General features: G+C 40.6%; 1 protein-coding gene and 1 long non-coding RNA gene across 2 annotated transcripts; one reads left to right on the top strand and one right to left on the bottom strand.

The window, feature by feature from the left end:
* Positions 1–10,561: 10,561 nt before the first annotated feature.
* OSTM1 (osteoclastogenesis associated transmembrane protein 1) lies at positions 10,562–46,185 on the bottom strand. Its single transcript, XM_082730528.1, has 6 exons — positions 45,676–46,185; positions 40,112–40,226; positions 28,769–28,866; positions 20,325–20,492; positions 18,204–18,369; positions 10,562–13,180 (listed from the first exon to the last, which is right to left on the bottom strand). The coding sequence occupies exons 1-6, from the start codon at positions 46,075–46,077 to the stop codon at positions 13,125–13,127; spliced, it is 1,005 nt and encodes a 334-aa protein (XP_082586654.1). The 5' UTR covers positions 46,078–46,185; the 3' UTR covers positions 10,562–13,124.
* Positions 46,186–46,226: 41 nt separating this feature from the next.
* LOC309865587 lies at positions 46,227–70,732 on the top strand. Its single transcript, XR_014312181.1, has 2 exons — positions 46,227–46,556; positions 69,825–70,732. It is a non-coding gene; the product is annotated as an uncharacterized lncRNA (long non-coding RNA).
* Positions 70,733–116,896: the final 46,164 nt, after the last annotated feature.

Here is a 116,896-nt window from a genome sequence, read left to right as displayed (position 1 = left end):
TTTCTGAGACTTTTCAATTTGGAGCTGAAGGAGAAGGATTGTAACTTTTTGGAAGTATGTGAATGAGGACCGCCAGCAAGCCTTTTTTTTTTTTTTTTTTTTTAACTGCACGGAGAGCACCTGTCTATAGTGGGAAAGAATGATGGCAACATAGATAAGTGGACAAAGGATGCATAGGGCAATCAGTTGAATTCCTGAGTCCCGTCAAACTGGAAGTGACATCACTTCCTGGACTTTCCTGCTATGAAGTCCAATAAATCTCTTATGTGTAAGCTAATTTGAGTTGGGTTCTGCCACTTGTAATCAAAACGAGTGTGAAAGAAGGAAGGAAAGAAAGAAAAAAAGAAAGGAAGGAAGGAAGAAAGAAAGAGTATGCTCTTCCTATTAGAAATAGACTTAATAAACACTTAAGAGTTCACAGCAAATCCAATGAAATGAATGCTTAAAGCACATTAGTGTCTAAGAAATATTTATTAGCAAACAATGGACAAATCAAAGGTGTTAGGAGAATGTCCAAGAAACCAGTTTTGCTCATTTTTGTTTTTTTCCATTCTGACACTGGTAGTTTTTGCTTTTGAAATTTTAAGAGGAAGAAAAACAGATGTGTCAGTCAAGAGAGAAGGAATTGATTGAGAGGCAGTAAAAAGAGGTAGGGGAACAGAGTGATGCAAAAGGAAATGTGGAGAGATGGCACGGTGTAGACCCGGCTGTCATCTGGGAGGCAGGGGACATGGGTCCCAGCCCTGGCTTTGCCACTATAGTTCCATCTACTTGGGTAAACCACTTTGACTAGTTGTAATTTCTACATCTGAAAAATAAGGAAGCCTGGAATAAAGGATGATGAAGGCCCCCGGGTTCTAACAGTTTAACATTCTAGTATAGCCCCTATTTCTGCCAGAAAAATGAAGGAAGCAGGGGAATTAGGTTGGATTCACAGCTGTCCAGAGAATGACCTCAGGTTTCCCAAGAAGTCCAGCTTGGATGTCAACTGTGCTGACACACTCACAACAGTCTCAGATCATCCCATGGACAATTGAGGCTCTGACTTCCCTTGGAGGGGACAAAACATGGTCAACAATTATTGGGCTTGGGGTGGAAGTAGATTCAAGGCAGGGGGCCCCGTTTATAATTCATTAAATAATTCATCTAATTCCTTAGTCAGAGAGGGCAGGACCAACCTAGTCTCCCTCTTCTCTCCCCACCCTCTTCCTACCCACTGAGGAATCCTGACCCACACTAAATCCTATCCAGAGGAGCAAACCTGGAAGCCATCCAACCTAGGAAGTGCAGCCTACTTGGCAGAGACCTGAGCTAACCAGTTTCGCACAGGAAAATTCAATAGCCTGCTATTATCACAGCCAGGGAGGCAGTGGGAGGGGCTGTCCGTCCCACCTATCACAGCGGTTTGAGGGGAGAAGGAGAAATCAGAATGGGCAGAAGAGGCAAATAAACAAACAGGGAAAGGAAACATTATAGAAGGTGCTCCTGCCCAAAAAACTGAAGGATACTCTGTGAGAAGAAAGAGTTTTCTTCTAATTCTTTTAAAACTGTTTTCTCCATCTCCACCAAAATGGTCAGGAAGATGTCTCTCAGTTCTTAGAGCTCTGAAAAGACTTGGTACACGGTAGGCACTTAATAAATACTTACTGAGTGAAAAAAAAAAAACAATGAATAGATGGACAAATCTGTTTGCCTCCATGTTTACTCTTTGCAATATACTCCATGGAAGAGAAGACCTGATAAGGACAGAGGACCCTTGAAGGCTCGGCTGGAGCTGGTAGTCTGCACTGTGGACATCCAGGCAGAGTCATAATGGGTCACATCACACAGAGGGTGTTTCCTTCAGTCAATGAGCAATTGTTAAAATAACATGCCCTTTTGAGCCCAGGCCCATGTAGATGCTAGTCCTGGACTTCTCCTAACCAAAGGGACAGTGTTAGCCTGTATAGGGCAATGATAAGAGCCATATAAATTGATAAATAGCCTTATGTAGGGAGAACTATAATTGCAATTAAACATCAAAGAAAAGAGAGATGAGTGGGGGCTGGAACAGCCTAGAAAAACTCCATTGAAGTGGGATTTGACCTTGATGCAGACAACAGGTGAATGTTCATTGACTTGGGAGGAACTTGGATTAACATTCTGAACTCTGATCCCATCTGAGTCATCACAGTGTTATTTTCCAGATGCACGGCCAAGTCCCCTTCCAATTTGCCTACCATAGTCTGCGTGGCAGGCGAGATTTCCATCACCATTGGAGCAGAGGGGGGCCTCACAAAGAGCAGTGCAATTTGAGTGCTGATGAGGCCAACAGGTTTGATTCTGAAGGTTATTATTGATGCCAGCCTCTAACCTAGACATATAAATTTGCTGCTTCAAATGTTCCATCAGGAGAATCAGCTGGGGAGCACTAATCCTAAGTGAAACCATCTTTATTACAAAGGAAGAAATGACAACACCATATCGTTTAACTGCTGAACTTTACAATGAAACACAAGGCGGCATTAAAGTTCTCTGCCTGTAATGCCATGGTTTAAGCAGTTAATCTTATTTTAGCTGAATGGCATGTTCATTACAGCAAATAAGTAGGTAATAAGTGGGATTACTGAAAGGAAAGATAAATTAAGCCAGCTATGGGCATCATGTTGATTTTTTTTTAACTGTCTGGTTTAACTTGTATTTTTCAACAGTCAGATCTAATATATACTCATCTAGCAGAGATTAAGTAGATGGGACCCTTGCCCAGAAAAGGTATTATATACAACTTAAGATGCTAGTTTTAAGGGCAGCAATCCATGATACTCAGAACTGCCTCCAGCCTAGAATCTTCAGGGCTTAACCTAGAAGGTTCCTGAATGGTACAATGGCAGTTCTCTCTTTCCATTAAATATGTTTTCACCATTTATGCTTCTCCAGGGCAGCTGAAGGACTTTTCTTTAAGGTCTCAAATATCCTTCTGGGTAGAACTGCTACGAAGACATCTTTTAACATAACGTATAGTGCAGGAATGCATTTCATCTCATTTACATGTGTTTTCCTCAAGCAGGTATTACTCTTCCTCCAAATGCCATTCACTGAACTAGGAAGATGAGAGGAAAGGGAGATGTATAGTCCCGGAACTGGGGAACATTACAATTGAGTCAGGAGAGCAGGGATAATAGTCACCAATATAAGGCCCCTAGGAAACCATGGGAGAGGGTGTTCAATTGAGTGCCAGTCGCACAGTGCCGTCCATAAGGGGAAAAAACGAGTGCCTACTGAGGGATATGATGTACTGGATATTGGGCATTGGACTGTAGACTCTTGGTATACTTACTCTCATTTAATTTGCACAATAATCTTGTGAGGGCAGTATTACTACCTCCCATTTTCACAGCCCTCCCAAAGTGAAGGCCCAGAGAAGAAAATGGCTTGCCCAAGTCAGGGGAAAAACGGGAGTTTAAGCCCAGGTCTGATTGATCCTAAAGCCCTTGCTTTTTCTTTCATGGCAAGCTGCTTCCTTAAGAAATATGAAGAGTCAAGAGCAGAAGAAAATCCTAAAAGATGAAATGAAAGGAATGGAACTGGATCCGAGTCAGAATGTGTCTTCAGTCCAACTTAAAAATCACAAAGTTCTTGATCAGTACCTAGTTGACAATCCATTCTACTTCGAGGAATGGCCTAAAGAAATAAACTTTTCAGATAATGCAAAGACCTTAAAACATTTTGACTCCAAAAATAATCCCTTCTTGACTTTTATGCCATTGTTCTGTTTTTATTCTATTCATTCTCATATATATTAATGAATATAGAGAGAGCATATATAGAGAGACATCTCAAAGAATATTTTTATTGTATGCAGTCATTATTATTTAAATTTATCCATATATTTTACCCTTCACATCAATCTTATCTTCCAATACCTCTGAGTTTCCATCTAGGTTCACTTTATTTCTGTCTGAAGAACTGTTTTTGGTATTTCCTGGAATATGTAGGCCTGCTTGTGAGAATTTTCTGTTCTTATGTCCAGATGTGCCATTATTTTCCCTTTTAATTTTGAAGAACATTTTTGGCTGGGCATATAACTCTAAATTGTTATATTCTTTTAGCACTTTGAAAATACTCTATTTGTCTTTCTGGCTTTATTTCTTTTGAGAAACAAGCAATAAGTTTAATTGTTGCTCTTTTAAGGGTAACTTACTTACCTTTTCTCTAGCTGTTTTATAAGATTTTCTCTTTGGTTTTTATCTGCTATGAATGTAACTAGGTTTTGTTTTTTTTTTTTTTTTTTTTTTTGGTTTATTTTAAATTCTGTTCAGGCTTCTTAATTTGTTACATTTTTCACCAGTTTTGAAAATTCTCAGCTATTATCTTTTCAAAAATTGCTTCCATCCCATTTTCTTTCTCCTTTGCTTCAGGGAATCTTAACCACATTTATATTAAATCTTCTTAATACATCCCTTATACCTCTTATCCACCCCCTACCCAATCTGTATTTCCAACCTTTTCTCTAAGTTTCCTTCTGGAGAAACTCTTCTAACTTACTTTGAATTAACTCTTTAACAATGCCTTATTTGCCCTAAAACCCTTCTACTAAGTTAATTTCATATTTTTTTGTTTGGGATTTGGTTCCTTTTTATGGCTTTCATAATTGTCAATCTTGTTTTTTGTTTTACCTCTTTAACTTTTGCTTTCTTGAAAACAAAACTATTTCATTAAAAAAAAAAAAAAAAGTAGGCTCTGAAAACAGAAGTTTAGTCCATTCAGGCCCTCAGTGTCCTAGTGGTAATTCTGTCCTCCTCAATGATGTGGACAATGAATCTCATGCCTGACAGTGCATCCCGATCCACAGCGTTAGCATGGTTTGTGAGATGGTTTCAAGCAAGTGTTCTAGATCCATGTCAGGCCCCAAGGGACTCACACGTCACATACATTTATTTGGAGCAGGCACCACTGATCACAATGTTGTCAGCCACCATGGGGCAGCAGATAAGGTCTGGAGAGCAAATGAGGCACTTCAGGTTCTTCAGGTCCAACCCAGTGATGACTGGCTCTGTGTAGTAGGGGCCAATCCATCTCTCATACAAAACGTTGGCCACCATGCCCAGAAAGGTATAAGACTTGATCTGCCGACCTTCCTTCAGTTCATACAGGTTTAGCTGGAACTTGAGGTGCTGGGCAACAGTCTGGACATTGCTGGTGAGCCCAGCCAGGCCTATGTACAGCCAATCACCTATGGGAAAAATCTTCTAGAAGTCCATGGTCACCACTTGTGATTAGATGCCAATGGACCTTTTGGCAGCAATGACCACACAGTTCTTCCCATTCATTGTCATGATGTCCCCTCCATTATAGGACATACTAGACATGATTGCTTGGACCTCCTATCGCCACAATTCCAGTCAACTGACTAAGGCCCTCACTGCCTGTTTTACCTCTTTGGATGTATTAAACTACTGAGCAATTTGCTGTCCAGTAAAATCTTAGAGTTGACAACAAAGAAGCAATCAATGAATTCTAGCCCTACTTATGATACAGAAAGCCTTAAGCACTGCTCCTACAAACTGTTTTGCTTTGTGCAGAGTACAAGAGGAAGAGAAGCAGCCAAAAAAAGTAAGAGGGAAAAATTGAAATGTTAACAAAAGCTTAAAGCTTAAAGACCAAGTATGAGCTAGTATGACAACTTAGACTCTCCAGGGGCCATGGATACAAGGGAGTCTGCCCCATTTGCCAGCACTTTCCATAGTCCTCCCTGGGTGTTTGTAAGAAAGACTTGGGGGACAGATCAGAAGGTTTGAAAGAGCCTCCCTTTGGTGAGATGAGCAGATGACAACCAGGTATCACTAGGAGAGAGGCATACAAAGAAATTCTCCCATACAAAGAAAAAGCCATCTGCCACTAGAGGAGTGTACAAACCCTTCCTATCCCCTGGTGCCAAGAAAAGTTTGGCCGTGGTAGAGGATGAGTTAAAGAAAAAGCCACCAGATGCTGAAGGAAAGCAGGAAACCCACCTGTCCCCAGGATCCTTTACTGATACAGAGCAGAGGTCTGGTGCCAGTGATACAGGGACAGAAAACTCATTCCCATTTAAGACCTCACCCCATTACAATGCAGAATCTAATTGCCATGGAGAGAGAGAGAGCTTCACCCTAAAACTCAAGAGCCCAGGACCTGCATGAGACTGCCTGCCCCAACCATAAGCCTTGCACAAAGAAACCAGCAACAGAATTCTACAGCCAAGGGAGCAAAACGACCATGGAGAGAGATCCCATTTGTTGCACATGTATGCAGTCTGCTGAAAACTGAAGGTGAAGTAGGAACACCAAGAAAAACTCTCTGGCATTCCAGGCCACACACCAAACACAAAGTAGCATCAGTCTACCACTGGAGGAATTTGAAGCCTATCATGTACTGAAGGTAATGATATTAACCAATAAAACCTAAATCCAAATCAACTACTGGTAGGAGACATTCAGTTCACTCCATACTAATAGTCTGATAGAAAGGTTTGCCTATGTGCAGGTATGAATACTTTTTATCTCAGTTTTTTTTTTAATTTTTAAAGATTTTATTTATATGTCAGAGATAGAGGACACAAGAAGGGGGCACTCTAAGCAGAGGGAGAAGCAGGCTCCCTACTGAGCAAGGAGACCAGTGTGGGACTCAATCCTAGGACCCTGGGATTATGACCTGAGCCAAAGGCAGACACTTAACTGACTGAGCCACATAGGTTTTCCTTTATCTTAATTTTTACTGTTCTTTTCCATGCAATGTCTGGCATTTAACCAAAAATTATAAGACAAATTAAACAAGAAGAAAATGACAATAATATTGTCAAGAGATAAAGTAGTCAACAGAACTAGATCCAGAGATGGCCCAGATATTGATACTATCCAATAGGAACTTTAAAATACTAAACAATCTGGGGCACCTTGGTGGCTCAGTCAGTTGAGCAGCCAGCTCTTGGTTTCAGCTCAGGTCATGATGTTTGGGTCCTGGAATCAAGCCCTACATTGGGCTCCATGCTCAGTGGGGAGTCAGCTTGAGGATTCTCTCTCCCTCTGCCCCTCCTCCAACTTGTGCTTGTGCTCTTTCTCTCAAATAAATACATCTTTAAAAACAAATAAAATACTGGGGTGCCTGTGTGCCAAGTTGTCTTGGTGTCAGTTGACCAACTGCCTCTTGACTTCAGCTCAGGTCATGATCTCAGAATCATGAAACTGAGCCCCATGTCAGGCTTCATGCTCAGCAGGGAGTCTGCTTGAGATTCTTTCCCTCTCCCTCTCCCTCTGCCACTCCCCCGTTCATTTTCTCTCTCTTTCAAATAAATAAAATCTTAAAAAAAAAAAAAAAAAGGAATGATCTAAACTGAAACGCAAAGCAAAAGTCAGAGTGAATATAACAGAAGAGTGTGTCCAGTAAAGCTGCGAGACAATATCACATCACCTAACAAATCTAACTGGAATCCTAGAAGGCAATGAGAGAGAGAAGAGGGCAGAAGTATATTTGAATGTATATAGAGTATATTTGAATGTATGTATATTTGAATGTATATTTGAAGTATATTTGAATGTATGTAGAATGTATATGGAGTATATTTGAATGTATGTAGAATGGCTGAGAATTTTCCAAAATTCATCAAAAAGATCTAAGAGGCTCAGATAATGCCAAGGAGAATACAAAGGAAAATATACCTAAACATATCATAGTAAAACTGCTAAAAATCAAAAATTAAGAGGAAATCTTGAAGGTAGCCAGAAAACAATAAAAACATTACACATAGAAGAATAAATGTAAGAATTATAGCAGACCTCTCACTAGAAACTTTGCAGTCCTGAAGGCAGAGGACTGATTTCCTTTTTTTTTTTTTTTTTTAAGATTTTATTTATTTGACAGATCACAAGTAGGCAGAGAGGCAGGCAGAGAGAGAGGAGGAAGCAGGCCCCCTGCTGAGCAGAGAGCCCAATGTGGGGCTCGATCCCAGGACCCTGGGACCATGACCTGAGCTGAAAGCAGAGGCTTTAACCCACTGAGCCACCCAGGTGCCCCCAGAGGACTGATTTCTTTAAAGTACTGGCAAACTTACACTTCACCACACTCCTATAAGGCCACTTGAATTTTTGTTGTTGGTGAAACTAATCAGGGCAAATAAAACTGGTGGCACTATGGAAATAAGAGTAGTTGACAGGGGGCGCCTGGGTGGCTCAGTGGTTTGGGCTGCTGCCTTCGGCTCGGGTCATGATCTCAGGGTCCTGGGATCGAGCCCCGCATCAGGCTCCCTGCTCCGCAGGAAGCCTGCTTCTCTCTCTCTCTCTCTCTCTCTCTCTCTGCCTGCCTCTCTGCCTACTTGTGATCTCTATCTGTCAAATAAATAAATAAAATCTTAAGAAAAAAAAAAAAAAAGAGTAGTTGACAGGGCTTAGATCCAAGGAGCTGGGTGGCCTTGAGAGCTAGAAGTGATACGGATATGCCTCATGAAATCAGGCCATTAATAAACAAGGATCCCACCCCCCAAAAAGGGTTTTCCAGAGCCTGACCAGGTCAGAGATTACATTCTCTAAACCACTTCCAGCATGGTAGGGTTGGTTACAAGAGAAATTTCTGTACCCATCCAAGCACCTAACCCTGGTGTTTCAAAGACACAGAACGAGTGGTGCAGATTTGGTGACAATAGCCAACCTACTAAGGATAGTTCCTGTAACTCCATTACTGGGTATTAGGAGACAGGGAAAAAAAGGAACAGAGAATCTCCAGATGAAGAGAACATAAACCTAGGAGGAACAGCCAAAGAAGTTAAACAACCATTTCATGCTGCTGCTAAGATGTGAGTTGACACAAGAAGTCCTCAGAGGATGGTGAACTAAGTGTGCCAAGCAGTGTAATTTCAAGCAGTTTTAGCCCTTTGTGGATATGAATATCCATCCTTCATGGATATGAATGGGCTATCTATTCCCACCTAATACTACCCACTGAATTTGCCATGCACATAGTTTCAAGACAAGGGACTCCCAGTGCTCCTTTTCCATATAGCTTTCCATCCCTAGGTCCCTCCTGTATAAACATTTGAGAATCACAGGGTGAAGGTGCCCCGGGAGAGATTAAATCTGGAGATTCTACTTGCTCACTCACACTCTTTACATCCTCTGCTAGCTGTTTGCCCACACCACAGTGACCAATTCTCCAAACCCATAGGAGAAAAGCAATGAGAGAGAGCATGTGTATATGTGTCTGGGTGGGGCAGGGAGGGTAGGGTGGGAAATGCTGGATTTGGGCCGGTAGGAGTTCCTGAGTTGTACAAAAAACACTGCCTTATGTAGTGAAGAACAGTCAAGATACAAAGAGGATTTGGATTTTAAAAGGTCAAGGTCAAGCCCTTTATATGTCAGCCCCTATTACATTACTGGCAACAGCACTTCAAATGAATGTAGAAAATGGGGTACTAATAGAGAGAAAAGGGAAGCTGTAACTTCCCCTCTGGAAACCGGGGATCACCGTTGTGAGTGATTATTCCAGATAATTATTCCAGATAATTGCTGAATTGTTTTTCACTTCCAACGCATTAGGCAAATCTTTTGGATACCAATTCTGGCACTTAGGTAAGACACTGGAGGATTTGCTAAAATACCTAGCTAAAATGGGTTTATCATTTCTTTTAAAGGTTTGAAATATTTTTATTGCATTTGGGTACTGGGATTTTTTTAAAATGCATTTGTTTATCACAGGAAAAGGTGATTTTACAATTATCGAAAACCTCCCTACTTTAAGCACAAGTCAGGTCATATTATCTTTTAAAAGCTCTCTTTACTTTCAAGGAGAAAAAGAAAATTTCTGGTTATTAAGTTTGTTACATGTATGACTAATATTTATTATGCCCAATGTAATAGTTTAAAACAAGCAAATTTTAGTGGAGTTGTAACTTTTATGTGCTAGATGTATAATTCACATAGGCTTAAGTCCTTTTTATAATCAATACAATCACTTTGGGGAATTTTTACAAGATAAGCTGAGTAGAAAAACATTTGATTAGGTATTTCAAGTCTCAGTTTTAAAACTATCAAACAATGGCTCAGTCATAAATAAGGAGCTCTATGATGTTCTGCTTCCTTAGTTAAGAGAGAGGAAATAAATGATATACTTTTTAGAGGGAATCCATGCAGTGGACAGATTAGATCAAGTGATCTTTAGGGACCCATTTGGCTCTAGGAGTCTAAGACCAGATGACCTCTAAGGTTTCTACTAGCTCGGAAAACAACGTACTTGGAAAGTAATTTTTTTCTATCTGCAACTGTTACAAAGGTTACTAGTGTAATTCTGCTTTCTTTATTCATTGCTGCTGATGTCTATTATTCATACAATGTCAAGTCTTTGGTCAGGAAAGCAACCCCAACTGTATATAATGTTCTGGGAAAACATTTCACTTTATAAGGAGTACGCTGCAGTAGAATTAGAGCCCATCCGTGAAACATTAGAAAATGCCGTCCCCTTAGAAGTAACATTTACCAACTAAACTCTGGTGTTACTGATTTAGAGTTACTTTAGGATAGCTGATGCTAGTTCAACCTCTCAAATCCAACAAAAAAAATAAATAATCCACAAGCACATTTTTATTTACAACAAAATTATTAGATGGTACTTTTAAGATTTTATTTATTTATTTGACAGAGATCACAAGTAGGCAGAGAAGCAGGCAGAGGGGGAAGCAGGCTCCCTGGTGAGCAGAGAGCCTGATACAGGGCTCGATCCCAGGACCCTGGAATCATGACCTGAGCCGAAGGCAGAGGCTTTAACCCACTGAGCCACCCAGGCGCCCCTAGATGGTACTTTTAAAGTAGGCACTTAAACTCAATGCCTGAAAAACTGAAATGTGATGTTCAACTACATCTGAAGTTTTAAAAATGCATTTAAAAATCAAATATGGCTTGGAACGCCTGGGTGGGTCAATGAGTTAAGCATCTGAATCTTGATTTTTTGGCTGAGATCACGATCACGGGGTTGTGAGATCACGCCTTGCACTGGGCTCCATGCTGAGTGTGGAACCTGCTTAGGATTCTCTCCCTCCTTCCTTCTCTTACCCTCCCAACCCCCTTGCTCTGTTTCTCTCTCAAAACAAAACAAAACAAAAAACATTAAAAAAACAAATATGGCACTGCAGTTTCCTTAAATTACTTCCTTTATTTCAAAGTGTCAAAAAGCTAAAGATTATCTTACGCACACACATAAGCTATGTGTCTCAGAATTTGAAACTATGCAAAGAATTTTTCAGTATCACCTAAAAATGAAGTATCTACACACTTTAGTGTAATGCTTAATACTTACTTTTGAAATCTATTGCTGATGCTACTTCTAATGACCAACGACTCAACCAGAAAAATAGTAAAGGTTGTTTTTTCTTTTCTAAAGTGCTTATTAGCAACCATATCCAAAAGCAATGGTTTTTAGAAACACATAACATTGAAAGGTGATCAAAGAGTCACTACTTACAGATTCAAATATGCCAGTTTGTAACTCTGCATATGTAAACTGGGTTTATCTGCATTAATGGAAGATTGCTTTCAATGGCCCTCAACTCTATGCTTCAAATCAAGACAGTGCTATTAGTATCAGCAGCGTGAACAGTGACAGTGGAATAAACCCCAGCACATTTTAAGTGGATCACAGCAGACTAGAAAACCTGTAACAGCTTCTGGATATGTTATATATCCAAAGATGAGTCTTACTCACTCTGCATACACAGTAAACATGAAAAAAAATTCAAAACTTTCTTACCTCATTATAGAGCAGTTACAATATACAAAGGGATTAAAATTCTTCTACTATTTAACCTAACTCTTACTTCTATATAGAGCAGACTTCATTCTCTCAACATTTAAAACAAAGCCTATTTTCACCAAGAAAGCAAGAAGGAATTAACAAATGAAATACCTAGCACTAAAAACCTGAGGAAAAAAGTGATGCCCAATTCTGAAATGAAACTTTTTTTAAAGAAAGTTTGATTTAAACATTCCAAAATAGAATTTGCTTTCTGACAGTGAAACATCTGACTTCATTTCCATCATGTCACATTTATCTGTTTAAATAACTTAGAAAAAAAAAAAAAAACATCTTATCCTAAATGCTTTCTGCATCAGACTCTCATCTTAACTCATGCCCTCAACATGAACCATTCAACAGTCTTATGGTGCGCGTCCCCTCAGGTCCTTCCCTATCTATTTTCTGAGCCTTAAGTTCTTTTTATCCCTCTTTTCTTTCCCTTCCAAAAATCTTCATATAACCCAAGAGAAACTTGATTTTTTAAAAAAACCACAACTTAAATATATTGTGATAATGCTACGTTTGACTTAAAGTAGTAATAAATTATAAATTGCCAAATAGCTTCATGTAATTCACAATGCAAATCCCTAGTAGAAAAAGAATCCATCTTGCCCTGAATACAATACAGCAGTCCAGTGATTTCAAATTACTTATGAAATAAAGACAAAAATAAGGTGCAAAATACTATTTATAAAAGTTAAGTAAGAAACCAGTTACCATATATCTTTTTACAAAGATAAATGTAATGTGCCTTCCTGCTTCTAAAAATTGCTAGGGAGGTTTATAATTAGTGGTTTCAAAAGTGACTTTAAGGAAACTAGAGATTGAGTCACGTATTATTTATAATATATATGATATTAAATATATATGTAACAATAATACTGCAATGGTGAATTTGATCTTTGGACCGGCTACTTTTGGCAAGTATATTTCTTTTTCCAAAGTCTTTGCTATAACTGATTAATTTTTAAATGTTAGTTTTCAAAAACTCTGCTACTTAAGTACTACATTAATAAGGAGATACCAGAAGTCTCAAAGAGTAATAATATGCCTACAAAATAAAATGAAGATTGTTCTTGCACCTTATGTTATTATAACAAATACACTTTAAAACAGATGACATTGCTAGGCCTGGATATTAAAAATACCCAAACCCTTAAAAAGGGGATGGAAAAGGAAAGAAAAATGGAAAATTCTTATTTAAAAATAAATCCGCAGTTCTTGCATTTCTTAGGAACTTGACTTGTCAAAATCAGTTTATCTTCTTTTGGACCAAGCTGTATCTTCCACCATTCATCTACGGAACATGATGTTAATTCTCCGTTTTGTAGATTTCAGTTTGAATTTTCTTGAATGTTTGCAAAGCTGGTACTGGACTTGAGACGTTTGGCTAGATAAATCAGAAGTATTATATTTTAAGCATAAATTATCCAAACATAATTATTATTTTTGTGTAAACTGTAGTATTCACTTATTAACTCTATGTTTGAATCAGAATAGATGATTTTCAATAGAAAATGGAATCAATTTTCTAAGAATCAAAGCCTAAGCCTATTTTCTTCCACCAACCTCAAAAAACATAACTTTGCTTGAAGCCATATATGCCTTTGTTAGAAGCAGTACCAAATAAAACAGACATAATTTATATCATCCTGAATATTATAATCTCAAATATGTAATGCAGCTAAGAGTACTCTACTTAAAAAAATGGAAGTGCTATAAGGTACAATAATATAATGACATATTTAAAGTCGAAGTTAGAAATTCAAATCTAGATTTCTCTTAAAATAATTCTGTAATGTCAAAAAAACTGTCAAAGTAGAAAAAAATTTAAATGGCTTACAAAGAAAAGTGAGTCATATTACACACACAGACACAGGCACACAAATATATATATGGCTGTTAATAAAATATATACAATCCATTTTGATTACAATGCCAATGGGACTGAGTCATTAGGGTTAGTAAAGAAAATCATGCTCTTTCACTTGATAATACTCATGCTGATAGTTAAACATCGATGTTTCTCATGTTCCAGGAATGAAAAACAACCGTGCTGGAGTAAAAGTATCTTACTTGGCATAAGGAGGAATCTCTCCACTTTAGAGGTTTTTCAACATGAGAGTGGAGATTGTGAGTTTGAAGGTCTGCAATGGGACCCAGGCACCAACTTTTTTGTTCTGCTTTAAAGCTCTGCACACAATTCTGATATGCGCTCAAGGGTGAAAACCAGTGTTTTAGTTTCCATCACAGCCTCTGCTGGTTTTCACTCTGAGCGCAAGATGACAACGTAACGTTCCGGACCAGTGTATTGCTTCAGGCTAAACTAAAGGGCAACTGAACCTAAAAAACAGTCCAAGCTAGGAGTCTACTCTTAAGCCTTCTGTGGATTTGGAAGGCAAACTAAATTAAGAGGGCTTTATTTTTATTATTGTCATGCTGTTTAAAACCACTAGAAGTAATCTAGCTTCCTACTAAGTACCATATTAAACGAACCAGGTGGCAATATCAATGAGTGCATAGATCTCCAACTTCTTTGTTTCCTTATTCTCTGATAAATCCCTACATCCTTCAAAATTCTACCCCAGGGGATACTAAAAACAAAACAAAACAAACAAACAAACAAAAAAACTCAGTTCTACCCAAGAGATCATCATCTAATGATGAGTTCCAACATCCCAAATGCAGAGTTAGTCTTACTCTCCTAGTCTTATTCCAACCACACTGTATACCTCCACTACATTTGTTGTAGTAACTGGATTACAGCAGTGTGTTCTTTGAGGGTATTTATTGTGCCTTGTTCCTTTTTTTAATCTCTAATTCCTACCACAGGACTTAACAAATGGGGGCATAAAAAATTGTGGCATAAAGAAAAGTAAGTAACAAAGTCCATCAGGTAACAGCATAAGAACTGTTTGCTTATACTAGCATTTTCTTAAATTCATAAATCAATTCATAAACAATGCTTCCAGGAAACATTAATAGGTGTTATGCAAAAGTTCTACTGTCAAGTTTTGGGAATGTAATCTTAGAGCCTTTAATTTATATTCAGGTACATTATAAAGATCATAAGAATTTCACAGGATTAGTATTTTAAGGAACACACTCTAGGAAATACTATCATTCAATACAATGTTCTTTTATTCAATGAATTTTTTTTTAAGATTTTATTTATTTATTTGACAGAGATCACAAGTAGGCAGAGAGGCAGGCAGAGAGAGAGGAGGAAGCAGGCTCCCTGCTGAGCAGAGAGTCCGATGCAGGGCTCCATCCCAGAACTAATCCCGGATCCTGGGATCATGACCTGAGTCGAAGGCAGAGGCTTTAATCCACTAAGCCACCCAGGTGGCCCTTGACGAATATTTTTGAGCGCCTACTATAGGCCTGGTACTTTCTAGATGCTGGTGATACAGTGATGAACAAGATAAACAAAATCCTTATCCTGATGGAGCTTACAATTGAGTCAACTGTAAGAGATAAACTAAGTAAAAAATAAATGAGCAAACAAATAAGGTAGAAAATAAATGAAAAAGTTCATTTAAAAAAGTAATTAAGTATCATTAAAGAAAGATTATAGATATAGGAGAATTAAAAGAAGGATGTATTCTTATAGGGTCATAAAACGTAACTTAAAGTAAGTAATCGCGGACCTACGACCTGGATGTTAAGGGGTCAGTCAAGGGAAGTAGGGAGGGCCAGTACAAAAACTTTGGGAAGCAGGCAGTGTCAATGAGTCCAATGTTTGAGAGGAGCAGAAAGAAGGCCAGCCTACCTACATAGAGCCTCATGAGCAAAGAGAGAAGATACAGTGAGTTTAGAAAGGTAGATGGGAGACCAGGTCACACAGTTAGAAGTTAAGTTTCAAAGTTATTCTAGATGCAACAGAAACATATGAAGGGTTTTAAGTCAGAGAAAAACATAGTACGATTTGTGTTTAAAAAATTACTCTAGGGCGCCTGGGTGGCTCAGTGGGTTAAGCCACTGCCTTCGACTCAGGTCATGATCTCAGGGTCCTGGGAACGAGTCCCGCATCGGGCTCTCTGCTCACCAGGGAGCCTGCTTCCCTTCCTCTCTCTCTCTGCCTGCCTCTCTGCCTACTTGTGATCTCTCTCTGTCAAATAAATAAATAAAATCTTAAAAAAAAAATTACTCTAGCCACTATACGATGAATGGTTTGTAGTGGGTCAAAAAAATGGAAGCAGGGATACCAGTTAGGGGACTCCCGCATGGGTGGTTACGAGATGGGATGACTTGGGGCAGGGTATTATCACGAAGGTACAGAAAAGATAATTTAAGAAACATTTTTGGAAGTAGGGCTATTGGTACTTGTTGATGGTAGTGAAAGGCGTGGGAAAGAGAATATGGGAAGAGGGAAATAAAAAAAGAAAAGAATTAAGAAATTAAGGCTAACAAGGTTTGTGGCTTGTACAAACAGATGGATAGTAGTGCTTTAGAAAACAAACATACAAAAACCCTGATCAGAAGCAGTAAATATCTTCCACAGAGTTAAATTATTTGCAAAATAGATAAGATGCTAAACTTTGAAAGTACACCAAGTCCCGAAAAATAAAGTTTTTCAACAGTGAGTTCCCTGCAACACTTTGTCATTATTCTAAATAAGTGCTTTTAGGACTGAGTTATTACCTATATTACAGATTGCTAGTGATCTTTGAAAAGCTTTACTAAATACCCTCATATTAAAGATTCTTCCCTCTATTAGCTAGCTTCTCAAGGAGACAAAACATTACAAATTCAGTTAAAACTGATTTGTAAGTGGGGCGCCTGGGTGGCTCAGTTGGTTAAACCTCTGCCTTCGGCTCAGGTCATGATCTCAGGGTCCTGGGATTGAGCCCCGCTTTGGGCTCTCTGCCAGCAGGGAGCCTGCTTCCTCCTCTCTCTCTCTGCCTGCCTCTCTGCCTACTTGTGATCTCTCTCTGTCAAATAAATAAATAAAATCTTTTAAAAAAAACCTGATCTGAAAGTAACCTTTTTTTAGTTAGATATATTAGAAGTGAGGTTAAATAAACTATGAAGAACTAAGAAAGGCTAGACAGAAATTTATTGGGAGGGAGGGGTGCCTGGGTGGCTCAGTCAATTAAAGATCCCAACTCTTGATTCCAGCTAAGGCCATGCTCAGTGCAGTCTGCTTGAGGTTCTCTCTCCCTCTGTCCCTACCCCTGCTCATGCCCACTCTCTAAAACAGGTAAAGCTGAGAGGAAGAAAGAAAGAGTACGAGAGAAAGAGAAAGAAAGAAATAGAAAAAAAGAAAAATTTATAAGGGAAAGAATTTTTATTTCATAGGTTCCTAGACTAGAGTAATTTTTAAGAGAAAAAAAGCCTAACATTTTTCTTTTTTCTTTTTTTTTTTTTTAAGATTTTATTTATTTATTTTACAGACAGAGATCACAAGTAGGCAGAGAGACAGACAGAGAGAGAGGAGGAAGCAGGCTCCCCGCCGAGCAGAGAGCCCGATGCGGGACTCGATCCCAGGACCCTGAGATCACGACCCGAGCCGAAGGCAGTGGCTTAACCCACTGAGCCACTCAGGCGCCCCCTAACATTTTTCTACAAAAGGTATTCTCTATTTAAAAAATTAAAATTACTGGGGCGCCTGGGTGGCTCAGTGGGTTAAAGCCTCTGTCTTTGGCTCATGATCCCAGGGTCCTGGGATTGAGCCCCGAGTCGGGCTCTCTGCTCAGCGGGGAGCCTGCTTCTCTTCCTCTCTCTCTGCCTGCCTCTCTGCCTTCTTGTGATCTCTGTCTGTCAAATAAACAAATAATCTTTTAAAAAATAAATAAAAATTAAGATTAAAATTACTAAGGGATAAGCCCATATCTTCATCCTGATAATAAATGAGAAACCATGACACTTAGAAGCCACTCTTCTTCAGCTAGATGGGATTTTCTAGTTAGTGCTTTTTCTGCTTTGCCCTGTTTAATGGGGAGTATGTGTTGAGCACATGCTGTATTTCAAGTATTGATCTTGCAACTAGGATTCTAATTTGTTCATAAATCATCTGTGTTTTCACCATGTTTCTACATGCCTTTTTAGATGGCTTTCTAGGTGGCTCTGCAATGGCTTCAATGGGCCTAACAGCTGTCTATCTCCCTACTATGGCCATTTCAAGTCTGCAAAACCTTTGTTGCTATTCTTTTGTTGCTACCAGCTTTATTCCATGCTTTCTCAATTAAAACATCCGAAAGATCCTGTACTGTTGACTTTAATTATCTGTAATTATAAACTCCTTACATATCTCTTCTATTAGTAAATGTAACTAAAATTTGAAGTAAAGAGCTTTTTTAGCTTAATACAGTTTGAGTTTGCAGAGCATATACATCATTTCTAAAACAGGCCTAAGTGTTTAAAATACAGGTGTTAGCTAAATAAATAAACAGTTATAAAAAGGAACTTACGTAGAATGAGTTTGCGTTTCTTCTGCTCTGAATGAAGAAAGCTACTGAGGTAAAAGACAACAGGTAGAAAGAGAATAAACACAGAAACAGCGATGACAGGCACTGTGTCACTGCAAGGGACTGAACAATTGAAAGTTCGACTCCAAAGTTTTCGGGTAATATTCATCTGGAACAGTAACAAAAAAATTATTTTATTTTACATTTAATTTGTCTTTAATTCATATAATTGTTTTATTAATAACATAACAGGCATCCAGAATTTAAATATATATCCCTAAAAAAATCTATTGATAGTTGAAGACAATTTCTTCTGCCAGGGAAGTTCAGTCATTATGTAAGTTCACAGTCACTATGTAAGTTTATATCCATATAGAAATTTCATATTCTAAATTCACAGCACCATCCAAAGAATGCCAACCTTCACAGATCGCAAACAGAGAATCTGTAACAATATGAATATGGTTAGACCATGCTTCATTCATTAAAAAAGACTGAAAAGGGTAATTATGTGAGGTGATGGGTGTGTTAACTCGACTGTGCAAACCATTTCACAATGTGTGTATATCAAATTATCACACTGTACACTTTAAATATATTACAATTATATTTGTCTATTATACCTCAATAAAACTAGGGGGAAGGCTTACAAAAAAACAAAAAACAAAAACCTTTTTTCTTATGTTACATATAATCTCACTGAGCTTGCCGCATTATTTTTAGACTGGAAAGAAAAATATCAACTAAATATAGCTGCTCTTCAAGAGATGATATCTATGAAATGTTTAGCATATTACCCAAGATATTATAAAAGATTCATATGGCAAGCAACTTAAGTACATAATATCTAATGAGTCATGGAAATTGTATTAGATAATATCTTATTTAGCAGCATACAGTAAAAACTGACATTTAGGGTCAGCAATACCTCATTTTCACTGAGCCCATGGTTTCTGTTGAACATGCTAAGTGATATATGGAAACTCTCAAATTTAATGTTGAAAATAAATTGAATAACGTTCTTGCCTGAATTTTGTCTGAGATTCGATTTGCAATTGGTGCTTTGTATGTTTTCTGCTAAGTTTTGTTTATTATAAGAAGGATGTTCTAAAACGGGGTCATGTTGATGTCCTGTGTAAACCAACTTATGTCAGAGAATCAGTATTCATTTTTCTTTATTTTAAAAATTATGAAATAGACTATTATTCTTAAAACATATATTTAGTATTTATAGAGAGCCTATTGGAAGCCAGGTACTAATCCAGACATTAGAGCAGTAAAAAAACCAAAAATCCCCATGGAGCACCCATTTTAAGTTTGATATTAAGTGCTTTTTACCATCTTGAATATTATTGATGGACTATAGTTCACTCTGAGCTGTTTCACATTCATCATTCTCAACCATTAAGTTTATCAATTTGGACCTTAAGCTCTCTTTGAGCCAATTTCTCTTCCCTTGGATGCCTCAAAACTCAGGCACCATAGTCCCATAAAAAGGCAGGAACGCCATCTAGTGGTGCCCCATGTGAAGGCAGCCTATACCATGGAGGAAAAGGCTCTTCTTGACCAAACCATACACATTACCAATAGGCCCACTACATGCTAGGCACTGGGCTAAATACTGAATAGCAAACAAAAAAGGACATGAGGTCCTTGTCCTCACGTGGCTAATTTTTTAGTGAGGGGTGACAGGCTATAAATAAGAAAACAAATTAAAATTTTCAGATTTATAAAATAAAAGCAGTGGGGTATAAATGGTTGCAGAAACACAATGATAGCAAACCAAAGACTTCTTTAATCAGCAACAAGTGCACAAAAACTGAAATGTAAACTTATAACACCAATGCCTCTGCAAATGAAACATATCAAACTTGAAAGACCAAAACAAAAAAACCCTTGAAAGACCAAATATACCAAATTCTCAACTCATTTATGAAGTACTTGATTAGTGTCCATTTTAGTTTGATAGATCAGGATATTCTAAAATTTTACTACTTATAACCAGTAATTCCTAGTTGAAGACAGCATATACAGATTCCAACATACTCTAAAGGGAATAATGATACTGAAGGCATAATCAGCAACACCACAAAATATACATCATATCAGAAGTGAATTACTTACTGCATCTTCCACATCAATGCATAAATGTGTTCCAGATTCAGCCTTATTCTCAAGTTCATTCATTTTCTGCATTTCGTTGTACAAACTACTCAGAGTTTTGTATGCTTCACGACAGTTTTTGCAAACTTCTGAATAGTTCCTTAACTGCTGAAGACTGTGAATGCTCCCCTAAAACATCAAAGGCACATATAATATACATTACATCTCTTTAACATAAGCTATTTGGCCTCCTAGAGTACAAGTACAGGAAAAATATAGCACATTGAAGTATGGAGCTATGATGCTAGACAGATTAGTAAATCACTGTTGAGCCTCAGTTTTATCATCTATAATATATTGCTACCACTACGGGTATTATAGATCTCAAGGACTAGAGACCTGGTATGAAAGGCAAACATATAGCAAAAACCAGGGGCGCCTGGGTGGCACAGTCAGTTAAGCATCTGACTCTTGGCTTTGACTCAAGGCATGATCACAGGGTCCTGGGATCAAGCCCTGCAGTGGGCTCCACGCTCAGTGTGAGGTCTGCTTGAGATTTTCTCTCTCCCTCTTGTCCTCCCACTCATGTTATCTTCCTTTCTCTCTAAAATAAATAAAACCTAAAAGAAGGAAGGAAGGTGGGCGCCTGGGTGGCTCAGTGGGTTAAGCCTCTGCCTTCGGCTCAGGTCATGATCCCAGGGTCCTGGGATCGAGCCCCGCATCCGGCTCTCTGCTCAGCAGGGAGCCTGCTTCTCCCCCTTTCTGCCTGCCTCTCTGCCTACTTGTGATCTCTGTCAAATAAATAAATAAAATCTTTAAAAAAAAAAAAAGAAGGAAAGAAGGGAGAAAGAAAACCACCGTACTAGCCACTGGTAACAGAGAACAGCTCAGATGCCAAATTACTAATGCCTAAATACCAAAAATTTCCTAAATAATTTGGTCATTATCTAGCTTACTCTCACAGAATAAATAAAATACGTCCTTGCCTGAGCTGACTTAACACTGAAGTCTGCCTTACTGAAACAGAGGGGACTTTATTAATGGAGAAGGAAAATGCACCAAAACTATATCCCCACTCCACTCTCTCATCCCCAGGCTTGTAATCCAGGCCTCTCTAGTCAACAAAAAGGGACTAATGCCAAAGAATTATATAACCTGACATGAAGGTAGTGGATATAACATATAAGATATTATATTACTGAATCTCAACCTTTTCTACTTCCCGAACCGACATTTGTCTTTTCAAGAACAAGTTTGCTAACCAGTCAGTTCACATTCCTGCTTTCTCTTCCCCTTATTCTTTACCTTAGAGCCTAAAGGAAAATGCTGGAATGAAAGAAAAGAAGAAAAATTAAAGGAATTAAACTGATGTAGCCCCCACAATGCTACCCTCACCATCTATCTGACAGAGAATCAGTCTCCTTAGTTTTGCCACAAGAAAAGCTTTTCACAGAACCATGGTGCATTTAGCTAAATGTGTTAGGTCAAATATACAGCACAGAACCTTGAAGGGGGAATGTAATTTAGCCACTGATATGAAAATGTAAAACGCACATATCTTTTGACAGAATAATTTCACTTCTAGGAATCTACCAGACAGTTAAAGTCAGAGGAATACTCCAAGTTACATGGAAAAAAAGACATGTTTGTAATCGTAAAATCTCCATCAACATGGAGACTGACTGAATAAACGACTGCAGAGCCTAACGATAAAAAGCTTTGCAGTGCTTGAAAGGAATGAGGAAGTAGCATTCTGGGAAGAGGATGACAGAGCCCAGTGCCTTAAGAAAGGTAAATCCAGGCACTTGAGTAACACCTAAAATAGAAAGAGGTGACATGCAAGTCTTCTCACAGGAAGGTGATACTGTAAGACAAGCTACAATACCTGCCCCAGAGGGACTCACCAGAACCAGTCCCTTGTGAACCTTGATCCTCTGAGCCCACTCACTGTCCTCTAGAGATGCAACAGGCGAGCACAGTAGCCCTAACTTGCCAGCAAATCCATCCACAAAAAAGTCTTTCCACAGCCACTGAGACAGTACAGGTTTCCAGAGAAGCCATCTACAATCACTTAACTACCCCAAATGGATCTGGTTTGGAATAAACCCACATCCCAGCCCAGTCACTGAGCTTGGAGCCACTGCCACAGCCCACATCACCAGTTTCATTGCTACCCTTGAAAGAGGACTTCGTTACTTCCCTTCTGACTCAAACTTTTTAGTAGGGTTTTTCTTTGCTATTGGTCTCTTGACTCAAGTGGAAGACCCTAAGGGCAGAGCATCCCCTAATGGGAGCCAACAGTACCCCCTGAAGCTTCAAGAACTGCCCTAGCCTGTAAGACGCCCCCCCCAAATGATTCCATGAAAATGATCCATTTGACCTTCAAAGACTCCCTGCAGGTATCCGCCCACCTTTGCCCCACATTTTCCTTATATAAACCTGAAAGGAGTTTTGGCAGGCACTTAGGTGACAGTCTTTCAGAGGCTAGCCCACCCCCCATTCCCCACCCCCGCCCCACTCCCCAGTGTAGGCCTCACGGAAATTCCTTTCTGGTTTCAACACCATCACCATTCATTTCTCTGCCTTTGGATTTAGTCAGCAATGAGTGGCCAAATTTGGTGTGCTTGGGACCCCCGGAGCCAGGTGCTCTCACACCCCTGCGTCCCAGTACACCACTGTCTCTTTAGCTAGTTCCCTTACACACACACACACACACATACACACACACACACACACTACCTTTAATATCCCCAGAACTCAGTCTTTGGGGCTTCTTTATATCATCATAGCTTCACTCACTCACACCCAGTCTCACGGCTTTAAATGTCATCTGTACCTGATCTGACGATTCTCAAATCTCTATCTCCAGCTCACACGTCCCCCCTGTGCTCCAATTTCATTTATAATACTATTCAATATTTTGACTTAGATACTTAATAGCTATTCCATCTTAACTTGTTCAAGACAGAATCCCAATCCCTTACAACCAGTCTTTCCTGAGGCTCCATCACTCTCTCAGCTACTCAGAGCCAAAAGCCTAGGAGAACCCTGGTTCTTCTTCCTTTTCCATCAGCCTCCACCATTCTCAGGAATTACCCAATCTACCAGCAAGTCCTCTTAGATACACTTCCAAAATATATCCTGATCTACGTTTCTCCAACACTGCAGCCAGTACCCCAGTCCACACCATCTCTCTCCTGTGACAGCCTCTTAATTAGGTTTCTTCTTTCCATTCTTGCCTAGGTTCAACTGAGTTTCTCCACAGGGCAGCCAGAATGCTGTATTAACATGCAATTCATATCATGTCACATTCCTGATTTAAATGGCTTCCCATTGTGCTTAAAATTCAATCCATATTTCTTCCTTTGTTCTGCACAGCTCTACATGATTTGGCCTCTGCCTATCTCCCCATATCACATTCACATATGCCCACTGTGCTCCAGCCAAATGGGCCTTCTTCCTATTCCTGGCACATCCAAGCTTATTCTCTTCCCCAAGGCCTTTATCCTTGCTTCTAAGGAAAACATTGTTCCTGTGGCTGACTCTACCTTATTTAGATCATCTCAAAATTCACCTGCTTGGAGAGGTACTCCCTGCCCACCTAATGCAGTATACTACACTCCTTTTCCGGGACTCATTACTCTTAATTACCTCATTTCTTTGTTATTAATCTTACTCGTACTAGGACATAGTTCATACAAACAGAAATCTTACCTGTCTTGGTTACTGCTCTATCCTCAGTGCCCAAAACACTGCCTCCTGGCACATAATCAGTGCCCAATAAATGTTTGTTAAAGTGAGTGCATAGAGCCTGCTTGAGGGAACTTTTGAAAGCCAAGCTACAGAAACCAAACTCTCCATGGAGAGAGAGAGAGAGATTTCTTCCAGCCCTCCCAATCTGGTACAACCATCCTATTACATTACCACATAAGCACATAAGAAAGTAAGACACGCCTAATAATAGATAGAAAAAGAAAACAAAATAAAATAAATTTTAAAAGAAACAAGCAAATAAAATTATTCAAAGGGAAAATAGATTACTAGGCAGCAGAGCCAATGCTTCAGTGAAAAAGAATTCATTCAACAAACAGGAGGGAACTTTTATTTATTTTTTAAAAGATTTTATTTATTTATTTATTTGACACAGAAAAAAAAGAGAGAGAGCACAAGCAAGGGGAACAGCAGGCAGAGGAAGAAGGAGAGGCAGGCTCCCTGCTGAGCAGGGAGCCCCACTTGGGACTTGATCCCAGGACCCTGGGATCATGACCTGAGACGAAGGCAGCCACTTAACTGACCGAAGCCAACCAAGCGCCTCAGGAGAAAAACTTTTAAAAATTAATTACAACCCAATGTATGAAATAAATGTCCCTGCGCCCATATTGATATAAATAAATAAATGTGGAAGAAGTGGCAAATCCTCCTTACAGAAAGATTGCTAAATAATTTAAGTAAAATGCTCCCCCCTCCAAGACTTAAAGCTTAATTTCCCCACCCCCATTCCTGCTACTTCATAACTTGGTTCAAAGAATAGATTATGGAAAGAGGAAGAAAAAGGTAACTTTCCATTGAAGAGACCTGCAAGCACTACCCTGTCCAGGTGATGAGGATAACACCGTCGGGGACAAACCAGGTCATTAGTGTGTATCTCTGACAGGATGTGGTGAGAAGGACACTTCACTTCTGCAGTGCTCTTCCCCAAAACCCACAGTCCCAGTGTAGCCAGGGGAAAAACATTAGACAAACTCAAATTGAGGGACATTCTATAAAATATTTGACCAGTATTCCTCAAAATTATCAGTCATGAGAAACAGGAAAGACTGAAAAATTGTCACAGACCCTAGGAGGCTAAGTATGGTAATAATGGGAAACAGATATTTGGTCTTTGTCCTGGTTCCTGGCACACAGCTCCTAAAAACCTTTGGAGTATGCAGATAAAAAGAATGTCTCTGTATGCTAATCAGATGGCTGGTGGGTGGGGGTCCCTTTACAGCTTCGGGATGCAGACTGTTCACCAGAAAGCATGATTGGAGTTTGGAACTTTCAGCCCTACCTCTGACCTCTAAGGAGGGAAGAGGAGCTAGAGACGAAGTTAGTCACCAGTTAACCAATCATGCTTACATAATGAAACCTTCAGGGGTGCCTGGGAAACTTAGTTGGTTAAGCATCCAGCTCCTGGTCCTGGCTCAGGTCCTGATCTCAGGGCACTGGGATCAAGCCCCACATCAGACTCTGCCCTCAGTGTGGAGTCTGCTTGAGATTCTCTCTCCCTCTCCCTCTGCCCCTCCTGCTTGTGCTCTCTAAAATAAATAAATCTTTTAAAAACATTTTTAATAATTATTAAATCACAAAGATATCTCAATAAATTCCAAAATATAGATAAGCTACATTTACTGGTCACAATTTCAATAAAACTTGAGATGTACTAATGCAAATAAAAGAAATCACTCCTATTAAAAAACAATCTTCCAAAGAATTCTTAAGTCAAAGAACAAATCAAAATTAAAATCAGAAATTTAGAAATAAATGCAATGTAATCCCTTTATATCAGAATCTATTTTCAGAAAGGCCAAAGTTATAAACTTTACAACCTGAAAATTATTTTATTGTTGAGCAAGAAAAGCTGGAACAAAATTAACCAGTCAACTCAAAGAACTAGAAAAAAGACAAAATTAGGGGTGCTTGGGTGGCTCAGTGGGTTAAAGCCTCTGCCATCGGCTCAGGTCATGATCCTAGAGTCCTGGTATGGAGCCCTGCATGGGGGTGTGGGGGTGGTGTCTATGCTCAGCAGGGAGCCTGCTTCCCCCTCTCTGCCTGTCTCACTGCCTACTTGTGATCTCTGCCTGTCAAATAAATAAATAAAATCTTAAAAAAAAAAAAAAAAGACAAAATTAACTGAAAGATTCCAGGAGGAATTAATAAATGCAAAAGAATAAACAAACACATTAAGGGGGAAAAAACCACTCAGGAAATAATAAATAAAACCAAACACAAGTTTTTGGAAATATCAATAAAAACGAACATACCCTTAAACCTAAAGAAAACTCAAAGGAAGAAAGAACTCACAAAAAAATAGCATTTGGAATAAGAAAGGGAATGTAGCTACATATACGATAGAAATTTTAAAGAGTGACCAGTTACTTGTTATCCTGGAATGGATCCTTAAACAGAAAAAGGACATTAGTGGGAAAAGTGGGAAAATCAGAATAAAGTCTGGCACTTCGCTAACAGCTCTGTACCAATGTTGATTTCTTTGTTTTGACAAGCAGACCATGGTACCATAGGCTAACATCTGGGGAAACTGGGTCAGCAATATACAGGAATTCTCGGCGTTACCTATGCAACTTTTCTGTAAATCTAAAATTATTTCAAAATAAAACATTTTAAAAGAAAGTAACCCATGAAAATCTGTGGCGGGAGAAGAAAAGATGTCATTCACAAGGGCACCCAAAGCAATAGAATAACTTGGAATAAGCGTTGGAAATAAAACCTATATGAAACTAAATAAATCAGTAAGACTGTGTTAGAGGACATTTAAAAAGTAGAGAAAAATGGTGGTTGCTGGGGGCCGGAGGAGGACATGCGGAATCACTGCTTCATGGACACAGAGCCTGAGTTTGGAAAACTTCTGGAGATGGATGCTGGTGATAGTTGCACAACAACATGAATATACTTAATGCCACTGAACTGTAAGTCTTATATTCTATTTTACAGCAATAAAAAGATAATATACCATATTCCTAAACAGGAAAGCTCAGTAACGTAAACATGTCAATTATTTCCGAATGATGGATCTAAATGTAATGTAATTGTAATAAAATCTTAAAAATGATTGAATTTTTTTTAAATTGGTTCTATGATTCATTTCATCAGGAAAAAAGGCTTGGAGTTATGCCTGACATCGTACGCCAAAATATATTTCAGATAGAGAAAAGATGTTTAAATGCAGAAAATGAAACCATTAAATTACTAAAAGAAATCAAAAGAGAGGGCGCCCGGGTAGCTCAGTAGGTAAAAGCTCAGGTCATGGTCTCAGGGCCCTGCTGAGGGCTCCCTGCTCAGTAGGAAGCCTGCTTCTTCCTCTCCTCCCTGATCCTGTTCTCTGTCACTATCTCTGTCTCTCTCAAATAAATAAATAAATAAATAAATAAAATCTTTAAAAAAAAAAATCACAGGAGAAATTTTAAAAATAATCACAAAGTGGGGAAAACCTTCTAATGTGACACCAGGTGTGCAAGCTATTAACATTTTTTTATAAAACTGACCATATAAAAATTAAAACTTTTCTCATAACAAAAAGAAAAGCAGAATGAAAAAATAAACAATAAACTAGGAGAAAATATTTGCAACTAACATCCCAGGAAAAATATTAATTTCCCTAAAACATTCATCAGAACACTTACAACCAAAGAGGAACTGGTCAAATAGACTTGTATATAAAAATTACCATTTGGAGTTTTACAATGTACATTAGTCCCCTAAAGTTCTAAAGTCCTGTAGTAAAGCATTTCCCAACCTTATCAGAACACTGAACCTTTTTTTGTGGCCATGTATTAACACCTTGCAGAACACATCTTGGGACCTGCTTATCTAATAGTTCTTATTCTCAGGGAAATTCCTAATCCTGTGTCATCACATTGATTAAAGAGGAAATCATATATATCTTATACTAAACATTTTTACATGTATTTGCAGGGATTACTTATTTGCTAAGCAAATTCCAAATCTAGGATTTTATCAGAATTCCAATCTCACCCCTAGAAATCACCAGGAAAGTTCCAAGACCAACATTCAAGGGTCAGAGGTGGAGAAAACAAAAACCTGAAAGAGTTTTCTTTTTATTTTTTTTAATATTCTATTTTTTTAAGTAATCTTTTCAACCAACATGGGGCTTGAATTCACATTCCCGAGATCAAGAGTCACATGCTCTACCAACCCAGACAGGCACCCCAAGGGTAGGTTTCTTAAAGGCTACCTTTTATATTATAATTCAGTTACCTTACTAAGCAGTGCCTTTTAAAGCAGGTAAAATACAGTCAAGCAAATACTAAGGCAAAGAATTAGCTGCCTATAGACAGAATCATACGCTGCATTACATAATACCTTATTGCATAAACAAAGCCAAGGTAAATTCCTGTCAGAACAACATTGTGTCTTTAATTAAACAATCATATTCCTGAGTTACTGTGTTCATACTCAGTATCTCATCGGATTCTCGCTATGAAATACTTGAAGGTAGGCAGGATAGATTTTACTGTTCCCACCTTACAAATAAGAAAACTAAAGTTTTGATGATTTTCCTAAGGGCTAGTAATATTAAGAACTTAGCAAAAATTCAGGTCCACTTACTCTTCTACATTGTGTGTATAGGTAAATATCAACAGTTATTGCTAAAAAAAATTGTTGAATTATTCATTAAGCATTTGTACAAGGCAGCGTTTTAATTTCAAGTATCATACAAAAAATACCTGGAGGTTATGCTCAAAGCAGGTCAAGGTTTGATTAAATAGACTGAGGAAGTATTGTGTGCTATTTGATAATTCTTCACTTTTGTTCGTTAAACAATCTGCAAAAAACCAGAAACGTATGTTAATGTATCTCCAGCAAAAATTATAAAATGTCATTTATCTCTCAAGCAATCATCTTCTGTTTCAAACCATAGTGATTCTTTATTCAAACAAGCACTGTGTACAGAAGAGAATTTTTCAGGGTGCCTGGGTGGCTCAGTTGCTTAAGCAACTGCCTTTGGCTCAGGTCATGATCCCGGAGTCCCAGGATCGAGTCCCACATCGGGCTCCCAGCTCCATGGGGAGTCTGCTTCTCCCTCTGACCTTCTCCTCTCTCATGCTCTCTCTCACTGTCTCTCTCTCAAATAAATAAATCACTTTTTTTAAAAAAAGGGAGAATTTTTCAAATACATGAAGCTTAATTACCCCTTTTAGTTTCTAAAAGGTTTTTTTAAATATAACCATTTTCACAAAAATCTTAAAATAATCGCATACTCTGTTTATGAAAGCAATACACCAAATAAAATTTAAATTGATTTTTCATATGCGGTAGTCTTTTTTAAGATTTTATTTTTATTTATTTGATAGAGAGGGAGATCATAAGTAGATAGAGAGAGAGAGGTAGCAGGCTCCCCACTGAGCAGAGAGCCTGATGCAGGGCTCGATCCCAGGACCCTGAGATCACAACCTAAGCCGAAGGCAGTGACTCAACCCACTGAGCCACCCACGTGCCCCCTCATATGCTGTAGTCTTAATCTTGAACATCAGCTATCAAATGCTCACTTAATAAGGGTTCTCTTAGTGCTGTTTGGGCATCAGACTGTTTATCCTACACTAATTTAACCTAAATTCATATGCTTTTTGATCCTTTTTTGTGTCAAATTTAATAGTTCTGTGTCTCTTCCATCTTCACTTCTATTGCATCTAACCTTTTTCAGTTTGCTCTTTTAAATCTATTGAGTTGTGAGACCAGAGAAACAAACTGGTAAGAATCTGGCCTAAAATACTGATAAAGGGGCTTTAAGTAAAGTCTGGAAATAAAACAGAATTATTTTACATGTTTTTTTAGAATCTGAAATAAATGCTATTCCTCTGCAGCTTGATACTCTTGCTTAACATTAGCTCAAGTTCAGTCCTCTTGCTTTCTATTTATCTAGGACGTAGGTGCAAGTGCCTGGCTTCATATCCTGAAACTTGGGGTCAGCCATTTCAGTCTCACTCTTCTGGAGTCCTTGTCCTCATTACATTCCACATACTCAGAAACATCTCTAATCCTGGACAACCTCCAGGTACTTTCTCTACTCCCAATTCTGTTTGCAGCACACTCTTAGAGAAAATTCTAACTCAATTCCAATGCTAATCTCAGGGCTATAAAACAATCCTTGTAGACACCCTACCAATTATTCCACAAGGAAGTTCCAAATATTTTCTAAGCCTTAGTACCTACTCCACTCTACTCTTTTTTTTTTTTTAAGAGTTTTTTATTTGAAAGACAGAGATCACAAGTAGGCAGTGAGGCAGGCAGAGAGAGAAGAAGGGAAGCAGGCTCTCTACTGAGCAGAGAGCCTGATGCGGGGCTTGATCCCAGGACCCTGGGATCATGACGCGATCTGAAGGCAGAGGCTTTCACTGAGCCACCCAGGCGCCCCTACTCCACTCTACTCTTGTCCTTAATTTCAACTGATGGCTGTGTATTATACCCACTCAGGGCTGTCTAATAAGATCTCTCCCAACTGGGAGTGGAGAGACAGGATAGGAAGCTCTTACAATTACCTGGGAGAAAGATGGCAGTGCAAACAGAAAGAATTCAATGGATAAGAGATAGAAAGAGTAGGTAGTGAAAGGTGCTAGAATATGGCCTCCTCAAAATATGCATATAGACTATCTGAGAGAGAGAGAGCAAGTGTGGGGATGGAGGGAGGGGACAGAGGTAGAGGGGAGAGTCTCAAGAAGACTCCACGCTGGACTCGGGACCAGACTCACGACCCTGACATCATGACCTGGAACAAAATCAAGAGTCGGCTGCTTAAGCGAATGGGCCACCCAGGTGCCCCTGGGGTATCAACCACTGGGAACCAACAGAAGCAGGAAAAAAGCTCTAAATCAGGGAACACCATTATGTTTCCTAAGATAAATTTACATTTTTTTAAAAATTTTATTTATTTATTTGACAGAGAGAGATCACAAGTAGGCAGAGAGGCGGGGGGGGGGGGGGGTAGGGAGGATGCAGGCTTCCTGCTGAGCAGAGAGCCCGATACGGGGCTCGATCCCAAGACCCCTAGATCACGTCCCAAGCAGAAGGCAAAGAGGCTTACTGAGCCACCCAGACGCCCCCAAATTTTACATTTATAAAGGAAATTTCCATTTGTAAAGATGTCTCCTTCACGGTGAAAGGAAGTGGACTCTAACAGCTCTAACCAACGGAAAGGCTCTAACTTAAACCTGTACAACCGACCTGACTAAACAACCCTGGTTTATCCTACTTTTCCTAGGTCACCTTCCCATAACTTGCCTCCTCCACCCAGAAGTCCCAAACCCCTTTTCTTTTGATTGGCCTAAGATGATAGGTAGGCCCAAATTCTAGCCATCCCTTTGGATTACTCCCGTCTGTCACTCCCATCAGTAGGACATGTTAATAAACTTGTTTGTTTCTCTCTATCTGTTTTTGGTCAGTCTAATTTAGAATTCCAGCCAGAGAACCTACAACAGGTAGAGAAAAGAGGTTTTCTTTTTCCCTCCCCTACAGGAGACACTAGGCTATGACACACTGTGACATATGCACACGCTCTCATAATATTAAGAGGCAGGCATGATCATTATCCCCATTCTGTAAATCAGGAACAGAGGCTTAGAGCATTAAGGAAGTTGCCTATGGTCACAAAGTTGTTAAGTGAAAAACCTGGAATTCCTATTCTGTCTGATTCCTGAGCCTGCATTTCCAAACACTGTGAAATTAATAAAATATTCACTTATATTCTTTTTTCAAAGATTTTATTTTTAAACAATCCCTACAACCAAAGTGGGGCTCAAACTCACCACCCTGAGATCAAGAGTTGCAGGCTCTTCCAGCTGAGCCAGCCAGGCGCCCCTCCCATCTATATTCTAAACCACTAAAGTTCAATCCTGGGAATCAATAACTATATGCCACTTCTCCTCCCTCCATTACCTATAGATATCTTACCCGACACAGGGATTCCAACAGTCACTACCAACTGATCAGTAGTGGCAACTGACATGATCCTTAAATTTGGTGAGCAGGAGAGCAGCAACCAGCACATTAAAACTCCTTTGTGCAAATTAGAAAAAGACATCTTCTCTGGGCAGAGTAATCACAAAAAGGCACTCTGCCTCCAGAAGCTGAGCTGGAATTCATCCCTATTTACCTGCTTATGCCCAAGCGCAGGGCTTGGTGTGTGCCAGGTATGCATGGGGACCCCTGATGAACCTGTTCCTAGAGTCTTTCCCTCCCTGAACTCTTCTCTGCATTCTGCCCATCTTTATCTTCTCAGGAATGTGAGTCCCATTCAGAGCAATAAAGTAATACACTGAAGATCATACATCAAGTTAGCAAGGCACTGAAATACCAAACATACTTTCATTTAAATAGTCTCTTCCTTACATCACCTTTTCTTTACTATTGGAAAATGTTACTCCATCTGTCAGCTTTCGAAGAGTTCACACACTAAATTCTTTAAAAAAAAAAAAAAGATAACTTAAACCCCTCTTAATCCTGGTTTAATGTTACCACAAAGTAGCCTTGAATCCTTTCACGCAAGGGGCAGTACATAATATATAAAGACAAACACAACTACAAATATGCAGAATATTAGTATTTGGCTGAAACGATTAAACAGGTTTTCTGGTTTTGTAGCTGACATTTTGCAGGGAGTAGTGGGAATACAATTTCATTCATAGCAATTGCACACCCATGTTAATGACCCATGTCATGGCAACTGACACACAGTATGTGGACAGAGGAGTTGGGTCCCTGTACTCTTACAACCAGCCAGTATAAAGAACATGAATGTGAGAGAGCAGTGGCAATTTCTTCTCTACACGGTATGTAATTGAAATAATTTCTTTATAAAAAAGTAATTTATAGGATAATTATGGAAAATAAAAACAAATGAAAAAAATCATTTATAAAGGAAGCTTCCTCTGAACAAAAGAACTTAATCTCTTCTCCTTTACTGACAACCATTCCTTTTTATTTAAATTAATTTGAAAATTAAACCAAAAGCTAATATAGACTGGTCATCTTGTTAAGTACCACATTAATGCAGTACCATCAAAATTTTTTCAATGATCATTAAGAGTGGTATTATAAAGCACAAAGGAGGTCATTTATACAATAGGATTTTAAATGGCTTCATTATTAAAGAGCCCTAACTTTCTGATTTAAAATAAAGTAACTCTAGTAAAATTCCTCTTTTACACTTTTGTAGGAATTGGGAGCATAATGTTATAAGCAGTGAGAAGCTATATATTTTAGAAATTAGTAAGTTAAGGAATATTAATAATAATAAAGCTTCCTATAAGCACCAAGTGAAGTGGTTATTATGAATTTTCCACATCTCAGATAATCAATGCAGCCTCATCAAGGACAGATTAGCATAGCCTCTTTCTCAGTGAGGGCTCGAGCATCAGCTCAAGAGGCATCTTAAGGTGTGGAGGATTCAAGTTAAGATACATAGACCTAAATTATCATGACGGAAATTATTAGCATCTTTAGATAAAGTATTTGGCATCCATTATGAGTTTGTATAAAGATCTCTGCTGTTTTGTAAAACTAGTTTTATAGAAAACAACAGAGACAATCACCAATTTTTGAAAAATAGGGCAAGCTTCAGAAAATATAGTATAAACTCTGAGAACTTTGTACCTGAAGAACATAATTAGGTTTAATGAGTATGAAAACAGAGACTTCTTAAATTATAAGATACAAATAAGTGAGTCTAATGCTTAGTAAATTACCATGTATAAAATGAAAAAGAGGGGTTCTGTTTAACTGAACTTTTGGTTAACCATGTAGTTTTATTATTCACCTTTTTAAAAAAGATTTCATGTATTTACTTGAGAGAATGTGAGAGAGAGAGAGAGAGAGAGAACGAGTAGGAGGAGGGGCAGAGGGAGAAGCAGACTCCCTGCTAATGGGGGAGCCCGATGGGGACTCAATCCCGAGACTTTGGGTTCATGACCTGAGCTGGCTTAACCGACTGAGCCACTTAATATTGACTTTTAAAGAAGTAAGTGCTAAAAATGTGCCCCCTTCCTTAAAGATATTTTCAGCTAAAGTCACTTGAAAAACAGTAAATGTAGAAAGCTTTCTGTGAATTGCCCTTATCTACCTAAAAACAGATCTTCCAAAAGAAACTCGATTATCATAAATCCCTTTCCTGGAAATTCCATCAACTAGGTAAGATGGACTCTTATCACAGGAAAGGAGACCAATGGAATAGAACTGAGAGTCCAGGAATAAAACCCAGCTGAATTCATAGAAAGAGAAGGATGATGATTGCCAGGCGGCTCAAGAAAATGAGGAGATGTTGGTCAAAGGATACAAACCTCCAGTTTAAAGATCAGTCAGTCCCAGGAATCTAATGTACAGCATGGTGATTATAGTTAGTAATACTGTCTTATATACTTCTATATTTGAATGTTGCTAAGAGAGTAACTCTTAAACTTTCTCACCACAGAAAAGAAATGGTAATTATGTAACACATTACACCTCACACCATGATGGTAATCATTTTGCAATATAGATCAAATCAATACACTGTACACCTTTTTAAACCCATATTATATGTCTATTATATTTCAATATAGTTCAAAAAAGAAAAAACAGAGAACCAAAACACTTTACCATAAAACAATCCATGGTCTCATCAAAGCTTGTGAGCCTGCTAATTATTCAACTGTCAAATGCAAAGGATAACTAAGAAGTATGTCAACAAGAAGACTATCCCTATGTCAACAATATGCTATGAAATTCTGTACAGGAAAAATATTAATATATTTTCTTTACTACTTAGCAGTCTCCACAAGAACTAGTTTCTGTGTTATTTGTAACGTGAATTGGAAGAGCTGAGCTATTAACATTTTTTTTAAGTCTCCATCAATTTCCAGAAGCTTCTTTCCTATCAAGACTAATATCATTCAAAGACACAGGAATTCTAAAGATAAAAGAGATAGGAGTGGTACAAGGATCACACTATCCTTTCTATTGGGTTTCTAGCCTTCCTTTCATCAACTAAAAACTGCAGAGACAAGATGTCAACCCACAGCTAGATCAAGTAGAAAGGAAAGGTGGTTTATGGCAGTGTATTAATTTTAATAATATTCTTTTAAACAGTATTTTAGCTTTTATATTTTTACATTTTTAATAATCCTTTTTAAGCTTTTATTTATTTATTTATTTTTTAAAGGGAGGGCAGAGGGGGACAGAGAGGGACAAGTAGACTCCACACTGAGACTGGTTTCAATCTTACAACCCTGAGATTATGACCCGAGCCAAAACCAAGAGTCGGGAGCTCAATCAAATGAACCACCCAGGTGTCCTTTTAATAATCTTTTAAATTGTTTTGTATTTTTATATTTAAGTAATATTCTTTTTAAAAAATAGTCTCAGGGTACCTGGGTGGCTCAGTGGGTTAAAGCCTCTGCCTTCGGCTTGGGTCATGACCCCAGGGTCCTGGGATTGAGGCCGCTTTGGGCTCTCTGCTCAGTGGGGAGCCTGCTTCCCTTCCTCTCTCTCTGCCTGCCTCTCTGCCTACTTGTGATCTCTGTCTGTCAAATAAATAAATAAAATATTTTTTTAAATGGTCTCTTAAATTCACTTAAAAAGATTTTTACCAGTATAATTATAGTTCTGCATTTGCTAGCAGAGATGATGAAAAAAATACTCATTTTATATCAAGAGATACATTCTTACAAAATGGATACCATATTGGTTTAACTCTCCATTAAAAGCAATTTTTTAGGGGCGCCTGGGTGGGTCAGTGGGTTAAAGCCTCAGCCTTTGGCTCAGGTCATGATCTTAGGGTTCTGGGATGGAGCTCCACATCAGGCTCTCTGCTCAGTGGGGAGCCTGCTTCCCAACCCCCACCCCACCCTACCTAACTCTCTGTCTACTTGTGATCTCTGTCTGTTAAATAAACACAATTTTTTATGAAAACAAATCAAAACAAAGATGCCAAAACCAAAAACAAATAACAACAAAAACCCAATTTTTTAAACATATCAGTAGTTTTTGTTCATACTTTGTCATTTTTTCCCTTCCTATTTTATCTTTTAGATGCTAGAATGAATGGATTCCATATTATTCATCATTAAAGATCCTTATTGTTGGTCTCACCTATCGGGGTGTATTTGCAAATTTAATTAACTAGATCATCACAAAAAGGTAATGGAGGCAAATGGGTCAGTCACTTGAGTTTAATAATTTCACACAAATTCTGAGAACAATGTTTTTTTTTGTATTTATATATTAAGGCAAATAATCCAGAAAATTTTAAATTTATATCGTGATTTTCATGTATATATAGTAAAGGAAAAATAATTTTCCCTCTATTTTTCTAAGTTCTCAACTAGGGCTCCTGCAATAAGACAGGTAACAAGAGAAAGACAAACAGAAGTTTGTTAACTTGTATCTCTCATATATACGTGGCAGACGCACAAGAAAAATGAGTAACTCAAAGAGATGGCTTAGAATTCAGGCTTAAATGTCACCTTCAGCTGAAAACAAAGAAAGAGTATGAGGGAGGCTGGTTATGAAGAACTGACCAGGAGAAGCATGGTAAACCAATATAAGATTAGTTATGTAGATGTATGTCCCTGCCTTTTCCATTTTTAAGATTCATTTGTGATTTAGAGTCATCTGTTTCTTGGTAACAGAGAAGGAAATATTCTTACAAATGGAGATTTTCTTTATAAATACAAATTTCCCTTATAAAGTGGTTACTTCTACTCTGTCTTCACAGCTTCTCCTGTGTCTGATGTTTACCAAAGTAATCCATTCAAAATTATCCTCATAACAAAGAGGCATTTTTAGGGGTGGCATATTCTGGTGTCCTATAGTCATATTTTGGAGTAGTAGTTACTAGTTTCCTACAGTACAAAATTACAACATCCAAACAAACTTCTGACCAGGCATAATTCCTTTAAAATTGTAACATAATAAAACTGTTGTCTTCCATTTATTAAAAGAGTAAATATCCCTTGTATTCTTCTACATATTTCTAAAGGTCAATGATTTAAAAAACAATGAATAGGTAGGAAATAGATTTTCTTCTAAGTGCACAAGTAAATGGAAACCTTTATCATCATTCATTAAGAAAATTAAAGTCGGGGCACCTGGGTGGCTCAGTTGGTTAAGCATCCAACTCTTGGTTTCTACTAAGTTTGTAATCTCAGGGCCCTGAGTTCAAGCTCTGCATCTGGCTCTGTACTCAGCATGGAGAGAATTAAGGTTCTCTCTCCCTCTCCTTTTGCCCCACCTCATCTCAAATAAATAAATCTTTAAAAAAAGAAACAAAGAGTAAGGATCCCAAGAAATTAGTCTTTAATAGATCTGCTTGCTAGAGATGCAATTTAATGAGAAATTGAGGCCAGATCACTGCTGAGCATTTACATTTTCCTAGAAAATGCACAACTCTATTAATAATTTTTTTCACATTTAATTTTATGTACTGTTAATTGCTCTTTAGAAAAAGAGAGTATTTTACATTTATATTTTTAGTAAAAGATTAGGTTTTCCATAATATCAAGCATGTAAATAGCATAAATGCATCTGGCTTCTTTCACCTGACCACATGTCTTGACCAAGTTATTTTTAATTAGAAGTAAGCATTTCATTTGTTCTTCAAAAGAAGTTCAAGTCAGGGAATATTTTCAAGATATGATGGCTCACAAAAAAACAAAGTTAACCTAAGAATTCATTCTAAAGAATTTTATAGCTACATATTAAGTAAATATGCAGCAAAATGTTTTCCTTCTCTTTGAACTAACTTGAAAAGAAAGCTCCTTTGAATTAGTAAAGTCATTGTCACAAAACATCTTTTAAAGAAAAGATGTTTTACCTCTCAAATATAAAAATATAAAAATATAAAAATTAAATCGCACAAGTCAAAAGAAGTGAACCCCAATATATATCGATTTATTCTAACTAATTTTAAATTGTTTATAATTAACATATTTTTCTTTATCAGTGGAAATAAGGGTTTAAGAATACTTAAAAATAGCTCTCCCATACAGGTTAAGCAAACTGTTCCATCATATTTGACTAGAAACTTTCTTTTTAAAGATTTATTTATTTGACAGACAGAGATCACAAGTAGGCAGAGAGGCAAGCAGAGAGAGATGGAGAGAAGCAGGCTCCCCACTGAGCAGAAAGCCTGACGTGGGGCTCGATCCCAGGACCCCGAGACCATGGCCTGAGCCGAAGGCAGAGGCTTAACCCACTGAGTCACCCAGGCGCCCCTATTAGAAACTTTTACACCAACGGAGTAAAACTTTTGCTCTTACAAAAAAAAAAGTAACTGTCAGCCAAGCCTCTGTTCAAATTACCAGAAAATCTCAATTAATAGAGACAAACAAAATTAATATCAATAATCGATATACCACAATGTACTACAAAGAAAAGAAACTTAGCAGGGGTCTTTTTGCCATTTAGTTTTTCTCATATGAACTAAATAAAAAGACAAGTCCTTAAAAAAGTTAAACTCGGGGGAGAGGGTGCCTGGATGGCTCAGTGGGTTAAGCTGCTGCCTTCCGCTCAGGTCATGATCTCAGGGTCCTGGGATCGAGTCCCGCATCGGGCTCTCTGCTCAACAGGGAGCCTGCTTCCCTCTCTCTCTCTCTGCCTGCCTCTCTGTCTACTTGTGATCTCTCTCTCTGTCAAATAAATAAATAAAATCTTAAAAAAAAAAAAAGCCAAAAAATTTAAACTCCTTAACAACTTACAGGCACACAGATTTTTTTAATCCTGTGGGTTTCTCCTGCCCATGCCTTACTTTGTTTTCTTTGCGTCTTGCCTGAACTATTTTGTAATAACTTCCTCACTGGTCTCTCTCTTCCTCTTCCAGTGGGATTCCATAAAAAGAAAAAATACAGGGTCTTCATAGCAAAAAAGAAAAAAAAAAAAGAGCTACAGATAGGGACTATAGTTACTGTGGTAAGCACTGAGTAATGTATAAAATTGTCGAATTGCTAAGCTGCACCGCCGAAATTAATGTAACACTATAGGTCAACTATACTTCAATAATTTTTTAATGAAATACAGTTTTAAAAAAAGCTTGGGAAGTGCTAGCTTAAATGTTGAAAAAGATTTTTTTAACCTGTAGTACTTCTTACTGCCTTTAATATTCCATGTGTTTTGTAAATGTCCAAAATACTATTGCAATAAACTACTGTATCAGTCAAGGTCCTACTTTCCTTTTTCAACTTTACCTCCCACTGGGCTTCCAGACCCTAGAACAACTACTATTCTTTTACTCCTCTGTGCCTCTCTCCATGATGCCAAGCTCTCAGCAGTGTCCTTCCTCTCATCTCTACTTCCCCCCAGGATTCTCTGACTTTATTAAAGCATTTATTTGTCTGCCTTAGGTTATCCTATAAACATAAATTTCTCCCCCACTAAATTATAAGGCATGGAAAATAAGACCTGCTTAGTACACAGCTGGTAGTCAAAACACAAACTGAAACAGTGGTTTTAATTTTTCCAAAGTGTGCCTGAAAATAGATCTCATTCTGTTATACAAATACATATAAACTTATAAAACTGGTAGAACAGATGTTACCACCTTCCATCACCCACCATTTGACAGATTATAAACATCATAATTCTTATTAAACAGTTAACATTTCTTCAACATTATGTGCCAGCTACTCAGAGAAGTTCTTTACATAATATTTTTCATTTAATCCTAAAAACAATCTTATAAGGTAAGCTGCATTATTATCTCCAATTCATCCCCAAATCAGATGAGGAAACTGAAGGTCCAAGAGGAGAATTTACAAGCCCAAGATTTGACTGCTAGTGAGTCAGGGTTAAGAAGTGGCAGAGCTTAGAATCAAGGCCAGATCTGTCTGACTGCAAAGTTCATTCTGTTAACTACTACACTTTCTGCCTTTCAATATTTGCCCAAGTAATTCCCACTAATAAACCATGATGCTAATAGTAGTTCATTTAAACTTAGTAATAAAAAGTATTATCTAGCTTCAAAGATCTCAAAATTCACTAAAATAAAATCTGACATCTATACTATTGAACCGTAACTGCAACATGAAAATGAAAGAATTACTTACTTGCACAATTTGCCTTCTGCCAGGTAGAATTAAAAAACTCAGACAGAATCACAACTATCTGCATTCTATCTGCCATTAAGAGACTTTTGGCACAACTATGACTCTCTGAGGTATTCTGTAACAAAAAGACAGAAAAATACAATCTGAATATTTTTAGACTTCCCAAACAACAGCTTTAGGCAAAAAAAACAAACAAAACAATGACAAAAAAAACCTTATCAAAATAACTAAAGTATTTATTAAAAGCATTTTTTAACATTTTGTTTGATATAATCAAATAATTATGTCATTAATAACTGTAATAAAACAACAACTAAATATTTATTGATACCAGGTTCACCATCAAGGGAAGAAAATCTTTGCTTCTTAAATAAATACTTGCTTCTGTTGAACAATGTCAACCACTTAGGCCAAATTGTGTGCATCATATTTCTTACTTTTTATACAGAGGAAAAATTCTGGAAAGCTTTCATCAAAATGAAGCACTGGTTATCTCTGAATACTGGAAATATGGTCATTTTCATTTTCTTTTTTGCCTCTTTTATAGTAAATTCTTCTACAATGAACATATACTACTTACATAATTTATCTGGTGAGTAAATGATTACAAAATATTTAAGTGTCATCTTCTGGGAAATTTTTGATTCAAAACCTTGTAAATCACAAGAAAATGGGACACACCAATTTTGCACTCAAATAGTTCATATCCACATAGAATATGCTTTCCATAGATCACTTTAATGAAAACTCACACCATGCAAAAAAGTAAATCCAAGTTCCTAAATTAGTTGATCCTTATTGATTTCTTTTCCCTTTTGCCCCAAGCAAAAAATTAGGTCGTGCTGACACTTCATTCTTTCGAAGTTATTTAACTCCCACTACTTACTTACCAGGCACTCTATCTAAGAATCCTGGGTTTTGAGGATACAGAAAGTATAAGGAATGGCATAAACCCCGGGACTTCAAGAACCCTCCCTGAGGTTAACTACCAAATCTTGTCAATTCTACCTCCTACATATCTCTGAAATCTGTCCATTCCCCACTCCCATCAAAATGGTCCCCATGTAGCCTAGCCACCATTTCTCACATTCCTGCAAGAGTCTCTTAATTTACCTCCCACACCTACTCCTCCCCTCCCATCCCCATCTTCTGTTCCCTCCACTTTCCCTCAAGTAACTAGAATCTGGTCATGTCATTCTACAGAATCTCTACTGCTCAAACAACACCAGACTCAGTCTTCACACCTGCTACTTTTTACATGTATTCCTTCTCACCCTTGAGAACCCTCTCAGATTTTAAATATCAGCTTTAACCACTGACCACTCTACCTACTACTAGCCCTAGTCAAGATCAGCTCCCTTATTATATGCTTTGGAAGCATCTGGCGTTTTTTACTCTGCAACACTTATCGCACCTGGATTAAATAATTACTTGTATTATTACATGCTTAATATCTGTTTTCCCTACCAGACTACAAGTTCTGCTTATTCACAGCTATATCCTTAGTAACTACTAGCCTGCACATACTAGGTTCCCAATTATCTTGAATTAAATGCATAAGAAGCATTATTTTCTTTTTTGAGATTTTATTTATTTATTTGACAGAGATCACAAGTAGGCAGAGAGGCAGGCAGAGAGAGAGAGAAGGAAGGTGGCTTCCCGCTGAGCAGAGAGCCCGAAGCAGGGCTCGATCCCAGGACCCTGGGACCATGACCTGAGCCCAAGGCAGAGACTTAACCCACTGAGCCACCCAGGTGCCCCAAGAAGCATTATTTTCTGATCACTAATGAAAGATTATTATATTATTCTATGTTCTGAGTTTCTCCGTATATTTCTAAGAGTTTATCAGTCTATAGCCAAAAAAAGTATGTTGAAAAAATAAATAAATAGATAGATAGATAGATAGATAGATAAAATAAAATAAATAAAAAAATTTTAAAAAGTATGTTGAATGGTTCTAGGTGCATACCCCTAATCACTAGCACCTTCACAAATATATATACACATATCTTTATATATCTATACCTACCTATATAAATTTTAAACAAACGAAGTAGAATGAGAGAGAGCTGAGTTTGGGGGTCAAAGCATCCTGGCAACTTCTCTGAGGATGCTGAACAGCTCAGTGAAATCACTATCAGTTCATACTAAAAGAAGAAAGCATGACTCCAAGGAAGAGGAAATCAGTCACTCATACCACTCAAGTTTCACAAATCACTGTATTCTTTACCTTCAGATAATAAAACTATACGTGGTTCTTGTCTCAGTAATTCCAAGAGGAAGTAACAAGAGAGAATTCTCACTAGACAATTCTGTTAGATTAAATGAATGAGCTTGCTGTAATAGAGAAATAGCGTGCAAATTTCTACCTTTGATTCTTTTTCTCCTTGTTATACTTCCCTCCTCTCTCAATTAATCCATGGACATGGATTCACCCTGAAGAGATGATAAAAGATATCTTATTCAAAATTCAGCTTATAGGTTTTCTTTGATTAACCCCACCTGGCTCTGTTCCCCCCTTTAATTCAGCATCTCCCTTAACCTTTTTGCTGTAAATTGCTACTGTTCAAAATATAACATTCACATTGATGATTTTTTCCTTTTTTCTTCTTCTCAAAATAGGTTTGTTTCCCTCAACTATGTTGATAGTCTGAAGCTTGGGCCTTATCCTTCTTTTCCTACTGTATTGTTTTACCAGCCCAATATTTAAGAATAACATGTGCTGGGGCGCCTGCGTGGCTCAGTGGGTTAAGCCTCTGCCTTCGGCTCAGGTCATGGTCTCAGGGTCCTGGGATGGAGCCCCCACATAAGGCTCTCTGCTTGGCGGGGAGCCTGCTTCCCTGTCTCTCTCTGCCTGCCTCTCTGCCTACTTGTGATCTGTCAAACAAATAAATAAAATATTAAAAAATAAATAAATAACATGTGCTTGCTGATTAAACTGATTTAAGGGAAAGATTGAGTCTATGTAGGACTAATACATTACTCCCTAGAAATAGCCTCCCCCTCGCCACACACAAAGAACAACTGATTCCTTCAAGTTCACTTCTAAGAAACTCAGAACACTTTTTTTCCATAAGTTCATTATTACACATTATGATTCAATTCCCAAACCAATCCAAGAAAGCCTATTAAATCCATGAAGAACCTCAGAACCTTGGAAATAATGCTTTTGAGCTAGCAAAGCACATCCACCTCTACTGAGGAAAGGAAGGGAAAGATGTCAAGGTCTAAGATGAATTGGAGAAGAAATCCAGATTGAGTAAAGGGTTTTTCTTTTTCTTTTTCTTTTCTTTCTTTCTTTTTTTTTTTTTTTTAAACTCTTGCCTCTTCCTTCCATACAAGGGTAAAGTGAGTCTGATGCTCAGATCACTGGGAGAATTTAACAGGCACAAATGAGAGGAAGAAGGAAGTTTCTACACCCCTCCCGCAGACCCTCACCATGCCTCTCTTGGGCAATGAGGAATTCATGTGGAAATTCAAACACAGATTGGGTGATGATCATAATACTGCACCACTAGAGTCTGGGGTAGTTTTTTATTTATTTATTTTTATTTTGGGGGGGGTAGTTTTTTAACCTCTTCTTAATTCCACAGTATCTACACAAATGAGGAAAGCATTTGCTCCCTCAAAAGATCCACATTGTATCATTATTTAATCACCTTGGCCACAAAACAACTCACGAATTTGCTCAAAACAGAACATGATGTCATATCATACCTTGCTATATAGTGACAGGGACAAGTCTTGAGTACTTTATTTTTAACTCATTGGAAGACAGATAGATAGGGATATATGTTATATCTAATAGAAGCATGCCTGGAAAATATCGCAGGTAACCCTAAATTTATTTAAACTATGTTAAAATCAAATACAAATGGAGACCAGACTTGAACATTCCCTGATCAGACAAAATCAACTTAGTCATACAAACAAAAGCTTAATTTAGCTTATCTTGCAAGACAAGTGAGGTTAACCTGACCTGGGCCACTTCTTCTCTCTTTGGAAAATCATAAACCAGACTTATACTGTTCCCCAAAATTGATATGAGGTAATTGTTAAGCCATTCTCTTTTAAGAAAATTCCTATGAAAAATAAAAAGAAAGTTCCTATATTGTAACCAACTCTGTGAAGAACTAATGCACTCTTCCATACTATGTACATTGCTTTATAACAATGCATCTCTAAGCCTCATTCCAGGTTTTGGTTTGAGGTCTCCCAGGTTGTAAACTGTCTTTTTTGGTGTGTGCACAATGAACTTTTACTAACTGCTATTTCAGTGATTCATTGGTTTTACTTGTTTTTTTCCAAACTTGAAAACTAGCTCTTTACAGAGAGATTGACTATATAACTTATTTAATGCAAGTAAATTTCCTACTTATGTAAAAAAATTTAAAAAAAAAAACCCTAGATCTGTTAAGTAATATCAGTTACTCACTATCCTGCTCACTTAAAGCAGGATACATCTCTATGCAAGGTCATATTTTGTCACACCAACTATGATTTATGCAATAATTCCAATCACATTTTTGTGAGACTACTTGTCCTCTCAATACAAGAGGAACTTTCCCTCTCCACAATCCCAATGTCATTCTTCATGTTTTTCCTTTACAAAGCATATCCAGCCCACACCTCATGACTCCTACCAGGCCTGACACTCTTACCCTTTAGGACTCTAGACCCTGTAAGTTTCTTATTACCAGAAACGTGTATTCTCTTCCTTTCTCCCTTTCTGTCTTTTTCATTAAAACCCTCACAGGACCTACCACATGACCAGAAAAGGGCTAAGAGTACCAAAAATGGAGGACAGTTATATCACTTCCCCAAATTTTAGCTCCCATTAACTGATAACTACTACTATGTGTTTGTTTTCTAAGAGCTCTTTTTATCTTAATCAATAAGAAAACAGACATAGAGAATGTAAGTCACTTGCCCAGAATATGCCGCCTAATACAAACTGGATTCCTGGCTGACTGGCTGCACACTGTCTTAATCACTAAAATAAGCTCTCATATGTTACCTCGTTTAATCTTTGTAACAATCACATCAGACAGCTGTTTTTCTCCATTTTGCAGAGGAGTAAACTAAGACTATAAGATAATTAATCCAAGACCAAGCTGCTATAAAGTGGCGGATCTGATATTACCTGGCTACAAAGCTCAAGCCTCCTAACCACACTACAGTTGCCCCACTCGGAGTTTCAGGAAAGAGTCCTTCCTGGGAACACCTGGTAGAGATAGGAAGAAGCTGTATCACAGTGGGGTGAAGGAGTCAAGGAAGGGAGGGAAAGGAAAAGTAGGGTTAAGGGTGCAGGATCCTCACGAAAAACAGCCATACCTATCTGCAAATATGTATCAAGAAAATGCCCAAAAGCAGCCATGGAGGCAAAACTCCAAACTCCAAGACCTATAATACCACCCACTCTTCTGATGCCCCAAACTACAATCCCTTTTCCTTACAAACAGAGAAACTGAGCCACCCCCGCCCCCCGCCCCAAGTAAACCACCATTACATCCTCCTTTCCCAACCCTCCATGCCGGAGGTCCCGGGTGTGCTCCTCTACCCACCCCCACGGCTCGACTGATGTTGTCCATCCTGCTGGCGACCTGTTGGAAGAGGGGGTAGCAGGTCTGACAGAGGCGCACCGGCCGGGCGCTGCGCACCAGGCACCCGGTCAGCTCTGCGCTGCTGTTGGCGAAGTCCAGTAACAGCTCCCGACACTCGGGATCCAGATCCGGCAGGTCCGGCGGTAGTGACAGCGGCCCCAGCCTTCCGCCTTGCAGCAGCGCCAGGGACAAGTCCTCCACCTCCAGCAACTGCTGCTCCGATAGGAGGTTGTGAAGGACCCTGTGGGGTCTGCTGACCACGGCGAGAGCGCCCAGAGCCAGCCCCGACCACAGCAGCGGCACCAGCAGCAGCCGCGGCAGAAGCAACGACCTCCGCCGCGCGACTGTCGCGCCCGGACCCATTGCGGGGTTCACAAACCCCAAGGCACTCCCTGCCGCCCCTCCACCCCGAGCCGGTGCTGCTGACCGCCGCCGCTTCCGGCTTCCTCGGGCCCAGGCCGCGAGCGGGGTCACGAGGCGCGCGCGTCACGGCCCCGCCTCCGGCGCGCGGCGCCCCGCCCCATTGGCTGCCGAGAGCCTCTCGCGGCCCTCGGGCCGGCGCGCGTGCCGAAGCGCGCACACACAGGCGGGCTCGCGCTCCCGGCCGGCTCCAAGCACCTGAGTGAGAGGATGCGAGACAGAGGATGCGAGCGTCGGGCTGTGGACCACCGAGCCCAGGCTCGCCCACGCGGTGACTGCACGCGTCCACCACGTCGAACAATTGAATCTCGGGGATCGCGGCCCTCGGTCGCCCACCGCTTTGGGAGTTCCCTGCGTCCTAGAAGTCTGAGGAGTTACTCCACACCGCAGAAACCGGACGGCCTGCGCCGGGGGAATCACGAGTGAGTTCCTCGAGAAAGCCTGCTGGCAGGTGCCTGTGCAGGTCTTTGCTTGGTGGTTTCTTAGCATAATTTCCTCCCTCGTCCTATCTGGAAAAAGTAATAGCATCTGTTTATTTTGGATAGGGGAGCCTAGTGGCTTCCGAGCTTTTTTTTTTTTTTTTTTCTTTCCTTTTAACTTGAAACTGTTAACGTCCGCGTTGTCTAATAGTCGTCGTGCGATCATGGAAGAATTCTAGATCTGCATTTTCGAATACGGTAGCTACTAGCCACTTGTAGCTGTAGAGCGGTTGTAACTTAGCTACTGCGACCGAGGAACTTAGGTTTAATTGTTCTTAATTAAATTGTAAGCAGCCCCATCTGGCTCGCGGTGCTGTATTGGACAGCGCAGGTTCTCTCACTGTGTCGCCTGGTCCTCGGGTGGCTCATGTCCAGGTTTGCTTGGGACTGAAGTGGTTCTCAGGGTGCAGCACAAACCTGCATCCAGAGCAAAACCCTGGAAAGACCTGGGCAAACCACCTAACTGCAAACTCCCAATTGCTGACGTGCCCAAGCACTGTCAGCAACAGCTGACAACGCTGACTGTTGGAGGGGACACGCTAACCAGTGCTGGATACCATTGCTGAGCTATAAGATGCAAGCTAATGACCTGCACAACGGTTTTCTGACAAGTATCTGTCGAATAAGTTTGGTAGAAAAAATACTCCCTGGGTGTTTTGTGTGCTCCTGTCTTCATTTTTCCTTGTAAATTGCAGAGTTACTGTACTAACTCCCATTTAGCTTATGGTACTAATTTATGTTTCTGAGGGTTCTTAAAGTTACTTCTTACCCAATCTGTTTGGTTATTGCTGTGTCTTTCTAAATTTGCTTGCGATGGCTAAATTTTGTTTCCTTTTCTTTACCAAGAAACTGAACTAGTGGGAAACTTGATTTAGGGGTGCCTGTGTGGCTCGGTGGTTGGGCGTCTGCCTTCGGCTCAGGTCATGATCCCAGAGTCCTAAGACTGAGTCCCACATTGGGCTCCTTGCTCAGTGGGGAGTCTGCTTCTCCCTCTTCTTCTGCCTGCCGCTCTGCCTCCTTGTGCTCTCTTGTCAAGTAAATACATTTAAAAAGAAAAAAAGAAAGAAACTTGATTTATATAACAATAAAAGTATTTCCAGAGAAGAGAAAATAAATTGTCTTAATTTTTCTCAAATGTTATCCTGTAACTTTAAGGTCTTTCCTATGCATTAGAATTGCTATTCTTGAGAGTTATTTCAGGCATCATCATCATCAGTAAACTGTTCAAACTCTGAAAAGTAATGTGGCACAGTCAACATTACAAATGCCGGTACTCTCTGACCCAGCAAGTCCACTTCTACGAATTTACTTTAAACATATACTAACCTTGTATAGACATGATTATTAATTGCAGTATTGTTTGTAAGAATAAAAGAATGGGTGAAAAGAGAATGTTAAAGAAATCATGGGCCTTTTTCCCTTCCCTTCCCTTCCTGGAACAAAGGGTGTCATAGCACAGGTAAGAACACAACAACGACACTGGAAGGTGAGGAGGAAGCATCAGCCTGATGCAGAGTACTGGATGGTGGGTAGAGTAAAAAAGAGTTTCTGTGCAGGGAAGGAGGCCGCACAGAGTGGGAGTTTCCTTACATTCAGAAGGATTGATCAAATAAGAATAAGGATATTATTAAGGATAATGGGAGTCCAGTTTCTCACTGTCATAGAAGGGAATTCCAAATATGAAAACAGAAAAGTCAGGGTGTCTGGGTGGCTCAGTTAAGCATCTGACTCTTGATTTCAGCTTGGGTCATAATCTCAAGGTTATGCGATTGAGCCCCACCTTGGGCTTCTCCCCGGGTGTGGAACCTGCTTAAGATTCTCTCTCTCTCCCTTATTCCCTCTCCTTCCCTCCCTCTCTGCCTCCTCCTACCCTAAAAAAAAAAAAAAAAGAAAGAAAGAAAGAAAAACAGAGAAAAGTAGAATGAACTCTGTAGTGTTGGATTAGAATGAGCAATAACAGTGACTGGAAATACATATAAATATAGATGTTAAATGTATATGTCTGTATATTTATATATATGTGCATGCACGCCCTCTGTGTGTGTGTTTTCCCTGACTTTATCCACTGAGAAGGCCTAGTAGCAGAGGTACCCTATTAATAATAATGAGTATATATAGGGCCCAGATGGTGGCTTCTAAATATTTTTCTCCACTAAAGGGAACCAAGAATCCTTGGAGAAGTAACTGATTCTACCACTAGGGCTGGGAAAGCTTAAGTTTAGCCTGGATCTTGTTGTGGCAGAAAGTAAGAAAGTGCTCAACAAATTAATGGGGCATGTCAAGAACATACAGAAGCCAGCTTGAATAGGCTCCCACTGGCCAAATGTGGGACAGTTTGAGCATCAAAATAATTATGTTAACATGTCATAATCCGTTGAATAAATGGGAAATCATGAGCCTATATTGATATATTTAAATAAATTAATAAATTGAATGTTTCATGAGAAATAAGATATTTACATATTTTCAAAGTGACCCCCCCCAAATACTTACTAATTACAAATGGAAAAAACGAGTAAATTTACAGTGGAGAAATCTATCAGACTCCATGTTAATCAAGTGGTCAACATGAATATCAACACAATGGGATAAATAGAAATTGTATGCCAGTTAGAAGGTCACAGAATCACTTTCTTTATATTCCTGTCAAAGATGCATAATATGATGCTAATATGAGAAAGCATCAGACAAAGCAAATTAAGGTTCATTCTGAAAAATAGCTAGCTTGGGCCTCCTAGGTGGCTCAATCAGTTGAGTGTCTGCCTTCCACTCTGGTCATGGTCCCAGGGTCCTGGGATCAATCCTGCATCTGGCTCTCTGCTCAGAAGGAGCCTGCTTCTCCCTCTCCCTGACACTCCCCTTTCTTGTACTCTATCAAATAGATAAATAAATTTTTTTTAAAACTTTAAAAAATAGCTAGCCTGTAATCTTCAAAAGTGTTATAGCTATAAAAATCAGAAAGATTAAGGAACTGCACCTGATGTGAAGGACATTATTGGGATAACTAGTGAAATCTGAACAGGGTCTGAGAATTAGATGGTAGTAATGCATAATGTTAATGTTAATGTTAATTTCCTGATTTTGATTATTATATTGTGGTCAATGTAAGCGAATATTTTTATTTGTAGAAAATATATACAAAAGCATTCAAGGGTGATAAGATATCAAGTTAACAACTTACTCTCACATGGTTCTTTAAAAAATTATCTGTACTATTCTTACAACTTTTTTATAAGTTTGAAATATATTGTAAAAGCAATTAGGATACAGCAATGCAGTAGAATTCCGTGCATTTGAAATCTTATATATTGATGTGGGAGAATTGCCAAAATAAATGCAAAAAAAAAGTGTCAGAAGAAAAGAATTTTTAATGCTGGTGCCTGTGTATGCACAGACTGTTTCCAGAAGGTTACACAAAAACTGGTCACTTTGATAAAAGTTGAATTGAGGTGAGGAGTGTGGGAACTGGGCTAGGAGACAGACCATTGATTGTAAACTTTAGTACTTAAAATTTTTGTTCCATAGGAGTATACTTCTTACTGAAATAAATTAATAAAAAGTAAAAGAGTTCAATTTGTCAGCCATCAGTGGGCTCAGAGCATTTCTGAATCCCACAAAACTTGTTTGCAGAATTTTGTATGTATGTATATTTTTCTTCGAAAAAAGTCATAGCTTTAATCATAGGGGTCTATAATCCAAAAAGTTAACAACCATTGATTTAAAATAAACCTCAATAAACCTAGATGTGCATCAACAGATGAATGGATAAAGAAGATGTGGTATATATAGCCATCAAAAAACCAAAATCTTGCCATTTGCAACAACATAGATGGAACTAGAGCGTATTAAGTGAAATAAGACAATCAGAGAATGACGGTTATCATATGATCTCTCTGATTTGAGGAATTTGAGAGTCAGTGTGGGGAAGTCATGGGGGGAAGGGAGGGAAAAATGAAACAAGATGGGACCAGGGAGGGAGACAAACTGTAAGACTCTTAATATCAGGAAACAAACTGAGGGTTGCTGGGGGAGTGGGAGGAGAAGGGATAGGGTGCCTGGGTTATGGACATTGGAGAGGGTATGTGCTATGGTGAGTGCTGTGAATTGTGTAAGACTGATGATGCACAGACCTGTACCCCTGAAACAAATAATACATATTATATTAATAAAACTTTTTTAAAAACTCAATAAATTTTCTTTCTTCAAGTTTGAATTACATTAAGTTTGCCTTTTATTTTGACTATCTTAGAATATGTGACACAACAAAGAAACAAAAAGCAGTAATTCATTGTGGTAGGTACTACAGTAAACAAAAATAATTAGAATACAATTGTGCTCTCAAAGCATAAGATATAAATTCAAATGTGTACAATAAAATTAAATATTAAAGAAGATAATGCATAAGTATTTTAGAAACATTAAAGATGGAACCAGTTCCATCTAGGAGTTTGGGAAAGAGAAATGTCTCCAGAGGGAAACATTTTTTAGTGGAATCGTATAGAATGAGTAGGAATTCACCCAGTAGCAGCTTCAGAATGTCTCTGTAGGGAGGAGTGAGTGGCAGCAGTCTAGATAGAAACAAGGACTGGAGAATTTGTCTTAAAGCTTCGTGAATAAGGCAAACACACGGTATTGTGGAGGGTTTTACATGTATTTTAGAGAGATGGAGAGAGAGCTTGGGTAGGGGCAGAATGAGAGGGAGAGAGAGAATCTCAAGCAGACCCCCCACTAGGCTGAGTGCAGAGCTGGGCAGCTGGATCTTAGGACCCTGAGATCATAGCCCAAGCTGAAATTGACACTCAACCAACTGAGCGACCCCACACTATTTTGTCTTCGTGGGGTTACTGGTGGAAATTATGGGGATGGTGATGAAGTCAATCTGCCCACTTATTTTCTGTGCTTAAAAAAAAAAAACAAACTTAATTTTATGCTGTAAGAAATGGGGATTCATTTGAAGATTTAAGTAGGACAATAATAGAATCATATGAGCATTTTAGGAATGGAACTCTCACAAGAGTGTGAAGAAGTTTTTTGTGGTACTGAGCCTAATGCATAATAAAGGAAAAGATGATAAAAGCCTAAAGGAGGCTGAGGTGGGAGTGGGAGAGAAAAGGGATTAGATTGAAGAGATTTTTATGATACAGAAGGAACAAGAATTGATGAATATGTAATTCTGGAATGTGAACTGGTGATGGCTCCAAGGTTACAAATTTGGGCAACTGGTAGTGCCATGGATACTACCAGAATGGTAGTGCCATGGATAGAAATAGAGAATACAGGAAGAGTGGATACATTTGGACTGTGATAGAAACAGTGAATTTAACTGGAATTTTAAGCTTAGGATACTTTTGATAGAGACACCCAGGGAGCATTTTAAATTACACATCTGGTAAATGAGAGAGTGGCCCAGGCTAGAGACTCCGAGTTGGGAGTCACTAAGGTTGGTATGGTAGTTGAGTTCTTGAAGGTAAAGGAATAACCCAGAGACTGAGACACTAGGATTAATTAATGCTTGTTTAAGAAGATTACATTCATGGAAGATATACACAGTAGCCCCCAAATTTAAGAATCAGATAAAGTACCTAAATTCAGGTCCCTTGCAAGTTTTGCCTACATTATTGAAATAGCATAGGACAAAGATCAAAGGAAAATGTAAGAAACCCAGAGAAGAGGAAGAGAAATTGACCTGTAGTGCCACCCCAAATTCCTCAAGTTAACTAAAAACATGAATCAATTTTCATGGAAAATTATTAAGAAAATTTACTCATGTCAGGGCGTCTGGGTAGCTCAGTCATTAAGCAGTTGCCTTTGGCTCAGGTCATGATTCCATGATCCCAGGTGCTGGGATCAAGCCCCACATCGCATCGGGCTCCCTGCTCAGTGGGGAGCCTGCTTCTCTCTCTCCCACTCTCCCTGTTTGTGTTCCCTCTCTGTCTCTTTTTCTGTCAAATAAAATAAATAAAATCTTTAAAAAAACTTTTTAAAGAAAAGAAAATTTACCCATGTCAAATCACTGTTGAACACCTGAAACTAATATAACATCATATGTCAACTATACTTCAATAAAAAAAGAAGAAAAAGCAAAAATATATGTCAATTTTTTAAAAAGTTTTTTAATTTACCCCAAATTTAGAAGTAAAACAAAAGAAAGTCAGTATGCTAGAACATTGTGCAACAGGTTCAAGCAAGGATTATTTAATTTTCAAGTCTAGGAGAATAAATGTATGTGGCTCATTCACAACATAAATGTATGTGTTGTTAGAGCTCAAACACTATGAAGTTATGTGTTAATGTGTAGATTTCTCTCTGCTAGGAAGGATAACCCTGCAGGTTATTGATTACCCTGAGGATCATTAACAAGTTTTGTATCTAACGTGGCAATCTGATCCTAATATTCTTCCCTTTTTTCAATGTCTGTATCCAGTTTGAGAAACATTAATGAATTCATAAATATTTGACACATTTTTATGTTGTATTTGTATTAGAGTCATGTTTTTAAGTTTTTGAAAACGATACTTTAATAGTTACTTCCTTTAGAACATGTGGAATTGGGGGGAAGTAAGGATGTAAGCCAAGAAGATAATCAAAGATGATCAGACAAGGCCCAGAGACCCAGGCCAATAACCAGTCTACCTGCTAACACCTTTTCTCCCCTATGGTCTATATTCTCACCATTACAGACAAAGTGATCCTTTCAAATCCTAAGTTGGATCATATCACTCTTTATGCTCTGACTCTACCTGTGGCTACACATCTCACTCAAAGTTAAAAGCAAAGTCTTTACTATGTCCTAGAAGGATCTACATGATCTGCTACTCCCACCAGCCTTCCCTTACCCCCTAACCTGCTATATTTTTCTCCCTGGCACTTAATACCATATTTAATCCTATACTGTTATTTATTTCCTGTCTCCTCCCACTGACATTTAAGTTCCTTAAGAGCAAAGACTGACAGTTTTGTCCACTGCTCTACCTATAGTATATAGATATCTATATCTATAGTACTACATAGTACTATAGTATATACTATATCTATAGTACTTAGAACAATGTTTGGCACTTAATAGATGTTCCATAAGTATTTATTGAAAGATGATTTCATTTAGAGAGGTGTGGAGTATAAAAAGTTTGAGACTTGAAAAGAAGGTGAAATAATTGTTTTGGATAGTGGAACAGTGAATGTAATAGTGCAATGAGTTTGTCAGGCATTATTGAATACCTATTTGAGATTTGTGGCCATCATTTTAAGGTTTGCCCAGTCAGCCTAAGAGGTGTTTTCTTCAGCAACGATCAGTTGTTCAAGAAAAAGCATAGAACAGGAAAAAAGTTGAGCTTAAAATTGTTGGGACATTGCCTAGGCCAGTATGATGGAAGGAGAGAGCACCATACTACTTTGTATGTCTCCTCACCTGACCCAGTTTCCCGTGCCCTTCCACCTTCTCACGTTATTCCATTGGATCCTTTGGAACTCACAGTCTATCATCTATAATCTCCCATTTCCTCAACATCTCCAAACAGTACCTTAATCCTCTTTGCCCTAACAAAACCTGGCTGTCCTCTGATGACCTCACTTCATCTCTGCTTTGTGACCTGTAGGTATTTCATAGAACTTCCTCAAAAGCAACGCTAAGCTGAGGGTGGAGATCAGACAGCTTTCCAATTCCCAAGCAGAGTGGTTTACTTTGATCAGTTTTACACATTGATATTTGACGTGAGATTTTTTAAAAGATTAATTTGTACATTTTTTGCAGTGGGCTGCTGCCTGCTATGTATCTGCAGTCATCCCATTTCTGAAATTATCCTGATTCTGTCCCACCATCATCTTTTGGTTTCTGAGGAGAGATAATGTGGCTTTTTAGTTAGATTTGGACCAAGATGAGCCACATTTGAATCTGTTGTAGAGACTACAATATATCACTAAAAGATTCTAGACATTGAGCTCTGTGTTATAATAAAATGGGACTTTTAGGCTGTCTCACTTGGAAGGGGGTGGGGGATAAATGTATTTTGTCCACAGGAAGGATAGTCAATCACATATTTAGGTGAGCTATAGTCGCCATTAATCATTCATTAACCATTTGCAGTTTTTCTCCTTCTAGCACTTAGTAGGATTACACTTTGCTAGGCCCTTAGGTTAGCCATTTGACTTAATTTGGCCAGTGAAATGTGAGCAAAAATGGCAGGTTGAAGCTTTAGAAATCAGTGTATGGTTCACCAGGTTTCCCTTCTCCCCAGCTCCTCTCGCCTTTCTAGATGATAGAAGTTCCATCAACCTGTGTGAGAAAGTATGGAACAGAACCTCCCAGCTGACCTGTGAGGGACATGCAACTTGAGAAAGAAATAAGCCTTTTTTGTTTTTGTTTTGTTTTGTTTTTGTTTTTTTAGATTTATTTACTTATTTTAGAGAGAGAGTATATGCAGGGAAAGTAAGCAGAGGGGGAGGGAAAGAGAGAACCTCAAGCAGACTCCATGCTGAACACAGAGCCCACCGTGGGGCTCAATCCCACAACCCTGAGATCATGACTGAGCCAAAATCAAGAGTCATTTAGGAGTCCTTAACTAACTGAGCCACCCAGGTGCCCCAAACCTTTGTTTTCATAAGCTATTAAGATTTAGGGGATGTTTGTTACCACAGCAAAACTTAGTCACATGTTTCTTTGTGGATTCTCTCCCCACTATTTTCTCTGGTTCTCTCTTTGGATCTCCTTTTATATGTTAGACCTTATAGCAAAGATAGTGCTCCACTTCTCGAATATCCATCCTCTCCTTCCTTTTTTTTTTTTTTATTCTCTCCTTCCTTTTAATAATAGAACTCTTGTGTTTTAGCAGAACTTAGGACCACATGGGTAAGACTACATGCCCCAGTCTGTCTTCCTTGCAGCTAGATGTGAACAGAAGTTTTATACATACCTTAGGAGTCATTACGTTTGTGGTTCTTACTGACCTCCTCCTGCTAGTTAGAAAATGTTAACTGAAACAGCAGCCCTGACTTCAGGGACGGATATGGAGCAAAATGTTTACCAAGACAGCGCCAAGTGGTCATAAGGCAGAGCCCTCTGTCCTAGGCCCCAGAGAAATAAACTTCTATGCTATTTAAATCACTGTATTTTGGAGTCTTTTTGTTACATCAACTTAAGCCTTTTCCTCATGCAGTCCTCCTAGACTATTACTTCACTTTTCTTATCTCTGTGTCCTCTCCTATTTTTCCATCTCTTTGTCTTTCTACCTTACTTCCTGGAGATTTCATGAACTTTGTTCTCCAGAGCCTCTATTAAGTTTTTCATTTATATCATATTCTTAGTGTCTAAGAGTTCTTGTTTCATAGATACTGTACCTTTTTTAAAAATCTTCTTTTTCATAACCTGTTTCCTCCAAGTTTTTGTCTCATTTTTTTCTTGAATCTTCTTCAGTTTCCTTGAACTTTGGCTCTGTGCTCATAAGAGAGAGGCACTGCAAAGCTAAATGGAAGTTCATAGATAGAAGTATTTGACGATAGGCATCACTGTAGACCAGTGGTTCTCCACTGAGAGCAATCTACTCCCCTTCCCCAGAGACACTGACAATGTCTGGAGACATTTTTTGTTGTCAGAACTGGGGGAGCAGTGCTACTGATATCTATCTACTGGATAGAGATCAGGAATGCTGCTAAAAATCTTATAATGCACAGAATGGTCACCCAAAACAAAGAATTGAAAGTAGAGAAAGGCTGGTAGAGTCTGCATTCGGTTAGTAAATGTTTATTTAATTCCCCTATTCTAAGTAAAATGCCCCTACCCTCAAATATATTTTTGCCTCTTGGTCCAGACACTCTCTGCTTTACTCTCCAGAGATTAGAAAACTTTGGGAGTATTCTGCTGGGTGGGACAGAGTTGTAGGGAGCTTATTGTAAAGAGACTTTCAGACTTTTAGCTCCTCCTTACCTACATTTTCAAAAGTACTTCAAGTCCTGTATTTTCCAGGTTACTCAAGAAGTCTATAATGTAATTCACTTGCTTTTTTCCACTGTAGGCTTAGGATTCAACTTTTCTGGTTCCACGAAGTCAGTTGTCACTAGCACATATGCTTTCCAGATCCCAGTATTCTTATTTTGTTTTCTCATCTCCTGTTCTCTTTCTTTGTGTGTCTCTTAAAAAATCGTTTTAGGAGTGTCTGGGTGGCTTAGTCAGTTAAGCGCCTGCCTTCAGCTCAGGTCATGATTTCAGGATCCTGGGATTGAGCCCCTCATCGGGCTCCCTGCTTGGCCTGTTCTACTTCTCCCTCTGCCTGCCGCTCTGCCTGCTTATGTGCGCGCTCTCTCTCTCTCTCTCTCTCTCTCTCTCTCTCAGTGTGTGTGTCAAATAAATCTTTAAAAAATAAAAAATAAAATATCCTTTTACTGTCATTTTGGTGGGATTTCAGGAAGAACCAGATCTAATCCTGCATTCAACTTGCTATCTTAAATAGCAATTTCTTCTGTTTTACTTCACTCTTCATTAACTAGAATGTGTCTCTTATGCTCCCAGCCCCCACCCATTCAATGATAACCTCATGAAGAATGTGAACTGTGTCCTGTTTATATTTGTATACTCAAGAACTTGGCCTTAATAGGTACTCAATACATTTGTTACACTGAGTTTATGTAATACAAATGTACATCTGCTTAAAATGCTTTTTCCATTGATAGATCAGTAGAACTTACACATTTTATTCTCCAAATTCTCTATTATGCAAAAAAAAAAACAATAAATTTTTTTAAAAAAGCACACACACACAGAGTAAGTTAACTCCTAATGCCCATGAAGTTTGCATGCCTGACTAGAGTGATGTGAGTACATGGAACATATAAATCATATTGTTCACTCATTAAACTTTGAAAAACATCTCCTGTATTCACTCTGGTGGCCAATCTCATTTCCAAATCTTCCACCATAAAATAGAGTATTTTATGGTATCTGCATTAGAGGATATTTTTAAAACATATTTAATCACATTTCTATGACATTATCTGATTATAAATATATACTTACATGAATTTTTTTACAAACTTCAAGTTTGTATCAATATATTTTTAAATATTTCCTCAAAAAAGAATAGAAATTCACATGAATATGTGTGCTCCAGCATTTGTATATTAGCAGCCACCATATTCTAATCACTGAACGCATTTCCTAACATAACAGGAAAATCTGGTGGTTAATTAGATACCAAATATATGGTGCTATTTCCCCCATAGCCAAAAGTCAAGGGTCCAGGAATCAAGGGGTAGAAATGGGAGTGGTAGTATTCACTACCCCTAGTAATCCACTAGCAAAATTTTTGCTTTCTGTTCCCATGGCCTTATGTTCTGCTGGCCTAGAGATCTTTGCTCCAAAGGGAAGAATTATTTCTACCAGACCATACAGCAATGATTCCATTGAACTAAAAGTTAAGACTGCTGCCCAGCCGCTTTGGGCTCCTCGTGAGTCTGAATCAATAGGCAAAGAAAGGAGTTACTGTGCTGGCTGGGGCCACCAACGGGAAATTGAACTACTCATCCACTGTAGAGGGAAAGAAGAATATGTCTGAAATATAGGGGATCCCTCAATATTACCATACCCTGTGATTAAGGCCAGTGGAAAACTACAACAACCCAATCCAGACAGAACTACTAATGGCTCACACCTCTTCAAGAATGAAGATTTGGGTCACCCCACCAGACAAAGAATCATGGCCAGTTGAGGTGCTTGCTGAAGACAAAGGGAATGCAGAATAGATAGTGGAAGAAGGTAGTTATAAATACTAGTGATGATCATGTGACTAGTTATAGAAATGAGGACTATAATTGTCATGAGTACTTCTCCTTATTTTGTTATGCATGTATGTATGTGTGCGTATATCACAAATATCTTTGTTTTCTTCCCTCTTACTTCCTTATCATATAATGTAAGATATACTGAATTTATGTCATAATATTTAAGTATTATTAATTTTACATTATAGAGTTTGGATTATGGAATATCAAGAAGAGTGAACATCACTCAATGATATTACCTCCTGGGGAAAGGTTTAGTATATATTTTTTTAAGGTTTTATTTACTTATTTGACAGACAGAGATCACAAGTAGGCAGAGAGGCAGGCAGAGAGAGGGGGGGGAGGCAGACTCCCTGCTGAGCAGAGAGCCTGATGTAGGGCTCCATCCCAGGAGCCCAGGACCATGACCCGAGCCAAAGGCAGAGACTTTAACCCACTGAGCCACCCAGGCGCCACATGGGTTTGTATATTTTTTGTTGTATGTAGGATAACTATCCTACATAATGTTAGGTAGAATTATGACCTTGTTATTATCATTATTTAGAGATTAAATTTGGTTTAAGGAGTTGTATATATGGGGTCCAAGTTGACAAGGTGTGGACTTCTGATGGCTGATTTTATATATGAATTTGACTGGGCCATGGAGTGTCCAACATTTGGTCAAACATTATTCTGGGTTTGTCTCTCAGGATGTTTCAGGATAAACTAATATTTGTATAAGTACACTGAATAAAGCAAGTTGCCTTCCCTAATATGGGCAAGCTTCATTCAGTCAATTGAAGACCTAAATGGAACAAAAAGACTGAGTAAGAGGAAGGTCCTCCAGCCTGACTGCTTTGAGCTGGGACATTGATTTTTTTTTTTTTTTTTCTGCCTTCAGACTTGAACTGATGTATCTGTTCTTCTTGGGTCTTGAGTCTGCCAGCTTTGGACTAGCACTTAAATTGTTGGCTCTCCAGGTTCTCACCCTTCAGACTCTGAATATAACTACACATCAGCTCTCCTAGGTCTCCAGCTTGCTAACTGCAGATCTTGGGTCTTCTCAGCCTCCCTAATCTTGTTAGGCAATTCCTTGTAATTACTCAATCTCTCCCTCTATCTAGCCAGCTAGCTAGTTCTATTCCCTCTCTCTCTCTCCCTCACTCTCTTTCTCTCTCTCTCCCTCTCATTCCATATATATCCTATTCGTTCTATTCTCTGTAGAACTCCAACCAACACACATATCTTAATTATAAATAGAAAAATGATTGTACTATTTTAAAAAATCTTAATTTTTCAGTGCTTATTAATAACTATATATGAATTTTATGTATCTCTTGATAGTTTCAGAGGATGTTTTATTATTTATTGTTTGTTATCCATTTAATTTGTTGGGATATATAGATTGCTAAAAGAAATACACAAGATGCTATAGAAATAATATGCTTTTTTAAATGTCAAATTTTAAGTATTGTTTATAAGTAAGTCACATTCACTGTGTATATAACAACAGAAGCAGAAGGAAGAAAATGTTACAAATAAGGTAAAATGTATGAATGTCCATGTCTCAGGAAGTACATGTTCTCCAGTTCACCTATGGCAACACTTGGAGCAAGAACTACTTGTTATCATCCTTCTACTATACTTCTTGAAGACCTGGGCAATGTCAAATTGTTTGCTTTGTTTCTTTTGTAACCTATTTTATTTTTCTTCCAATTTTAATTCAGCCCAACTGTTCCATTCAAGTCAAGTCATTTTATCTCTCCTGTTCTGATTGAAATTTTAATTATCCAGTTTTAACCATCTGTGTCCACCCCAGTATTTTATGAAGAATGGAAAACTATCTTTCTGTACTTGAATAATGAAACTATGGAGAGCGTAATTCTCCCCCCCCCCAAATTTTAGAAAGAAATGACCCATGAAAAGAGACTAATCTGCAGCTCTGAGTACTGTGGGGGGAAAGAGTTGCCTATCTATTCCCTTTTATTAGTCTCTTTATATTTTAAAGATGGCAATAGCTATTTAAACTATTACCTAAGTGGTACCTGGCTGGCTCATTTGGCTATAATCTTGGGGTTATGAATTCAAGCCCCACACTGGGTGTAGAGATTACTAAAGAAAAAATTATGTGATGGTAAAATAGTTAAAAAAATAATTACTTGATTTTATAGTAAAGAAAAATATATATGTGTGTGTGTGTGTGTATATATATATATATATATACACATTTATTTGCACATATAAATCTCAGACTTATCGGATCTTATTTTGACTCTTCTGGGGTACCTTGATTGTATTCCTAGATCTTTAGAGACTGGATTCTTTGTGCATTTGACAATAACTACTGGTTGATGTGATAGAAGCAGTAATGTGACTGTAGGACTAACCAATAAGTTTCAATCAAGACAGTCTATCTCTTGGATCACTTTTGGCTTCAAGAATCAGAAACCAATTCAAGTTAACTTAAGCAAAAAGTGAAAACATAAGGATGAAACCCAGGCCATTTCTCAGGGTCGGACTGTAATTATGCATGAGACACTTTCTTTGTTCCACTCTGTATCTCTTTAACAACCTAGTCTTCATGGTAGAAAATATGGCTGCACACACCATTTTTTTTTTTATCTCCTGCACTGAAAATTGCAATTTAAACACAGATGAGATCTCTTATTCCCAATTCCAAATTTTCCAAGACTGAGTCTCTGCCAGCCCAAACTGTATTTAACATGAAAGTTGGAGGACATAATTTATAACCATGGCAGCTTGAAGGCTGTCTTGTAACCATGTAGATAAAGGAGAAAGGGAAGAATTTGCAGAGAGGGGAGGCTGGATGTCAAACTTAATAGGTGTTCTTTGCAAGACCCTTCACTTCCCTCCTAATGAAAAATTGATACTAAACAGTAGCTTATTGGTGGGGCACCTGGGTAGTTCAGTCGGTTAAGTGTCTTCCTTTGGCTCAGGTCACGATCCTGAGGTCCTGGAATTGAGCCCAGGATCAGGCTCCTGGCTCAGCAGGAGAGCCTACTTCTCCCTCTTCCTTTGCCATACCCCTGCTTGTGCTCCCTCTTTCGAATAAATAAATAAAATCTTAAAAACAACCAACCAACCAACCAAATAAAAATTAAAAAAAAAGAGAGAGAAAACAGTAGCTTACTGGAGTCCATGCTGGAGAAAATGAAGTGGATGGTATTAAAGGTGGATTCGGTTAAAGGAGAAATTTTGAGGCAACAATACCCTAAGTATTGTTTCTTAAAATACAGCTCAATGGATTGTGGACTTCGGGGAGGCTATGTGATACGATGAGTGCTGTGAAGTGTGTAAGCCTGATGATTCACAAACCTGTACCCCTGGGGCAAATAACACATTATTTGTTAATAAAAATAATTAATAAAATAAATACAGCTCATTCTCACACAAAGCCAGTCTCACACAAAGAGCTTTAATTGACTATGGCAAATCTATTGCTAAATTTTGAGCCATCTTCAAATTTAAATATATACTAATTATCCACATCAGCTTTGCAAGAGATTCAGTTATCACAGTGCCTGAAAGGACCAGAATGGACAAATAGTCAACTCGGTTGTTTCTATCCCATAAACCAATGGGTTCCAGCCTGAGATCTCTAGACAGCTAAGAGTACATAAGAAAGAATTAAAGATCCATAAGCTATTTCCAGTATTTCATAAGGTCTATAAGAAATCAAACTTAACCGACACTTCAAAAAACTTGACACCTAAAAAGCATCAAAATTTTCTGTTTTAGAATGTAATTGTATCAAGGTAGACAGTAAATCTATTATCACACGCTAATTTTAAGCTCTGAAGGGATACACACACACACACACACACACACACGCAATTGTTCATTAAATAGATTCTGGATAAATGACATCCTGGGAGGAATGTGACTTTAATAAATTTATGTGTGGCCACTATTATTCTGTTTATATTCTAAAGACTATAGAAAGAAAAACAAAATTCAAGATTACCAAAGTCAACTTTCCTAGAAATCTATAAACTTGAGATAACTAGGCATCTCTAAAATAATGTCTAAAATAATGACCTCTGGAAAATCCTTCTGTTTTCCTCTTAAAATATGTATTAAAATATTATACAGCCCATTATTAGAAGATATATTAATTAGGATAATATAATGCCTTAATGACAGAGATCTGTCAGTGATATGTTGTTTCCAGAAATGTTCTGCCTTTACAGCATGAATTTTGGATCCTGTGAATGTCAAGACCTTGGATGTTTAGGATTTTCTGCAAGTCCTCACCTCCATAATGATCACAAGCACTTGGTTATTTCTCTACTTCATTCCATGATTAGGCCCTCTGGACCCCGATGGAAAGAACAAGATGGATAGGAAAGGTTTCTAAGATACTTACTCTCTACTTGTAGTCCAAATTGTTAGAAATCTTTGATTCCCTAAGCAGCTGTACACATAATTGCCTGAAATCCACTTTGCAGCAAAGCCACTCGTCTTCCTATCACGATATGTCAGTGGATCATTTTCAACAGCTTAAACACTTCTCAACTCGCCAAAGCTCAAACCTCTGCACCAAGTTGCTGTTCCATTATTCCATTCTGCCTTTCAGAAAAATGTTTACAGTAGATCCTTGAACATCTCGGGTTTAAACTGTACAGGTCCAATTATACATGGATTTTTTTCAATAAAGACAATACAGTTGTGTAAATGTATTTCTTCTTATGACTTTCTTAATAACATTTTCTTTTTCTTTAGCTTTATCACAATAATACAGTATATAATATATATAATATACAAAATATGTATTAATCAACTGTTTATATTATTGGTAAGGTTTCACAGTTAATAGTAGGCTATGAGTAGGGGCGCCTGGGTGGCTCAGTGCGTTGGATCTCTGCCTTGGGCTTGGGTCATGATCTCAGGATCCTAGGATCAAGCCCCACATAGGGCTCTCTGCTCGGTGGGGAGCCTGCTTCTTCCTCTTTCTCTCTGCCTCCTTCTCTGCCTACTTGTGAACTCTGTCTGTCAAATAAATAAAATCTTAAAAAAAAAAAAAAAGTAGGCTATAAGTAGTTAAACTCCAGGGGAGTCAAAAGTTATACACAGGTTTTCCACTGCACAAGGGTCGGACCTTGCTGTATATAACTCCCACATTGTTCGAGTTCAAATCCAAGTTCAAATAAGAAAGCCCACAACTGCAATTTCATCTTTAAATGTACCCTCTAGAGACAAACCATAAGCAACTCTTAATCATAGGAAACAAACTGAGCATTGCTGGAGGGGAGGGGGTGGGATTGGGGTAGCTGGTGATGGATGTTAAGGAGGGCACAGGATGTAATGAGCACTGGGTGTTAATTTAAGACTGACAGGTCACTCACTGAACTCTACCTCTGAAACTAATTATACATTGTATATTGATTAATTGAATTTAAATTTGAAAAACAGAAAAATAAATGTACCCTCTACTTCAGTCTTGGAAATGATATATCTAAGTTTAAAAAAAAATTTAAATTTAGAAGTAATAATGAAGTCACAAATTCTAATAGGAAGTATTAGTTTTATAATCATTGTTTTAAATATAAAGCTACACAGAAACAAACCAATAAATATGGAGAACAAACTGATGATTGTGGGGGGGATGGGCAAAATAGATGAAGGGGAGTGGGAGATACAGGCTTCCAGTTATGGAATGAACAAGTCATGGGGTTAAAAGGTAACAGCATGGGGAATAAAGTCAACGATATTCTAATAGCATTTTATGGTGACAGATGGTAGCTACACTTGCGGTGAGCATAGCATAAGGTATAGACTTACTGAATCATGATGTACATCTGAAACTAAAGTAATGTATATGAACTGTATTTCTATAATAAATTATAAAGCTACAGATTCAGAATTGATTCATATTTTGTGATGGACTAATCACTTCTCAAATGTGCTTCTTTGTAAGGCTATGAAAAGGGAAGAGTAAGTAGGACATGCATTAATAACTAAGATTTTCTAACCCTTAAATACTTGGACAGCATGTTCTTTGTAAAGGAAATGTGAAAACTCCCATTTTCTTTCTTAAAGCTTCTGTGAGTTTTTCTTCTTTAGATAAAATGAGCTTTTTTGAACACATGACAAGGGAGGAATTCAATGTAACAGGAAATCATGGATTTTTTTTTTAAGATTTTATTTATTTATTTTTCAGATTGAGAGAGAGAACTAGCACAAGCAGGGGGACCAGCAGGCAGAGAGAGAAGCAGGATCCCTGCTGAGCAAGGACCCTGATGCAGGGCTGAGCAAGGACCCTGATGCAGGACTGGGATTACTACCTGAGCTGAAGGCAGATGGTTTAACCAACTGAGCCACCCAGCCATCCCAGCAATCATGCTATTTTAAAAAGCTCCATCTCTCCTTCTCTAAGTTTACAGGAGGCAGCTTTAAAAAATATATATATATATTTTATTTATTTATTTGAGAGAGAGAGAGAGACCATGAGAGGGGAAAGGTCAGAGGGAGAAGCAGACTCCCTGCCGAGCAGGGAGCCGGATGTGGGACTCGATCCTGGGACTCCAGGATCATGACCTGAACCGAAGGCAGCTGCTCAACCAACTGAGCCACCCAGGTGCCCCTGGGAGGCAGCTTTTTAGAGAGTTAGGTTGTACCTGAGCAACCTGAGCAATTAAAAGTTTAACATTTCATTTACAGGTTCAGAGTAACTTCCAGTACCCTGTGTGTGTGTGTATGTGTACTTCCTTTTTCCCCCCAGGGATTTATTTTTATATATTTTAGGGAGAGGGAGGGGCAAAGGAAGAGGGAGAGAGAGTTTTAAGCAGATATCACTACCACCACCCCCCACCCCCGCCCATGAGCATGGAGCCTAACACAGGGCATCGATCCAACCACCCAACCACGCTGATATCATGACCTGACAAGAGTCCACACTCAACTGACTGTGCCACCTGGGGGCCCCTCCTAGTGTGCTTCTAATTAAATCTCAATTGTACCATTCATTATGAAATGAAAGAAACACTAATATACTGGATTTTATGTAAGAGGAGGTCAAGATGGCCTTCATAAAATGGCTGGCTAAACCAAAGAAAAGGAACAAAATGTGGAAATGAACCTTAAAAATAAAGTCTAACATTTGAGGTTTCATAATTATTAAATTATAATAAGTGATATTTTTGATAGATCCAAGTGATTTAAATGTATATGATTAGTTATAATAGGTCATCAGAATATATTCTGGTGAATTCTAAATTCAGAAGCACCAGATTTTAGGAATGAAGACTCTATGGACAGGAAGAATTAAAAATGGAAGAGAAACTAATTTGTTTTCAAAAATTATATTACGTTAAGTTGAAAATATAAATTACCCCAGCACATACCAAAAAGGAGTAATGAGACAAATGTAACAATTATCCCCCAATTCAACAAAAGTCCTGAAAGTACCATTGGACTACTTACATTTTTTGGTCCTTCCTTCTTTTGACTTTACGATAAAATCAACTTCAAAAATGTTTATTTCAGGGGCGCCTGGGTGGCTCAGTTGGTTAAGCAACTGCCTTCAGCTCAGGTCATGATCCTGGAGTCATGGGACTGAGTCCCACATAAGGCTCCCTGCTTGGAGGGGAGTCTTCTCCCTCTGACCTCTCCCCTCTCATGCTCTCTCTCTCTCTCTCTCAAGTAAATAAAGAAAATCTTTAATAAAAAAGCAAACAAACAAGTAAAATGTATATTTCAGGATATATTTTTAAATTGGCATATGATAAAGTAGCAACTTAAATTATTGGATATATCATTTTTATTACATTTGCCACCTACTCACTACTCCTCATACATTTGGTTAAAATTCACTTTTAGGGGCACCTGGGTGGCTCAGTGGGTTAAAGCCTCTGCATTTGGCTCAGGTCACGATCCCAAGGTCCTAGGATCGAGCCCCGCATCGTGCTCTCTGCTCAACGGGGAGCCTGCTTCCCTTCCTCTCTCTCTGCCTGCCTCTCTGCCTACTTGTGATATCTGTCTGTCAAATAAATAAATAAAATCTTTAAAAAAACAAAAACAAAAATAAAATTCACTTTTAACTAGTTCTATAGAGAACAAATGAAATCATAACTTGAAGAGTATACCAAGAAAGTCTCCAACTACATGAAACTGAAAGCAAAAGATGTATTTCTCATATCTAGAGGGCTAGAAGATAAGATCTCAGCCCTAGGTTTTTCTAATAATCTGGAATTGGGAATTTATTCTCTCTTTTTGAAAAATAAAGAAAATATGGAAAAGCATATATGATAATATGCCAAATAAATACCCATGTTCCCAGAACCCAGATTTTAACAATTATTAACATTTTGTCATGTTTTTTGAAAGTCATTTTTTAAATTCACATATAATGTATTATTTGCCCCAGGGGTACAGGTCCATGAATCATCAGGCTTACACATTTCACAGCACTCACCGTAGCACATAGCCTCCCCAATGTCCGAAAGCCAACCACTCTATCCCTACTCCCTCACTCCCCAGCAACCCTCAGTTTTTTTGTGTGAGATTAAGAGTCTCTTCTGGTTTGTCTCCCTCCCGATCCCATCTTGTTTCATTTTTTCCTTCCCTATTCCGCACAACCCCCAGCCTTGCCTCTCAAATTCCTCATATCAGAGAGATCATATGATAATTGTCTGAAAGTCATTTCTATAAAAGTATTTTTTAAATTCCCCTTCATTTTTCCTCTAATCCCATTCCCTCCTACTCCCTCCCCAATCCAGACTATGACCCTCATAATGGGTTTTATTAGTATCTATCAATGCATAACGAATTACCCCTAAACTTGATGGCTTAAAACATTTATTTTCTTACAGTTTCTGTGGATCAGGAATCCTCGTGCTTTACCTGGATCCTCTGTCTCAGGATCTCTCACAAGATTGCAATCAAGGTGTTATCTGGGTCTACAGATTCAACTGAGGCAGAATCCACTTCTAAGTTCACTCAGTGGGTGTGGGCAGGATTTAGTTCCTTGAAGATTGTCAGACTGAGGGCTTTAGTTTCTTCTTGGCTCTTAGCTAAAGGCTGCCCTCGGTTCCTTGGTACATGGACTTTTCCACAGAGCAACTCACAACATGCAACTTGTCTCATCAGAGCTAGAAGAACCAAAGCCAAGAAGAGAAGTCAGAGCTTTTTTTATACCTAATCTTGAAAGCGACACCATAACTTCTATTTATTGCAAGCAAATCACTAAGCCCTGGTCATATTCAAGGGGAGGGGATTATACAAGGGCAGGATTCATTGGGGATCATCTTCTGGGTTGGCTACCAAAGTATGTGTCTTTCTGGCTAATTATTTTATACTTTTCTATGAATATCTATAAATGAACACTTTATAAACAAAAGAATGTACAATGTTTCATATGTTTTCAATTTATAAAAATGATTTCATGTGTATATTATTACCTTTTTTCTCTCAATATTGTGGGGTTTTTTTTAAAGATTTTATTTATTTGACAGAGAGAGACACAGCAAGAGGGGAAACACAAGCAGGAGGAGTGGGAGAGAGAGAGAAGCAGGCTTCCCACTGAGCAGGAAGCCTGATGCAGGGCTCCATCCCAGGACTCTGGGATCATGACCTGAGCCGAAGGCAGACACTTAACAAGTGAGTCACCCAGGTGCCCTTCAATATTGTATTTTTTACATCAATTCATGTTGTTCTGTTTAGAGTCTATTTAGTATGTTTTAACCACTATTCAGTACTCAATCTATGGATTACCATATTTACCTAAAATTCTTCTCATTCATTTTCCTATTAATGGACATTTGTTTCCTTTTTTGTTTGTTTTTGGGGTTACTAATGAAGTGACAATGAGGGCGCCTGGGTGTCTCAGACGGTTAAGCCTCTGCTTTCAGCTCAGGTCATGATCCCAGGGTCCAGGGATCGAGTCCCACATCGGGCTCCCTGCTCAGTGAGGAGCCTGCTTCTCCCTCTCCCTCTGCTGCTCCCCCTGCTTGTGCTCTCTCTCTCTTTCTCTGTCAAATAAATAAAATCTTAAAAAAAAAAAGTTAAAAAAAAAATGAAGTGACAATGAACAACTTTGCACACGTCTTCTTGAGTACATACACAGGGGTTTCTATAAGCCTAGAAGTTATTTAAATATTATAACATATTTCCAGACTGTTTTCATGAGAGATTATACCTGCTTACACTTATGCCAGTAGTTTAAGAGATTTACCTTTCCCCAACTTGCATGCCAACCCTTAACTGGTGGTACACCATATTTTTTCATTGTTCTACTTGGTTTTTTTCCTAATTACCTGGAAGGTTGAGCATCTTTTCACATGCTGATAAATCATTTGGGTTTCCTAATCTTCCTCCAATTTCTGTTCACATTCTGCAGCCATCTTTTTATTGAATTGTTTGTGCTTTTCATTGCATTGATTATATGTTTTCATTACTTCAGTAATATGTTTTTTGTCATACAAAAAACTTATGTAGTCAAATACCAGTTCTTTGCCATTATGACTTGTACTTTTTGTGTCTAGTTTAAGAAATTTTAAGGGCGCCTGAGTGACTTGGTTAAACATCCGACTCTTGATTTCGGTTCAGGTCATGACCTCAGGGTTATGAGATCCAGGCCCTGGGCTCTGAGAGGAGCATGGAGCCTGCCTAAAATTCTTTCCCTCTCCCTCTCCCCCTCCCCACTCTCCCTCTTTCTTAAAAAACAAACAAAACAAACAAAACAAACCAAAAACTTTTTTTATCCTAAAGATATTCCTTGTATTTTCTTCAAATGGTTTTAAAGTTTTGTTTTTTTAATGGGGTACCTGGTTGGCTCAGTCAGGTGAACATCTACCTTTGAGGGCACCTGGGTGGCTCAGTGGGTTAAGCCTCTGCCTTCAGCTCAGGTCATAGTCTCAGGCTCCTGGGATTGAGCCCCGCATGGGGCTCTCAGCTCCTTGTGGAGCCTGCTTCCCCCTCTCACTCTGCCTGCCTCTCTGCCTACTTGTGATCTCTCTGTCAAATAAAATAATAATAATAATAATAATAAAATCTTTTTAAAAAATAAATAAAATAGTAAATAATTACTTTAAAAAAATCTGGGCACCTGGGTGGCTCAGTTGGGTAAATGACTGCCTTCAGCTCAGGTCATGATCCCGGAGCCCCAGAATCGAGTCCCGCATCAGGCTCCCAACTCCATGGGGAATCTGCTTCTCCCTCTAAGCTTCTCTCCTCTCCTGCTCTCTCTCTCTCTCTCACTCTCTCTCAAATAAGTAAATAAATAAATAATCTTAAAAATAAAATCTACCTTTGGTTCAGGTCATGATCCTGGGATCCAGCCCCACATTGGTCTTCCTGCTCAGCAGGGAGTCTGCTTCTCTCTCTCCTTCTGCTCTTCCCCCGCTTGTGCTCCCTCACGCTCTCGCACTCTCGTGTGCGCTCTGTGTGTGTGTATCAAATAAATAAAATGTTTTTTTTTAAGATTTTATTTATTTTTTTTGACAGACATCACAAGGAGGCAGAGAAGCAAGCAGAGAGGGGAGGAAGCAGGCTCCCCACTGAACAGAGAGCCCAACGCGGGGCTCTCTCCAAAGACGCTGGGATCATGACCTGGCCTGAAGACAGAGGCTTTAACCCACTGAGCCCCCCAGGCGCCCCTAAATGAATAAAATCTTTAAAAAAAAAAGTTTTGGGTTTTATACACTTCAAGCTTTAATCTATCTGAAATTTGCCTTTGTGTTGTCTGCAAAGTTGAGATCTTAATTTTATTTGTTTATGTAGAAAGTGAATTGTTCCAACATTATTTATTGCTCATTCTTATTTGCCAGAGAGAGAAACAAGAGAGGAACACAAGCAGGGGGAGTGGGAGAGGGAGTATCAGGCCTCCCACTGAACAGAAGGCCTGGTGAAGGACTTGATCCCAGAACTAGAGATCATGACCTGAGGTTTAAGGACTAAGCCACCCAGGTACCCCATGTACCTCTATTTAAAAAAAAAAGTCCTTATGTTCTTCATAGTATTTTACAATTTTCTCTTAAAGAACGTATACATTGGGGCACCTGAGTAGTTCAGTGGGTTAGGGCCTCTGCCTTTGGCTGAGATCATGATCCCAGGGTCCTTGGATCAAGCCCCACATCGGGCTCTCTACTCAGCCCCCACCCCCTCTGCCTGCCTCTCTGCCTACTTGTGATCTCTCTGTCAAATAAATAAATAAAATCTTAAAAAAAAAAAATATATATATATACATCTTTTGTTAGATTTATTCCCAGTACCTTATCATATATTTACTATAGTGAATGGTCTCCTTTATCAGCTAGTTTTTTAATTGTTATATAACACTGATTTATAGAAATGTCATTGATTTTTGTGTTCGTATTATATCACGAAATTAAACTTCTTCACTAATTTCACAAGTTTGACTATGAATTACCTTGGATTTTTCGTGTAGATTATTATAGCATCTGCAAATAACACTTTATTTTTTCTTTTTCTGAGTGGACATTTATCCTTTGTTTTGACCACCCAGCATCTAACCTCCTTTCTGTGTTTGAGGAATTTCCCACTTTATGAGTCTGGTTGTAGGACAAAGACTGCTCCCTCTTTAGGAGCTTAAAATATTCCAAACTTCTTTCCCAGCCTTCCTTGCAACTGAGGAACAAGCAATTACTGATACTATAGTGGTGACAGCAGTGACAGTAAGAGCAGTGATGGAGCAGAGCTGACATCAGTGTTAGGAGGGGTAGCAGTTGAAGTCAAGTTGCAGGAGCAGAAGTGATAATGGTCTATCCATAATGTATGGGCCACAGTGGTGGCAGCAAAGGATTCCTTGTCAGACATTCCTACAGCACGGTATAGGCACTTCTGGAAACTCTAAAGCCTAGTTTCTCAGCTATCCCAATGATTCTGTGAGCTGTCAAATATTCTGGTAATAAATTCTTTCTGCTTAGTCAACCAGAGTCAGCATCTGTTGCTCTTAATTAAGAACTCTAAGGGATATATCCGGGGTCTTTGAACTTTTCTTCTTCTTTTTTTTTTTTTTAATCTCAGTGGGTTTTCAAGGATCTCCAATACAGTGTTAAAAAGTATGAGTTGGGGGCACCTGGATGGTTCAGTTGGTTGAGCGTCTGTCTTTGGCTCAGGTCATAATCCCAGGGGCTTGGGATTGAGCCCCCTGTCAGGCTCTGTGCTCAGTGGGGAGCCTGCTTCTCCCTCTTTCTCTGCCCCCCAGCTTGTGCTCTCTCTTGCTCTATTTCAGAAAAATAAAATAAGATATATATTTTTTTAAAGAAGGAATGGTAGTATTTAGTATTGCCTTGCTCCTAACTTTAAAAGAAGTGTTTCCGGGGACCTGGCTAGCTTAGTCAGTAGAGCATGTGACTCTTGATCTAGGAGTCATGAGTCAGAACCCCACTTTGGGTATGGAGATTACTTATTTAAAAAAAAAAAAGTAATGTTTTTGAAGTTTCATCACTCAGCATGGTGTTTGTTTGTTTATAGCAGATATCAAATAATCAGGCTAGGGAAATTCTCTTTATTACTATTTTGCTAAGAGGCTTTTAAAACTCATGAATGGATCACATTTAGGTCTTTAATCCATTTTGAATTTATTTTTGTATATGATGTAAGAAGGTGGTCCAATTTCATTCTTTTGCATGTTGCTGTCCAGTTTTCCCAGCACCATTTCTTTTTTTTTTTTTTGATTATTTATTTATTTGACAGACAGACAGAGATCACAAGTAGGCAGAGAGGCAGAGAGAGAGAGGGGAGGAAGCAGGCTCCCTGCTGAGCAGAGAGCCTGAAGTGGGGCTCGATCCCAGGACCCTGAGATCATGACCTGAGCTGAAGGCAGAGGCTTTAACCCACTGAGCCACCCAGGTGCCCCCCCAGCACCATTTCTTAAAGAGACTCTTTTTCCTGTTGGATATTCTTTCCTGTTTTGTCAAAGATTCATTGATTTGTGGGTTCACATCTGGATTTTCTGTTCTGTTCCATTGTTCTATGTCTATGTATTTGTGCTAATACATACTGTTTTGATCATTACAACTTTGTAAAATAACTTGAAGTCCAGAATTGTAATGCCTCCAGCTTTGCTTTGCTTTTCCAAGGTGCTTTGACTATTAGGATCCTTTGTGGTTCCATACAAATTTTAGGATTTTTGTTCTAGCTCTGTGAAAAATGCTGTTGATATTTTGATAGGGATTGCATTCAATATGTAGATTTCTTGGGTAGTATGGACATTTTAACAATATTTGTTCTTCCAATCCATGAGCATGGAATGTCTTTCCATTTGTGTGTGTGTGTGTGTGTGTGTGTGTGTGTGTGTGTGTGTGTGTGTGTGTGTGTCTTCTTCAATTTCTTTCATCAGTATTTTATAGTTTTCAGAGCATAGGCCTTTCACCTCTTTGGTTAGGTTTATTTCTAGGTATCTTACTGTTCTTAGTGCAATTGTAAATGGGATTGATTCCTTGATTTCTCTTTCTGCTGTTTCATTATTGGTGTATATAAATGTAAAGATTTCTGTATGTTGATTTTGTATCCTGCAACTTTACTAAATTTGTGTATCAGTTCTAGCAATTTTTTTTTTTTGCTGAGTCTTTGAGATTTTCTATATATAGTATCACATCATCTGCAAATAGTGATAGTATTACTTCTTCCTTGCCAATTTGGATGCCTTTTATTTCCTTTTGTTGTCTGATTGCTGTGGCGAGGACTTCCAGTACTATGCTAAATAACAGTGGTGAGAGTGGACATAACTGTCTTGTTCCTAACCATAGAGGAAAAGCTCTCAAATTCAAAATAGATCAAAGACCTAGATGGGAGACATGAAACCATAAAAATCATAGAGGAGAACATAGCCAATAACCTCTTTGATATCAATCATAGCAACTTCTTTCCAGTTATGTGTTCTGAGACAAGGGAAATAGAAGCAAAAATAAACTTTTGGGGCTTCATCCAAATAAATAGCTGCTTCTGCACAGTGAAGGAAACAATCAACAGAACTAAAAGGCAACCTACAGAATGGGGGAAGATATTTGCAAATGACATATCTGATAAAAGTTTACTATCCAAAATATATAAAGAACTTATGAAACTCAACATCCAAGAAATGAACAATCCAATTAAAAAATGGGCAGAAGACATGAATATCTTTCTCAAAGAAGGCATACAGGTGGCCAAGAGACACATGAAAAGATGCTCAACATCACTGATCATCATGGAAATACAAATCAAAGCTACAGTGAGATATATCACCTCACACCTGTCAGAATAGCTAAAATCAGCAACACAAGAAACAACAGGTATTAGTGAGGATGTGGAAAAAGAAGAATCTTCTTGCACTGTTGGTGAGAATGTAAACTGGTGCAGGCATGCTGGGAAATAGTATGGAGGTTCCTCAAAAAATTAAAAACAGAACTACCTTATGATCCTGCAATTGTGCCAGTAGGTGGTTACCCAAAGAATACAAAAGTACTAATTCAAACGGATTTATGCATCCCAATGTTTATAGCAACATTATCTACAATAGCCAAACTATACAAACAGCCCAAGAGTCCATTGATTGCTGAGTGGATAAAGAAGTGTGTGTGTGTGTGTGTGTGTGTGCACGCGCACACACACACACACACACACACACCCCCAAGGAATATTACTCAGCCATCAAAAAGAATGAAATCTTCCATTTACAACAACATAGATGGAGCTAGAGAGTATAATGCTAAGTAAAATAAGTCAGAGAAAGATAATACCGTATGATTTCACTCGTGGAATTTAAGAAACAAATGAGCAAAGGGGGGAAAAAAAAGAGAAGCAAACCAAGAAATAGACTCTCAATTATAGAGAACAAACTGATGGTTACCAGAGTGGAGAGGGGACGGAGGATGGGTTAAATAAGTGATGGGGACTAAAGAACGCATATGCTGTGATGAGCACAGGGTGTTGTATGGAAGTGTTGAATCCCTCTACTGTACACCTGAAATTAATATTACACTGTATGTTAACTAACTGGAATTTCAATAAAAACTTAAAAAGAATTAATTAAAAATAAGACTTTATTAATTTATTTGAGATAGAGAAAGCACAAGCAGGGAGCAGAGGGAGAGGGAGAAGCAGACTCCCCACTGATCAGGGAGCCCAACGTGGGGCTTGATCCCAGGACTCCAGGATCATGACCTGAGCTGAAGGTAGCTGCTTAACCAATTGAGCCACCCAGGTGCCCCTAAAAAACTTTTTTTAATCAATGAAAAATGTGGGAAACCATGAATGAGGATTGCATTTTACCAAATGCATTTAAATGTATCCTTTGAGCTAATCATGATATTTCTTCTTTAATAGGTTAATATGTTGAATTGAATTAATAGTTTTCTAAAGTTATTTTGCCTTCTTATAAATCCTATTTGATCATTTTTATACAATGTTAGATTCACTTTTTTTTTTTTTTAAAGATTTTATTTATTTATTTGACAGAGAGAAATCACAAGTAATCGGAGAGGCAGGCAGAGAGAGAGAGGGGGAAGCAGGCTCCCTGCTGAGCAGAAAGCCCGATGCGGGACTCGATCCCAGGACCCTGAGATCATGACCTGAGCCGAAGGCAGCGGCTTAACCCACTGAGTCACCCAGGCGCCCCTAGATTCACTTTTCTAATGTTTTATGTAATATTTTGCATTTGTGTTCACAAGTGAAATTACCTAAAATTTTATTTTCCTCTACTCTGCTTGGGGTGTCCAGGTTAGTCTAGCCTCAGAGAAAGAGTTTGATAGTTTTCCCTCTTTCCTGTTCTCTAGGACAATTCATAAAGATAGAACTTTTCTTTCTTCATTGGTAAAACTGACCTGGCCTGTGTATTAACCATGTGTTTCATTTTCTGTATTTTATGATGCTGAGTTATCTTGGGGCCTACAAACCTGGGGAGGGACTGCCCCTACCAGGGTTAGCTAATTCCTAGAGATAGCCAACAATTTCCCTTTGAACGTGTTTTTGATAAGCAAACCAAACAATCAGGAGTCTTTAACCCCCTCCTTTTATGAGGTGCCTGCAGGGATATTAACCCCCTTCCATAAATCACTTTACCACTGGACAATATAGACTGCCCCTTAAATCCCAGAACCTGCAAAAATTATTCAAACTATGCAATCCTGAATGTGCTCAGTTTGCCTACCGTGCCTCATCCAATCCTTCTGGCCCATGCTTGCTTTCCCCTTTGCTCCTTCTGCCTCTTGATTATCCCCGGTGCTTCCCTGTGTGGTCCACCTGTGTGGTGTGCCATGCTTCCTTTTTAATGGATCTATAATTCTAAAAAACCTTTCTTCCTTTGTGACAGTAATTTCTCTGTCTTCATATCTTACCATATCTGATTAAGACGAATCCTGAGTACATGATTTTAAAACAGCCTAGTACCTTTCATGATACCAGAGTTTTTATTAGAGTTTTACCACAGTAAGAGTTTTATTATGCCAATAAAAATTTCTTTTTTTAACATAATTATTATTTTTATTTTTTATATTATTCACCACATCTTCTGTAAAGTACTTTTCATCCAATGTTTGTTTATTTTCTTCCAAAATTTTATTTAAGTTCAAGTTAGCTAAAATACAATGTAGTGTTGGTTTCAAGAGTAGAATTTAGTGATTCATCACTTACATATAATACCCAATGCTCATCACAACACGTGCCCTGCTCAATGCCTATTACCGATTTAGCCCTTCTCCACCCACCCACGTTCCTTCCAGCAACCTCAGCTTGTTCTCTGTATTAAGAGTCTCTATGGTTTGCCTCCTTCTCTGTTTTTATCTTATTTTATTTTTCTGCCCCTACTCCTGTGTTTGTCTGTTTTGTTCTTAAATTCCACATATGAGATCGCCAGGGTGGCTCAGTTGGTTGAGTGACTGCCTTCAGCTCGGGTCATGGTCCTGGAGTCCCGGGATCCAGTCCTACATTGGGTTCCCTGCTTGGCAGGGGGTCTGCTTCTCGCTCTGACCTTCCCCATCTCATGCTCGCTTTCTCTCATTTTCTCTCTCTCTCTCAAACAAACAAACAAAAATCTTAAAACAAAATTCCACATATGAGTGAAATCATATGGTATTTGTCTTTGTCTGACTGACTTATTTCACTCAGCATAATACTGTCTAGCTCCATCCATGTTGTTACAAATGGCAAGATTTTGTTCTTTTTGATGGCTGAGTAATATTCCATTATATATAAATGTATGTATGTATAAAGTCTTTTTTTTATTTCTTTAAAGATTTTGTTTATTTATTTGACAGACAAGAGAGCACTAGTAGGCAGAGAGGCAGGCAGAGAGGGAGAGGCAGAAGCAGGCTCCCCGCTGAAGCAGAGAGCCCGATGCGGGACTGGATCCCAGGACCTCGGGATCATGACCTGAGCCTAAGGCAGTGGCTTAACCCACTGAGTCATGAAGGTGCCCTAAAGTCTTCCTTATTCATTCATTAGTCAGTGGACATTTGGGCTCTTTCCATAATCTGACTATTATTGATAGTGCTGCTATAAACATTGGGGTGCGTGTGCCCCCTTGAATCTATTTTTGTATCCTTTGGATAAATACCTAGCCATGCAATTACTGGACCTATTTTTAACTTTTTGAGGAACCTCTATACTGTTTTCCAGAGTGGCTGCTACACCATGCCAATAAAATTTTCTTAACAGTTATTTTTCTAGGTAGTTTTTCTGTTTCTTCTTAAATAAGTTTGTGATTTTTTTTTTCAAGAAAATTGGCTATTCTGTTTTCAAACATACTGGCAAAATTAATAAAATGATCCTGATTTTTAAATATTTACAACTTCTGTAGTAATGTTGCCCTTTAAAATTTCAAAGTATTGTTCATTTAATGCCATTCTCTTATTAATTACTTTGTGAAAGATGGGTCTAAGTTATTGTTCTTTTCAAAGAAAAGATCAATGGTGTTATTGATCATCTCTTTTATTTTTCTGTTTTCATATTAATTTCTGATTTTATATTTGTTCCTTTTACTCTACTTCCCATGGATTTTTGTAGTTTCTAGAATTGAATGTTTAATTCATTTATTTTCAGTTTTTCTTTTTTTCAAATAAATTCTCCAGTCCCCAAATTTCCTAACACGTTGAAAGAACTCAGTGTAATACTTCTGAACTCTGTCTACCCCTCACTGCACTGCAAGACAAGGAAAGAGACTTATTTGATTGGTAAATTTTAGAAGGATTCTGAATTCTTCTAAGAACTAAGAATATTTGGCTCAGCTCTTCTCCTCCTTTTGAGAGTAAATGACCAGCAAAGAGCATGAGTTCCTTTCTGTTATACTGTGATGTAACTTTCATGTCGCTAGGATCCCATGTGGAGAGGCTTGCTCTCATCCAGCATCCAGTGTCCTTGCATATAAACTCTCAGTTCTGGACCTATGTTCCCACCTTCACGAGTCCTGTTTGTTACTGTTATTCCATGAAAGCTAGCTGTGCCTTTAAGACTACTGTCTTCGTCAGTAATCTTAAGAGTCTAGGACCAGATGGCCTTCCAGTGGAATTCTACCAAACATTTAAAGAAGCATTAATACTTATTCTTCTGTAGCTGTTTCAAAAATAGAAATGGAAGAAAAACTTCCAAACTCATTCTATAAGACTAGCATTACCTTGATCCCAAAACCAGATAAAGACCCCACCAAAAAAAAGAGAATTACAGACCAATATCCCCAATGAACATGGATGCAAAAAATCCAAAATACTAGCCAATAGAATCCAACAATACAAAGGATTATTCACCAGGACAGAGTGAGATTTATTCCTGGGCTACAAGGGTGGTTCAACATCTGCAAATCAATCAATATGATACACCACATTAATAAAAGAAAGGATAAGAACCATGCCATCCTCTCAATAGATACAGAAAAGCATTTGACAAAATACAACATCCTTTCTTAATTAAAACTCTCCACAGTGTAGGGATAGAACATACCTCCATATCATAAAAGCCATATACAAAAAGCCCACAGAGGATGTCATTCTCAATGGGGAAAAACTTTTTTGCTAAGGTCAGAAACATGACAGAGAGGGGTGCCTGGGTGGCTCAGTGGGTTGAAGACTCTCTCTCTCTCTCAAGTGAATAAAGAAAATCTTTAATAAAAAAGCAAACAAACAAGTAAAATGTATATTTCAGGATATATTTTTAAATTAACATATGATAAAGTAGCAACTTAAATTATTGGGTATATCATTTTTATTACACTTGCTACCTACTCACTACTCCTCATACATTTGGTTAAAATTCACTTTTAGGGGCGCCTGGGTGCTCAGTGGGTTAAAGCCTCTGCCTTTGGCTCAGGTCATGATCTCACAGTCCTGAGATCAAGCCCTGCATTGGGCTCTCTGCTCAGCGGGGAGCCTGCTTTCCACCACCTCTCTCTGCCTGCCTCTCTGCCTACTTGTGATCTCTGTCTGTCAAATAAATAAATAAATAAATAAATAAAATATTTTTTAAAAAAAAGGAAAGAAACTTGAGATGTCCACTCTCACCACTGTTCAACACAGTACTAGAAATCCTAGCCTCAGTGGTTAGACACAAAAACAAATAAAAAACATCCAAATTGGCAAAGAAGAAGTCAAACTCTCTCTCTTCACAGATGACATTATAGTCCATGTTGAAAACTCAAAAAGACTCCACCCCAAAATTGCTAGAACTCATACAGAATTCAGCAAAGTGGCAGGATATAAAATTAATGCACAGAAATCAGTTGCATTTCTATATACTAACAATGAGACAGAAGAAAGAGAAATTAAGGAATGAATCCCATTTACAATTGCATCAAAAACCATAAGATGATACCTAGGAATAAACCTAACCAAAGAGGTAAAGGATCTATACTCTGAAAACTGTAAAACACTCATGAAAGGAATGAGGAAGACACAAAGAAATGGAAAAACAGTCCATGCTTATGGATTGTAAGAACAAATATCGTTAAAATATCTGTGCTGCCCAGAGCAATCTACACATTTGATGCAATCCCTATTAAAATACCATCAACGGGGCGCCTGGGTGGCTCAGTGTGTTAAAGCCTCTGCCTCCAGCTCAGGTCATGATCCCAGGGTCTGGGGATCGAGTCCCGCATCGGGATCTCCGCTCAGCAGGGAGCCTGCTTCCCCTTCTCTCTCTGCCTACCTCTCTGCCTACTTGTGATTTCTCTCTCTGTCAAATAAATAAATAAAATCTTAAAAAAAAATACCATCAACATCTTTCATAGAGAGAACATAGAGGAAGGGAAGGAAAAATAAAATAAGATGAAGATTGAGAGAGAGGCAAACTGTAAGGACACTGAACTCCAGGAAACAAACAGGATTGCTGGAGAGGAGGTGGGTGGGGGATGGAGTAACTGGGTGATGGCCATTAAGGAGGGCACATGATGTAATGTGCTCTGGGTGTTACATGCAACTGAAGAATCACTAAATTCTACCTCTGAAACTAATTAAAAAATTATGGTGTAAAAAAAATAATGTTTATGACTATGGTAGATACTATGGTGGAGGCTTCCCCTGCTTTCTCTCTCTAAAATAAATAAATAAATAATAAATAAATAAAATTTTTAAAATAAATAAATCATTTTAAAAAATAAAACAAGGGCTAGGGAAAATAATATAATGAACACCCATATATCTATCACTTATATGTTACAGTTGCTAATATTTGGCCATATTTGCTTCATATATTTTCCTGCAGTGTACATCCCTAAAAATTAAGGACCATTTTTATGACCTCAATGTTTTATGACCTCACAGTTAACAAAATTAACAAGTATTTCTTAATATTATCTAAATCTACTTTATTAAATAAATGTCATAGTATCATTTTATTGGCTAATGAAATTATGACCATTAAGTGAGAAAAAACATTCTTCAGCTTCTGATATTCTTCTTTTTTGCTCACATATGTAGCTTGGTGTTGTGAATAGCACTCTTGGACTGAGGTTACCTGGGTTCCGTTCTTGGGTCTGCTGCTGATTCGTGGTGAGATCACAAACAAGTTGCTTAATTTCTCTTTGTCTCAGGTTCCTTGCTTATAAACAAAGAGGACAGAATAGATTATTTTTACTTGGGTTTATTAGAAGAGCCGATAACCTGTAGGCCTAAAGATTATGGGCTATATTTTCACACACTGTTGAGATTGCTCAGAGTTAATGCAGAAACCAGTTGTTTTACTGTCTTAGTCCATTCAGGCCGCTCTAACAAAATACCACAGGTTGGGCAGTTTATCAGCACCAGAAACCTGGAAGTCCCAGTTAGGGTTCCAGCATGGTCAAGTGAGGGCCCTCTTCTCAGTCACAGAAACCTTGTATCCTAACATGATGAAAGGGGTTAGGGAGCTCTTTGGGACTTTTTTATAAGAGCACTAGTCCCGGGGTACCTGGGTGGCTCAGTCAAAAATCTGCATTTCAGCTCAGGTCATGATCCCAGGAGCCCCATGTCAAGCTCCCAGCTCAGCAGGGAGTCTCTTTCTCCTTCAGCCCTGCTCCTGCTCTCTCTCAATCTCTCTCTCTTTCTCTAGCAAATAAATAAATAAATAAATAAATAAATAAATAAATAAATATTTTTTAAAGGTTTTATTTCTGGAGAGAGAGAAAATACAAGCAGCGGGGGAAAGGGAGAAAGTGAATCTCAAGCAGACTCCCCACTGAGCGTGGAGCCCATCATAGTGGGGCTCGATCCCATGACCCTGAGATCATGACCTGAGCCAAAATCAAGAGTTGCATGCTCAGGGGCGCCTGGATGGCTCAGTCATTAAGTGTCTGCCTTCGGCTCAGGTCATGATCCCAGAATCCTGGGATCGAGCCCTGCATCGGGCCCTCTGCTTGGTGGGAAGCCTGCTTCTCCCTCTTCCACTCCCCGTACTTGTGTTCCCTCTCTCACTGTCTCTCTGTCAAATAAATAAATAAAGTCTTTAAAAAAAAAAAAAAAAAGAATTGAATGCTCAATGAAATGAGCCACCCAGGCATCCCAAGTCTCACAGTATTTTTATTCAGGCTGGATTACACAACATATAGTAAAACTTTTATAATTGTTAGTACTTTCTGTGTCAAAAGATTTGATGGAGTGCACCATGAGTGCGTTTAGAGTGGACTCCCTTGCCTAGTCCAACCCCTTACACTCCTCATCTTTGGAGCAAAAGGGCTGCAAGAACTAAACCAGAGGGGCGCCTGGGTGGCTCAGTGGGTTAAGCTGCTGCCTTCGGCTCAGGTCATGATCTCAGGGTCCTGGGATCGAGCCCCACATTGGGCTCTCTGCTTGGCAGGGAGCCTGCTTCCTCCTCTCTCTGCCTGCCTCTCTGCCTGCTTGTCATCTCTCTCTGTCAAATAAATAAATAAAATCTTTAAAAAAAAAAAAAAAGAACGAAACCAGAAAATCCTAAAAGATGTAGTTTTGCTTTTAAAGGGTTTTTTAAATATTTTATTTATTTGAGAGAGAGTGAGAGAAATAAGTGGGGGGAGGAACAGAAAGGGAAGCAGACTCCTTGAGGAGCAGGGAGCCCAACAAGCAACTCAATCCCAGGACCCTGAGATCATGACCTGAGATGCTCAACTGACTGAGCCACCCAGGTGCCCTGTAGTTTTGTTTTTGAAGTTATGCTGTCTTTGAGAAGTTAAGGGCATGAGTCCCCTGAGACACAGACATCAGTTACTCTACAGGCAGCATCAGGGACTTGCCAGTGACAGATGGGCCAGGAGTATGTCCTAATGATGGCACCAGGGACCTTGCACAGCCAGTCTGGTACGGAGGCTAGTAGTGGAGACTGGCAGGAGACCTTGGGATACATTGCCAGAGTGCATCAGAGGGAAAGACTCAAAACTCCAGGATGGCCCCAGGACCAGTTCTAGGGGCAACATGAAATATTCCGTGGTGTCTTTCAGAGGGCCTGGAGCTCTGATGAAGAAGTGGTGACTGTGACCATTATTGTGATACACTTCTTACTACCTGATTGGAAAACACGAGCTATATTTTTCTGACCCTAGGCTTATTCTTCTGCTCATTTCCACATTTTGGAGTTTCCCCTAGCTTCTTTAGATAATTCTCCATTCAGAGGAGCTAGTACTGGCCCTTCTGTGGGCATACGTTTCCACTCTACCTCCGCCATGATTCTGTTTCTCAGTTCTGTATGTAGGAATGTTGGTGTTGTGGGGCTGATATCTTCTATTCTAATGTAAATATCCTGCTGGGGTCTGCAAAGGTTAGGGCCAGAGCCCAATCTTACGAATACATTTCTCACCTGGAGAGGGAGATCATTTAGGAGATGAGTCATTTGAGAGAGTGTGAGAGTTCAGACAGGAAACTAGGACTCTGGTCAGAATCTGAGGAGGGAGACCCAGCCCCTCTTCTCAGTGTAGTTTCCTAGGTCTTTAAATAGCACTAAGTGCATGCTTGGCTCGTGGAGGTCAAAATGGCATCCATCATGTGGAGTGAGGATAACCTTCAAAAGATCTCTTTTCCTGAGTTTTCTGACCAGTGACATGAGTCTTTATCATGGGGGCAAGCTGTGTCTCAGAAACTGTGCTTATTTCCTTTTTACCTTCCCTTTTGCTATCCAGCCTTGAGTAAAGTCTTTTCTAATGTTCTAACCAGATCTCTGCTGTGCTATTGGGAAATAAGAGGATTGATTTCTCACTCTTGGCCCCTGGAGGTGAAGAATCTGGACTTTATTTAAATTAAGTAAGAAAAAAAAATTAAGAGACATCATTTTTCCTTGAGGCCCTCAATATTTTGAAAAAAAGGTAAGTTAAGGTTGCTTTTCCAGAACTATTTGAATTTTAATATTATCACTTACTATGATACAGATTCTGTTCACTGTTAAAGGAGTTTTCAAGCATTGACAAATCATGTGCTGCAGACATTTTTGGAGAGAGGTAACTAGAAATCTGTCTGTGGTGGAAGTCTCCTGATGTCAGGGCTGCTTTCTGACTCATAGTACCCTAGCTCACATTTTGTGTCCTGCAGGTTTTTCCCTACATCTCACTCTCATTCCAACCCCAACTTAATAGCCGTATATCCTCTAATACCCTTATACCAACCGTGGAACTCACAGATTAGTAAAATTCAACTTCATTAACATTAGTGACCACCCAAGGTACTCATTCCTTCCTGGAAGTTGGAGCCAGTCTTTGTCTGATTACCATCCCTTCTGGTCAAAGGGGTTTATGGACATGCTTACCCCTTACCATTTGTCCCTCAAAATGAATGAGGAACTCGGTTTTATGAAAGTATGGAAGATGATGTGTGAGAGAGCAAAGAAGGATGGAGCTGGTGTAGGTGGATTAACATTTCATTTATGCCCAACCCCCATCTCCTTTGCTATCTGTACTATAGAGGTTTGAAAGCCAAATACTGCTTTCCCAGATCTTTAGTCATTCAGGATGCCATAATGTCCCAGTTCTGACCCAAGAGAATGCTGCTAGCGGGCTTCGGATAAAGGATATGTTTTCCTTATTGATAGACGTGGCTGACATAAACCTTTTTTTTTTTTTTTAAGATTTTTATTTATTTATTTATTTGACAGAGAGAGATCACAAGTAGGCAGAGAGGCAGGCAGAAAGAGGAGAGGAGGAAGCAGGCTCCCCGCTGAGCAGAGAGCCCAAAGCGGGACTCGATCCCAGGACCCTGAGATCATGACCTGAGCCAAAGGCAGCGGCTTAACCCACTGAGCCACCCAGGCGCCCTGACATAAACCTTTCCTTGAGCCCTCTTCTTCTGCCTTGAATGCAGATATGAACACTGGAAATGCAGGAGCCATCTTGAGACCAAAGGGAAAAGACTAAGATAAGACATAACATCTGCATGTCATCATCAAACTACTAAAGCAAAGCCAGCAACTGCTAACCTCAGGTCCTCTTGTTATGTGAAAAATGAAATCCTAATGGTTAAGCCCCCCGAAATTGGCATTTCTGATACTTTGAACTGAACACAACCCTTACTGTAAACAGCCCAGTGCTAGGGACTGGAATATTTTAAGTGAGAGAAGCAGTCCTCTTTGGTTTATCTGGCCAAAGTCATGCAAATGAAAAGTTGGCTCAGACGGTGAAGATGTGGGGCACCTGGTGGGCTCAATTGGTGGAGCATGTGATTCTTAGTCTCAGGGTCTTGAGTTCAAGCCCCACGTTCGGCATGGAGCCTACTGAAAAAGTAAAAAATTTTTAAAAATGAAGATGGTTTGGACTTTTAGATGTTTGTAACCAAGCAAATCAAACTTTTTATATCTGACATCCAGACCAAAGAAACCCAAACTGATTAATTCTTAATTAATATTTTTAAGTCAAAAGACTTTGAACCTTTGATCTATGTTTTAAAATATTCCTTTGGGGTGCCTGGGTGGCTCAGTTGGTTAAGTAACTGCCTTCGGCTCAGGTCATGGTCCCGGAGTCCTGGGATCGAGTCCTACATTGGGCTCTCAGCTCCATGGGGAATCTGCTTCTCCCTCTGACCTCCCCTCTCATGCTCTCTCTCACTCTGTCTCTCTGTCTGTCTCTCTCTCTCTCAAAATAAAATATTCCTTTGGATTCCAAATGGCAAGATACCAGGAAGCATTATCACCTATCATGTTTCCTGCCATAGAAAGGAATTTGAACTCAAGAAATTCAGCAGACTTGAATTTCGGTTATGCATTGGCCCCAAGTCACTATGTGATCCCCTGTGTGACTTCTCTATTACTCTTCTACACAATAAGTGTCACTGGTAAAAAGAAATGTTAATGAAGATCTGCTTTGAAAAAGATGATATGTTATCTCCTAAAGAAATACCTGATTCAAACAATGGTCAGGGAGTGATGGGAACTTTATAATGAAGAAGTGGGCAGACATCATCTGAACCCACTGATTAATCAATCTGAGTTTCACCCAAAACAGGACGAGACATTATGGACCTCCTGTTTGGGTGCAATATGAAAATTACCTCTGATTTATACTTACCCCCAAAATACAAAACAAAACAACACAGAAGAACCTGGATTTATTCAAATCTTTAGACCTTGCTGCTAGTCTTCAGGAAATGTAGGAGGAAGAAAAACAAGTCAAATCTCTGCTCACTGACACATGTAATCTCTGCTAAATGATACCATGAAGAAACAAACAAGCAAATCCAGCATGTGGAACATTCCTCAGGGCAACATGTAAAAAGAAAAAGGGAGAGAAAAAAGAGACTATAGTAAAAGATCTTAAAATACTTAAAGGCATAACAAAAACAATTTTTTTAAGACTTAAGAGCCAAACAAAAAAAGAAAAAAAAAAAAAGATTTAAGACCCATACAACCAAATACAAGTGTACCTCATTTGGATCCTGATTCAAACAAATTAACTGTAAAAAAAAAAAAAAAAAAAAAAGACAATTGGAGAAATTTTAATATGGACTAGATGTTATATTAGAGAATTGTTTTTCATTAGGTGTGACATTGCCATTGTGACTATGGAATGTCATTTTTGAGATGTATGATGAAGTATTTAGGGATGAAATGATATTTAATGCCTAGGATCCATTTTAAAATATCCTAGCCAATCCAAGAGGGAGATAGGAAACAAGAAGGCAAAATGTGATGCTTATTGGAGTTAGGTGACGGAATCATAGAGGATTATTATACAGGACATTGATGTACAGCGGGAAATTTTCACAATATAGGTACAAAAAAGTATAACATGATATAGAATGTGATTTATTCAGGCTTGATATTTTCCACTAAATGCTAATTTGCATGCATTTTTCTTTTTATTTAGATATAATATAGGGGTGCCTGTTTGGCTCAGTCAGTTAAATGCCCGACTCTTGATCTCAGATCATGATCTCTGGGTTGTGAGATCGAGCCCCACCTCCGGCTCTGTGCTGAGTGTGGAGCCTGCTTAAGATTCACTCTCTCTCCCTCTGCCCCTCACCCCTTCTCTCTTTCCTTCTCTTTTTCTCTCTCTCTCCTCTCCCTCTTTCCCTTTCTTCCCCTCCCTCCCTCCCTCTCAAAAAAATACATAGCATAAGTAAATTTTCAAATTTGCACCAAAGGGATGATGGAGTCCCAAGAAACCATTCAAAGCACTAAGCTCTTTATTCACAAACCCTGAGAATGCCCAAGAAGCTTCTTCTAGAGAGCAAGCTTTTGTCTACAGAGCACAAAGTAAAATAAAATCGTATAATCATGTGATGGCAGAGAGTAGGGTACACAATTCAGATAATTTAGTCTTTACAAGTATATTCTGACCTGAATTGTGCGGTTTGGCTAACCCAAAACTTAAAACGCTTTAATAATTGAACATTCTTCTATTTGCTTTATACCATTTAGACTTGGTCCAAATTGAAATTGGCTAGGCAGCCATGAGACATTCCAGCTGTTTTCAGGACATTGGTTACAATACTAAGATGAACCGTGTGGGTCATGATACTCCTATAAACAGGAAAGACTGAAGAGGACACAGCTGAGAGTTCATGAAAGCTTTAAAGATGAGATGGGGTGGTCTGGGGAGAATGCCCTGTGCCAAAATGGGGTCACCACAGCTCTGCCTCTGGCTCGGACAGGGGCCACAGGAATTACGATTCATTTGCCAGGGCTCCCTTGGTGGATTTAGGATCCCTTGTTTCAAGCCTATGTTATCATTTGGGTCAGATTTGGGTGAAGGCTCTACTGGAGCCAGAAGGCAAAGGGGAGAAACTCCAAAGGAAGTATAAACTGTCACTGACAACAGTTGTGGGACATAGTACTACCTATTCTCACTGGAACATGGATTCACCTCTTACTGGTATTTCCCGCAGATGTGCTACAACTATTTCATCCGTTTCTGTCAGGAGAAGCTACCCTCCATCCAGGTCACCGAACTGATCCTTCTGACCTGCTGCTCTCAAAGCAGATTTCAGAACAACTGAGCTCTCTGCATGTCTGCCCTCCCTCCATTGTTTGACACTTTCATTAGAGAGTCACAAACACAGCATATGGGTTTTCTTTCCTGTTTCCAATAATGTCCTCATCACACTCCTTGGCAAGTGTTGTTCTCAGTTGCCAAGGTGTGCTGTGAGTCTGTTCACACTAGATTCCAGAAAGACGAGCCCAGAACCACCCTCCTTCTAGACATGGTTTATAAGCCCAAACTTTGACTCTCATAGGATTGTCAACAATTCAGCAAATTTCCTGAAAACTCACCCACGGCAAAGTTCTAGATCAATAGATGGTGGTGGAGGTTGGAGAGAAGAAAATGATTCTGGCATGTCCTAGGTGTACGACAGATAGGGTGTGTGAAAGAAATCCCTGTATGATATCAGAACATATAGAAGCATATGGAAGGTAAGGTAGAAAGATGAGGAGGGAGCAATATGGAAGCACATCTTGACAGTGGATTCAAGAAAGGCTTTCAAAAAGAGCTCAAAGCGTTGGTGGTATAGTGGTGAGCATAGCTGCCTTCCAAAAAGAGCTCAAAGACACAAGTGCCACCCTTTGCACATCCTTGATTAACCTGGGGGTGCTCACTCCAAGTAAACAATGGCTTGCTCATCTGGGAGATCTTTATCTTTGATGTCTTTTCTTTCTTCTTTCATTTTTAACTGTTTTTGCCCTGGACGTCAGCAGAGGCTTCAGAACAGTAGTTCTCCCTTCACTTTTGCTCTAGTGCCTGAAATACCACCATCCCTTGGGCACAAACCTTGTGCCCCAGATGTTCCCCATTTAAAATTCAGGAACAAATAAATATCAGAGAGGAGTGGGTCTTGCATTCCAAGATGTTTTCCTCCTTGAGAAGTTGGATTTTTTGCCTTAGTTATGATCACCTTGCTCATGCTGAAAGGTTAGGATGGTGGGAGACAGGTTTGTTTAGAGGAAAGAGAAGGAAGATTCTGGAACCTGAATTCTCTCTGGGGCAGGCAGGCAATGGCTGCCAGTGTCCAACAGAAACCTTCCCTCTGCCCTCTGTAGCCACAGAACATGAAACCTCCACTAAAGGAGAAAGAAAAGAGGAACACGTGGCTAGCTCAGTGGGTAGAGCATGGGATTCTTGATTTTGAGGTTGAGTTAAGCCCCCCTAGGCTCTAGGCCTAGAGCTACTTTAAGAGAGAGGGAGAGAGAATGCATTCAGGCCACCATCTCCCCACCACCACACTCCCCACCCCACCCCCGCATGCCCCCTGACACTGCCCAGGCCACCAGCACTGAGGATGCATACTTGATTGAGGGGCTCAAAAGGATCTGCCCTCTGCGTTTCATCCTTCCCAGCTCTCTCCACCTGAATTCCGCCTGCTGCTATGTGATCTCTCCTGTTTTCTGCCTCTTCTGATATTCCGTTTCCTGTATATCCTTTGTCGCCCTCTCTCCCATCCTTCTCCCTCTCTCTCTCTCCCTCTCCAGTGCTAGACAGTTGGGCATGAGGCTCTCCCAAACCTTTCTTATATTTATTCTTAAACTTTCATTTTCTTCCACCAGGGGTCGGCTTTGTTTCTTTTTTTCTGAAACTGATGCGGCTCCTACTGCGCGAGAGATCTTAATCCAAAAACAGTCCCCTTCTTTCGGAGGTGTCGGAAACACCGACATCAGGCTACAGGCTAGATGTGCCCCTGGGTCGCACTTACTCTAGTGAGGAGCGAGCTCGCTAAGGGGGAGGCCGTAGTCCTCTCCGCCACCAAAAATGCCCTTTCTCCCTTCCGTTTGAGGCATTTGAGTTGGATCAAGTCTCTAGGGTTGGGAATACCAGGAAGTATTGGGGAGGTGGGGTCTGACTCCAAGTCCGCCTGGAGCTGTGCGCACGGTGGCTGCGGTGGGATCCTGGCCAAAGAAGGCCCGCAGGTCACCGCCCACTTCCCGTTGGGCCAAAGGAGCCGAGGGACTTAGTCCCCTGTGGGTCAGCGTGTGGCGGGGGAAGACCGTGGCGGAGGGAATGGGGAGCTGAGCGAGCGCCCCTTCGCCGGGACTGAAACTTGGCGGCCAAGGGGAGGCGTGCTACCGGCAAGCTCTGCGCCTTCTAATGTTTCCCCATTTGGCCTGGGTAGTAGGTATGAGCCGCGGAAGCCCCTTTCTCTTTGAATCCAGGATGGGACATTCATCTCCAAAAGCCTTTTCTTCTTGTTGTTACTTCCTCCCGTTTTTTTCCTTCGGATTTGTATCCCTCTGGCTGCAAACCAAGAGAGACGCCCAAATATAAGTCAAGTCGAATTAAAAACGAATGGCTGTTTGCTCCCAGCTCTCCCCTACCCCCACCCCTTAAATTGTGTTTCAAAACAACATGGTGACTTTTGGACAAAATTTTTCTGTTTCACCCACACCACAATAGAGATACAATGAATGCTGCTGGTGAAATGTTTAGCTATGTCAAATTCAGTCCCGAAGGCTGGCTTGGGCCAGCACTGGGGCTCCGCTTTGTGTTATGTTCACGGAGAAGATATTAATTAAAAGAAATACATGATTAAAAAGTAATGAGTTGAATAAAAATTATCTCAGCTCATTTTCTGATTATGTTAATTGTTAAAAACCCTTCAATCACGACGTTGCAGTCAATGGGCTTTAATGTGAAATTAGTGGGCTCTTGATAACTTACAGTCCAGAATAATCCTGGCGGTTTAGTCATCATTCCTAATAACAAGGATGTTGCTAAGAACAGAAATTTTACATGATTTTGATACATTCAGCCCTTCCCCCATGTGTCATTTAAAAAAAAAAAAAAAAAAAGGCTTAGCCTGCTTGCGATTTCCCAACTCCTTCCACGGATCCACCGCGGCCTTGGCGGACTTCAGTTTGTGATGCGGCCCCTTTCGCACCCCACGCGCAGCCCCACAACCCGTGCGCCCGCGGTTGCGGGTCGCTGCTTCCCGGCTCAGCGGCTGGGTGCGCCTTTTCCAGACGGTCTGCGCAGCTTCCCCTCCCCGCGGGGTCAGAGCGGCGCGCTGCGCCGCGCCGCGCCGGGGGACTGTGCTAGGGGTGAAGGGCGGGGAGAAAAAGGACAGAATTCGCCCCTCCACGAGTTGGAGGGGCCTCGCGGCTGTTTGGGGACCGGTCGGCAAGCGGTGGGCTAGTAGGGCTGTGCGTAAACGCGCCCAGTCGCGGCGCGCCCCGCAGGTTTTGCTGGACAAGGCAGGCAGAGTTGTGGCGCGTGTGCGTTTGCGTGTGTGTGTGTGTGTGTGTGTGTGTGTGTGTGTGTGTGTGTGTCTCCGGCTTGCGCGCCTTTGGTGCTTTGAATGCCACGAATCTTGAGAACCCAACCAAAGCGCTGAGAGGGCGGAGGGTCAAACGAGCTAGGGAAAGACTCCCCACGCCTCGCCTCGGAGCTGGGGTCGGGCTCCTGACAAAGTGCCTCCAGCAGAGTAGGCTCCTAATACGTTTTTACTGGATCTAAATGAAAGTTGGTATATCAGTACATGATATACATGATTCTGATGAGTGACTAGGGCCGGTGGCCCTCCTGGAGCGCCCAGAAGGCTCCCACACCTCCCAGGACCAAACTGAGAACAGAGCATGGGAGTGAGAAGAGGGTTGATAGGTGGATCCAGGATGAGAAGGGATTTTTTTACGTACAACATACAAAGACTTTACATGCTCGGCGAGCCAAAGGAAAGAAACAAATGCCCCATATGCCCTATGCTCTTTTTTGTTTTTGTTGTCGGCTTCTTGGGAAACAGTGCTGTACAAATTGGACTTGTGAGGGGGGGTGTGACTCCGAGGGTCGTGGGGTCATGGACTTCGGATGGGTGTGGGCGATGGGCTGCCTGAGGCAGAAGGAATGGGCTCCCGGTGGTCTCAGCCCACCTGGCGCTGGACGTCTAGGGATCCCAAAGCTGCCCGTTGCAGGTGTTTTGACATGTGGGCCAACAACCATCCGCCATCCAGCTTGACTCGAAAGCTATGGTGGGCAGACAAGAAGCGATTCAAGCTCCATTTTCCTCTCAACGGAACTAAGCAGGAGAAATTGCATTTCTCAAGTTGTAGCTGTTTGAAATTTTATATACACATATATAGAAGTTTATAGATACTGATACACAAAAGTGAGATGGGTGCCGGGGTCAGTGAGGTGGAGGGTGTGTACATATGTTACAGCTCTGATTCATTCCTAGAGCAGGAGGCTCTATGCTTCAAGGTGCCTTTTTCAAAGCTTCTACATTTAAGACTATGTGGCTGGGGTGGGGAATCTGGTGTCACCATTCTAGGGTTTTTTTGTTTTGTTTTGGGGTATTTGTTTTGGTTCTTTTGCGCCTCCAAAAAAGCAATTTTCTTTTAGCGTTTTTTTTTTTTTCTCCTTTTAATGTTCCCACTGTTTCAAGTCCCCAAATTGATGAATCTTCCCTGGGGAATGGAGGGTGAAGGTGTCTGCAGCGGACTAGGATGAGTCCCAAGGCTAATTCTTGTTCGCCTCTCTATTTGCAATCGCTGTTAGGCTGAGGATCATTTTAATAAATAACAATGAACCGGAATGGCATCTAGAGGGCTTGTCGGCAACATTTAAAAGCCAATAGAGTTTATAATTCTACTCTATCATTTCTTATTGATTAGCGTAATCAAGATAAAAAGCTAGCCGGGCTTGGAGAACTTCAGCAGCATATCATTAAAGATAAGAGTCAGTTAATTCTGGAGCTGGGGTAATGTGGCTGAAATGAAGAGTTCATTTGCATGAGATGCTGAGCCCAGTAACAAGGGGACAAAAATCACTAATTAGGATTGCAGAATGTCGCCCTCTCTACAAGCACCCTTTCCAGATCGCGGACCAAGCGGAGATCCACGTTTATGTAAATCTGGGGCAGGGCAGAATTCTCTCACTCGTTATAGATGGTGATTATCAGCCAGGCTCTCCACACCACCCTCCGGGCTGCCAGACCAGGGTGGGGATAAGGGTCAGTCAGATCAGATCCTCTCCTTCGGTGCCCATCCCACTCCCCACCCCTGCGGGCCCGGGACCGCAGCATGTCCTCTCCTTTAAGGAGGCAGTTGGGCGAGTGGTTACACAGTGAGCAAGTCCCGCTGCCTAATCTTCGCCTCGGGCTGCGGCCTGACTGGAGCGGCGGCCTGAAGAAACCCCAGCTCTGGTGCAGCGCCTGGGAGGTGAGGGTTGGTCTGAAGCACAGGCCCAGAGCACAGATCCGGTGGGAAGCTCGGGACATTTGCCCGGGCAAGGATCCCCAAAGGAGGCCCCGGGTCTTGGGACCAAAGTCGGTAACCGCCACCCGGATGGCTAACTCTAGTCTCCCCTGCTTGACCCACCATACCAGACCAAGCCAGTCTGTGGGCGCCCAAGGGCGCGTGTTGCACACTGTGAGAGCAATGGGGAGTGCGTGCATGTGCGTTGTGTGCCTGAATGTTTAGGCATGTGTGCATGTCTGTGTGATTATGTGTATGCAAGTGAGTCCAGGTCTGTGTCAATGCGAATGTGTTCAGAAGCTTGTGGTGGTGTGAACGTTTTTTCCAGCATGTTCCTACACAAGTGAGAACGTCCGGTATGCAGCGTGTGTCATGTGTACATATGTGATATTGTGTATATAGTGTGTGATGTGTGTGTGGCGCAAACGGGTTGGGGACGGGAGTGACAGCCTGGAGAGGTTCCCCCAGAGAGAAAAGCGCAACAGGCTTCAGTGGTTTGGATGCCCAGGGATAAAGTGGGAGTAGGGCGCTGCGGGAGATGGGCGTGAGGCAGGAGCAGGAATCCCCCGAGATAGGGGTGCCTCTGAGGCCCGTTGGAGGCGAGAAGAGAACACGCCTTCATGCCGCACTTGGCTCTCCCTCACCGCTCCTCGAGCGATCAGGGAAAGCAGCTTCACCTGTCGGCTGCGGGGGGATTCCCTCCACCCACCCGTCGGAAATGAAACTAGACAAAAAGGCACCCCAAGATAGGTTTTGTAACGTAATGAGAGAAGTGGACGCAGAGAGGCCGCTGGACGAGCAACGACTGCGCGTTCACACCCAGGCCCCAGTCGGTTCTCGGCCCAAGGTAGTTGGGCATTCACGTCCTCTGTGGGCCTCGCACTCCAGTGCTGCGGGAGCCTCGGGCTGTCGATCCCAAATCCACCTGCCCTGCGGCAGTCCCAGCTCTCAAAGTTCCTTCTCGAGGAGGGAGGGAAAGGGAGGCGCGCCGCTGCTGGGGCAACCCCTCCGGGAGAGGCCGGGGCAGCGCCTGGAATCCGTCCCGGCTTCGCGCTTTACATCGGCCTCTTTAGAACTAACTTTGCCCCTCACTTGGCTGCGGCATAAAAGAATCAAGGCCTATGTCAGATAATTGTAGGTGTCAGCGTGGAAAGTGGCAGTGTTTGCACACTCTCCCAGGTCTCGCTGCGTCTGCTCCCGCAGCTCCGCGGGCCTCTCACGCCCCGCCCCCTGCCCACGGCGCGGGGGCCGCCGCTGCCTACGCGGACTGGGGCTGCGCCGAGCAGGCGGCCCACGGACCCTGCGCGCGCGTGCGCCGCGCACCTGCGCCCGCGCCGGCCCGGAGCCGCCGAGGCCTCGCGCCCGCCGGGACCAAAATCCGAGGTGCCCGCGAAGGGCGCGTTTCTTTAGCATCGACACCCCGCCCCCCCCTCCGGGGACTTTTTGTATCTGTGCACAGCTGGGGGCTCCCTCACCACCCACCCCTGGGCCTCCCCATACAGAATAAAGTCAGTCTGTATTTAATGGTTATGGCGGATGTGAGGGGGATTTGGCAGAGGCAGAAGAGAGGCCTTTCGCTCTCAAATATCGCTCCTTACGTCGTGTGAGTCTACCAACCCACCACGACCCCATATTCTTGTGCGGGTGTCTGACTCGAATGACAAGCGAGCTGATTTTTTCAGTACATAGCTGGGAAATGTAGTGAGTGATAATAGAGATTTCTCTTTCATTTTTTACGCTTGACTTGGTTATTGTTGCTTTTCTTTTCCCGTGATTCCTTCTGAGGATTAGCTCTGACTTCCCCACTATTGGCGGTCAAAGTGGCCCCGACTCGGGATGACAATTGACGGGGATCAAGGGATTGCCCATTCTGTGCCTGTAAGAACGGATTCGTGCCAGAGAAACTCATCAAGTGGAGGCGGAGAATAAAGACCGTTCGGGGGTAAATGTATTCATTGAGAAGGGTTCTCCCAAATTGCTTCTAAGTTTTTTTAATGAAAAGTAACGATTGCAGCAATCAGCGGCTTTTTGGCGGATTACAAATCTGGAGGGAGCTGCGGCGCCGCATTGAAAAGCGCCCCCGCCTTCGCACGGGGCAGCCGGTTCACAGGAGCAGCGCAAGGGGCGGGGGTCCCCGTCACCAGACAAAGGCGGGAGGGGGCAGGTCTTGTAGGGTGCCTCCGAGTGCTCCGGCGCGCACCCCGGATCCGAACATGGTGTGGTCAACCCCGCGCAGGTGTGGCAGAGAGCCCTCCCCACACGAAGAACCCGAGGCACAGGGCGCTGGGGAAGGTATCTAGAGAGGTCGGCCCCATCACGGCCACGGGATAGATTCCGGGCATCAGGAACGAGGAACGTGCTCGAGAAGGACCTAGTAGGTGACCGTGGGGCGGAGGAGCTGAAGGTGCGGGCTGGTTCTTATCCCTCCACCGCGGACCTGCGCAGGCTGGTATCTTCTTTTAGGGACGCCTTATTTTGCCACCAGAAACCGTAGCGTGGAGATCCGCTCGGCCAGGGTAGATAGGATCTCACCCAGGTGTTCCCGGCAGGAGGAGGGAAAGCTGAGTCTCCTCTGTCTGGACGGGGCGGGGGACAGGATGGCCGAGAGCAGAACCCCACAGAGCTGGATCCCCACGGGTTCTGATCCCTACTCCCACACACTTTGGCCGAGCCCACACCAGTCCCCTCTGACATAGTAGACCCCGAACGGACGCCGTAGCTCTCACAGAATCCGAGGGCACAGCCTCCAGGCCTGCACTGTACCCAGGGGTAGGCCACAGTCTCCCAGCGCCAGGACTCGGGGAGTCGCCTTAGAAAATGGGGGGGAGGGGAGGAAAGCGTTGAGACAAAACGCCATTCTCACCGAGGTGGAAATCAGCTGCCGAGGCCTAAGGCAGCCGCATTCAGCCTGACTTTTTATACATTTATTTTTTTTAATAGTGTATCTTAGCAGGGGGGTGGGAGGTATGTTTTTTCAAACCGACTTCTTTAAGGCTCTCTGAAGTAAATAAGGGAGCACAGAGACAACGGTGGGGAAGAGAAGAAGAAAAAGAAAGACTCTCCCCTCTCCTACCCCCTCCTCAAGTTTATAAAGAATAAATCCAGCAGGCAAGTCCACAGCCCTGAAGGTTTAACTTTTTTTCTTTGCAGCTTGTCAATGCGACCATTGCTTTGATGGGAGGCTCCTCAAGGTGACACATTTCTGAACTTCACCCCCTTTTCAAACTAACTCCCTACCTCCTTGTTAGTGGCCAGCTCTGAACTTCTGCAGAGTGTTTTTGTGTGAGTCAAGGCTCATTCACGGGCGCTTTTGTGGGCCTCTCCTCCTTTCAGGCCTCAGCGTGTTACACCAATTAAAGGGCGACGTGCTGTAAATGTAATGGGCCGCTCAGCGATTGTTTCTGACAAGCAACAAAACACATAGATCCACCCCTTAGATTAGGCCGTTGAAGGGGAGGTTGAGGCCGGTCAGTTTACTGAATAGTTTGTGAACTGTAATTCTGAGGACTCATGTGAAAAAAAGTCTCTTCCCACCTCCCTCAGCTTGCTTCCCCTCCCCAAAACCTCCAAAAAAAGAAGGGGGAGAGAGAGAGAGAGAGGGAGAGAAAGAGAGAAAAGTGACATCCATGGGGCAGAATGGGGTCACTAGAGAGAAAAAAAAAAAAAAAAACAGTGAGGGGCTTGTCCTGTCCATTGGACTGTCCAAAAAGCCCCTTCAATTCTTCCCCTCCTCTTTACTCCTTTGAATCCGCCCTCAGTTTTACTGGCCACAGCAGTCTTCTCCCCTGAGGGTGGGCCTCGTCCTCCCCACATTAGACTTGAGATCAGGGTAGCAGTGAAGAAAAGTTGGGTTGTCTTAGAAAATCCTGTCAAGGTTTGATCTGGTCCTAGTGGCACAGTGATGAGTCCCAGGCTGCATCCGGCAGGCCGTGCACATCCCTCCTCTGGCTAAGGCGCTCTGGCCCTGGCTTCCCCTCTTAGCCCTTTTTTTCCGCAGCCCAGCAAGCTGCAGACGCCGCTGAGGTCAGCACTCTGCCTGGCCTCTCTCTATCCTCTTGGGCTTCCCTCCTCTTTTCCAGTGTCTGCCTCCAACCTGGCTTTTGCAATGCTCTGTCATCACCAGAAATTTTAAGAGCACATGTCACCTGGAAAGGAGAGATTTAGAGATTACCTACTTCATCTTCCTCACGAATTCTGAAACCCAGAGAAATAACTTGTCCAAGGTCACAGAGCCTATAGCTGAGCTGCAGCTAGAGTTCAGATCTCTCGTCCCATTCAACCCCATAAAACACCCACTCTCCCACACAATCACCCTCCTCCCCAAACGAGATCTGAGAGGGCTTCTCCGCCTGCCCTCAAGCTCAGACAACCCCAGCTCCTGAGGCTTTGCCTCTGTGTTCCTGCTCTCAGTGCCCTGCTCCCCATCCTGCCACTTCCTGCCCGTCCCCAGCCTTCCCAGTCCCGCTCCATTCAACAGATGGTTACCGAATATCAGTTGCATACAAAGAATGCTTTGCTTTCTCTATGAACCTTTCTTTCCCCGGCCTCTCTTCTTCACTAAGTCCCTCCCACACTCAAATTCCTCTGCGTGGAATTCCTCCAGTCTCCATCACTTTCAGCCTGGAAATCTCCTAGGCAGGCTTCAAGACCCTGCTCAAAGGACACGTCTGTGAAGCCATCCCAGGGTGCAAAGATCCCAAGGAAGGAAGGAAGAAGGCTTAGCCTGACGATGGAGCACTTTGAAGCCCATCTTGGAAGAGAGTGAGGCTGGAGAGAGGCACAAAGGTCACACATCTCCTAGAGAGCCATCAGGGCTTACGGGATTGTGCCCCAGAAGCAGTGGGAAGCCACTAAATGGTTTGAGTAGTGAAGGTCCCTTGTCTAGATTGAACTTCTTGAGAATTAGAGATGGTGTCCTTTTCCTCTCTGTGTCCCTCTCCTCCTATCCCAGTGTCTGGCACATAATCCTCAAGAACTCTTTGCTAGGGGCACCTGGGTGGCTCAGTGGGTTGAACAGCTGCCTTCAGCTCCGGTCATGATCTCAGGTCCTGGGATCAGCCCTGCATCAGACTCCCTGCTCAGTGGGGAGCCTGCTTATCCCTCTCCCTCTGCCTGCTGCTCTGCCTACTTGTACTATCTCTGTGTCAAATAAATAAAAACTTTTATTTAAAAAAACAAAAATAACTCTGTCCTAAGTGTGTCAATAAACTAATAACTCATTAAGTGCACACCATCCAGCCCTTCCTTATCTCTTAATCCTGGCTAACCAGCTTCCAAGTGCTAGGGTAGTAGGGACCAAGTCATGATGTCTTTGAATTCTCCACAGAACCTAAATGATACTAGTTCCATGCTAACAATACAATACACACTTGCCCATTGTCTAAGGTGTACAAAGCAAATAACAGAAAATCAGGAGGTCTGAGACTTGTCTTTGCTGGTATTAATTGCCTTACTTCCTTGGGGTGCACATTGCTTAAACCACTCTGAAGCCTTGGTTTCTTCGTCAGTAAAATGGGAACAGTGCTACTTATTTCATAGGTTATGAGGACTAACCAATACCCTTTGTACGAGAATAACTTGATTGTGATGGGATACACTAATGAATGAAAATCAGTGTGTGCCCTGGGGTGTAGGCACCACTTTAAGATAACAAAAGGTGGTCCAGGAGCAAGCAGGATCCCAGGAGAACTCCTCTGACACGAAGCAATCTGCTTGGAGCCAAACGGCTTCCACATCTTCCCCCAGGGCTATGAGGCCTGTTTCACAGAACCCTGAATTCCCTTGTTGCATGTAGAAGGCTGCCCTTGGAAATGGAGGCAACTGGATTCTGGGATGCCATGGCAGAAATTATGCAGACTCTCATTCCTGCTAATGCAGGTCCATGAAGTGGTAAGAGCGGATGGGGCCCACCAGCCCCCTGGGTGGTCACCACACTCTACTGCCCACTTACTGTGGAGTTCTTATCCAGTTCTTATCCAGATGTGAGTATGAGAGCAGAGACTGCCGCATGCTGGGGTGTGCCTTCTTATGTGTGAGTGTGTGTGTGTGTGTGTGTGTGTTCCAAACCATCAGAGTTAGCTTCTGCCAGACATAGTGGAAAAAGAGTCTCCAAAGAGGAAAGGGGAGGTCTTCAGTATTAAATTTAAAATTAAAAAAAAAAAAAATCCTGCCCCTGAACTTGCATTTAAGAACAGAAAGAGACACGGACTTCTTACCTCTCCCTGTCGTGCCTTCATCAGAACGTTTCTGAACCTGGAGGAGTAGGCATAGAAGTTAATGTTTGTTAAGCTCTGAAGCCAAGTCAAGCAGCCAACCTGCCAGGGAGAACGCCAGGAGCATGAGGGGGTAGTGCAGGCGGGTGGTGGGGATCATTTGGCAAGTCATGTCCTCTGCAGCCTAAGTGTACGCTAAACCAGGGGCCTGCCGTCATGGCACCAATGCGCCCTTAGCGACTTGTCACTCCAGCCTTGCTGGTGTACAGCTAAATCCTCTCCCTGGCCCTGAATAACAACAAAAGCCATCTTTCCTCTTTTGCTGATGCAGGAATCCCCCGGCCACAAGGAATGCGTGCTGCCTCAGCTCAGTGTCAGCTCTGGCAACCGTAAGGGACTTCCGTCAAGGATTCTAGACCTGAATATTTTTGTGCAGGGGACCCCTCCTAGAGGACATTTTTCAGATGAGCTCCTCCCAGCTGATGGAGTCGTTTGTTTCGGAGGAGAGTAACTTTGGGGGCCGGGAGGTAAAGGGCAGCAGAGGGGCAATTGGTAAGTGGTACCAAGGGAGCGACACGTAGAGAGCGATTTCCTCTTGCGGAAAGGTAGTAGGGAGAAGAGAGTAGCTGTGGAGGAAGGAAAGAGGAGGTTCCTATCCCTGGAGAACCTTCCTCCAAACAGGGTCTGCAGACTCGCCGGTGCCTCCTGAGAGAGCTGAGCAACACTCCCCTTGCCACTGGATGGAAGGTGGGGGAGGCAGGAACCTAAACCAGTGAATTCAATTACATCTGAACAAGAATGGGCTAAATTAGGATTCAGTCCTTGGGCCTGTTCCAGAAAATATTTGTGAAAAGTTGGTTGAAAGAATACCACCATCCAAACCCTAATTTCGCTATTATATAAAAGCCCCAATTTCTGTGCAGTTTCTGATTAGAAAATGTTTTCCTGATTTTGTCTTTGCTACTGGCGTGTGACCTCTTAATTTAATTTTGGCTTTTGCTTATACAAACCAAGTGCCGTGGAAACTTTTTTCCTGCGGTGCAGCAAAGACAGGGGAATGTAGAGCACTGGTAATTATATATGATGTACCTAATTCATTTAATTAGTAGTTATCAAGCATCCTAAATGGTTTATATCTGAGGATATCAGCCTGCTTCAGAGATCTCTCATTTGTGTCTCTGTAATAGAGAAAGTGGGAAAGTGTTCTTAGTGGCATGAGGTTAGAATTCACCAGGATGCCCCAACATTTCCTGCTGCCTTCTGCCTCCGCCTTTTGCCCCAAGCTGAGACAGCAAGGTTGGTGTGCCATCTGTGATACCACTGTCCAATTTAGTCTGTCAGTGGGAGTGAGGATCCAAAGCCTGATATTTTTTGTAAAATTTAGTTTTGACTTGCCTGAGCTGGTAAAGAAAATGCTCCTAGGTTTCTTCAATTCCTCTTCTCGAGGAGTGCTGTTAACTCTTTGAGAGAATTCTCACATCTACGGGAAATGAAATGCATTCGGGAGCATAAATTAGAGAGAAAGCTCGGATTTCGAAAACATGGTGCCCTTTTTTTTTCTTTTCAGTGTCATGTGTCATTTCATGGTGGATGGAACTCTGGGCTGGTGCAGTTACATAGGCTGTATACTGCACAATGATAGAGAGACAGAGTGATGGCAGGAAGCATTCCGTAGACCATGGATGGGTCTTCTGCTCATGGGTGTTGGGGTAGGGCCAGCGGATTCCCTCCCATGCTTGTGATCTTTATTTCACCTACTTAAGAAAACTGCAAAAGATGTTGAAAATAGTGTGTTGTTTTTGGATGAAATGACATAACGTAAGGTCTGGACCCAGAAAACTTGGGTCTAAATTCTGCCTCTGCCATATACAAGCTGAGTCTCCTTGGACAGATTATTTAACCTCTCTGTGTCTCAATTCCTCATCTATAACGTAATAGATAAATAACATTACATAACAAGAGTAACCACATTATAGGTTTGTGAGGATTAAATGAATTAATACACATGAAAAGCTCAGAATCCTATCTGGCACATCGTAATTGTTTAATTAATATTGGCTCTTGTTACCATTATCCTTTTATATGTTGAAAAGCATGTACTTTTTCTTCATTGTGGCAAAGCATAGAAACACAAGGTTCCCACTATTCTGTTGAGAAGGAAGTAAAGAACTTGTGTGGTTTGGCAGGAAAAGGGAAGGCACTCAAGTAAGATAGAAACCAGCTATTGTGACCTTGCCTGTGTCCCTCATAAGCAAATTGAGGATGATCATAGTATCTACCCAGCTAGAGGGGTATGAGGATTAAAGACAACCTGGAAAGGGTCCAGCACAGCGCCTGACCTTTGAGAGGCTCTCAAGAAGTGTTGGCTATTGTCAAATTGAAGTTAAGCCAAGACATGACATTTGGATACTGTTACATACAGAGTCACTTGAGGGTGTTCCAGCCCCAGTGGAAAAAAGGCTCCCCCCTCCCTTCCCTAGCTGAAGGCAGTAATCTAAAAATCTTTATTTGGGATTTATGTTCGGGCCCCAGTCCTCCACTGGTCCACTGGACCTTGGTGTGTTTGATCTGTTTCCTCTACTTTGTCCTAGGCCTTGGTCAAAAGGAACCTTTGCAGGGACTGAGAAAACTAGCCGGACATCTCCCCAGTGTGTGTGTGTGTGTGTGTGTGTGTGTGTGTGTGTGTTGAGTACCAGATCATCAGCTCCATGAGGGCAGGGTTCTCATCTGCTTCTGTTCAACAATATGTTCCCAGGGTCCTCAGTTAATATTTGTTGGATAAGCTTTCAAAATATATTAAGGACTTTCCTGTATAGTCGCAGTTCAGTTGAACCTGAACTTGGTGAATAGAACCTGCAATCATCTGATTTTTTTTCTACATCTTGCTTTTTTTTTTTTAATATGAATATAGTTGACACACAATGTTACCTTAGTTTCAGGTGTACAACACAGTGATTCATCCTCTCTAAACATCATGCTATGCTCACCACAAGTGTAGCTACCATCAGTCACCATAAAATTCTATTACAATATCATTGATATTGTAATATATAATATGTATGTAATTATATATGTAATATATATAATACACATTCCCTGTGCTGTACCTTTTAACCATGGGACTTAGTCATTCCGTAGCTGGGAGCCTGTATCTCCCACTCTCTTCACCTATTTTGCCCATCCCCCCCTCACCCCTCTCCTCAATCATTAGTTTGTTCTCTGTATTCATGGGTCTGATTGTGATTTTGTTTGTTTCTTCATTTGTTTTGTTTTTTAGTTTCTATACATAAATGAAATCATACGGTATTTGTCTTTCTCTGACTTATTTCACTTAGCGTTAGACCCTCAAGATCCATCCATGTTGTCACAAAAGGCAAGATCTCATCCTCTTTTACGGCTGAGTAATATTCCACTGTCTAGACACACCCCATCTTCTCTCTCCTTTCATCTATCGATAGACCCTACGGTTGCTTCCGTATCTTAACCATTGTAAATAATGCTGCAGTGAACCCAGGGGTGCACATATCTTTTCAAATGAGTATTTTCTTTTTCTTTGGGTAAAAACCTAGGATTAGAACTATTGGATCCTACAGTATTTCTATTTTTAATTTTTTGAGGAACTCCATACTGTTTCCACAGTGGCTGCCCCAGTTCCCATTGCATCAACAGTGCAATGTAACAGGGCACAAAGGTTCCTTTCACTTCACATCCTTGCCAACACTTGTCACTTCTTGTCTTTTTTATTCTGACTGATTATTCTAGCTGCTCTGACAGGTATGAGGTGCCCTACATCTTACTTTATAAAAGGAAAAGCTAATAGAACTAGTTCCTATGAGGAATTTAGTATATTAAAAAAAAAAAAAACTAACAATTTTGGGGTGCCTGGGTGGTTCATTGGGCTAATGTGTCTGCCTTCAGCTTAGGTCATGATCTCAGGGTCCTGGGATCTAGCCCTGCATCAGGCTTTCTGCCCAGCAGGGAGCCTGCTTCTCCTGCCCCACCCCCCACCTGCCTCTTTGGCTACTTGTGATCTCTCACTCTCTGTGTGTCAAATAAATAAATAAAATCTTTTTAAAGAACTAATAATTTTTCAGAATATGATCTGGGACTTGCCCAGATTCAACCAATTTCCTGTACCTCATACATGGAGATTGTTCACATAGAAGTCATTCAGCCAACATTTATAGAGTCCTATATGCCAAAGACAGAAATAAGAATTTATGCTTTTAATGTACTAATTAATTTCACATATAAATTTAAAATGATTACCCCGAGATTAAAAGAAACGACAAGTATTACCACCTCCATCTTCTCTTTCTCATACGAGGAAAGTCGGGCTCAGAGAGCCTCGTGATGTGCCTGAGGGTCCCCTGTTGATACAGTGGGGATGGAGGGGGGTGTTTGGATCCCCTAAATGCAGTACTATTTCCATTTCTCCTTGGGATCTCTTCCATAGGAACTACTATTTAAACTCACACGTTACCAAAAAGGAGCAAATATTGTCATGATCTTATAAAGAGAGCAAAATAAGCCTTTTAGAAATACCATCCAGTGAAGTTTTGTTGTTGGTGTTTTGTTTGTTTTTTTATAAAAGCATTTTCTGGTTAACACAAAGGTTTTATTCAGAAAATGAGTCAGAATACTTCACTCCCCAATCCACCAATAAATCCTAATTCAAATGTAATTATCTAAGATTTAAAATAGACAAAAATAAAGCACTTTTGGATATTTCTAATGATCTGAAGGGAAAATTTCAGCATTCATTGCTTCAGTAGAAGCTTGATGACTTACACACGTGCCATGCCTATCCTACCTTGTAGTCACATAGGGCGTGGTGGGCCATATTTCATGGGGAATTAGCTCAAGAAGCCACCAGGCCTCAGAGAGAGACAGAGACAGAGAGAATGAGTGGAGAATGGCTACAGTTTCCCAAGAAGTCCAGCTACACTTTTCTTATATCCATCCAATAACCATCACCCGTCCCCCAGCATAAGTAAGTTTGAATGGGGCTTTTATCCTTACAATCAAACTTGCTTTGATTAAGACATTTATGACAAAGGCTGCCCTCAAGATGAATTGGTTGGGAAAGGATGGAGAATCTGTATAATCAGAAGTCTTGGCGGAAACAACCATGCAAGCCAGCTGTGTCCAGCACCCTTCAATCCCTCCACCTTCACCTACTCCTTAGCCACTCCCTCCACCCCCACGGGTGGCCTCCACTCCCACAGTGACCTTGGCTTTGGAAAAGTTCTAACTGCTCTACTCTTCTTAGGCGCATCCTTTTTGGAAAGTGCTTCAAGCATCTCGGGTATTAAGAGTATCTGACCAACCTAACTCACCCTAACTTGAGTTATCCCCAGAGAAACAAAAAGAAGATCTTATGACCCAAACGAAGTTCTGTTTTGTGGGTTTTATGCCAGAAATATTTCAGGAGTCCCATGAATGGAATATCCTGGGTCATGTGCTCACCCCTAGCCAATAAGCAGAGGACAGGAGAGCACATGGCCCGCAGGGCAAGCTACAGGGAACAATTTTATTTTTTTAAGTAATCTTTATATCCATGATTAAGGCTCAAACTCATGACCTCAAGATCAAGAGTTGTGTACTCTAGGGGCACCTGGGTGTCTCAGTTGGTTAAGTGTCCAACACTTGATCTCAGCCCTTAAGTTGAAGCCCTGTGCAGAGCTCCAGCCTACTTAAAAAAAAAAAAAAAGAGTTGCATACTAGACCAACTAAATCAGCCAGGTATCCTACAGCAGACAATTTTAGAGCGGAATATGGGTTATGGGAGTGGTTGGTATCTCCTTTATATGGTTCTTTTATTAATCTTCTCTGGCTACCATAACAAAATGCCACAGACCACGTAGCTTAAACAAGAGAAATTCCTTTTCTCATAGTTGCGGAACCTGGCAAGCCCAAGTTCAAGGTGCTGATCGATTTGGTTTCTGGTGAGAGCTCTCTTTCTGGCTTCAAGATGACTGCCTTCTCTCCGTGCCCTCTCACACTAAGAAGAGAAAGCTCTGGTGTGTCTTTTTCTTTTTATAAGGACATCAGCCCCATTGAAATAGCGACCCACCTTCATGACCTCGTTTAACTTTTATTATCCCTTCACCAGCCCTATCTCCAAATATAGTCACATTGGGGGTTAGAGCTTCAACACATGAATGGAGAGGGACACAAATATTTAGACCATAACATTCCATCCCGGCCCCCCAAAATTCATGTCTTTCTGACATGCAAATACATGCACTCTATTCCAACAGCCCTCAAAGTCTTAACTCATTCCAGCACCAACTCTGAAGTCCAAAGTCCAAAATGTCTAAATAATATCTAAATCAGATATAAGTGACACTTTAACCTTCTTCTCCAGATGTGAATCTGTGAAACCAGACAAGTTATGTGATTCCAAAATGCCGTGGTGAGACAGGTGTAGAACAGACACTCTCATTCCAAAAGGAAGAACCAGGAAAGAAGGAAAGAGTGGTGAGTCTCAAATAAGCCTAAAACCTAGCAAGACACATTCCATTAGCTCTTAAGGTTTAAGAATAATCCTCTTTAGTTTGATGCACTGCCCTCCAGGGTTGCTGGGGTGACAGTGTCACCCTCAAGTCTCTGTGGGGAGCCCCACCCTTTCAACTCTTCCCTGAGGGTCCCCACCATGGCTCGTTTCAAGGACCCCGCCCTCTGAAACCAAAGACGAAATAGCCTTGCCTCCTGGCCCTGTGGTGGAAATAGTAGGCCTAGGGAACTGTAAATCACCTTCGGGGTGATTCTTCCCTTTTCTTGAATGTTAACCCATGTTAACGGTGTTCATTCTGTCTTGTTTTCTTGAAGCTGTCAGCGTTTCGGATGGTATAATCCCGTCTCTATTTCTGGCTTCTGTGGAGATGGCTGATGAGATCCCTGGCTCATGCCACATTAATCTCCTTATCAAAGGATAAGGGCCACACCCTTAGGATTCTTGTCAATATACCTTCCTCATTTTTCAGTGTGGGTAGGCTCAGGATTTTCCAAATCTTTAAGTTCTGGTTTTATTTTTGCTTAAGAATTCCTTCTTCAACACATTTCTCTCCTCTTACCTTCAGTACTTTGCTTAGAAATCTCCTCTGCTCTAATCCAGTTTCACTACTCACAAGTTCAACTTTCCACAAAACAGGAGAACACAGTGGAGCCCAGTTCTTTGCCACTTTGTCACAAGGATCATCTTTCCTTCAGTTTCCAATAATCTGTTCGTCATTTTTCCTTGAGACCTTCCAGAATGGCCTTTAACATCCACATTTCTACCACCATTCTGTTCACGATTATTGATGTGTTCCCAAAAAAGACCGAAACTTTCTCTCCAGATCTCCTCTTAAAAAAAAAAAAAATATATATATATATATATATATATATATATATATATATATATATATATTCATTTATGTATTTGAGAGAGAGAGAGAGCACATAGGAGCAGGGGTGAGGGGCAGAAGGAGAAGCACATGCCCAACGAGTGACTAAATCCCAAAACCCTGGGATCATGACCTGAGCCAAAGGCAGATGTTTAACCTACTGAGCCACCCAGGCGCTCTCTCCTCTTTTCTTTCTCAGCAGTCACTGGAACTGCCTTTAACATCCATATTTCTAGCATGGACCTCAGACTCCTCCAGCCTCCACTAGTTCCGAAGCCACTGCCACATTTTTTAAGTATCTGTTACAGCAGCACCCCACTTCCTGGTACCAAGATCTGTATTTGTCAGGGCTCCCCAAACAATCAGAACGAATAAGATGTGTATCTATACAGAAATAGATTTATTATAAGGTATTGGTTCAAACAATTATGGGGGCTGACAAGTCCCACGATCTTCAGTCAACAAGCCGGACCCAGGAGAGTCAGTGATGTACTTCTGGTCAACCATTGGTGGGCTCAAGATCCAAGAAGAGTCACTGTTTAATCAGTGATTAAATCCAACAGCAGGAAAAAACTGATGTCTCAGCTCAAACACAGCCAGGTAAGAAGAGTTCCCTCTTACTCAGCTTTTTAAATCGTATTCAGTCCTTGAAGTGATTCATGAGCATCACATTAGGAAGGGCAATCCGCTTTATTCAGTCTGTCAGTTCAATTGTTCACCTCCCAGACACATCCAAGATAATGTCTGATCAAATGTCTGGGCACCCTGTGGCCCAGGCAAGTTGACACATAAACCATCATAGCTCTCAAACTCACTGATGACCTTGGATTCATAAGTGCAAATTGAAATGCCCTGGGGAGCTTGAAAAACATACCATACCCTAATTCCAACCCCAGAAATTCTTATGTAGTTGGTCTGAGGTGCAGCTCTTGTCTTGGGAGTTTTATTTATTTATTTTTTTAGGATTTTATTTATTTATTGAGAGAGAGAGAGCACAAGCAGGAGGAGGGGCAGGGGGAGAATGAGAAGCTGGGTTCCCCCTGAGCAGGGAGCTGCGTGTAGGGCTTGATCCCAGGACCCTGAGATCATGACCCAAGCCCAATAGACTGATCCAACCAGGTGTTCCATCTTGGGACTTTTAAAAGCTGCTGGGGCACTCTAATATGCAGTCAAGGTGGCCAGATGTCCTTCAGTAAGCAAACATAGTGGAGCAGAACAGCCACTTTATGTGACTCAGCCTATAACCACCACCAACTAACAACTAGGAGTCTCTAATTCAGTTAGTCGAGGGCCTTTAAGCACTGCTAGCTGTAACAGCAAAGGAATAGCAAGCAATTTGACAATATAGGTGCTAAGTACACACATGGTTGAACTGAGATCAAAGCATTTGGGGGAAAAAGGAGATGCTCTGGATACAGGAATGGTGGGCTTTTGTTTTAAGCTTTGGTGTTGGTGACCAAAAGAGCTATGGCTTATGTTTTATAACTTATGGGCTTTTGATTCCATGCACTTTTATCATTTAGTTGATTTTTCATAAACACTACTTTTTTCTTCTGGGAAGTTGGGGGCTCATCACCCTTATTTTTTCGCTAGGGCTGTGGATGGATGACTTGACTAAAAGGCCTGCCAACGGGGCCTCCAGTGGCAGCTGGTCTGTGCCCTGGAGTCTGGCCTCTTGTGAGCTGGGTGGGGAGGAGGAAGAGGCTGGGAGGCTGGGTCAGGGAACTGCTGAAGGAGAGACTGAGGCCTCACGTCATCATCAGATGTGATCAGATGCCCCACATCATCAGATGTGATTCTCTAGGTTTATAGTAGCCCTGGGCCTTTCCCCAGCAATGCGAAGACCTGTCCCTCTTCTTTGAAGGACAGCGATTTTTTGTCACTCTGCAATGGGGCTAATAAGGCAAACCAAAATGGCCATTCACTACGGTCTGGGTGAGATTTCATGCAGCATTTGCTCAGTATCAATCTAGAAAGAGGCAAAAGTACATGGAAATGTTTTGCATGGTGAACAAGGGCTGCATGACACCGCTCCAGCTTTTGGCATGAAGAACTACGCAAAAGCTCTCAACTCCTTAAAAGATGCTAATCCCTGAAAGAGAAGTTACTGATAACTTGAAAAACCATGGCACCAACCCTGCAATGCCATTTCAGAACTAAGCCCCACAATGCAGACAGAGTTTCAGTTTAGGAGGACTGGATGGTGGAGACAACAATGCGCATGTACTTAATGTCCTACCGTCTACACTTCAAAATGGTTTAAATGGTGTTAGGGAAAAAGAAGAAGAAGAAAAAAAAAGCTCTACGTTAAAACTTAAAGGCAGTTCATATTCAGAATTAACACCATCTTTAAATATGTAACACCCAAACAAAAATCCTGATGGTTTTACTGTCTATATCAGAAATTCTAGGCTCAAATACGTTTTCGAGGAGGCAAGAAACTGGGGTGCAGGGAGGTCGCGTCTATGCCACCACCCACAAATACCCAGACTTTCTAAGAGCCGCGTGGTTCTAGCAAAGAGCTAGTCAGACTGAAGCTTTCCTTAGCTGGGCTGGTGTTTTGGTGGCAGAGAAGCAGCAGGAAGGGAGGAAGACCGGGAGAAGTCTTCCTCCTCCAACCAACGAAAAGACGCCCGCTGCCCACCGGGGCCGGACAGCTGCCCCCAGCCGGACCAGCCACCCGGATCCCGGGCTGCCCTCGCCGTCCGCGCGGAGGGAGCCCGCGAGGCCGCGGCAGACCCCGCGCAGCGGAGAGAGGAGAGAGCGTCTGGCCACCGGGGCCGCGCTCCTAACTCCCAGGGCCTCCTGCGGCTGCTGCCAGGCGGGAGCGGCGGCTTCTCCCGCCTCCCTGCAGCTCGCCGGGCTTCCAGGTTCAATAAGGATTACATCATGGAGCAAGTATGCGGGGCAGCCTGAGAATCAAAGCCGTCCCAATCAGAGGCTGGTTAACTGTAATGTTGCTGAAACACATCCTTCCCACCCCCTCCTCGCGCCCCTCTCCCCACCCCAGCCCTCTGCTTCTCGTACTATTAAGCATAGTATTACTGGGGAGAGGAAAATCTGATCAAAACTGTCGACCGCCAACGGCAGATTTTCTATGGATTCTATAAAGGCCACCTTAACGATTTCCCTAATTAATGGATGACATCTTTGGCTGAAGGAGAGGCGATGGATTCGACTCTGTCTTCGTCTTTGTTAACCTTCTAATTAACTTTCGTAGGTCACCCAGGTCTCCCAAACCTAAAAAGTGAAGAGGCCCATTGTGCGAGGGGCAGTAAACTTACTTTTTCTGCTGGGGTACTTAAAAGGGAGAACGATTATAAGCCGAGAAAAATAACTCCATTTAAAAGCTTTGTGGCTGCAGAGAATGCATAGGTCCCTCCCTTAGAAAATAATTGAAACACCTTTTATACCAATATTTCTATGCATAATAAAAACAAATTAGCAAAATGCATCTAAATTCAGCAGCACTTTCAAATTACCTTTTTTGGAATGTAAGCCTCTGCAAGTCAACAAAAGGAGTGGGGTTTAGAGAGAAAATTGCAACTGCAACAGCTATGGGCCTTTATGCAGCATGAGTGCAGAACAGGGCCAGGGGCTCAGATAGCTCTGAGTCACCTCCCTCGGGAAATCCTCTTGCCCAGGCTGGGGGATGAACTGCTCGAGGAGCACCCAAAGACTATTCGCAAATGATGGGATCTTTCTTTGGATAGAAGGGGTTTTGGGTGGCTCAGAAATATTTTAATGATCTTAGTGAAAAACGGAAATCATGGCGGTGGAAAAGCCGAAGAGCCAGATGAAACCCCACAGCGATCAGTGAAATTGACAAGCCGGAACAATTATTATTATTTTTTTAAATAAGACATATACCTGTTGGAATGCTAGCATTGGTGGATTTGCCAGACTGCAGATGAGCTGTAGCTGCTGCTCCAGTTCCTTGGCATCTCTGACCAAGCAGAGGAGACACTGAGGGAAGAGTGGGTAGGTGTTCAGCCTAAAAAGGAACCAAGCTGGAGGCTCCTTTGTGGGAGAGCTTTACTGAAAGGGAAATCCTCTGAGATATCTCGCAAGGGACTGAGTTTCCTAACCCAAGGACAAGAGCAGCCATGACTTCAGCATTGTTTCTGCTTATAAACAGAGTAAGAGCTGACTGTAGAAAAGTACAAAGACTTTAAATACTGTCGATATTTCAATTCTGTCTTCCCATTCTTTCTTCTCTGCACCCCCAAATTTTCACGTGGTTCAGATTTGTACCCAAAAAAGGATACAAATCTTTAATAGCATATTGTGAGCATTTGTCTGTGTTACCAAAAGTGGGAACAAGGGGCTCCTGGGTGGCTCAGTGGTTTAAAGCCTCTGCCTTCAGCTCAGGTCATGATCCCAGGGCCCTGGGATGGAGCCCCACATGGGGCTCTCTGCTCAGCAGTGAGCCTGCTTCCTCCTCTCTCTGCCTGCCTCTCTGCCTACTTGTGATCTCTGTCAAATAAATAAATAAAATCTTAAAAAAAAAAAAGTGGGAGCAAGATCCTTTTGGGGTCCTGCCCACACACCTGGAATGAAGGTGCGGGGAGCATCTTTATGACCTCTCTTCTGGGAAGCTGCCACCTGTGGGAAAAACCAGTGCCCTCATGCATTGCTGTGGAAATTTAAATTGTTGCAACCCTCTGGAAAAAAGGGCAATTTATCACATTTATCAAAATTACAAACACATACAGCCTTTGAGACAGCGATTCCTCTGTAGAAACTTTCCCCAAGGTATACTTGCACATATGCAAAATACCTATGTATATGTACTTTGCAGCACTGCTTATAATAAGTTGAAAGCAATCTAAATGTCCATCTGTTGGGGGCTGGTTGAAGAAATAGGGTCCATTCTGTGGAGTATTACGCAGCCATTAAAAACAGAGATGAGGATGCTTGTTATGTACCAGTTTGGAATGGTCTCCGAAATAGCCTGTTAGGTAAACAACAAACAACAATAAGGGACAGAACAGTGTGTACAGTATACTGCTGTATGGAGGGAAAGGCATAGTTTGAATTCTCCTAAAATTTTTCTTCTGGTAGCAGCTGTCTTGCGAGAGTGGGAAGGAGCCATCATTAGAACTTTTGTATCTTTTGAATTTATACTGTGTGAATATGTTGCCTATTCAAAAAAATAAATAAATACATGAATTTAAGCATTTAAAAAGGGAGAGGTGGCCATTTTCTAATCTGCTCTGGGCACATCTCTGTGCAATTCAAGGGTAGCCCCATCTTAAAATCTTTCTGTTTATTTCTACATCCTAAATAGCTCATTTTAGACTTCTCAAAGTCGGCCTCATTTAAAAGACCCCTAAAATGGAAGGTAGACAGTCACTTTCTCTTTGAAATCTTTAAATGTTTTTTAATGAAAACAGAATAATGCATTCTGTGATTTAATTGTTTAAAATTAAAATTCAGCAAACCATTAAGTCTGTATAAATAAAACATTCACAGACTTCATCAGCACGTGCATTGGGACAAATGCTTTGGGATTATGGATAGATTTCCCAACATTTGAGATGTGCCAAGAAAGAGATAAAGAAATCAAGTAAGATCTTGTATTACACAAAATCCTTTTGCTCACAAGAGTCTGATTTACTTGTACCAATCAATTTAAAGTGATTCACGCTTTATGAGCCATTCTAAGTGATTGAACTAAAACCTGGAGCCAATATTATCCTCTCCCCACGCCTCAGCCCAATCTGTCAAATGTCATTGGAAATGATTAGGTTGAACTATGTAAAATTAGTGTTGTCAATGATCCAATAGCAGCAATTTCAAGATTTAACCTAATATTTTTCATCATCGTGATGTTGTAGTATATAGCTACATAACAGAGACATTGTTAGTTGCCCATCCAACATCTCCTTTCTTCCCTGTTAGCAGAACTCCCATATAGTTCCCATTTTGGAAGGGAGTAAATCCCACCTCAACTAAAACATATACATGGAATCCCCATTTCTTTTCTCTGTGATTGGTTTGGATTGGACCATGTGATACAGTTCTAGGCCAATAAGATATAAGAAAGGACAGCTAGAGGCTCCAGAGAAAGATTTCTCTTCCATTGGACATTTTCCCATCCAGAGAGCCCAAGCAGAATTCCAGCAACCATCTTCCTACTACAAAGGCAGCAAGCATGCAGATAAAATGAATATGCTAGGGTCACACAGTAGAAGAACGGAAAGAAGCTGGATCCCCATGATAGTACTGAGTGGGTATAGAGGATAACTCTGTAACCCCTAACCTTGTACTTCTTGTGTGTGATGATGATTTTCGTCATTGCTTAAGCCATTTTGAATTGGTTTTCTATTACATTCCAAATATTCAGTAGGGCATCCTGGCAAATATTTTTACCACTTGGAGTGATGTGAAGCCCAGTCTTATAAAACACCTCAGATAGTTCTGTTGTGTTCCTCTAGTCAAGATTATTTAAAATCATAAAAATAAATGTCTCCTCAATGTCTTTAGTCATTAGGGAAATGCAAATGAAGTTTCTTTTTAAATATTTTATTTATTTATGTGACAGACAAAGATCACAAGTAGGCAGAGAGGCAGGCAGAGAGAGAGAGAGGAGGAAGCAGGCTCCCCGCTGACCAGAGAGCCCGAAGTGGGGCTCGGTCCCAGGACCCTGCGATCATGACCTGAGCCAAAGGCAGAGGCTTTAACCCACTGAGCCACCCAGGTGCCCCGGGAAATGCAAATGAACACCATAATTTCACACCCACTAGAATGGCTATAATCAATTAGACAGATAATAACGAGTGCTAGCGATGACATAAAAAACTGGAACCCTCAGGCATTGCTGATGATGATGTAAAATGCTGCAGCCACTTTGGAAAACTGTTTGGTGGTTCCTCAAAAAGTTAGTCATAGAGTTGCCATATAACCCAGTGATTCCACTTCTAGGCATATATACAAGAGCAGTGAAAACATTCATCCACACAGAAAAACATAGCAATGTTCATAGCAGCGTTACCTATTATAACCAAAAAGTAGAAACGACACAGATGTTTATCTGCTGATAAATGGATAAATAAAATGGGGCACATCCATACAATGGAATATTGTTTGGCAATAAAAAAGGAATGAAGTCCCGATTCATGCTGCAACAGGATGAACCCGGAAAACATTATGCTAAGTGAAAGAAGCCAGACACAAAAGGCTACATAGCATATGATTTCACTTATATGAAATGTCCAGAACAGGCACCACAGAGGCAGAACAGAAATTAGTGGTTTCTGGGGATGAGTGGAAGCTGGAAATGGGAAGTGACTGCTAATGGAAATACATTTTCTTTTTGCGGGTGAAAAAATGCTCTGGAATTTGAGAATATTGGCACACAACTCTATGAATATACTAAAAAATACTGAATTATGCACTTCAAAAAGATGAACTTAATGGTACGTCTGTTATATCTCAATAAAGTTGTTATGAAATATCAAAAAAGGGGCACCTGGGTGGCTCAGTGGGTTAAAGCATCTGCGTTCGGCTCAGGTCATGATCTCAGGGTCCTGGGATGGAGCCCCACATCGGGCTCTCTGCTCAGCAGGGAGCCTGCTTCCCTCTCATTCTCTGCCTGCCTCTCTGCCTCCTTATGATCTCTGTCTGTCAAATAAATAAACTCTTAAAAAAAAAAAGAAAAGAAAAAAAAAAACAGATGCCCCCCATAACTATAATTGTTTTTAAAAGATCCTTAGATCTTTTAGAATTTTTAGAATAAAAAAAAAATTCTAGGATTGCTGGACAACCAAGAGCCAGCCTTCAAAAAATACATATAGCCAATTTATTAAAAGAAAGATAATTTTTAATCTAATTAGATCTGCATTTATTTAAGCAAAAATCAGTGGAGATTTTGGGCACTGGGTGGCTCAGTGGGTCAAGCCTCTGCCTTTGGCTCAGGTCAGAGTCTCAGGGTCCTAGAATTGAGCCCCATGTCAGGCTCTCAGCTCAATGGGGAGCCTGCTTCCCCCTCTCTCTCTCTGCCTTCCTGTCTGCCTACTTGTGATCTCTCTCTCCATCAAATAAATAAATAAAATCTTTTTAAAAATAAGAAAAATGAGTGGAGATTTTATCTTCCAGTAGACTATAAACTTTATGAGGCCAGTGTCCACATCTGTGCCTCAATACCAACCATATGTCCAGATAAACTATGTTTATCTGGAATAAATGGAAGGGAATAAATGAATGAATGGATCATGGTGCATTTTCTCATGAGCAATTATGGGCTGATCCCCTAAAATAGGCCTCTGTTTACTTACCTGCAAAATGAGGCTGAAGCAGAACCTAACTTATGGATGTATGTGAGGATTAACTGAGATAAGAGAACTAATATTTTGCAAAGTCCCTGGGACATAGTAAAAGTCAATAAGAGGTAGTTATTGCTGTTTTGTTGTCGTGGTGCTTGTTATTGTTGGGATTGTATTTGGGGACATTATTTCCATTCATCACAAAGGCAGAAATTTCTTACCAGTTGGCATGAGAAAATCTTGAGTAATTATGTTTCAAATGTGTTTTTGCTCTTGTTACAAAATTAAATTAAGACGGGATTAGCAGCTTTACGATTCTGAAACAAAAGTAAGTAGAAATTCAGATTCAGGGGCACTTGGGTGGCTCAGTCAGTTAAGCATCTGCCTTCAGCTCAGGTCATGATCTTAGGGGTCCTGGGATCAAGCCCCACATCAGGCTCCCTGCTCAGCAGAGAGTCTGCTTCTCCCTCTCCATCTGCCCCTCTGCATCATTTGTGCTCTCTCTAGCTCTCTCTAATAAATAAAATCTTTTTTTTTTTAAATTTCAGATTCAGCAATCATACACATTTTCAAGTCTATGAGTACATGAAAAAAATCTACTAAAATATAATAGGTTTAAAGTACTATAAATGGCTTAGACCGAAACATCATTTTTCCCCTAAACTTCTACTATTGTTTTTTTCAATTACTCCATTAAGTTTATAGTACCAAAGGCCTTTTAGTTAAGTGGTCAGCTTTCAGCCTATGTTAGTTTTTTAATCATCTCCTTCACCTCTTCTTGCCACTTACCAGTTTATAACACACACCTTATTTGAGTGCAATATTTTTCACTTTGCCTGAAGTTCAACATGTGCTGATACTGACAGGCTACAAACTGAGCTAACAGTTGTTTGGGGGGCAGGTAGCCTTATGCTAGGGGCCAAACAAACTTCAACCCTCCCATCTCCCATCTCTCAGGGAAAAGCCTAGTGAAGTGATTTATCCAGCATCAGACTTCAAAAGGAAAATCTGGGACAGGCTGCTTATTTTTTTTGCTGCTGCTACAACACACAAGACCCCTCCACCGTATAACACACGACAAACAATGGACGAGCGGCAAAATCTTTCCCACTAGCCAAGACATCAAACATGATGATAAAGGACAAGCATGGGGGAAGGGAAAAGTGCACAGTTTTCAAGGGCATTCTTCCAGGTTTCGATCCAGGTTTTGATCATGTATCTGGTCACAAGTTTCCATTAGATCAATAGGCTTCTTTAGTCTTCCTGTTCGCTCTTGTGAGAAAAATACAAGGGCCAGGGAAACGTGGAAAGGAGATGAGCAAGTACGTGATTTGCTAGAGAGATTAGAAAATCTCGTTAGGATCAATTCTATGTATTCACGCCAACTCCCTAACTATGCCTCACCTCACCCCACAGAAACAGAGAGAACAGAGGGTAGGATAGAAATAAAAGAGTCTTCTAATACCAGGCATTAATAGGATTAGATATCACCAAACTGGGCCAGAAATAATGGAGGGCAACTTCACCCTTGTACACCACCCCTAGTATCAATTCCTTTTTCTTTGTTCTCAACATCAGTGAGACCCACCCACACGGGGGAAGATTTCCTCCCAGTGTGAAGAGACTTCCTAACCGCTAAGAAAGTTGGATGTTTTCTCTGCTGAAAGGTTACATCTTGTTTATGGGTTGGGTTCTCTATTTTAAAAGTTCATGGGAAGAGGGACCCTGTGGCGATGGATTATTCCCCATTCCCCCCAATTTAATCCCCTCATTCAATATACGTTTTCTTTCCCTGTCCCGCTTCACCCTTTCTTATTCTCTTTCCTTCTCTCTTCCTGTTTTGCACCTCCATTTTATTTCTCTCAACTCTCCTCCCCCTGCCTTTTAACACATGAATCTGTAGTTAGTATATTTAATGTTTACAGAGTCTGGATTCTGAAATTCTAAAGTCTTCATTCTGAATTTTGCCTTACGGGGTGAAAGACCACTTTAACTTTAAGAACTACAGGTGGTCCAGAATCCCTTCTCATACCCATCCACCAAACAAGGCGGCCTTGTGTCTATCTAGAGATATTTTATAGAGCTTAATTCAGTACACATGCAATTTATGTATACAGATACATTAAAGATTTTTCTGGATCTGTGTAGCGGCCTTTGAAGTCTCTTCTGCATGTTAATTTCTCTACTAATCCAGATGCCACTGCTTTTTGTGACATTTCAGAGAGGTCACTGAGCACCGTCCTTATAACTTTCCAGAGAAGAACAATGAAATGCCAGCGCAGAACTTTTTTTTTTTTAACCTAACCTTTTAGTATTCTTTTTTTCCTTTCAAGAAAAGCCAGTCAAGTCCTAGGAGGTCTTACCAATAATACTAATTCCTCTCTAATTCAGCCAGTAGTTATCCTTTACAGAGAAACTTAAGAATGTATGTGTTCACAGATTTACACATTTCCTGTTTTATGTGATTACTCCCCGGAAGGAACTACCCTGAACCTCGCTACCTCTAAACTGATCTTTCTGGCCTTCCATAATTACACAGTTCAAAGAATCATAGCTTTTACAAATCAACTCGCCTCATGATTTGGAATTCTAAGAGTTCTAACTACAGTTAGCCTATATATAGACTGTAGGGATTTGAAAGAGGTAACAAGTGTTAGAGATAGCTATGTATTTCA

The sequence above is a fragment of the Mustela nivalis genome (genome assembly GCF_964662115.1).
Source record: "Mustela nivalis genome assembly, chromosome: 5".
NCBI classification, from domain to species: domain Eukaryota; kingdom Metazoa; phylum Chordata; class Mammalia; order Carnivora; family Mustelidae; genus Mustela; species Mustela nivalis.
The sequence above is the reverse complement of the archived record's forward strand: the minus strand, read 5'-3'. Positions and strand labels throughout refer to the sequence as shown.

Excerpts from the sequence above, each read along its gene's own strand:
- OSTM1 (XM_082730528.1), bottom strand. The coding sequence starts at position 46,077 with ATGGGTCCGGGCGCGACAGTCGCGCGGCGGAGGTCGTTGCTTCTGCCG. Across the intron at positions 40,227-45,675 it reads ACATCAGTCGAGCCGTGGGG|AATACCTCAGAGAGTCATAG; the intron begins GTGGGTAGAGGA and ends TTTTTGTTACAG. Across the intron at positions 20,493-28,768 it reads GCTTTGAGCATAACCTCCAG|GGGAGCATTCACAGTCTTCA; the intron begins GTATTTTTTGTA and ends TTGATGTTTTAG.